This window comes from Bos grunniens, chromosome 21 (assembly GCF_055505025.1).
Source record: "Bos grunniens cultivar Pamir isolate PY7600 chromosome 21, Bosgru_T2T1.0, whole genome shotgun sequence".
NCBI lineage: Eukaryota > Metazoa > Chordata > Mammalia > Artiodactyla > Bovidae > Bos > Bos grunniens.
This window is the reverse complement of record NC_141185.1, coordinates 11895486-12021178: the sequence shown is the minus strand read 5'-3', so window position 1 is coordinate 12021178 and position 125693 is coordinate 11895486. Positions and strand designations below refer to the sequence as shown.

The following is a 125693-nucleotide window of genomic DNA, read 5'->3' as shown; positions in this document are numbered from 1 at the left end:
CAGCAAATAGAGGCCAGGGGAGGCCTGGAGCCCCAGAGGGCCCAAACTGCTCTGGAGAATAGGAGCTGGTACTGGGGTGTATGTGTGGAGGGTGGGGGATGAATCTGTCCTCCTGGTTCTGCCGTGGGATGTAGGGCTGGACCCTTCCTCTCCAGGCCTCCCTGCCCCACCTGTGGGATGAGGGGTGAGATGAGAACAGGACCCTCGGTGGCACCTCCCACCCCATCACAGCCTCAGAGCAGAGGCTGGGCCAAGGCAGTCATGTCCGACCCTGGTCAGAGGGGAATGTCAGGCCGAACAGGAACGGGGCCTCTTGTGGACAAAATAACTGGTTGTCTGACTGAGTTGTTTCAAAGTCATCACCATCACTGTCGTCACCGTCAACATCACCTCTAGCTAATTCAGATTCCTAGGTCTCCTGCCGCTGGCTCTCTTCCTGGGCCTGATGCAGCCCTTGGCACACACTAGGCGCCCGTCAATGGAAAGATGAGGGCCTCTGCCAGCGACCATGCACACGGAGGGGCACTGCTCGTGGGCAGCAGCCCTCGGTTGGCCCCGACAGCACCCAAACCAGCCAAGCCACTGGAGGCCTCCACCATCCTGCAGTGGGTGGCGTGGCTCCATGGCTGAGAGTGTGGGGGCTGCCACAGAGGCTGAGCGTCTCATTTCCTCAAAGCACAGTTCTCACGACTGGGATGGGGGCAGGGGGCCAGCCTGACGGGGGACTCCACACCCACATCGACAGCAGAATGTTGAACAGGTTACTCCCCATTCTGCGCCTCCGTTTCCTCCTCTGTAAAGTAGCTCATGCGTGCTGGATCTCTCAGTCCTGTCCGACCCTGGAGCGGCTTACCGTTTCCTTCTTCAGGGCATCTTCCCAACCCAGGGGTTGAACTTGCACCTCTTATGTCTCCTGCGTTGGCAGGTGGGTTCTTTACCACTAGTACCACCTTGGAAGCCCCTCCGTAAAGGAGGGACCAGATCAAAGATAGCAGTCAGATACACCCACCGCTTCTGCATCCAACGTGAGCCTCATAACTGGTCACAGATGCTCCCCTTTCAGGTCCAGATATGGCCTCAGAATCCTTCCTAACACAGGACTCAGAATTAGTGATTGCTAAGGGCCTGCAGGTTCCCCCTGAAGTGAGGCATCCCCAGGGATGGGGCAGCTTGCTCGCTGGGAAAGTTGGTAGGTTTCTGGTGTTTTATGTCCGATGGTCTCAGAGGATGGCAAAGCCGCGAGGCCACGTGACACAGGCAGGGTTGTTTTGCATGATCATCTGGTTCATGAGGTAAGGAGCCCTCGGCCAGGACCCTCACCTCAGGCTGCTCCACTCTTAGACAGGGTCCCTGGAGGAGGCAGGTCCCCTCTTTCCCGACTTGCACGTCATTACAAAGGTCCCTGCAGGACCCATTGTGATAAGGTTCAGTCCTTCCACACGGTACGGCAGGGTGTCAAAAGCTCTAATCCTGGCCCTGCCACCTAGTAGCTGTGTGACCTTGGGCAAGTTACTTGACCTCTCTGTGCCAGAATTTCTTCATGTGAAAAATGTGATCGAAAATTAAAAAAAAGGAAAATAGAGCCGCCACGTGGGTAGCTGTGGGGATGGTGAGAGCACCAGGCAGTCTAGCGTGGCACAAAGGATTGAAAAGCTGCACCCACCCAAAGTCACCTAGTCATCTGACTAAGTCTCTAGGTCCTTCCACGCCAGTATTTCAATGTTTATAGACTGGGCGGCCCACAGGAATGGGTTCTAGGGCCATCGAACCAGCCGACTCCTTCAGAGAAGGAGCCCCGCTCTGGGAGGCATGTTTCCTTGGGGTGCTGCTCCAGCGCACGGAGCTTGGGCCCCCACAGCCCCTCTGGGGTTCAGCCTTTCCCAGGGGGTATACCTGGTGGTTCTTCTTCAGTCACACGCTGGGAGCCTTGTCTGGAAGCAGAAACCTTTACCAAGGTGCCACCCAACAGAAGCACCCGACATCATAATTCCCCACGTGGAAGCAAGCTGGGGAAAAGACACACCTCGGAAATTCTCAGTATCAAAATAAACGGACAGCTGCCGCTGCAGAAGTAGCTGCTCCCCTAATCAAAACAGCACTGGGTCACATGTGCTTCTGCCCACGACATGGAGCCACTTTCAGGACTTGGACTGTTGGGTGAGGCTGTCTACACATCTCTGAGGCTGAAATCCTCCCAGGGGCTGGGTAAGCATGGGAGTGCGGGCTGCACAGTCCTCTTGACAGCAGATACGGTCAAAAAAGGAAACCCCTGGCACAGTCTGAGCACCGACCAATCAGGATTGACTCCGGAAGCAGTGGGATGTTAACCCTTTAGCTGCTGGGTTATGCAGAGGTGGTTGGGGGACTGGGAGGAGAACCTGCAAAAGCCATGCCTGGGTGAGGCAGTGGAGAGGAAGGACCCCGACCAGTGGCTGTGACTGACTGGTATGGACGGATAACAGTATTCTAAGAACCAAGGTGACTCCAGGGCCTCCCAGGCTAGAGATGGTGCCAATGCTGAATGCAGGCTTCCCTGGTGGCTCAGCTGGTAAAGAACCCACTAGCCAATGCAGGAGATGCAAGAGACTGCAGGTTTGATCCCTGGGTCGGGAAGATCCCCTGGAGAAGGAAATGGCAACCTGCTCCAGTATTTTTGCCTGGAGAACTCCATGGACAGAGGAGCCTGACAGGCTATATAGTTCATGGGGTCGCAAAGACTTGGACATGACTGAGCATGCATGCGTGTGCCTGCACAAACACACACACACACACAGTGCTGAATGCAGAGACTGAGCCCTCCCTCCCACCTCCTGCCATCTCCTCAAGCCTCACCTCCTCCAGGGGAGACCTCCCTGTGACCAGTGTCCCTATCCTGCCTGATATCCATGGCCCCTGTCTGTTAGGACCCCCTAGGACATAAGGTGACCCGAGAAGTGCTGGAGCCTGCCTGATGCCCAGCCCCATCCCAAACGCACCCAAGCATCTTTCTGTCCCATCCCATCCTAGACTGCCGCCATGCCCTCTGGCTCCTGGTCGGAGGAGGCATTATGCAGTCAGGATTTTCCCTACTATGCACCGAGCCCTCCTTGGCCACTTGCCCTGGACCCTAGGGTTGAACATCCCCAGTCTGGGAGGATGCAGGCTTCCTTCGGGATTTCTTCAGGATCTCTGCAGCAAGACAGCACGAGACTCTAGCCGAGCACTGCTGGGCTGGACCCCCTGGGATTTGCTGTGTGTACCCAGGCAAGTCCCTTCCCCTCTCTAGGCCTGTTTTCCCACCTGTACCAGGGAGGAGGGGGAAAGAAGCAGCCAGGTCCCCCAAACCCCTGGCTGGAAGGTGCTATTGGCAGACTCGGCCTCTTTAGGAAGGCACTGGGACTTACTGGTTCCATGGAAAGCCAAGAGGTAAGAGCCAGAAAGGCCACCAAGGGCCACAAGGCTGGGAACCCAAGGCCCCAGAGGTGCAAGCCCAGGTGAAGCCAGGCCTGGGACCAGTGCTCTTGCAACCCTCCCGGCTGCTCATCGAGCAAAGGCCATAAATAACCTTTGATCTCCATTAAGAATCCCAGGGGCGGTGGAGCCTGGTGGGCTGCCGTCTGTGGGGTTGCACAGAGTCGGACACGACTGAAGCAACTTAGCAGCCGCAGCAAGCCTCTCCTAGAGGAGGCCCGAGCAGGCTCTTCAGCAAGGTCACCTGCTCTGGTGTCACCTGAGTGGCTTTAGTCATGTGGGGGAAGACAGTGCCTATGAGCTACTGTGCGTGCTCACTCAGTCACATCTGATTCTTTGCGACCCCATGGGCAGGAGCCCACCAGGCTCCTCTGTCCACGGGATTCTCCAGGCAAGAACACTAGAGTGGGTTTCCATTTCCTTCTCCAGAATGACTGACTGTGACTTCCATGGAAAAACAAACAGGGTTTTGTAAGAGAGACTCAGACCTCGAGAAAGTGCCCTAAGTGCCAATCCTCAGTGCTCTCACCTGTAACACCCACAGCAGGCTGGCGGCTCCTGCCCGGCTACCCCCAAGGCATGGGAGGATGGGAGGATGCTGCAGAGGGCACAGGGCTGGCTTCCTGCCTCTCTAGTGTGGGGCCTTTGCGAGGGCTGACGACAGCCTCCCTCCGGCACCTGCTCACAGGAGCCAGTATTTAGACGGCTTTCCCCTCGTATCTCAGCCTTTGTCGCCAAATGGGTGAGTTAAGACGTGAAGACAGTGGCAGGGAACGTGTGCATAAGACAAGGCCAGGTGTTAGGAGACTTGTAGGCTCTGAGACCTTGTTTGTGATGAAGCTCCGGTTTCTTTGGCAACGGAACCAGGAGAGAGAAACCAACGTTGCCAGCTCCGATCACAGGGCAGCAAGCTGCCCCCTCTCCTCGGGCCGTCGGGTCTCTTCTGGTGAATGAAGGACACATGCTCTGGGGCCTTTCAGAAGTCCAAACCAAAGTGACACAATCAGGGCTCCACGTGCCCTGTCCCAGCCCCCGGTACCACTCTCACTCCCACCAAGAGCGGGGCTGAGGACCGCAAGGCCCTGGAGGGTGCTGGTGAAAGAGACTTCACTGGGCAGGGCGTCATCTGTGCAACATTTATTGTACCTAAGGAAGCCCTCTGGGCCCAAAGTCTCCCACCCTGCTCCCCTGGGCCACAGCTTAGGGGAGAGAACTCAGAGTCAAGTGGAGAGTTTCACAGAGCACAGGGGGAGGGGCACGGGGCAGCTCGGCAGGAGGTGGCCCAGCAAAGACAGAATCACCCCGGAAAGAAAGCTCTCCGGCCATAGCCTGGAGGTGGGGTCAGGGCTTTGCTGCCGGCCCCCTTGCCTTCCCCCGACCACCCCAAGTTCTACCCTGGTCCTGCCTCCTGGCCCCAGGAATGGAGCTTTCTGCCATTCCCAATGGCAGAGCAGGTCTGGGATCTCCTCATCCAAGTGAAAGCCAACACGGTTCTTCTCCTGCTCGACACAGCTGTCCTCTGCTCTGGGCAAAGCTCTGGCCCAGAGACATCTGAGAGCCCAGCGGCTCCCAGCCGCATCTGTCCCTGGGTCCCCTGGATTTGGGGACACCGCTGTCCTGAGACTCAGTGAAACCGTCTGAGGAGCCGCTGCTCCTCCCCCGCGTGCTCTGGTTACTGGGTGTTCTCGTATTTCAGGTATCTGATCAGCCTGCCTGGAAGCGGCAACGTGTCCAGGAGTTTGATGCGGTATTTCCCAATGGCCTTTCGAACTCGCAGCCGGCAAAGATGAGCCAGGGGTCTTGGAGGTTCTGGGAAAAGGACAGAAAGAGAGATGCTGATTGGTCACCTGCACCCAGCAGAGGGTTTGCATCCCTGACCCCTGGCTTGTAGGAAGCTCCTGACCCATGTGGCTGGCTAAGAGAGGAGATGCCCTGACTCCCCCATGCTCATGGTCCCTGCCACTGCAAAGGTGTCATCCTTCACTCATCTGCGCAGCCCAAGGAAGGAGGAGGGCAGGTTTGTTGTTGTTTAGTTGCTAAGTCATGTTCAACTCTTTTGTGACCCCATGGATGGTAGCCCACCAGGCTCCTCTGTCCATGGGATTTCCCAGGCGAGAATAATACTGGAGTGGGATGCCATTTCCTTCTCCAGGGGATCATCCTGACCCAGGGATTGCGCTCACATCTCCTGCATTGTCAGATGGACTCTTTACCACTGAGCCACCAGGGAAGCGCAAGGAGGGCAGGTAGCAAACCCATTTCACAGGTGAGGGCTTAGCAAGAATCATGCCTGGCACTGGAGCTTGTCCTGAGCTCCCTCCTCTACGTGTCAGCCCAGACTCCACCCTTCCTCAACAGCCTCAGCAAATACGACCTCCTAAGTGACCCCATGCATCCAGTTCAGCTCTGGGTTCTAGGAGGTGCAGAGAAGTCAGGATCAATGGGCAGGGACTGAGCAGGTCCCAGAATCCTACCAGGCCGCCTCTTCCAGGAGGGCCCCAGGGATACTTCATTAAATGGAGCTTTCTCAGCTAAGGGGTGGGGGGCGGAGACGGGGGGTAAGAACTGGTCCTGATGCATCTAGTAATGGGGTAATTAATTTCAGCTCCGGGAACAGGGTAGGCATTTGCTGAATCAAAGAATGCCAAATATTCATTCATTCAACACACACACGCTGACCCCTTCACTGCGCTTGGCCCTGTGCTTGGACAGAGATGCAGGGGTATCCACTCAGGAGCTTTGGGGAAAGCCTTCCATACCAAATGGTGCATCTGAGAAAGGTCTCGATGGGTGGGTAGGAATTTGCCAGGTGAGGGACGGAGGCAGGGCAGTCTAAGCAGGGGAAGCGGCAGTGCCAAGCCAAAGAGACTGCCCAGGGGAGACAGGAATGCAGAGGGTACGTGGGGAGGGTGGAGAGGCTAGGGCACCACAGTGTAGCCTCTCCAGCCGCCCCATCAGGGCATTTCTGACGCTTCCACTGACCTCTGATCTCAGGACAGAGCCTGCCCTGGGAAGCGCAGCCCCTTTCTCAGCAGAGCAAAGGCTGAGCTTGTGGGAAGGCAAAAGGCTGCTGGCGGGCAGAGGATACAGGGCCTCTAAGGCTGGCATTCTGGCTGGCTTTGGAGTCTCTGATATCAACAACATAGCATTAAATGAAAGTCAGTCAGTCAGTTCAGTCACTCAGCTGCATCCGTCTCTTTGTGACCCCATGGACTGCAGCATGCCAGGCTTCCCTGTCCCAGAGCTTGCTCAAACTCATGTCCATCGAGTCAGTGATGTCAGCCAACCATCTCATCCTCTGTTGAACCCTTCTCCTCCTGCCCTCAATCTTTCCCAGCATCAGGGTCTTTTACAATGAGTCAGTTCTTGGCATCAGGTGGCCAAAGTAGAGGAGTTTCAGCTTCAGCATCAGTTGTTCCAATGAACAGCCAGGACTGATCTCCTTTAGGATGAACTGGTTGGATCTCCTTGCAGTCCAAGGGACTCTCAAGAATCTTCTCCAACACCACAGTTCAAAAGCATCAATTCTTTGGCACTCAGATTTCTTTATAGTCCAAATCTCATATCCATACATGACTACTGGAAAAACCATAGCCTTGACTAAATGGACCTTTGTTGGCAAAGTAATATCTATGCCTTTTAATATCTTGTCCAGGCTGGTCATAGCTTTTCTTCCAAGGAGCAAATGTCTTTTAATTTCATGGCTACAGTTACCACTTGCAGTGATTTTAGAGCCCAATAAAATAGTCTCTCACTGTTTCCACTGTTTCTCCATCTATTTGCCAGGAAGTGATGGGACCACATGCCATGATCTTCATTTTCTGAATGTTGAGCTTTAAGCCAACTTTTTCACTCTCCTCTTTCACTTTCATCAAGAGGCTTTTGAGTTCCTCTTCACTTTCTGCCATAAGGGTGGTGTCATCTGCATATCTGAAGTTATTGATATTTCTCCCGGCAATCTTGATTCCAGCTTTTGCTTCTTCCAGCCTGGCATTTCGCATGATATAATCTGCATATAAGTTAAATAGACAGGGTGACAATATACAGCCTTGACGTACTCTTTTCCCTATTTGGAACCAGTCTGTTGTTCCATGTCCAGTTCTAACTGTTGCTTCTTGACCTCCATACAGATTTCTCAGGAGGCAGTTCAGGTCTCCTGGTATTCCCATCTCTTGAAGGATTTTCCACAGTTTGTTGTGATCTACATAGTCAAAGGCTTCGGCATAGTCAATAAAGCAGAAGTAGATGTTTTTCTGGAACGCTCTTGCTTTTTTGATGATCCAACAGATGTTGGCAATTTGATCTCTGGTTCCTCTGCCTTTTCTAAATCCAGCTTGAACATCTGGAAGTTCACTGTTTACATACTGTTGAAGCCTGACTTGGAGAATTTTGAGCTTTACTTTGCTAGTGTGTGAGATGAGTGCAATTGTGTGTTAGTTTGAACATTCTTTAGCATTGCCTTTCTTTGGGGTTGGAATGAAATCTGACCTTTTCCAGTCCTGTGGCCACTGCTGAGTTTTCCAAATTTGCCAGCATATTGAGTGTAGCATTTTCATAGCATCATCTTTAGAATTTGAAATAGCTCAACTGGAATTCCATCACCTCCGCTAGCTTTGGTCATAGTGATGCTTCCTAAAGGCCACTTGGCTTTACATTCCAGGATGTCTGGCTCTAGGTGAGTGATCACACAGTTGTGGTTATCTGGGTTGTGAAGATCTTTTTAGTACAGTTCTTCTGTGTATTCTTGTCACCTCTTAATATCTTCTGTTTCCGTTAGGGCCTTTTTTGTCCTTTATTGTCCTTTTCTGTCCTTTATCGAGCCCATCTTTGCATGAAATGTTCCCTTGGTATCTCTAATTTTCTTGAAGAGATATCTGGTCTTTCCCATTCTATTGTTTTCCTCTATTTCTTCGTATTGATCACTGAGGAAGGCTTTCTTATCTCTCCATGGTATTCTTTGGAACTCTGCATTCAGATGGATATATCTTTCCTTTTCTCATTTGCCTTTAGCTTGTCTTCTTTTCTCAGCTGTTTGTAAGGCCTCCTCAAACAACCATTTTGCCTTTCCGCATTTCTTTTTCTTGGGGATGGATGGTCTTGATCACTGCCTCCTGTACAATCTCATGAACATCCATCCATAGTTCTTCAGGCACTCTGTTTATCAGACCTAATCCCTTGAATCTATTTGTCATTTCTACTGTATAATCATAAGAGATTTGATTTAGGTCATACCTAAATGGTCTAGTGGTGTTCCCTACTTCGGAGTCTCTGATATCAACAACACAGCATTAAACGAAAAGAACTATTTGTTCTTCTTGTTAATAAATGTTTATAGCACAATAAAAGGTTCTGCAATTTTTTCTCCCAGGGACAGTTTAGCTGTTAATTACCCTTCCCAGGCAGGGCAGGTCCAGGAGAAAGTGAGGGGTGGGATTCTCAGCAAGAACTGCTCTACTCTCTAGTGGCCTCTAGTGGCCAGTTCCAGTGACAGCAACCATTTATGAATTCAAAGAATGTTTTATTGAGAATTTTGAGCTCCCAGCCAATAAGCAAATCAATACCCCCCTCCTTCCTGTGTCACCCCAGCATGGGTCTCTGTCTCCACGCCCCCTCCATCACCTTCCCAGTAACTTTATCAAGGGCCTCAACTCAAGTGCTCCCAGGCATTTGTGTAAATGGAAAATCCTACCAGAAAGTTTAGACTTAAAGGGGCCCAGGGATCAAAGAGAAACTCAGCAAGACTGGGCACTGGGCTGCGGGACACCTGGACAGGTAACGAGGCAGCATTCTCACCTGGAGACAACAGCAGCAGCAGTGGGATAAAAATAACTTCCTGTGAGTCAGCCTCTGTGCTGTGTGATCGACACACAGCTGGAGAGGTGCCCTTCAGACCCAGAGGAAGTCCTGGGGCAGTTGGTTCTCTTGGGGACAGGCATGTCCTCAGTATCAGCTGAAGCACCCAGTGCAACTGCCCCTGACGCCTCACCTGCCCAGGTGAGCGCCACAATTCCTGAGAGGGATTTCTGGCCTGACAGCCAGGCTGCCTCAACTACGCTGCACACAGCTATTGGAACATGGCCAAAGCCCACCTCACTGCGCCAGGCACATCTCACCTGCAAACACCCCAGGCTGGCAGAGCTGGAGGAGCCAGACATTGAGCACGTCCAGCTTGCTCTGTTTGGACAGGGGCCCTGAGGTCCAGAGGGGCGTCCTGCCCACGATCACCCAGCAAGCCCCTGGTTCCAGAGCTCTCGGGGCCTGCCTCCTAGACCAGTGCTGCTCTGGGGCTGCCCTGGGAGCATGTTGAAATGTACACGTTTAGGCCCCGCCCCAGACCTGCCACGTTAGACTCTGCATTTTAAATAAGATGCTCGGGTGCTTCATGTGCATTTTACAGTTTGAGATGCCAAGCCCATCACTTCCTCCTCCACCCACCACACGGCTTCCCAGTGGCCCACAAACCCGGACAACTTACTCTAAAGGTCCTGACACCTCTCAGGGAGCTGGGGTTTTTGTTTAACACACTCTTTAGTGAATCAAATCTGGATTTGAATCCCCGCTCTGCCACTAACTAGTGATGAGACATTTGCCCAAGTGACAATCTCTGTGAGGGTCGGTCTCCTCATTTACAAAACAAAGGATCACGGAGACACTGGATGTGACACACAGCTCAGAGCCTGGCATGAGAAGGTGCTCATCAAATGTCAGGAGCAGTCACAGGCCCTGAGTCCTGGGCCCAAGTCAGGCAGGGGCGTCTGCCAGCAGCAGCAGCAGTGACAGCCCATACCTGCTTTCTCCTTAATGACAGCCCAGTCCTCGAAGCTGTCAATATGCTCCTTCAGCCTCGAGCAGAGCTGCACGTTGCCCACGTAGTCCAAGAGGACATCGATGATGGGCCCTGCCCAGCGGCTCACTTCTGGGGCAGACAGGAACTCGCAGAACTGAAAGAGAACACACACCAGCGCTGAGATGCCCAGGATCAAGAGCACTGCCTCAGCAAGTCCATCCTACAGGCGGGAACCCACAGCCAGTGAGGGCAGGGGACATGTCCGAGCACAGACACCATGCATGCCCAGGGTAGAATCCAGCTCTCCAGATCCACACCTCTCTCTCATCAACACACCTCTGATGCCAAAAGTGGGAGGTGGGCAGCTTGGGCCCCCTAAGCCTCAACTTCCTTGTCTAGAAAATGGGTATATGACACTCACTTGAAGGGTTTTTTAATGAGAATTAAGGCAATATAAACATAAACTTCGTTGCACATAGAAGATGGCCCATAGCGATGCCATTAGCCATTGTTAATATCTCTAAGAGAAGAGTGTTTCTAACTTCCTTTTTAAAGATTTATCTTTTTTGCCTATGGAGGGTTTTTGTCGCTGCACACAGGCTTTCTCTAGTTGCAGCAAGCGGGGGCTACTCTTCATTGCAGTCTGCAGGCTTCTCACTGTGTTGGCTTCTCTTGTTGCACAGGCTTCCATAGTTGCGACTCACAGGCTTAGTTGCTCGGTGGTATGTGAGATCTTCTGGGACGGGGGATGGAACCAGTGTCCCTTGCAGTGTAAGGTGGATTCTTAACCACTGGACCACTAGGGAAGCGCCTCTAACTTCCTGTTCATTGGACTTTGACTTATTAAGTCACACCATGGGCAGGTCTTGCCTCTGGGGTCACTGACTTTCTGCAGCTCACCTGCTCTTCTAGTAGGCCTGTTCTCACCTCTACCCGGATCTTGGTCCATCACCATGATATTCCAGGTGTAGGTTTGCTGGGGGTGGTGAACCCCTCAGTTTTGCAGGGTTCCCCACCAATCGCCTGCCGAACTGTTCCCTCCCCTAATACAGGGGACCGAAATGCTCCTGTGAACCGCTAAGTCCTGCTGCCTCTAAAGCATGTTAACCATTGAGTTTCCACTGCCTCCAATGGGTGCTAAACGCCAGCTGACACGCCCTCCAAAGTGCACTAACCGTTAGCCCACACTGCCTCCAAATCCTGTTCACCACCGTCTCCAGCTGCCTCCCAAGTGCAGTCCACCCTGCCGAGGGTCCGCCCTGCTTCCAGCCCCCCCAGCCTCGGGAGCCCGCTGGTCCTGGCCGCAGTCCCCGCGGCGCGCCCCCTACCTGGACCGCGCTGGGCGCCTTGTCCGAGGCGGGCGCATCATTGAACCTGTTGGAGGGCGGCGGGGCGGGCGGGTGCGGGCCGTTGCCGTACAGACACGAGAAGCAGGGCTCGCCGTTGCAGCCGAGGTCCATGAGGAACTTGAGCAGCGACAAGCACTTCATGGCGAACATGATGGTGGCGGGGAAGGCGGTGGGGTGCGTGGCGATGTAGGCGTCGATGTTGGCGCCGTGGTCCAGCAGCAGCTGCATGGTGCGCAGGCAGCCGTGTCGGATAGCCACGAGCAGGGGGTTGATGACGTCGCGGTTAGGGTCGGCTCCGGCGAGCAGCAGCAGCTCGGTGGCGTACACGTTGTTGTTGACCACCGCGAAGTAGAGCGCCGAGCTGCGGCGGTCCTCGTAGAGGCGCGCGCGCTCGGGCGCCAGCGGCGCGTTCACGTCGAAGCGCGCGCCCAGCAGGGCCTCGAGCACCTCGTCGTTGTTGCGCTCGGCCGCCAGGTGCAGCGGGCTGATGCCGCTACGGCGCACGCGCGTGCGGCTGGTCACAGGCAGCAGCATCTGCACGATCCTGCGGGCGAGGCGGGCACGCGCGGGTCACGGCACCGGACCCGCCGGCAGGGGGAGCGGAGGGGTCCAGGCTCGACCGCTCGCAACCACTGCGTGGGAGCGGCAGGGCCCACCAGCAGGGGGCGCCGTGGAGACGGCCAGTCTCCACAATTACCACTGGAGGGAGAGGGGGGTCCACTTTACAGACAGGGAAACTGAGGCTCAGAGAGCTTCCACCACGTTCTCAAAACCTCAGAGCCGGTAACGAGTGGAGCTGGGCTTCAAACCCAGAACCCCTAAAGTTAGTGTGAAGTGAAAGTCACTCAGTCGTGTCTGACTTTTTGTGACCCCATGGACTATACAGTCCATGGAATTCTCCCGGCCAGAATACTGGAGTGTGCACCCATACCCTTCTCCAGGGGATCTTCCCAACCCAGGGATCGAACCCAGATCTCCCACATTGCAAGCGGATTCTTTAGAAGCTGAGCCACAAGCCTCCAAAGTCTGAGCCCTTTAAAAAAGTCTCAGCCACACCGGAGGGCAATTTCAAGAATCTCTTGCTGACTTCTTTCAGGCTAAGGGGTATTGCCCACTCCCAGCTCAGTTTTCTAGAGGAATTGACTGGAAGGCCCCCAGACCTAGAGTGGGAAAACATGAAGTTGTGCAGACCCTGCCCTGCCTAGGTCGGTGGGGGCTTGGGGGGGCGGGGACAGCCCTATCCAAGGGCTCACTATGTGCCAGGACACGGTCCAAAGGCTTCACACGCATTATTTGGTTTAATCTCCACAACAACCCGTAAAGTGTGTCTGGTCATGCACATTTGTTTCAGATGAGAAAATCCGTGCTCAGTGATGTTAGGGGACTTGCCCAGGCCATATGTTGGGAGACACAAACGGGGACTTGTCCCCTCCTCTGACTCCAGGGCTGAGCTATCCTGCGTCTCTGTTTTGCTGCCCCGAGGACTTGGTGGAGCTGCCAGGTCCTGGGGGACAAGAGGGGACAAACGTGTCTGTCCCAACCACTTCTGCCCCAGGCCCCGGTCAGCCCTCAGTGACCATGAGGTCACCTCCCCTGTCCTGTAGATCTCAATGCCTCTTCCCCTGAAGGCTGATTCTAGCCTCTCCCAGGCTCGCTGCTCTGCCTGTGGCCTGGAGTGGGCTGATCAGCTGTGGCTGAGGCTGGAGATTCCTGCCAGTCCTGACTGTGGTCTCTCCTGCTGAATCAGGTGGTGTTCTCGGCAGTTAACCTACAGTAATCTATTATAATATATCCTCCCAACAGCCCTATGAGGTGTGTACTAGGATTAATCTCACTTACAGATGAGGAAACAGAAACCCAGAAACCCAGTGACTTGCCCTGGGACACACAGCCAGTAGAAGGTGATGGAGGCAGGTAGTCTGATTCCCCCTAGAGTAGCTGTCTCCAGCTTTTTCGGCATCAGGGACTAGCTTCACAGAACACAATTTTTCCATGGACTGGGGATGGGGGGGATGGTTTCCAGATGATTCAAGCGCATTCTATTTCTTGTGCACTTTATTTCTACTGTTATTGCATCAGCCCCACCTCAGATCATCAGGCAGTAGATCCCGGAGGTTGGGGCCCCTTGTCCTGGAGTGAGCCACACTCTTAGCCACTCCCCTACTTCCTGTGTAGCTAGCGGTCAGGTGACAGCTGCTATGTCACAGGGTTTTGAGCTCCTTACAATGCATTAACTTGCCTGACCCACTGTACCTTCACTGTGGCCCAGTGGGGCTGCCCAACTGGGTCTGTGGGCTTCTTTATAACAGAGGGGGCTCAGAGAGAGGAAGCGACTGATCAAAGGCCATAAAGCCGTTCTGGGGCTTGACCCCAGGACTCCTGACCTCTTGTATTTGCTCTCTTTCCTAAACCCCTGATGCCTGCCAAGCTCTTGCCACTGACATGATTCCAGACCCTAATTTCCCCAACCCCTGCTGACCGGTGACCTCGGGTGGGCTTCAAGGAGGTGACCACGGCAGGGCAAGCAGGTGCACCAAGCCTGTTTCCAAGCCTCCCTCACTCTGGGCACTTGGGTTCCGTGGGCCTCTGGCTTCCTGGAAATCTGATGCCAGGGATCTCCCGTTAGGATCTCGGTGGAAAGTATTATTTTGGTTAGTGACGCTGTGTTTGCTTAAAATCTGCCTCTCAAACCTCAAAAGGAAATTCACACACCCAGGGGGGCTAATTGCCTCCTAATTTCTATTTGTGCAGGCTCAGGAGGCCTGACCTTGCTCTGTAGAGGTGCTGGTCAAAGGCAGGGCCGGGGCCTCACCCTGGACCGCAGCCATCGCTGACAAATGCTCTGTAACAGCCGTAACGTGCCCAACCACGGGAAAAACAGCGAGGGGGACTGCCCAGGGCCGCTGGCCAGATGGGCTGAGATCTGGCAGGTCACAGTGGTCCCCTGTCGAACCAAGGCAAAGTGGCAGAAATGTGGGAACGTGACTGGAGGCAGCCTAGGTCCCAGAAGCATCGTCTTAATAACAGTGAAATCATCTAATTGTTGTACACTTCTGTAGGACATGGCCAAGCTGAGAGTCAGTGTGTCATGCTGTGTGGGGCCTGGACATCAATGTGTCCAGCCTCCCATTTTACAGAGGGTGAAACTGAGACCTGAATGTGGGGCGGGGGGCGGGGAGGAGAGAGTGAGGTTGGCCTGGAGGTGGATGGCAAAGCCCAGGCAGAACGAAGGTGTTGGTGGCCGGACTGCATGTCATCATTCCTCTCCCCCAGCCCAGTTGGTGGGAAGAAGGCAGGAGAATGAGGGCTGGATCTAATAAGACAGGCTGGGACCTTCCCACTTCTCCTACAGCAGGTCCTGAGACCACAGGAGCTCGAAATGCAACTTAAGTAGAGAGCAAAGGTGCCCATTGCCTGGTATAAGTTTTGGTGTCTGGGAGGCCCAGTGTCCCATCCGTCTCTTCTTCTTTCCCCAGCACGGAGGCTGCACCCACCAGCTCAGCCTCCTGGGTCACCAGGTCATGGTGGTGTGACCTTTGCCAGCATTCAGTGTAAATTTGACCATGGACTTGAGTTTCACAAGGGAACCAGCTGTTCACAAATGGCTCCGCTCCCAGTAACGCTGGGCAGCCGTGTTTCAACCCAGCTGTGTGTGTGTGTGTGTGTGTGTGTTGGGGGCATTATCTCTCCTCTGAGGCTGTGTGGAGCCAGAAAAGACTCCACAGAGGAGAGTCTGCCTGCGGGTGTCCCCAAGGGCATAGTGGAACTTCTGCCCATGAGGGGTCCCTATGGGGGAAAGTCTGCAGCTTTTCTCCTGGGAGCTAGAGCAGGGAAGCAGTTTTCTCAGAAAGAGTTTTAAGGGTCTTGCAAAGGTAATATTAATTAGAAGTAAAAGAGAAAGTATATTTTAAAATGAGGAGGCCAGAAGTAAAGTCCAAAGGCAAGTCTGTGTTATATGTCAGCCACAAAATTGAGTCTAAGATACTGGTTCTCTCCTGGGATGCCTCATAAACTCATCTGCAGCCCCAGCCCCAATCCAGATTGCTTTCAGCGAGATCTCTGAGGCTGGGGCCCAAGCCTTGGGGCTTTAAGAGTTCGCCAGGGTCCCAGTGTGTAGCCAAGGTTGAGAACCAGTGGTTGCAGTGCTATTCTAAATTCAGTTTAAAGGAACCTTGGGCCATCTGCTCTTGTCTAATACCAACAGTTTCTTGATAAATCTATCTTTGGTGCTAGCTTCCCTGGTGGCTCAGATGGTAAAGAGTCTGCCTGCAGTGTGGGAGGCCCGGATTCGATCCCTGGGTTGGGAAGATCCCCTGGAGAAGGAAATGGCAAGCCACTTCAGTATTTTCACCTGGAAAATCCCATGGACAGAGGAACCCACGAGGCCGGACACAACTGAGTGACTTCACTTTCTTTCAGTTGGTGCTGAGTTTTAATCTCAAAAGTTGCATTTGCTAAACTGGAAATGAAAACTAAGAAAAAGGTATAACTTGGAGGTGCCTAAGACTTTGGGGTCTTGGTGGCTTCTTTCTCAGCCACACCTAAATGTCACGCTCTGCAGTAAATGTGTTGAATTCACCATCTGGCGAACACGGACTCCAGCTGCTGGAGCCACTTTCCATGCCATGGACAGGCAGGGTGTCCTGGCATGCAGCTGAGTGTGGAAAGCCTAGAGAATGTCACAGCAGATCCCCAGCACATAGGCATGCGCAGTGCTCCTTCAAACTTTCCACCAGCTGAGGCCAGACTGCTGGCACCTGGGCCCGCCTGAAGGCATTGGGTGTGATTGAATGATTACAAGTGACAGTCCCTGCTCTGCCACTCTCTGGCATGCCACTTCCCATCGCTGACCTCTGGTCCCTCCTCTGCAAAATCATTGCAGAGGATTGGATTACATCAGTGTTCCTCCTGAAGGTCTGATTGGGCTGTATCTGGTTGGCTGGGAGCTTTTCAAAGATAAAGGCATGGGCTCCTTCTCTCCTGGAGATTCCGGTTTTGTGTGTCTGGGAGGCGTCATTTAAAAAACAGCCTAGAGTGACCGTGCTGTACAGGCAGGTTTGGAGAGCCAGTGGACCAGGAGATTTTGAGGGTCAACCCTTCTCTCTCTTTCCCTCTGGATCTTTCTAGAGTCAGACTAAGATAAGCCATGTTTGTTGACTGCTGCTGGATCTTTTTGCAACTGGAGCGCGAGATGCTATCTTGCCCATTACCTCTGCCTTACTTGAGTTGCTTTTGTCCTTCCACTGGCTTCACGGAAAAATGATGGAATTTACCCTTCCTACATGAGAGAGAACACAGACCCAGCAAGCACCTACTGTGTGCTGCACTCTGCTGGGCGCTTTATTTCTACTCTATACACACATGCATCCATTTCACTAGTCCCCACAGTAGCCCCGCCAGGCAGTACAACTACTTCGTATTTTACAGAGGGAATTGAGGCTCAGAAAGGTTAAATAACTTCCCTAAGGCCTCAGTAGGAATTAAAACCCACATCTGTCTGCCTCATAGCCTGCTACGTGGCCCGGAGAAGGCAAGGTCTCCTGTGTGCACGGATGGGGCGGGGAGGCATCCTTGGCTGGTCATTTGTGTGGGTCCCTGCGGAGCAGGGCCTGGAGCCCTGAGGGTCAGCTCTGTCTCCTGTGTCTCCATTCCATTCCCCAGGGTGTCATTCTCACCCCCATCTCCCTAAGCGAAGACCACCCACATGCATGTAGCATGCACAATCTTCTCCCTGTTGGGGACAGGGCTGCATTTCCTGAAGTGTGTCATCTGGGGTACAGGAGATGGGATTATAGGTGAGAAGGTTTTTTATTATTATTATTACTAATTGTAAATTGGCAATTTGAACAATTTAATCATGTGATAAATGTTTCCTTTTGAAAATAAATTCATTTAAAATAAATATGTCTTTAAGGGACCATACGAAGAAGTGAGGGTATAGACATCTAAAAGCAGGAAGAAAGTCTGTGAATGCTCAGTTTAGGGAACACTGGTCAAGTGGAAATTACTGGGCCCATGCATCCTTCATGGTCAGCTGGAGTTCCACCCCCTGGGCAAGGCTCTTCTGACCCTCCAGCTAGTGGTGGTACTGGTGGAAGTTTAACAGCTTGCTCTTTGGGGGAAGGAGGGGGCTCTGATTGCTAACAATCACCAGTTTCCATGAAGTAAATACTCTCACCAAGGCCGATTTCAGACTACCAAGGTGATCAGTCAGCTCACAGCAGTTGCACAAGCCAGGTCTAGCACACCTCTGCTTCCAGCCCATGCTCGTCTCGAGGACCCCCATGCAACTCAGTCCTGCGTGCCTTTTCATTTTCATGAGCGTGTTTCTGTGTGTGTGTGTGCGCGCATGCATCTTCCCTCCCACCAGACTGCTCCCTGAGAGCTTTGGCTTCCTTCATCTCTTTCAAAGTACCTAACACATAATAAATGCTCAACAAAAACTAGCTAGTACCCATGGTGCTATTTGTATTATTGTAGATGTTCCCTGCATCCTTGCTTACTGCCTAAGAGGTTATTTTTGCATCCCCAACAGAAATATCCCCTATCTGGCTTCCTGTGTGGAATCTGGTAGACATAAGGTTCCGAACAAGTGAGCTCCTGTCATTTACAAGCTGAGTGATCTTGGGCAAGTCACTCAACCTCCCTGTGTCTTAGCTTCCTCATTTTGAAAAAAAAAAAAAAAATGAAGGTAATCATATCTACCTCAGTATATCTGTTAATGGAATTATGAAAAGTAGAGTTGTTAAAAGGATTAAATATGTTTATAATGTGAAGTGCTGCTAAGTGCCACATAGGAGTTTGCTGTTGTTATTGTTGTTGCCGTTGTTATAAGCGTTCACTCTAGCTTGCTAACTGCTCGGTGGTGTTCCACTTTTCCACCTAAACCGTGCCCTGGGCCCTGAACTCTCCGGCCCTCCCTACCCCGCAGTGGGCAGGGCATTCGGAGGAATGGGTGGGGAAGTGGGAGGAGCCGCGGGGTCTGGGGGCGGGGCCTGGGCTGACCTGTAGTTACCCTTCTTGGAGGCGATGTGCAGCGGGAGCATGCCGTCCTTGTTGGTCTTGTTGGCGTCCGCACCCTGTGACAGCAGGAACTCCACCACCTCCTCGTGCCCGTTCTTGCAGGCCTCATAGAGGGCGGACGCGCTGTCGCTGGCCTGTGTGTTGATGTCAGCGCCTGGAGAAGGAAAGGCGGATTGGTGAGTGATCAGACCAGTCACTGTCGTTGATGTAACGCCCACCTCGGGCTGGGCGCTGCTGCCGTAACCACCCTGACACATTGAATCACCCGGAGGACCCCCAGCTCCTTTCTGCTACACTGAGACCCCGGGCCGCCAGCCTGAACTGCCATAGTGATGCTGGGATTTCCAACCACTTGCTCTATGCTGGGCCCTCCCTGGTGGCTCATGTGGTAAAGAATTTGCTTGCAATTCAGGAGACCTGAGTTTGATCCCTGGGTCGGGAAGATCCCCTGGAGAAGGGAATGGCAACCCACTCCAGTATTCTTGCCTGGAGAATTCCATGGATAGAGGAGCCTGGCGTGCAATGGTCTATAGTGCTGCAAAGAGTCAGACACAACTGAGCAACTAAGACACACAGGGAGCTGTACATGTGCTATCTCTTTGAGTCCACAACATTTGCTAACCCCATGCCATCAGTAACAACTTTATCTCCATGTTACAGACAAGAACACTGAAGCACGTGTGTGTGTGTGTGCTAAATCGCTTCAGTCAAGTCCAACTCTTGGCGACCCTATGGACTATAGCCTGCCTGGCTCCTCTGTCTACGGGATTCTCCAAGCAAGAATACTGGGGTGGCTTGCCATGCCCTCCTTCAGGGGATCTTCCTGATCCAGTGATCGAACCCGCATCTCTTATGTCTCTTGCAGTGAAGCACAGAGAACCTCTGCAATGGGCCCCAGATCCTGCAGCTCATAAGGGAAGAGCCAAAGAATGATCCAGAGGGTCTGATGGCAGAAGCCCTGGCAGATGTTCTGATGGCAGAGACAATGCTCCTAACGCTTGTTCCACCTAGAATGATCCAGATCCTGCCCTGAGGAAGGCCCTCACAGTTCTAGGTGGGCACAGAGCCTCCTCATAAAGAAAAAAACCCAATAACTTTATTAATTAGGACTTATATGCTCTTTTCTGCCTGGTGGCTAAGATGGTAAAGAATCCGCCTGCAATGTGGGAGACCCCGGTTCAGTTCCTGGGTGGGGAAGATCCCCTGGAGGAGGGCATGGAAATCCACCCCAGTATTCTTGCCTGAAGACTCCCATGGATAGAGGAACCTGGTGGGCTACAGTCCATAGGGTCCCAAAGAGCTGGAGACTAGTGCAGTGACTGATCATGCATGCAGCATGCCTTCCATTTCAAGGATTAAGAGAAGAATTTATTAACAGCCATAGCTTCTTGTCTCCTCTGAAAGAAACACTACGCCGTGCTGCCAGGAGGAGGCATCAGTCTGGCGATGGTCTCCCTTCAGCCCAATCTCCTACATCTGCTCCATCTCCTGGTGGTGATGGAGAGAGAAGGCAGGGGTTTCTCTGCAGAAAGAAGTGCAGCCTGTTCCCCAACCCCTATTCTGATAGGAAATGGAAATGAGATAGCAGTGAAACATCAGCAAGGGCTGAAATCAGAAGTATCTGTTAAACCACAGATCCTTTCTGGGCAGTCAGCTTATCACAAGCTCTCTGATAAATTTAATATTTGATGACTGGTTTCCGGTCTAGTGGAAATATCACAGGTTTTCATGACAGGCAGAGGCTGAAGTTTCTGTTCCACGTTTTACAAGCTCCATAGCCTCAAACACCTTTGGAAGCCTCAGTTTTCTTCTCTGTTGACTGAGAAAAATAGTACCTAGCAACCAGGGTTACTGTGAGGTTATCTAAGTAAGATAATGGAATTAAATATCTGCTATAGACAAAAACACGTATGTCCCCCCAAGAATCACATGGACCCTAATCCTCAGTGTGATGGTGTTAGGAGGTAGAGCCTTTGGGAGGTGATTAGGTTTTGTGGGTGGAGCCCTCATGAATGGGATTAGTGCCCTAATAGAAAAGACCCCAGAGAGCTCCCTTGCCCCTTCCACCATGTGAGGACACAAGAAGATGGATGTCTAGGAGGTAGGAACAGGCTCTCATGGGACGCTGAGACCACTGGCACCTTGATCTTGGACTTCCCAGCCTCCAAAACTGTGAGAAATAAACCTCTGTTGTCTATAAGCCATCCAATCTGTTTTATACTGTGATAGCCACCTGAGTGGACTAAGACAACCTCTCCACCCGAGCCTGACACAGAGAGGGTGCTCAGCAAACATGAGTTCCCCAAGACTAAGGGCTGGGAGGCAGGCACTGCTCCTGCCTCCACCCGAGGGAGAATTGGCAAGTGGCTCCAACACCCCTGAGCTCTGGAAGACTTGCTCCCTGAAAGCCTGGACTTCCGCCAGCAAAGCCGCCCGCTCACACAAGAAAAATATTTGGATTTGCAAATGGACTCAGCCCGCAACGGGAACAGACTCTGACTCAGGGAGTCAGCAGGAGAGCTGGGCAGATGTTCAGTGCTAGCCTGTTCCTCTCACCCGCTGAGCACTTGGCCCTTTGTCCAGCCTCCTTGCCTGGCTCCCAGGACCCTGCCTGTGCTCTTTGGCCTCTGGCTGGTCAGTGCAGATTTGTCCCCAGTGGCAAGGATGTGCCCTCGATCTGTTTTCCCAACAGCTTGGGCACGTGCTGAGTAAATGGATGCTTATTCAGGCCAAGTCCCAGGATGGAAATTCTCGAGCCCTGGGGTGGGGTGGTGGAGTGCAAAGAGCATGCAGTTTGGGGTCAGATGATGGCAGTCAGAATCCAGGCTCCGATTGTGACCAATCATTTAATCTCTCCGAGCCTCAGTCTCCTCCACTCCCTGCCCCCTAGGCTACAGAGAAACCACCCCCCCCCCCCCGGGCCTATTCTGCATTCATGCTTAGTGCAGGGCCTGTCACACAGCAGGTCCTCGAAAGCTTATTCCAGCTCAGCCCCCAGGTCTGGCTTGCTTCTGGTGTCTGTTTCTCTAGTGGAAAGGTCACTTCCATGGGAGTGAGAAGAGAAATCAAAAGAGTTCTTGGGGAAAATCAGAATATTATGATCTTTTTAACCAAAAGAACGTCTGCCATTGTCTCAGAGTCTTCTGTTACTGGGACATAATAATCTGGGCAATATTATTTTATTTTATCCCATTAAATGAACAAAGATTTTTAAGAGGCAAAGAGTACAAAGACCAGGGTCTAAATCCCAGTTCTGCTACTAATCTGTTGTGTGACCTTGGACAAATCACTTTCCCATGCTGGCCCTTGGTTTCATCACCTATAAAATGAGTTGTTCTTTAGTTCCGAAGTTGTGTCTGACTCTTTTGTGACCCCATAGACTGTAGCCTCCTAGGTTCCTCTGTCCATGGGGTTTTCAAGCAAGAATACTGGAGTGGGTTGTCATTTCCCTCTCCATAAAAAGTGAAGAGGTGACCTAAATGTTGTCTGAAGTTCCTTCTGGCCCTGAAGGGTGATGTGATGGAAAGAGAAGTTGTTGGGGTGTTGGGAGGCTAAGAGTCTGGCTAGTCTATAAGTAATTTGCTGCGTGACTATAGATAGATAAGTTGCTTCCTCTTTCTGGGCCTCAGATTCCTCATTTGTAAAATGAGGATGTTGGACTAGGTGAGAGAAGGCTAACAGGGGGCAGGTGTACCACACCCCTCCAAGTGTGTTCCTAATTGCAGGCATTGCTGGTGGATCTCAACTTGTTTCCAGCTGAGCCTAGGCACAACCTCAGAATCCTTCTTAACACAGCACTCCTGGAAGATGCTGTCACTCAATCAGAGTATGTCCATGCTGCTGCTGCTGCTGAGTCGCTTCAGTCGTGTCTGACTCTGTGCGACCTCAGAGACGGCAGCCCACCAGGATCCCCCGTCCCTGGGATTCTCCAGGCAAGAACACTGGAATGGGTTGACATTTCCTTCTCCAATGCGTGAAAGTGATGAAAGTGAAAAGTGAAGTCGCTCAGTCATATCCGACTTTTAGCGACCCCATGGACTGCAGCCTACCAGGCTCCTCCGTCCATGGGATTTGCCAGGCAAGAGTACTGGAGTGGGGTGCCATTGCCTTCTCCGGAGTATATCCATAGGTGGCACTTAAACTTGCTTTCCCTTAGACTTAACCTGAGGTCCTTCCCAGCTGTGCCCCTTGGGTATTCCATGACCCAGGGACCCTTACTACTCACCGTATTTGGCCAGGAATCTCAGTGCCTCCAGCTGCCCACTCTGGGCGGCCACGAACAAGGGGGTGATGCCATAGGCATTCTTGGCTTCCACCTTGGCACCTCCGCTCACCAGGATCTCCATGACCTCCAGGTCATTGCGAGCAACAGACTCGTGCAGAGCCGTCCAGCCTCGGTTACAGCGGTGGTTGGTGTCCGCCTTGTACTGCACCAGAATCCTCACCGCCTCCACGTTCTTGCGCTCACAGGCTGTGCCCAGCAAGAAGCAAGATGGTCAGCGGGGCCCCTGGCAGGACCTGGGCAGCCACGCCTTCATTCATTCATTTGTCCATCCAACCATTCGTTCATCAGCCAGAAGTGAATTCCCGCAACAAATATCTGCTGAGTCTGCACTAAGGTCCAGTCACTTCACTAAACCTAGGATATACAACTATAGTAATAGTAACAATCAGCAATAATATCCTGATGTGTGTGTAGCACTGGTTATGCACCTGCACTCTATTCTAAGCACTTCACGTGATTAATTTAGTTCTCCCAACTACCCTTAAAGGATGCTGTGTTGTCCCTTTTCACAGAGGAGGACAGTGAGGCACAGAGAAGTTAAGTGACCTGCCCAGGGTCACACAGTAAGTGCAGAACTGGGATTCGAATCCAGGTAGTCAGGTCTGGAGTCTCTGTCTCCTGGAAGGTTCCAGAATGCCCCTAACTCATCTCCCTTTCCAGTGTTACCTGCTTCAGTCCTCCATGAGGCCAGAAGAAGAGGAGGGCAGTCTCATATTCCTGCTCAAAGCACTTGCTCAGAGGCTACTCATTTAAAATTTGTCTTCTGAGTGCAGCTCATCAAGTATTTCTCAACCTGCTCAAACCTCCCTTTTAAGCCTTATCTGGCTCTAGACTCTAAATGTAGCCTTAGTGCTGGCAGAGCTGTTCCAAGGGAGACTGAGAACTTGTCCAAATTAACCTCCCCTGGAAACTTCCTCAGTTAGGGAGGTGGGGAGAAGGAAGAGGGGCTTTCTATGTGGCTCAGTGATAAAGAATCTGCCCGCAAATGCAGGAGACACAGGTTCGATCCCTGGGTTGGGAAGATTCCCTGAAGTAGGGAATGGCAACCCACTCCAGTATTCTTGCCTGGGAAATCCCATGGGCAGAGGAGCCTGGTGGGTTACAGTCCATGGGGTGGCAAAGAATCAGACATGATTGAGAGACTGAACACGCATGCACAGAAAGGAAGAGGGGCTGCCTGTGTAGTGTTTCAAATAGGACCCCAAGCAAAGCTCACGGCTTCTCTAAGCCTTGGGCTCTTTCACCTGTAAAGCACAGGTAACGAAACCTTCCCGAGAGGAAGCTGTGGGATAATGGAGTGGGGCAAGGTACGAAGGCTCTAGGGTGGAGCTCATGCAGGATCAGGGTTCAGGCTTCAGCTGTGAGTCACTCAGCATCCTGGGAGCTCTTTCTGGGACAGCTGGGGCTCTGGGTGATGGCTCCGGTGCCTGGGGGACATGAGTTCTAGGGAAGACACCTCCACCGCAGGTCTGCAGTGGACCCAGTTCCTGCTGCTGATGGGATATTCCAGGTTTTAGAGACCAGACATGTGGAAAATTGGGAATTTCTGTCGTTTTTCAAAGTGTAGAGGTCCTGTCCTTTTTGCAAGACCCAAAACTGATTGTTTACATGCGTAAACCCCGTAGACGGCAGCCCACCAGGCTCTCCTGTCCCTGGGATTCTCCAGGCAAGAACACTGGAGTGGGTTGAACTAGACACTGGAGAGTGGAGTAGTTCAGAGCGTGATGCTGGCATCCAGCCCTCAGGGTTAGATCCCAGGTCTGCCCTTCCTGGCCGTGTGATCCTGGGTGCCTCCTGTCTGCTCTCTATGCCTTAAGGCCTCATCTGTAAACTGGGGAAGCTAGCAGTGCTTACTTCTTATGTGGATGGATGTGAGGGTTAGAAAAAAGAACAGAGCCTGGTGTATAGTAAACACTTGATAATTGCCAGCTGTTATGATTATTCGGATTTTGACTCTGGGCACTGCTAGGGTAGCCGGTGACTGTCCTTGGATGACATATTGAGTAAGTTGGAGGTTTTCATTTTCTCAAAAATCCTAGAGCAACAAATTCCCTCTCATGCCTCTTCACTTTTGCCTATGCTGTTTCCCTTGTTCATCCAGCCGGTGAATCCCTCCTGTTCAGGCTCAGCTCTGGGACCCCCTTCTGTGGGGGTGCCCTCTCCCACATCCTGGTCCTTCCTCCATGCTCCCTTGTGTCAAGCTCTTCGGTGCCAGTAGCTGACTGAGAATCAATGTATATCGTCTTTGAATCAATGTCTATCGGACTGGACGGGCATGGACCATATCTTTTCATCTCTGAGTCTTCAGTGTGCCAGGCCCGTGGGAGAACTTGGGAAATACTGCCTGAATACATGCACGACTGAGTGGTTCAGTTATGTAAGTTATACACCTGAATGAGGCTGCACCATCACAGTAGACCCCGGTGGGGAGGGTTGTACACCTTGCAAGCAAATCCTCCTGATAGCCACTCAGTCTCTGGACCTTTCCTGGGGGAAGCCCATACCCCTAGGCTCACCTTTGTAGAGCGGTGTCTCTCGGGACTTGTTGGAGATGTCGGGCTCGGCGCCAGCCTGGAGCAGGAATTGGAGGCAGTCCACGTGTCCCCTGCATGTCGCCAGGTAAAGGGCCGTTTCCTCCTGCAGGGTGCGCTGGTCGATGACTGCCGGGTATGCTGTGCAGGACAGACCAGGAAATTCATGAAGGAGGAAGATACCCATCTCTCCCTCCAACACAGAGTTGGCCCGGATTTCCTCCCGTTCTGAGGACAGACACGTGTGGCCTCTGCCTGAATTTACCAACCAGACTGCCTTCTTCCTCTTGGTCCTGGATTCAGCCACTTTCAACAGGCTGTTTCAGCTTCCCGGTCATATTAATCCAGCTCCAATGCCACCTCCTCTGGGAAGCCTTCCCTGATCGAACCCCCTCCTTCTCCGAATGAGCCCAGCCTTCCCTCACACTCCCACCAGCCACTGCTGCTCTTTCTGCCCTGGCGTGTGGTGGGCTGCCTGGGGTCCCTTTCTGGATCCCCGAGGGCAGAGGTAGATCCCTCCTGCAGGTGTCCCCCACCCTCATCTAGCCTGGGGGAAAGTCAAGGCTCCAGAGAGGAGGCAGGAGTTGCCCAGAATCTCACAGCTGTTGGAGACGGCCTTGGCAGGGCACAGGCACAGCTGCGGTATTTTCCACACCAGATCAACTCCTGGAACATTCTGGGACAAGCTGGCGCTCCCAGAAGTCAGCCCTCCCTCAGTCCTCTTCTAGGAATTAGACTCTCCTGTCCTGGAGGGCTGGAGAGGTGGCGGGATGGGGTGGGGAGCGCGGAGTCGGGGAGGTGGGAGACACATCACTTCCTCCCTTCCGACGTGCTGACTTTAACTCTGCAAGGCGGGGTGGTACCTTGGCCTTGCCCCCGGTCATCACGGTCGTTGTGGGCCAAAGCTCCAGAAGGAAAGTGCCACCACCCATGGGTCCCAGTCCCACTTGTGGCTGCAGCCCGACCCGCCGCCTCACCTCGGTGCAGGGCCTTCAGGCAGTTCAGCTGGCCGTAGTAGGCCGCCTCGTGCAGCGGCAGCCAGCCCTCCTTGTTGGGTTCTGAGAGGTTCTTGCCCGCCTTGATCATAGCCGTCAAGGCCTCTTCATCGTCTTCCTTGATGGCCTTTAGCACAGGGTCCACAGGCCTGTAAGAGCAAGGGGCCGGTCATTCCTCAGGACCGGGGAAGACGGAGGCAGGGCCAGGCGAGGGGTTGGCCACGGGATCACACAGCCTTTCTTGTCCCCTCTGCTCTGGGACAGGTGCTCAGCCCCTGCAGCTGTGTCCTCTCGATGAGGAGAATAATCCTTCCTAACCCCCACGGGCGAGCCCTGGGAAGCCTGCCCCGACCTCAGGCCTGACCTTGGCCCCTCCAGCTCTTAGCCCCATCACGGCTTCTTTGGCCTGCCCGCCCGCGTCAGCCTCTCCCTGCCTCCGGTCATAAGCCATCGACTCATCACTTGTCTTTACATGTCTTTGATCATTTGCCCACCGTCTGTCTGTCTCCTTCACTGGACTGTGAGCTTCAAGACCATAGCGCCTGTATCTTTCTTTTATCCCTCATGATTTGATTCCCAGGGCCCAGCTCAGCGGCTGATCCATAACAGGTGCTTAATAAATATTTGCTGCTTGAAAGAAAGAGCGAGAAAGAACACAGAAGGAAGGGAGGGAGGGAGGAGGAAGAATTCAGAATTTAAGAACCGAAACAGGGAATTCTCTAGGGTTCAGTGGTTAGTGCTCCGCCCTTCCACTGCAAGGGACACAGTTCCCTGCTCGTTCAGGGAACTAAAATCTCACATACCTTGCCACCAAGCAAGCAAACAAAAAACCAACCCAACCAAACAAACCCCTAATTCTTTCACTCCTTCATCTCTTCTATTTCCCAAAAGACAGTTTCTTCCCTGTTAGATTTTTGCTTGTTTCTTTGGGAATTTTATTTGCATCTCATTCAAAACAACTTTGCAATGATTTCCTTTGAGCATTTGGAGGCATGAAAGTGAAAGTGAAAGTCGCTCAGTCGTGTTTGACTGTTCGCGACCTCATGGATCACGTAGCCCATGGAATTCTCCAGGCCAGAATACTGGCGTGGGTCCCCTTTCCTTTCTCCAAGGGATCTTGCCAACCCAGGGATGGAACCCAGGTCTCCCTCACTGCAGGCAGATTCTTTACCAACTGAGCCACAAGGGAAGCCCAAGAATACTGGAGTGGGTAGCCTATCCTTTCTCCAGTGGATCTTCCCAACCCAGGAATAGAACCGGGGTCTCCTGCATTGCAGGCAGATTCTTTATCAACTGGCTATCGGGGAAGCCCTATTTGGAGGCAAATCAACCTATGAGATTAAATATGGGGGCTCTGGATCAGGCCTCGCCTGTGTTCCATACCCTTGTGAGCCCTGCTGAACTTGGAGCGTTTCCACGTCTTTACCTCTGAGTTGGGCACCACAGGGGGAAACTCTACTAGAAACACGGCAAGCTCATTCACCTCCACAGATGGAAACCAAGGGTCCCTTTTTACAAGGAGCTCCTTGGTGGCCAAAAGAGAATTAGGGCACCCCTCTGTCCCCGCAGCTTTCAGTGCCTGGCTCTGCTGCACCAAGACCGTTGTACCAGGGGATTCGGGCATCCAGCGCTGGCCTCCAAAGTGATGGATAACCAGCCCCACGGGAGTTTTAATGATAGTTACACACCTTCCCTGCACGTAGCACTCCAGAGTGTACCAAACGCCTCCACCTCAGGGCCTATTTGCACTGAGATGAAAGCACAGACCCCTCAGAGTGGGACTATTCACATCGAGCATCTCTCTGGGGTCTTCCCAACCCTTTTCTTCCTCCAGATCCTTCTCCTCACCCCTAGAACTTTTAGCTGCTACAAGATTTAAATGCCTGGAGGACTAATACATCTGAAGCCTTCACAATTTAAAACTCGTGAACGTCAAAAAGATTCCAGGGCCACGGTAAAAGATAACTTCTTAGCTTGACTCATCCAAGCCACTTCACTTGTTCATTCATTCATTCATTCTCTGAGCTGACTTCCTCCATGCTTAGAAAGTCAGTGAGGACTACGACTGCTATGGTTCCACCCTTGGAAAACATGCTGCATAAATGTTCCCATCTGCCGGATGGAGGAGGTGAGACCAGAGGCCAGCCTTGTCCCAGGACCCTCATCCCTGTCAGGGGCCCGGATAGGCCGGGAGCGTCTGCAGGGCCAGCCCCTTCAGCCTCCCAGCTGCTTCCTGCAGCAAGAGCAGCACTTCCTCCCGGCTCTCAGCCTCTCTGGTTATTAATAGCTTCAGAGCACAGATGCCGGTTAAGTTACAGACCCAGCAAGGACGATGGGTAACTGACCAGATAAGCCCTGGAGTCCCCATCAACGCCATCACTGCCACCTTGACGAGCTCCTCTTACGAGCAGCCGGAGCAGCCCCTGTTGGTGTCAGGAAAGGCCCCGGTGGGGTAGGTGTCCCGTCTCCCCTGGAAGGTCTCCTGTGGGACCCGGCTGAAGTGGAAGGGAAGAGGGCTGGCTATTCTTGTGGCCTTGGTGGTGTGCGGTGTCATGAGAACACTCTCAGGACCCGCTGCCCAGCTTGGGTCTCGTCCAGCTGTGGTGCAAGGACCCTGGAGTGCTCAGGCACACACACCGCTGGCTTGTCTGTGAGCTCAGCCAGAGTGCCCGCCTCGAGGGTGGGGGGAGCTGTTGGGGTGTCAGGCCATCAGAGACTAAGAAGCCACACAGGACCCTCGAGGCCACTCTGTCCTAACACAGGACGGAGACTCAGAGAGGGACAGCGACTCGTGGACAGTTGCACAGGAAGTGGCAGCAACGCAGAGACCAGAAGCTGGGTCTCGCTCCTCCAGACAATCACAATCCTACCTGCAGCACCAAGGAAGAGGTGGGATAGGGCTTGTGAAGGGCTGAGAAGAAGAAGCAAAGCATTGGCCAGTCACCTCCTCTCCACAACGTAACTGATCAAGGATACAGGGTCTCCAGCGATGGGACCCCTCTTTGGCTTTTAGCTGCTTCTAGGGTTGATATGGGGGAGCAGAGACAGAACTCGCACAGAGCTATTTTCAAGGACACGCCTAGCCCAGCATCCTAGTACTAGGCAAAGACAGCCCCTCCTGTGGCTCAGATTGTTTCTCTGTTTTAGCACCTGGCACTTAATAAATAAAAGCAACAAAGCAAAACCGAACTTGTGGGTGTGGGCTTTGTGGATATGCTCAGACAGACCCACGCTGATGGCAGGGGGAAAGTGAGACAGACGAGCAGCAGATTCATCAGCCTCAGCTCTGAGCCTCTGGGGTCCTGGGGCTGTCTCCCCAGTCTCCCTCTCACTGGGTCCCCAGGTTCAGAGCCCTGTGGGGTGACTCCAGTATTCAGGGCCCATTGGAGGGGGCGGCGTACCCAGGGGTTAATCACAAGCTCAGCCTGGCTGGCAGGTCCTGGAGGATAGAGTCTGTGACCACCAAGCCCAGCTTGGCTGGAGCCTCTGAGTCTCAGGGGGACATACCTGGAAGAGGTGTGTGTCTGGTGGGGGGCTGTCCCTTCCTGGGGCCCGTGGGCCTGCCTTCCACCCCCAACCCCAGTCTGGAGAAGAGTGAGCTTGGATGGTCTGGGGGCCATGGCGGGGGGCACTTACGCCAGCTGGGAGGACTTGCTGCGGTTGTATTTCTGCATAACCTCCTGGAACAGGCCCTTGGGGGCTGAGGTCGGGGCGCTCTCAGGAGACACAGCGGACCTGGAGGGTGCAGGGCAGGAGTGAAAGAGGGAAAAGTATTCCGTGTATGAGAAGCGGGTCATGGCTGGAGGCAGGAACGAGGATGGAGGGAGAGCGCGGGGGAGACTGACAGACAGATACAGGGCTCTGAACCAAAGCAGATGGCCGGGTCCTCCCTGTGTCTGGACGCAGCTGCTGTGTCTCCAGATTATTTTTGGCCCTTGGAGGAAGCCCTGGGAGATTTAAATGACCATATAAGACAACAATGAGGTTAACCTCACCCCACGCCCCAGGTCCCCCTCCCCAGCCAACCACGCGGGAGGCAGATATGAAGCAAGGTGACATTCTTCACCCAGAAGATGTGAGTAGTCAGTGGCAGGTCCCAGGATGAAAAGCGCTCAGTCTTGGGGCAGGCTGGGCTGGGTCCCAACAAGAGATGGACAAGAAATGCACTGGGGTGGGGGACAAGGAGAGCAAAGCTGGGGCGCCAAGCCAGGTCAGTGACCCACTCCCACCTCGCCGGCTCCTCATTAGAGGGCCTTGCCATCCCAGGGTCAGAACCAACACTGCATAGGGCATATCAGAAGGATGCATGAGAGTCATGGGAGCCAGGGCTTGGAGTCAGACCGACATGGGTTCAAATCCAGCTCTGGTACTTCCTGGCTGTGTGACCTTGAACAGGTACCCCTTCTCTGGGATTCAGTCTGGTGAGGCCTGAGTGCGTGAATGGTGTAAAGGGCTTATCAGAGGGCCGGGCACAGGGCTCGACACGTGTCCACCATTGATCATATCATGATTTCGTCTCTCTGGGCTCAGTTTTCCTACCCCCACCCCAGGCTGTTGTAAGGACTGCTGCTGCTGCTGCTAAGTTGCTTCAGTCGTGTCCAACTCTGTGTGACCCCATAGACGGCAGCCCACCAGGCTCCCCCGTGTAAGGACAGGAGGGTCAAAAGGAGGGGTGGTGGCCTCTGTACAGATCCGAATTGGTTGGAGTTGGCATGGGAACAGGGCTTGCTGGCCCCTCTTCCAGCAGGTTGGGGGCCCTGGGGCCATGGACACCCAAGAGGACCCAGTCTGGTGTCCTGTGCCCTTCTTGGGGTGCCCTGAAGGATTGGGGAGGATGCTGGTACAGGTGACCAGCCCCCTGTGGGCCACGGAGGTGCTGGAATCGTAGGCCCTGCAGATTTTGTGGGCACCCTCAGCCAGGTGGGGACACAGGGAAGGGTGAGGGGCAGAGAGACGGGCAGGATGCCAGCACCTGTCCCACGTGGCTCATCACTGCAGGACGGTCATCACTTCCCACCTGCCTTCTCCCACACCTGTTCCTGAGCACTGTGAGGCCGAGTATGGTGCCACGAACGCTAGAGTGGGTGTCAATGCCACTGCTTTGTCTAGACATGGAGGCTGAGGCTCCAAGAAGTGAGAAACTGCCCCAGGCCCACACTCAGCTGTGAAGTTGCTGCCTGCCTGTCCGTGGAGCTCTGACGATGGGCTCTATTCCCCAGAGCCTTGGTCTCTTCCCTCTCTCCCACCCCTTTATCCCCTCTCTGGCCCGCAGTCCACCACACTGACAAGCCCTGCAACTGGGAACAAGCCCCCACCCCTCTGTGCCTCAGTTTCCTCTTTTGCAAAATGAGGAGGCGGGACCAGACCAGGGGTCCCCTCGCTGCTGTGGTGGTCATGGAGCTTTCACTGCAGTGAACTCACGTGGAGACTCAGGAGGTCATACACATCGAAGGCCATGTCCTGGCGAGGGGGCTCAGAGCCTGGCTGCCAGGGTCCTCTCCCCCAGCCCCAAGAGCTGCTGCTTCAGCATCATTGCTGCACGTGCTGCGTGTGTATGTGCTCAGTCGCTCAGTCGTGTCTGACTCTTTGCAACCCTGTGGACTGTAGCCCGCCAGGCTCCTCTGTCCATGGGGATTCTCCAGGCAAGAATACTGGAGTGGGTTGCCTTTTCCTCTTCCAGGGAATCTTCCCAACTCAGGGATCGAGCTCGAGTCTCCTGTATTGGCTGGTATATTCTTTACTCCTGGCCCTGAAAAGGGGAGACTTCTGGGCACAGCGGCAGTCCCCAGCCCGAGGGTCATGACAAAGCCCTGGGCTTCTACATCTGCGTGGTCCTGGGGACCCAGTCACTCTCATCATGGGTCCATGTGTGGCCTCATCACTTTTTGCTGTTAGACTGATTTTAGCCAGGTAAAAAGCATTGATAGCAGCCCACTCCCACCCTGAAATGAGGACATTTCACTGATGGCGTAAACGTAACAGCAAGAAAGGGATGGCGAGGCTGGTGGGGGTGGCAGCGAGGTGGTGACAGTGACTTTCCCTCATGAAGTCTCAGGGCAGCACCTTCTTTCCATCCTCCCAGCTCCCTGGATGGAGGCAGGGGGCGGATTGCTCCCACAGGCGGAGGAGGAAACAGATAGACCAGGTTTGTTTCCAGGAGACCTTCCCAGCTCCTGCTGGTCCCACGCCCTGCACTAGGCCCCGAGTGGTGCAGATCATTGATGTGATCCTCAAGATGTTCAGAGATCTACAGTGTTGGGGGGCCAGGACACCCACCACCACCAGGCTGCAGGGGAGGGGCTGGGAGAGAGGCTGGAGGACTCACTCTGGGGGCTCTGAAATCAGGCGTTAACTGGGCTGGAGGGGCAGATAGGGTGAGTGCTCAGAGCTGGAAAGCATGCGGGGTCCCAACTGGGTTCCATGTTCTTTCTGATCAAGCCTGCTGACCCCACTTCCCCTCAGGTCTGGAGCAGGGAAATTCCCAGCAGAGAAAACCACCAGGGCTGAGTCATCAGAGGTGAGAGGGACCTGGCAGGATGTGGGCACAGGTCATGACCTGGAAGGGGCCCAGGAAGGGTCCCCCGTCCTCTGTGTGGGCAGGCAGGTCGGGGTTGGGGGAGTGTCACCATAGCCAGGTCCCTGTCCTGGAATCCAGCGCATCCTGATTCTGGCTTCAGACACGGGTCAGGCTCGGTGAGAGTGGGGAGCCGGGCAGTGATGACAAGGTCTCCTAACTTCTCAGTGAGTCCTGTCAGAGTTAACGAGACGCCCAGGACAGTCCCAGGAAGGGTGTTAATTTGGCCTGGACCTGGGTAAACGCAGGTGGCAAGCAGGCATCTTAATAGCGGAGGGAGCTGATAACAAGACTCTTCCCTGTGCCTGCCACCCTAACAAGCAGCATCTGATACCTGCTCTCTCATCTGGTCCTTACACGAACCCTGTGTCCAGCACAGGTGTCATGAGTACAGGGTCTGGCACAGGTCAGGTGTTAGTCGCTCAGTCGTGTCTGACTCTTTGCAACCCCATGGACTATAGCCTGCCAGTCTCCTCTGTCCATGGGATTCTCCAGGCAAGAATACTGGTGTGGGTAGCCATTCCCTTCCCCAGAGGATCTTCCTGACTCAGGGATCGAAGCTGAGTCTCCTGCATTGCATGCAGATTCTTTACTGTTTGAGCCCCCAGGGAAGCACGCAGTAGTTGCTTGATAAATTTCAATGAATATTACAAAACAAGCAAACAAAAACCTTTGAAAGGGTAATACCCTCTATGGCAATCTTGGTGCTGTGTGGTTATAGGCCAAGACCTCAGATTCCTGGAAAACCAGCCCTCTCTACTCATGGTTACAGAGAGGGAGAGCTCACATGAGGTCACTACCTCCATGCCCATGCCACCCATGAGGGTTCTGCTTCCCTCTCATCCACTGGCCAACTCATCCTTCCTGGGCTGGCCAGAAAGGACTCACAGGTAGAGGAGAATGTGAGTTCCGACTGCAGCAACTTCTGCCTTCCCATCAAAGGCTAAGATTCATAGAGAGCTTGCTGTATACCGAGTCTTATGATAGGCATGTGGCACAGAGTACTTCATTTCATCCTCTAGACCACTTTGTGAAGGCAATATAATTGGCTCCCTTTTGCAGATGAGGAAACTGAGGCTCAGAGAGGTTCACTTCCTCTAGCCTGTTTGACAAACTCCTATTCATCCTGCAAAGCCCACCTCCTAGACTAAGAAATAGATCAACTCTTCCTGTGTCCCTCTGACACTGAAGCAAGCCTCTTTGTTGCATCCATCCTATTCAGTCATTATGTACCTCTGAGCCTTGCCCTCGTTAGACTGCAAACTTAAGGAAAGCAGGGACCAGGCCTGATTTACATACAAGTGCCAAGAATGAAGTGGAACATCATAGTTGTATAGTAAAAGTGGCTTATTTGAATTGTTTGCAGCTGTGCATACATCAGCTCAAGCAAGTTCCTGCCTCATGCTTTCATTTTCTTAGAAATGTAACCTTAAATAAAATGCAGAAGTTTGAAAACTGGAAGACCCAGCTTTCTAGACCCATTTGAACTGGTTCATTTCGGTAACCCTGGACTTCCTGCTTCATGAGTGCAAGAATCCTGCTTCTTTATTGTATAGAAAGTTCCTCTTCCATTCAGGGAGAGTCCTCAGTGGGCCAAGGTTTGGCAAATGATCGTCGTACATATTCAAGCCAAACCCTTTACCTTGGGTTCAGGGATCATGGTTCAACCCTTTACCCTGTGGTAGAAGAGAGGCAAATTGGACAATGACTTTAAGAGGGAATATTATATTTCTCTGAAGTGCTGAGCTGGCTTTCATTTCTAGGATCCCAAAGCACCAGTTGATCTTTATGTCCACATTTGCCATTTTGGTCACAAGCAGGTAACAATAAATTGTATTTCTAGAGAATTTTATTGGATTCAAAGTACACTGATCTGCATAACAACATTCACTGGGCATCTACAGTGATCCAGGCTCTTTGCCAGGCACTTGTTGGAAAAGACTCTGATGCTGGGAGGGATTGGGGGCAGGAGGAGAAGGGGACGACAGAGGATGAGATGGCTGGATGGCATCACTGACTCGATGGATGTGAGTCTGAGTGAACTCTGGGAGTTGGTGATGGACAGGGAGGCCTGGTGTGCTGTGATTCATGGGGTCACAAAGAGTCAGACACGACTGAGCGACTGGACTGAACTGAACTGAGGATACAAAAGTGAGTAATATCTGTTCCCTGTCCCCAAGGAGGTCACACAGTGTCACTGGGGACACTCTCAGGAGGCCAGATAATGTCTTCCTACAGTGACACAAAAGCTTGTCCAGGAAACGGAGGCTGTCATGAGATGAGCAGTCGGGGTACGCAGGGAGGAAGTGGGGGGAAGTCGTTCAGGCAGCAGGATGTTGCGGGGGACTTCAACACCTACCTCATCTGATTTGCTTTTCATAAGAAAAGGTGCCAGGTGAGCCTAGGCAAGTTTTGTTATTACCATTTTAGGGATAAGGCTGCTGGGGCTCAGAAAAGTCAAGCACTTGCCTGAGGTCACACAGCCAGTAGTGACAGAGGAAGGATCCGAACCCACTCTACACCCCCTTCTCTTTCCGGTCTGATCAGCCACCGCCTCACTCAGGTCTGCATTAACCCATTCATCCGCCTACAAAGAGCTCTGTGGTGTTGCCACAGGTCAAGCCCCATGTGCTAGACACGGGGCCTCACAGGAAAGAAGAACTCCGGCCTTCAAGGAGTTCACAGGTGAACGGCAGAAATAAAAAGATAGAAGCTGTAAGTCATTGTCAGGGCAGCGAAGTAAACAGCCAGGAAAGTAAAAATGCAACCTGCTTGGTCGGGGAGCCTGCTCAAAGATGAAGAGGGGCTGGCCACGGGGAGCCTCTGAGGGCATATGTGATGCCCGCCTTCTAGACGTGCTGTGGGTGCACTTAGATGGACACGGTGATATTCGGGGATAAATGTGTTCAAGGACTCTCTTGGGCCCTATACTTACTCTCAGGCTGTGTCTGAACGCAAGTCCATATGTCTCTTGTCGGGGTGGGACCCTAAATCTCAGTGGGGAAGAGGCCCTTGGAAGTGGAGGAGGGACAGGAAACAGAGGCCTCTGTACCATCAGCACAGCTGGCTAAGTGTCTGAAACTCAGGGCGGGTCAGACCTTGGTTTGGGTCCTGGACCTGTGGGGCGCCTGCATTGTCACATGTAAACTGGACCCCGAGACATCCACCTTCCGTGGCTTCTCTCAGGGTCAGGTGAACGCCTGTGGGCTGAGCTTGCCGGGCAGGAGAGAAGAATTTCATTAAAAGTCCCATGAAAGGGACTTGCTTTCCCAGCAGCTCTGCCTCCTTTCAGAGACGAAAGGGCAGAACAGAACCCAGGCAGCTGCAGGTCACCTCCTGGGTGCGGAGAGGCAGGCTCAGTCCTCCTGCCCTGCATGACTCTGCCTGGGTCTTAGGTGAGGATCACGTGGCCCCGCATAAGTCCTTTCCCTGCTGTGTGAGAGGTTTTTTCTCAGGATAAATGTTTACACCCCACAGTGGGCCTCTTCTTCCTACCCCGAGAAGAAGAAGGAGGTCAGGGCCCAGTGCTAATATTTTCAAGGGTCCCCAGGAATCCTGGGGGTGGTTCCCACACAGGAGAAGGCTGCAGAGGTGGCCCCAGGTTACGTGGTTTGTGCTGCAGCTAGGATGAGGGGAGGATGCTCTTCTCTCTATCTGATCCCCCTGAGAAAGAGGAACCTGTGGTCTGACTTAGGCTGAACCGGCCAGAACAGGAACCAGAGCTTCTAGAACATGAGCCATCACAATCTTGGCTTTGGACTTCTGCATTTCAGATGGAGTCCCAGGATGGGACTTCCTTATGCCTGCCTGCCCCTTTAGAGAAGGGACACCTGAGTGGTGCGCATCCCAGGCCTTTGCTCAGCCTGCCTGGCAAAAGTGGTCTAGCCTCCAAAAGGCCAAAGTCACCCTTTCATCAGGGGACAGGGTCAAGGTGTACCATCACCCACCTTCATCCCTATCCACTGGTTCTGGGCATCAGAAAGTCTGTTTATTGTTGCTGCTGTTATTACTATTATTGTTTGAGGTTCAGAGAGGTTAAGTAACTTGCCCGAGGTCACACAGGAAGTCAACTGGCTGTTGAAGACAATAAGATTTGAGGCCCATGCCTCAAGGTAACACCCACACAAGTGTTATATCACTTCCTATCCCCACGGAGAATGGACACATGTATAAGTATGGTTGAGTTCCTTTACTGTTCACCTGAAATTATCACAACTATACCCCAATTGTTAATAGGCTATACTCCATTACAAAATGTTTCTGGTGTTAAAAAAATAATAAAAATAAAAATTTTAAAAATTCCTACAAATACACACTTGACTTGGACTCCATGCTGAGCAAAAGCATTTTTTTAAAATGTATATGCTTCTTTTCTAAAAGCATTATAAGATCCAGTGCCATTTTAAGATCCTAATTACCTCCCTGCCTCTCATCTCCTATGAAGGGGGTAGGTGTCTAGATTTGTCTCTGGACATGCTACATGTCCAGCATGTAGCCACATACAGCTAGTGAGCCCTTGAGATGTGGCTAGTCTGAATTGAGATGGGCTGTGAACATAAAATACACACTAACTTCCAGAGACTTGAAAGGAAAGGGCATGTAAATATCTCATTGGTAAGCTTCATATTAATGACATTTGGAAATGATAGTATTTTAGATTCAAATTAATTTCATCTGTTTCTCTTTACTTTTTAGTGTGGCTCTTGGGATAGTCAAATTGCATCTGTGAAATTACAGTTGAGGCCCACATCATAGTTCTTCTGATGCAACCTGGCGCTGCTGTAGATGGTCCGGCTAATGGGATGATGAGGTCATATCGAGATGGGGGAGCCAGAACAGAAGGCAAGATGGCTTTGCCAGGCAGATATTACTGCTTCTCAGACATGTATTTCCAGGGAGACAGCATAGATAGGGTTGTAAACTCGCCAGATTCAGCACCTCAGTTCCACTGCATCCAATCATAAAGCCAGTGAAGCAAGACTAAGCTATGGGCTTTGGAACCAGATAGGTTCAACGTCTGCCACACAATCTGCCAGCTGTGTGACCCTGGACTAGTCACTCAGCCCTGAGCTTCAGTTTCCTTATCTCTAAAATGGGATATAGCACAGAGATTCCTAGAAGGTCCTTAAGAGGATAAAATGAGGCAAAGTGCGTAGAGCACCCAGGGCAGTGCCTGGCACCTTCAGAGCTCAGTAAGCTTAGATAACAACTGTAAGTCATTACAGTGTGAAAATACAGCTTAGAGACCAGGCTACTTTGGTCTTGGCTTAACAGTGTTTGGGATCTGCACCCTATTGGATGCCCCTTGCTCACCTGGTCCATGGATAGAAGTGGGCGGGTTCACGGTTGACACGTGTGGGCACAGTGGTCTCAGTGGTGGTTGGGCCCCGAGTCTTGTCAGCCAGGCTCTGCTCAATGGCCATCTGGACCAGCTCGTCCTCGCTCAGGCTGCTGTACAGGTTGTATTCCTCTTGCCCAATGGCGCGCGGTCTGCCCCGAGCACTGATCTCCGTGGCCATCCTCTTCCACGCCTCACCTCCGCCTCCAGAAGACACTCAGCAGGGAGGAGCAAGCATCAAACCAGAAAACTCTGTGAGGAGATCAAAGCCATCCTGGTAACTAAGAGTTTGGAAAGTAGCTGTGTTTAGACACAGGGAAGGCTATGCTTTCTTGCAGCAATCACACAATCATGTTTCATCCTTTCGTTTTGTCATATGATCTACCCAATCACCCATTCACCTATCCATCCATCCATCCACCATCCATCCACTCCTCTATTCATCAGTCTGCCTGCCTGACTATCCATCCAACCAACTACCCACCTGTCCAATTATTCATCCTCTCTTGGATCTAGCTGTCCACCTACCCACTCATTTATCCATTCACCCTCCCATTCGTTCACCTCACCATCCATTTGTCCAACCTTCTAATAATCTGTCCATCCAACCATCCATGCTCCTATCCATCCACTCATCTGTCTATCCAACCATCCAGTCATTCACCCATCTCTCCACTATTCAACCTCTGATGTATTTGTCTGTCCCCCACCCAGTCATTTATCCATTCAGCCACCTATACATCTATGTATTCAACCAACCATCCACTCATCCACGGTTTATTTTTCCATCCCAGACAGCCTATCTATGCATGTATGCATGCATCATTAATTGAGAGATTATTTACTGAGCACTCTTCTAAGCTTTGGTGATATAACAATACCAACGACAGAATCCCTGCCATCACGGCACTTACACAACTGTGCTCACATTCCTTCCTTCCAATTATCCACAACACCTAATTCCCCACTTCTCTGCCCTGTACTAGAGTTGTGATTATTAGAGATGAATCATATGCTCTAGTTAAAAACCAGTTGTTAAAATCACTTGCCATGTTAATCCAGGGACTGTCTTCTCAAAAAAAAAAAAAAAGCCTAAAGGTGAAATGGACTTTGCTTGAGTCAACTGCTTTAAGGAAATGAGGCCAAATCAGCTAGGCCTGACTTTTGTTTTGACTGGCTGACATGCAGTGTGACTCTAGGTCAGTGGTTCTGAGCCTTGATTGAAGATTAGAGTCATATAAGGTCTTTTAAAAAAAATATGCAAAATACCAGGGCTGTAATTTGGTTTGCTCAGCAAATATTCACCTTCCTCTTCCCCTCAGAGGCAGATTGTTCCCCTGTCCTTCCCCGCTGAGATTGGGCTTGGCCTTGTAGCTTGCTCTGGACAGTGAATATTGGTGGACATGATAAAGCAGCCAGTTGACACGCGCATGGGCAGTGGCACTCGCTCCTCTGCCAGCTCCAGGACTCCCCCCGGAGCCATTGCCCTTTAGCTGGGCCCCAGAGTGAACTCACTTGGGGCAGCCTTAGCCCAACCCGCATAGAGGAGCTGTGTCCAGTGGGCCTGCAGCCTGAAGCTCAGTAGCCCAGCCTGGCCTGGCCTAGATCAGCCCATCGACCTGCAGACGCAGAACACCAGAATAAACTCTTTTTTTTCCCCTTGTTTTGGCTGCACCAAGTAACTTGTGGGATCTTAGTTCCCTAACAAGAAATTGAACCCCTGCCCTCCTCATTAAGATCATGGAGTCCTAACCACTGAACCACCAAGGAATTCCTGAGAATGAATTCTTATTGGGGGTGCTGTGTTATGTAGGATTCTTGTGGCTCTAGATAACTGATACTCAAAAGACTATGCCAGGCACTTCACAAAGAAAAGAGCTAAATGGCCAACCACCAGAGGTAAGGGCACTTCACTTCCTAAGTATCTGGGGAGAATGTAACTCAAGACTCCAATGTAATACCGCTATATACCCACCAGAATGGCTCAAGAGAAGATGGGAAATGATGAGGGTTAGAGAGGATGTGGAGAAACCAGGATGCTCCCTACTCCTGGCAGGAGTGTCAAAATGGGATGACATTTGCTAATGCTGAGCATATTTATTTCCTTTGATCCTCAAATCCCCACTCCAGGCTCTACGTCCGAGACTTGTGTACAAAAAGGCAAGTTCAAGAATATCCATAGCAGCACTGTTCATAATAACCCCGTGGAAACTCCCCAAATGTCTATCAGCATTTGAATGGATTACTACATTCTGGTATATTCACGTGATTTGAAACACTCAAATCGCCGCTATACACAATAACAGGATGAGTCTCATGAGCCAAACTGAGCAAAAGAAATCGGATAATAAAGAATATACACACACCATTCAACTTGTATAAAGTTCAAGAACAGGCAATGGAGAGTGATTACCTTTAGGAGTTAACAAAGTGAGAAGGACCATGAAGGGGGCCGGTTACACGGTGTTTTTTTAAGACTTTTTTTTGATGAGGACCATTTAAAAAGTCTTTGTTGAGTTTGTTACAATTTTGGTTCTGTTTTATGTGTTGGCTTGTTGGCCCTGAGGCATGTGGGGCCTTAGTTCCCTGACTGGGGATCGAACCTGCACCCCCTGCATTGGATGGGGAAGTCCTAACCACTGGACTGCCAGGGAAGTCCCCTGTATTTCTTGATCTAAGTGGTTTACTATCGGTTGGTTCCCTTTGAATCCTTGGAGCAATTCAAGTGATCTGTACGCTTCTCTGTGAGTACATTATACCACAATAATATGTCTACTTTAAAAGTATATAAGATTGGTTCTCTATAAAGGATTGTGTTTGGGCCTCATCTCAGACCCATTGCGTCAGAATCTCTGGATTCTGGTGTGTGGCCTGGGTGTCACTCTTTTTCTAAGAGCTCCACGGGGGACTGGGGACCATCACTTGGCAGAATGAGCGGTGATAAAGCACAAGTCGGGTAGGGGAGCACCATCCGGGGTGGAGGAGGGGCAAGGGATGAGGACACGGGCTGAGTCCTTGGTAAATATTCTTCCCATGACTGTCACCGGGGCTTACCTGGTAGCTGATGTCCATCAGCAGATGAATGGATAAGAAAGCTATGGTACATATACACAATGGAGTATTACTCAGCCGTTAAAAAGAATACATTTGAATCAGTTCTAATGAGGTGGATGAAACTGGAGCCTATTATACAGAGTGAAGTAAGCCAGAAGGAAAAACACCAATACAGTATACCAACGCATATATATGGACTTTAGAAAGATGGTAACAATAACCCCGTGTACGAGACAGCAAAAGAGACACTGATGTATAGAACAGTCTTATGGACTCTGTGGGAGAGGGAGATGGTGGGAAGATTTGGGAGAATGGCATTGAAACATGTAAAATATCATGTATGAAACGAGTTGCCAGTCCAGGTTCGATGCACAATACTGGATGCTTGGGGCTAGTGCACTGGGACGAACCAGAGGGATGGTATGGGGAGGGAGGAAGGAGGAGGGTTCAGGATGGGGAACACATGCATACCTGTGGCGGATTCATTATGATATTTGGCAAAACTAATACAATTATGTAAAGTTTAAAAATAAAATAAAATTTAAAAAAATAAATAAAATAAAGTAAAAAAAAAAAAAAGAATCTACCTGCCAATGCAAGAGACTGGATTTAATCCCTGATCTGGGATGATCCCTGGAGAAGGAAATGGCAACCCACTCCAGTATTCTTGCCTGGGAAATCCCATGCACAGAGGAGCCTGGAAGGCTACAGTCCATGTGGTCCCAAAGACTCAGACATGAGGTAGCGACTGAACGTACACACACACACATACACACAATTACTGTCACAGCCCTAAGAGTAACAACTGTTGGCCTATAAAGTTCCACCTGATCTCCTACCTCTACCATTATTATTATTTTGCAGCAGCAACAACATCAGTTTTGCTTATTGTATAAATAGCTCAAGACTGGGAATCAAAGAGACTTGGGTAAATTTCCCAGCTCAGCCATGAGCATCTTCGTCTCTTGGGCCCTTGGTTTTTCCATCTGTTAAATGGCAGGATGGACTAGATCCTGCCCTCTGTCACTGGCACTGTGCAGCCAGGTGGTCCCCACAGCCGTCTGGGCCAGACCCTGCTTCCCACGCCTCCCTTGCTACCCTGTGCCTAAGGTCCCTGCCTTGGCTTTTCCAGGCCTGGAGTCCAGCTCTACCCCTGACTTGGAACAAGGCAGAGACTCAGTAACTGTGGTGCTACCTGACCAGAAGTACAGACGCCCAGTGCCTGGCCTGTTTTGATGCCTCCACCTGCGGGCATCCCTCTGCTCCAGGCCAGTGGCCAGGGGGGAGAGCACTGGACTAAGAGTCAGAGACCTGAGTTACAGTCTCCAAGTCGATGCTCAAGTGCTGTGTGACCTCAGCCACATCCCTGTCCCTCTCTGGGCCTCAGTTTTCCTGAGTTACAGTCTCCAAGTCGATGCTCAAGTGCTGTGTGACCTCAGCCACATCCCTGTCCCTCTCTGGGCCTCAGTTTTCCTGAGTTACAGTCTCCAAGTCGATGCTCAAGTGCTGTGTGACCTCAGCCACATCCCTGTCCCTCTCTGGGCCTCAGTTTTCCTGAGTTACAGTCTCCAAGTCGATGCTCAAGTGCTGTGTGACCTCAGCCACATCCCTGTCCCTCTCTGGGCCTCAGTTTTCCTGAGTTATAGTCTCCAAGTCGATGCTCAAGCGCTGTGTGACCTCAGCCACATCCCTGTCCCTCTCTGGGCCTCAGTTTTCCCATTGCAAAAGGAGGGTTTTGGCTAGAAGTCTTCCAAGGGCTCTTCCTGTTCTAAAATTTCTGCAGCTCATTGAGATGTTTGGTCAGCTCTGTGCTAGTGAAGCCCAAACTCTTTGTCCCTGGGGGTCCCTATGGCCACGTCAACAAATTCTCCATAGGTATGGAGCTTAGCAGGGGGAATAGGGACCCAGGTAGGAGTGGAAGGATCTCAGATCTGAGAGTCAGGAACTCTAGGTCTAGTTTCAATTCTTCAACTTACTAGCTTTGTGACCTTGGTCAAGTCACTTCCCCTTCTGGGCTTCAGCTCCTTTATCAGTAAAAATGGGAATGAGACAACACACTTCACCACGTTGTGGGAGCCATACCTATGCTGGGTAGGTGCGGGCAGTGGGGAGGAGACCCCTCCAGTCCTTCACCCCAAGATAGCCATTGGCTCTGCAGCCTGCTGTGGGTGGTTCAGAGGCACCTGGACAGCACTCAGCTCCAACAAGCACCCCTTCCCTGACCAGATTTCTAGGAAGGCGAGGGCAGCTAGGTGATGCCACCTGGAGCTGCCATCTCCTGCAACTAATGCCAGACTCCCCAATCCCCCATCCCCCACCCCCATGGGTGAGATGCATCTAGAGACTTTCCCTTTTATCATTTATCTCATGGCATTGCCTTGACAACAGCCCGAGAAAGTAAGAACGTTTTTTGTTGAATTAACTTACTAAATCTTCTGCATCCTTGAGCCTTCCACCAGGACTTGATGTCCCTACGTACTTGATACCCACACATGGGTGTGATGGATGAAGCAATTACGATTCAGAAAGGGGAAGGGAAAGGGTCGCATGAGGACAGGCAGCTGGAACATAGGGCTTTGGAGCCCAAGCTTCCTACCTCAAAGCCAGTGCTCCTTCTGGGAATTTCAGGGACACGGATCCAGGTAAGCAGCACTCACGGGGTTCTGAGCAGGTAGGGATAATATTGCCATCCTCCTCCAGCCTGGCATCTGCACAGTGGGCACAGTGTCAGGCTCTCAGCCCATGCAGGGGAAGTTTCCCAGATGGGGGTTGACCTTGAAGGTTCTTGAAGGAGAGGAGCTTCCCCATCTTCGCTGTGGGACCTGACATCTCTTGATTTTCCCATTGAGATCCTCAGTCTGTCTGTGGCCACACCACCCTAAACAAGCCCAGTCTCATCTGATCTCGGCCTAGTTAGTACTTGGTTGGGAGAGCCTCAGCCTTGAGTAAGTTCCCCACCTTTAGAAGCCTCATGTGCAAAAACAATGTCACTGGTAAGGACTGTTGTGAGGAGGTGGTGGTAGAATTAAGAGGGCGCAGGCGTAGCGGGCCTAGCACGGGACTCGGCTGTTGGTGTGGAAGCCTGCGATGCCCGGTTGCTTCCCCGTCACTGGGCTTCCCCGTCACAGGCTAGGGCTGCTGCCGAGGACACGGGGGTGTCTCCCCGAGGTGGTTGGGACTCCCCAGCCTTAGCCTGAGGGGCTGTTAGGGAACAGCCTCTGGGGACACTGGCTGGGTTCAAATCACAGCTTTGCCTGTTATTAGAAGTTGAGTTACTCTACCTGTTTAGTTCAGTTCAGCTCAGTTCAGTCGCTCAGTCATGTCCGACTCTTTGCGACCCCATGGATTGCAGCACACCAGGCCTCCCTCTCCATCACCAACTCATGTTTGAGTAGTTTACTCAAACTCATGTCCATTGAGTCGGTGATGCCATCCAACCATCTCATCCTCTGTTGTCCCCTTCTCCTCCTGCCTTCAATCTTTCCCAGCATCAGGGTCTGTTCCAATGAGTCAGTTCAGGTAGCCAAAGTATTGGAGTTTCAGCTTCAGCATCAGTATTTCCAGTGAATATTCAGGACTGATTTCCTTTAGAATGGACTGGTTGGATCTCCTTGCAGGCTAAAGGACTCTCAAGAGTCTTCTCCAACACCACAGTTCAAAAGCATCAATTCTTTGGCACTCAGATTTCTTTATAGTCCAATTCTCACATCCATACATGACTACTGGAAAAACCATAGCCTTGACTAGATGGACCTTTGTTGGCAAAGTAATGTCTCTGGTTTTTAGTATGCTATCTAGGTTGGTCATAACTTTTCTTCCAAGGAGCAAGTGTCTTTTAATTTCATGGCTGCAATCACCATCTGCAGTGATTTTGGAGCCCCCCAAAATAAAGTCAGCCACCGTGTCCACTGTTTCCCCATCTATTTCCCATGAAGTGATGGGACCAGATGCCATGATCTTAGTTTTCTGAATGTTGAGCTTTAAGCCAACTTTTTCACTCTCCTCTTTCACTTTCATCAAGAGGCTCTTCAGGTCTTCGCTTTCTGCCATGAGAGTGGTGTCCCTACAGTGAGCTTAATAAGAGCACCTGTTTCATGGCAGAGTGACGGGGGGGTGAGGAGGTGAAGTCCTGGGTGATACCCTGCCCCTCTCTTGTCCTCAGTTTCTCCCCATCTTCGTGTTGCTCAGCTTGATTTCTGAGGCCTCGGCTTGGGGGCTGGGCCACCTTCTGGGCCTGCGTCCAGGAAAGAGGCCAGCGGTCTCACAGGACCCTCTGGGAGGCTGATTGAGATAAAAATAGCCCTTTCCCAGGGAAAGTGAGAGTGCAGTGGGCCCTGCCAGTCAAGCTAGGGGCCTGCGGAGGGAGCAGTGTTTGAGCGTGGCCCATCCAAAGCCAGCTTGGAATAGGGGAGACCGAGGCTTCCGGGGGCCCCTCTTTTCCTCCTTTGTGGGTCCCCAAACATTGGCTCCAGGGGAACCCCCACCTCTCCTAGGTGGCATCTGTAAAATGGGGGTAACAGTTGCTGTGATGGGGATTCTTGTGTTAACACAATAAAGTACTCAGCACAATGCCTGGCCCATCCACAGTCGGTGCTCTTCCAAGCTGGGCCTCAGTTTCTACACCTGTAAAATGGGCATAGAAACATGGGCTTCTTGCAAGACTGAAGTGAGGATTAAATAATAGCATTTGAAAAGTGGTCCTTCTTCCTCTGGTTCCTTCCCCTCCCCACAAATCCAGGCTCCCTGACAGCCAGGGTCTGCCTGGGAGCCGGCAGGGGCCTGGGTTCCCACAGATGGGGTGGTGTCTTTGTGGCTGTTTGGGGTGGGAAGAGTGGCTTCTTGATGTCTTAGTAGAAATGGGCTGGGAGCATGGCTGGGAGTGTCAGGGACAGGAAAGGGCCTGGCAGGCATCTTCCAGGGCACCAAGCTCGCACTCTGCTGGGGACCTGAGTCAAAGGTAAGAGCCCAGATAAGCCACTTCCAGCCCTCCGCTCATCTGCCTTCCCTTTCCTTCCTCGTCCACTCACTATCTGTCCCAGATGCCTTCCTGTGGCTTCACCAGGAAGCCTCCCCGATCTGATGGCTGAGGAGCCCTGAGCTGCCTCAAGGGCACCCCTCCTCTCCTAGTACTCTGACTGCCCTCTGTGGGCCTGGCTCCCTGGGGAGTCCAAAGGTGTCCATAGAGCAGGGCCATGTCACATTCATGCCATAACCCAAGGACCTAACCCAAGGCCAGGTACCCAGTAGGTACTTAATAAATGTCAGACGGGCAGGTGAATGAATGATTGGGTCAAACCTTGGAAGCACAGCTATGGTGAGAAGACTCTGCTTTTGGTAGAGAGCATGACCGCAGATGTCTGACTGCCTGGGTTCAAAGCCAGCTCTGCCACGAGCTGGCCGTGTCATGGGAAGCAGGTTGCTCCCACCCCTTCTGCCTCACTTTGCCCTTCTGTAAAATGGAGACATAGCAGCATCTGGTCTACAGAGGTACAGTCAGACGAAACAAGGTGACATGGAAAAACATGGATAAACAGGGGGCAGGCCACTTAGCACGTGGCCAGCAGCCCAGGAAAACCTGCTAACACTAGTCCACGCTCCTGAGATGCTGTGATTCTCTGCTCTGACTCATTCCTGCCCAGATGCTGTCACCTGGAACTCCTTCCCGGTTGGCAGTTTCCGTGTGAGCCGCTTTCCCCTCAGCTGTGATTAGGAGGGACATTAGTCCAGGCAGCCCCGTGGGACCCTGTTGGGAGGGCCCGGGGGTGAGTAACGGGCTCAGAGCTTGGGAAGGAGGGAGATCGTCACGCCCTCCCCAAGCCCAGCCTGGGTGCAGGATGGATTCTGCCCACCACTTCCAAATCCCTCACTCCCCAGGGCCCCTCCCGCCACCTCCTCCCTTCCTGCGTATATGACCTTCTGTCCTGGGAACTTTGGAAGGACCCACAGCCCGTCCCACTCCTTCTAATCCTGGGTTTGAATTCATGTGTGAGGTGACCGCCTACAAACAACAATAGAGGGTGTCTAGTGAGCACTTATTTCCTGGAATAGGGCTGGCACGTAGTAAGGGTAGGATGAGTGTTTCAGGCAGGGTCGACTTACGTGTTTTAGGTATGAGTGTGGACTGTCTGAGTCAGCTCTTATGCAAAGCGCTGTGTTTCAGACGCTGCAACAAGCACTGGGAGAACCACAGCCCTAAAGCCTCCCCTTGCAGTTAATTTACACTCTCCTGAACGTTGTCTGCTTGAGCCACGTGGTAGATATATGATGAGGGTGTTTTTTGTTCCCATTCTACAGATGAGGAAACTGAGGCAAAAGCAGGGCAAAATTGACAAAGAAGAGACCAGAGGCTACATCTTCTGACTTCACACCTAGTCCTCATCCCATGTAACCAACAGATTTTAGTCATTTTGTAAGCTTTGAATAAAGGGCCAGGTTAAACTGAAGGCTATATATATATAAACACACACACATACGTATACATTCAAAGGGGGCTTCCTTGGCTCAGATGATAGAGTATGGCTGCAATGCAGAAGACCTGAGTTCAATTCCTGGGTCGGAAAGATCCCCTGGAGGAGGAAATGGCAACCCAGTCCAGTATTCTTGCCTGGAGAATCCCATGGACAGAGGAGCCTGGCGGGCTACATTCCATGCGGTCGCAAAGAGTCAGACAGCACTGAGCAATTAACATTTTCACTTTCGTATATTAATATATTATAAATGTACATACATATATGTTACATGAGTATATAATTGTCTATCGATGTATTCCAGGGCCTCCCAAACATTCCATGACCTTAGTCTGAGGCAGTCCTAACCTCTGACTGCTTGGTGAGCCTGGGGCCGTATGAGGAAGTGAGGAATTGGCCTGGACGGTTTCTTGGCCCCTAGGGTTCTCAACCCCACTTCTTGTGAAGCCCAATAAGTTTATGAAGCTTAATCTTTCTGATCTGCTGTTGCCCCAGATCCGGAGGGGTCCTGGGAAATCTGAGGAAACACTTCTAGCTGGAGACTCCTGTTTGTAAAACATTAAAGCATCTCTTCCCTTCTCGGGTCCTAAGGCTTTAAAAGCTAAACCATAGAAAAGGCTGGTGCTCATACCACTATGTATAGAACAGATGAACAACAGGACCTTCTGTATAGTACAGGGAGCTATATTTAATATCTTGTAACGACCTATAAACGGAAGAATCTGAAACAATACATATATCGGGTTAACCAAAGAGTTCGTTTGGATTTTTCTGTAAGATGTTATGAAAAAAGTCTACTGAACTTTCTGGTCAACCCAATATACGTGATTAACTGAATCACTTTGCTGTACACCTGAAACATCATAAATCAACTACACTCTAACTAAAAAAAAAAAAAAAAAAAGCCGGTGCTGTGTGTCCCTGCACCATTTCCTGGCCAATTTCACACACTGCACCTTTTGACTTTCTCAAGACCCCTGCACTGGGGGAGGATTCTTCCCATTGCCCAGATGGGAAGACTGAGACCCAGATTGTAAGTGGTAGAGAGCCCCCCCTGCCCATGTTTTCATCAGACTCTCTGACACTGAACGCTTAGGGCAGTGGGCAGGGGTTAGTCTGGAAGTCTCTGCTAAGGGCTGACCTGGCCCTGGTGGGAGCGGGAGTGGAATCCGGGCCATCTTGCTTGGCCCCCAGAGGGGCCCAGGTTAGAGCCCCAGGGTGGGCCTTTGCAACCGGCAGTGCTGACAAGCCTCTGGCTGCTGGCGTCTGGGGCCTCACAACTGTTAGGATTTGAGCCTTTGTTCAGACTCTAAACCTCTAAAGCCCCTCCCAGCTCTTCTGATCTCAGAAACTTTGATGCTGGTGACATACACACTCCTGGCTTCCCTCGGGAGCTAGGACTCTAGATTTCTGAGGCTGCATGAGGGTTGTTGGAGGTTACTGAGCTGACCTGTTACTAAGTAACCTGTTGAAGGTTACCTGACCACTGCTGACCCATAGCCCAGGAGGGGAAACTGAGGCCCAGAGACAGGGTTCGACCAGCCCAAGCCATCAAGGAAGGAGGTGACGAACAGGGATTTGAACGTGCCCAAAGCTACATCCGCTCCCACGCCACCACGCCCCCAGACCCTCTGTGTCCAGCGTACACAGAGGAGTCCAAGACTGTCCTAAACGAGCTGAGCACCGCTTGCCAACCTGAATCAGGATGAATCGCTCATCAGGGCTTAGGACCCTGATGACATTTTAGAAGATTATGTATTGATTGTTGCAAACTGCAGGCAGAGGCTACCCCCAAAACAGGGGGAGAGAAATAGGGGGAGGGGGAGACAGGGAAGAAGAAAAAACAAGGGGGGAAAACCTCTTTCCTCTTTTTTGTTGGAAAATATTCCATTTTCCAAGGAGAAGCACATACTCTGCACAGGCCTAAAGGCCCACAGCCTGAGGCGGGGCCATGAGCACCAGCTAAGAAAAGCATCAGTGAATGCCAAGTTTCCATTTTATATCTTTGGGTCCCATGCTATTGAGTCCCCAGGCCCCGTGGGTCACCTTCTGCTCAGCCTCCCAAGTGGAGGACGTGTCTCTTACCTCCCAGCCCTGAAGGGGCTGGTCCTGGCACAGCTAGCCCCCTCCCATGCCCCTCCGGGCCCACCTCCTCACTTTTTCCTACAGCAACGGCTCGGCGCATACAGGTCTGGCACGTATGGAGTACTCGAGACCCCTGCCCCGGTTTCTGCCCAGGGCTTAGCGAATGCCAGGCTTTGCCTTGTGCCAGAAGCCTGGGCTGGGGATGAGAAGGGGCCGGGCTCCCTGGTGTAGGTCTGAGCCTCTGATCACTGTTGCTCCAGCCCTCGCACGTAGCCAAGTATGGCTTTGCATGCTAAATTGCTTCAGTCGTGTCCTACTCTTTGCGACCCTAGGGAGTGTAGCCCACCAGGCTCCTCTGTCCACGGAATTCTCCAGGCAGTGGGTTGCCATGCCCTCTTCCAGGGGATCTTCCCCACCCAGGGATCGAACCCACGTCTCATGTCTCCTGCATTGGCGGGCAGGTTCTTTACCACTAGCGCCACCTGGGGAGCCCAAGTATGGCCTTGCCCAGCCCTATTGTGGGCACCCGGAGGACATGGACTCTTTCTCATCTTGACCCCTGGGTGGTAGAATGTTCTGGAAGCTCTAACTCTAGGCTCCAGAAGCGAAAATCTCAGGTGGGCAGGGGTGCCCTCCCAGAGCCCTCTCTCTCCTCACCCAGCCTAACCACATGCAGGGCTGGCTGGAAATCTTTTATTCGAGATCACTCCAAAATCAGCTAGGATCCTTCTCCTTTTGGTTTTTTTTTGTTGTTTGTTTGCTTGCTTTTGTTCTCCTGCCTTTGCTTAAATCTTTTTCTTTTCCTCCCTCTACTTTCTCTGTCTTTTCTACCCCTCTTTTCTGTCTCCTTTTTTTTAAACAATTCAGGCAGGTTAGGAATCACCTAACTTCTGTATGGAAAATCTCATGAACAGAGGAGCCTGGTGGGCTATAGTGTCCATAGGGTCATGAAGAGTCAGACACAACTGAGCTACTGAGCATGAGTTCTGTATTACCATCACCTTCCCGAAATGTTTTCCTCGGCCACAAAGCTCTTAACAACTCATTTATACTCCCAAGCATTAATTGGTTCAAAAGAAGGTGCTGAGGATGAGAAGTAAAGAAATAAACAAGTCCTGTGACAGCTGCCCGCTCCAGGCGGCCTGACCCTCTTCAGCTCAGCAGTGGAAGGACAGTGGGCGGGTCCAGAGATATTTTTGTGCCTCCTCTGGGAAGACTCTTTTGGATCCAGCTTGTCCACATTGTACGGCACCTTATGATGATTCATTGGTGCCAGGACGGGTCTGTTTACTGCCGTGCTGGTGCCCTGGGGGACCTCAGAGACCATGGCTTAGGCTGTGGGCACTGGAGGCCCATCAGCTAAGAGGCCAGGATTTGAGTCCCGTCTCCAACACCTCCTAGCTCTCTGGCTTTAGATGAGACCCTTAAGCTCTCGGGACCTCAGTTTCCACCTTTGGGAAATGGGAGTGACCATCGTCTCTAATTCATGCTGCTCAGGAGCAGAGTCAGTGAGAGGAACTACCGCAAGCGCTGGGCCAGCGCCCGGCTCACGGTGAATGCTCAGTGAAGGCTCAGGGGTACAAGTGCTCTTATTCATTGTCAGGTCTCCAGGGGTGGATCACACACGGCCCCACCCCAAGGAGGAGGAAGAAGGTGACACCCTCCCCCCACTACCAGGCCCTCGTGGGCTGGACTGTTTGTGCACGAATGGATGATGCAACCTGGAAGGCTGCCAGGTGGTGGCAGCCACCAGTCCTGGAGGGGGCTGTGCTGTAAACAGGCCTGCCATCAGCTGTCAGGACCTGTCCAACTGTTGCAGAAGTGACTGGAGTCCGCCCCTGGCTGCCCCACTGCGCTCTGCCCCGGGCCTCCAACCGCAGAGGTCAGGGGCTATGGCTGGTGCGCTGGCCCCGCTGGCTTTGCCTGGGCACTTGTTAACTCCCTCAGCTGCTGCCTCGTGCATAAACTTTCCCATTGTCGAGGCAAGCTCTTCTATCCTGTGCCGGGAGCTCAACTTCTGCCCTGACTCAGGCCTTAATGACTTACCTAAAGGTCTCTGCCTCCCTGCTTCTTCTTTCCCCTGGCTTTGCAAGGAGCTGCCTGAAGTCAGATCCTCCCCACCGCTCCTCTGCTCAAAAATAATCAGAATGTGTTCCATCCTCTTGCCTGGCCTGGTGGGAGCAGTATCTCCCACCCCTACCCCCATTCCCGACTTCCCCTTCCAGCATCACCGCCACTTCTCACCTCCTGACCCTTTGCTGTAACCACACGGCTCTCCCTACTATCTCCCCAGACCCACCCCAGCTTGTCTGCCTTTGCCTGAGCTGATCCTCCAGCTGGAAGTCCCTGTCCCATCCACCCTCCGCCCACCTGAGACATCTATCCATCTTTTCAAAGGCCAGCACTTCCTTGAATGTGTCCTCATGTTTACACACACCCCCCTTTTCATTCTTTACGTGGTATCTTAGTTCTGTTTGCAGATTCTATTTCCTCTCCTAAACCCCAAGTTATTGCAAATACAGCTCATGGCATCCAAGGTTGCTATCACCACCCCCCCCACACACATACACACAATCCTGCCCATACATAGATGTTCCATAGACGCTCCATAAATGGCACATGAAATTAACACCCCCATGCATGAAAATATCTCTTCCCTCAACCTAAAAGCATTTCTGAAAGTCATTTGTCTGATACAGACATTGCCCAAGGCCTATAGAACCAACAATAGCATCATTGATAACTCCTTTTGCATTGCCATTTTTAGAAGTACACAGTAGAATGATATTCTGAGCAAGAATCCTCTGGAAGATTGGACAAGTACATGCAAATGGCTGATTCTCTGTGCCCCCAGTCCAAAATAAAAGTCACCAGCCTGCTTTAATAACTCAAGAGAATAGGAGAAAGAGGGAGACACACAAACATACTTTGACTCTAAGAGGCTATGAATAGACACCGCAGCAGTTAAGTCCCAGCCCGACAAGCAGTCTTTCTGCATAAGAAAGTTGAAAGCATGCATTACCTGTTAGGCTCTGAAACAAGGGTAAAATTCAGGGGTAAGAAAAAGGATTTTTCCTGAGAGTGTCTTAATTCAGAACATGCTCCCTGAGTTTGCCTTCAGCCCTGGCCCTGGGCTTCTGGCTGCTCTGCCAGGCAGTTCTGAAACGCTCTCCTTTGAAGCAGGGAGTTTATTTCGGGCCCATCGCATGACCAATGATGGCAAGCCAAACTATAAGATGTTATGAATCTCAGATTTCCTGTTTAAAGATTGCACCGAGGAAGCCGGGATCCTGGTTTCCTCCAGGCCGCGTCAATTACGGACTTGACTTCGGAGAGCATCTCGGAGCTTTGGCTCTCCCGTGACGTCATCACTTCTGATCCTTGACACGGAGGCCATATATGGGTATGTTTCTGGAACTCCCCAGGAGGGAGCGAGAGAGGAGAGAGATGCAGAGAGTAGGAGACACAGAGCTGGGAGAGAAAGCTGCAAGCAAGAGCAAGGAAGGAAGTGTGGGAGAGAGGAGAAGGGAGGAAAAGAGAGAGAAAAGAGGAAAAGTGGGAAGAAAGGATGGAGAGAGAAGAGAGGAGGAAGGAGGAGAGTCGGGGAGGCTGGGAAGGAAGAGGGGACGGAGGGAGACTGAGAGCAGTCAGGAAGGCAGGGAGGAAGAAGGCTGAACAAGAGGGAAGCGAGGATGCGCGGGTTCACTGTTGGGGCCTTTGCGGGCAGCAGGTGACAGAGCCTGGTATTTCCGGGTCCCAGGGTGGGAATCCAGCTGCTGGAGTCTGTGGGGTGGGCAGGGGAGCAAATGAACAAATAAGCCTGTGGGCAAGCCCCGTGCAGGGGCAGTGGAGCCCTTTCTCCAGGCCCAGGGAAGAAATGATCTGCTTCTGGACTCGATGGAGTGACCCAAAATGTTAGCCTCGGGTGGCAGAGACTGCATACGTAGGGCCACACGCCCTGAGCATGCACGATGCCAGGCACCCACATGCCCACGTCTGCGTTCAGATCTCAGGTTGCAGAGTGGGGGAAGCTGGAAATGTCACTTGGTCCACTCCTGTAAATGGAAAATAATTTCCATTTCAGAGACCACATCCCCTTGCAGGATATTGGACTTGTGACCCCAGAGTGTGGCTCACTTTGCATATTCCATCTGGAAATTAATCTCAGCGAGTTCAGGGAGCCCTGTAGTCGGGTCAGTGTTCTAGAGGCTGACCTGGGGCTGAGGACAGGAGGGAATGACGAGTCCCAGGCTGTCTCCCGGCTACTAGCCTCACCCTCACTTGGGAGAGTTCTCCAGGCCACTGTGGCTGATGACCCCGCAAGGTCAGTTCACACATAGGACCCCTAGGCCATGTGCCATGACAGGGATGCAAGAGAAGAGGGGGCTGTCCGGGGCTCTTTACTGTTTGGGGATTTTTCTCGGCAGAAAGAAGTTCTAGCAGGTTCCATGGAGTGCGTCCTTGGAGTCCTACTGCTTCCTTGGGATCCCTGCCAGATGTAGGGCACAGATGCCACTGCTTTCTATGTCACAGATCCCAAATCTGGCCTTCCTAGGAGGACTGGGCTGTGGCAGGGACAGGGCCCCTTCTCAGGTGGCCCTCTGTCTTGCCTCTCCCTCCTAGTCCAGACAAACCTCATAGAGTCAAGAAAGCTGGAGAAACTCGGTCTCCAAATCCTGTTGCCTGTGGTTGCACTCAGCTTTTGAAAATTAAGAGCCCGAATTGTGCGTCACATCACAGGGAACAGAAAGTGCATCGGAGGGGGCTGGCCAGACACACTTTGACTCATATATGACAATGTCTTCTGGCTGCTCCTGCACCACTCTTGCAGCAAGTGCTATCATTACCCCCATTTCACAGATGAGAAAACTGAGGCATGGAGAGACTGGGGAGTTTGTCCAGAATCTATAAGTGATGGTTTAGCAATTTGAACCATGTTTGCCTGATGCAAAAACTGATGCTTTTAGCTGTAGCTCTATCTCCCCAAAGTGAAAGTGTTGGTCGATCAGTCATGTCCAACTCTTTGTGATTCCATGGACTATAGCCTGCCAGGCTCCTCTGTCCATGGGATTCTCCCGGCAAAAATACTGGAGTGGTAGCTATTCCCTTTTCCCAGGCATATTCTCAACCCAGGGATTGAACCCAGGTCTCCCGCATTGTTGTAGGCAGATTCTTTACCATCTGAGCCACCAGGGAAGCCCCTATCCTCCAGGTAATGAAGAAATCAAATGCTGGAGCAGAGCAAGGAGCACCACAAAGCTTTGACTATAAATCGGTGAATGTGTGCTATTCCCCTGGTCCTTCACTCATCCCGCGTGGGAGACTTGATGCTATGGATAAAGGTCCACAGAGTCCGAGACCCAGGTTGGCCTGTCTGTTCACATTACAGGTCAGTCAACTCCAAAATGAAGTTGGGCTAACTTGTCGATTCCCAAGCTAAACTGCACATTAGAGTCCTAATAAACTTAGCCATACCTGCCTCTACCCCAGAGGTTCCGAGGTCCGTCCATATTGTTTCATGTAGTTCCAGATTGTTCCTTCCCGTTGCTGTGTGGTTTTCCGTGCTCTGAATGTATCTCAGTTGGTCCACTCTGCTGCTGATGGTCCTTTGGGTGATACCTAGTTTGGGACTATAATGGATTTCGTAGCTGTGAACATTCTAGAACATGTCTGTTGGTGAATATCCATGCCCATTTCTGCTGGGCCAACACCTAAGACAGGAATCACTAGGTCATAAAATCAGTGTATGTTCAGCTGCAGGAACACAGCCAGTTTTTCCAAGGTGTTGGATCAACTTACCCTCCCACAGTCTGTGTGTGTGAGTTCCAGGTGCTCCACATCCTCTCCAACACTTGGCATTTTCCACCTTTTCTCCCATTATCCATTCTGATGGGCAATACTGCTAATTCACTAAGGTTTTCACTTAAGTGTCTTAGATTACAAATTACACAAACCTCTGAAAAGTCTTGGCCCCAGGGATATTCGGAGCCTTTGTGCAAGGCCCTACAGATGGTCCTGTGGAACAGTCCTCCAGGGAAAGTTTATACAGAGACAGAAAAGAGTCAATGGGGGCACAGATGCAGAGGCAGAAACCAAACAACTGGTCAACCTGCAGGGCAATGGAAAGAAGGCCTGGCAGCCAAGAGAAAACCCCAGGGCTCACAGATGGCACCAGCAGGCTTCTCTCCTGATCCCACACAGAGCCTCCCCTCCCTCCCTCTCTAGCTCCTTACCCTGCTTCATTTATCTCCAGAGCACTTATCACCCTCCCCCAGAGTTATGATGTATTTATTTGTCACTCATTATTTATTGCCTGCCTGTCCCGTCTGGAATAATGTTTCTGTTCACTGCTGTGGATCAGGGCTTACAATGATGCCCGGCGCATAGTAGGTGCTCATTAAATGACTGTTGCTATATGGGCTCACATGAATGCCACACAGCTCCTGGGTCTAAACCGGGAAAGGCTGTGTCGTGTTTGGCAGCTTCCTCCTGGCTCATGGCTGCATAGACACTCACGCTCACACACACACACACACACACACACACACACTCACACACCCCGCAGACTTTTCGGGCTTCCCTCCGTGTTTATTTTAATCTGAATTCAATGAGTAAAGTTGGGGGGAGGGAGGCAGTTCATAGAGCCCCAAGCCTAATAAAGACCAGAGAGGGAGCCAGTCCCAGCATGTACTCCATATGACAGTGACGCCTCTTTCAGGAAGGAGAGAGAAAGAGGAGAGGGAGAGGGTGCTGTGAACTGGGATGTGGGACTCAGTGCTGAGTCTTGGAACAGTTTGGACCCAGTGACGGCACATCACCAGCTAAAATAAGCACCCCTGAGGTCTTGGTGCGCTGGCCCCTAGCCCTGGCTGCCTCTTGATATCAGTTTATTTTGGTTTCAAGGGATGAAGAGGGACAGGAAAGAGTCAGATCCACACCCTGGGCAGAGTGCTGGGGTGGAGAGGACGAAAGGCAGACGGCAGGGGTAGGGAGGGCAGACAAAAGCCCCGGGTCCTGGGAGGGAGGGAGGTGCGTCTACAGAAAGGAAGGAGTGGGCGAGAAGGCAGACAGAAGTCCCCACCTCTCCTCCTTTCCTTATGATGGGCACGGTGCCCTCTGGGCTGTGGCTAACCGACAGCTCATTTCCTCCGGAGCAATCGGGACCCTCCTCAACCTCCCAGCTCAGGGGGCCAAGGCAGACTCCTGGAGAGAAGACCGTTTGCCTATTTATAGGGAGCAAAGTGGCTCAGACAGTGAAGAATCTGCCTGCAATTCAGAAGACCCAGGTTCGATCCCTGAGTTGGGAAGATCCCCTGGAGAAGGGGATGGTGACCCACTCCAGTATTCTTGCCTGGAGAATTCCGTGGAGAGAGGAGCCTGACAGTCCATGGGGTCTGAAAGAGTCGGACACAACTGAGCAACTAACACTTTCACTTTGCTTTTCAGAGAGTAGAGTAAGCACATGACCTCACCCCTCAGATGGGAGAGCAGGGCAGGTCAGCCTCACACCCCATCACCCCCCTCAGGACCCCTGGGGACTGGAGAAGGGCTGTCCGATCCTGCCCTGCTCCCCTAACAGCCCTTGGGCATGTGAGGGAGGAACAACAGGATCTTGTAAGGATTTCCATCACAATGAGCAGATCCAAGACACAGACTCCATTGTGGAACACTGGGCTCTTTTCAGCTGCCTGGGCCTTCCTGGAGCCATGACCATCCATGACTGACCCTCACACAAGAGTAGCCAGGACAGACCAGCAAGACAGCCAGCTTCACAACTCCCTGCTGTAAACCTCACTTGCCATTGTACAAATGGCCAATCCTCTTTGGCGGGCTGCAGAGTTACCCTGCCCAGAGACACAGAGGAAGGGCGTCTACCCCAACTCTCAGGCTTCAGCCTTTGGATACACAACCATCTGCAGCAGAAGCCCTGCATCCCCGGGCCCATCCATCCGTGAGCTCTTTCTCCAGGGAGCGTCTGGCTCTGGAGGATGTCCTAACAGAGGGTGGTCCTGGGCCTGGCGGGGACATGCTGGGCCAGCCCCGTGCAGACAGTATCTTCCTTGCAGGGAAGGACTCCACTGGTGCAACCCGTTGTCATCGTCCTGTCCTGTTTTCAGCATGGGCACTACGGCTGGTTAATCCCTGCTTGCTGCGGGACCTGCCCACAGCCCGGCACCTCGCTGAATCTGACTTTCATCTTCTGAGGCTAGGAGAGCACTGACTCTTCTCTTCCATGACTATTAGGGGATTGGACGAGATCCCAGGACTCAGACATCCCACCCCAGGCCCCGCACTCAGGAGACGTTCATCCATGGGACTTCTTCCACCCCACCTGCCCCCTGCAGAGGGTCTGTGTGTGCAGAGCGGGAGGGCATCTCCCACGGGCCAGGCAGGCTCAGGTGACCAGTGAGTGGGCCTTGGACTGATCCATCCTGGAAGCTGCTGGCCCCCTGCACTGGCCAGGCTGCTTGGCCCCTTCCAGGGCTTGATTTCATCATGCCTGAATCACCCTTGGGAGCTTGAGTGAGCTTTGTTAGCTGCCGGGAACAGGTTTTCCACGAACATAAACATGTTTCGAGTGGAGCTGGGAACTCTCTAATGCCCTTTGGTGAGAGGGAAGGCAACCCACCTCCCAACCAGGGCGAGCCTGCAGCCGGCTGGCCCTCCTGCCCAGGGGCGAGCCCGGGCTGTGTCAGACAATGCGTTTCCTGCCGGGTCCAGCCTCTCCTGGCCGGCTCAGCGCCATGTATACAGAGCTGAGGCCAGGTTGCTGGACCATTCCCTCCACCACTGCAATGGAGCAGGGAGGCAGGTACCTCTTGTATTCGGTCCCTGGTCAGCCACTCTGGAGGTGGAGCTTGCAGGGAACAAAGTCTCCACTCCAGAAACGCAGCTGTCACAGGCTGGCATCTCTGCCGGGCAGCTGGCTGTCGGGCTGCTGACCGCTTCATCTTTGCCTTATTCCTCAGGGAATGCAAAGTGGCCAGAGACGTGACACTGCAGAGATGTCATCAGGGAGGCTTGGGCTTGCTGTGATAAGGGGGGACCTGGGTTCTGGGAGGGAGTCGGGGCTGATGAGGAGGCAGGCAATAGATTGGGTGTCCCGACATCCCGGGGTTGGGGAGGGATGCAGACACCCCCACTGAGCAGCCCCTCCAGGGGTCCAGGCACCTGCATGGCCATCCAAGAGGGAGGTATGTAATCCTGATGGAGGAACCGAGACCCTCCAGGGATTCACCTGCTCCCGGTGACGGTGACACCTCCAGCCATACCACCACTGTCCCAGAGAACTGAAAGATCAGAAGAAGAAATGTCCGAAGCAGAAGGTCCTCAGGGTTCATCCACCCCAGCATCCTTTTTCTGAGAAAAGGGAATATGAAGCTGGAGAGGGCGAGGCTTTGCAGAAACCACAGCTTCCAGAAATTAATTCTGCTTCTCCACAGCTCCATCCCAAGCTTATGGTGTGGCCATAGAGGTTGATAATCTCATCATGCCCTGGACACAAAAACCCAAGTTGCTGGGCAAGTGGGCAGGAACCCCACCACGTCAGAGGGAGATGGCAAAAGGCAGGCTGGATGTCCTCTGGGCACATTTACAATGCCTGCTGCCTCCTGGAGGCTCCCAGAAGTGCTTCGGGGTGGGGAGATTGTGGTTTGCAACAGACCACAAGTTCGAGTGAAGAGCTGGAGGCTCAAGCACAGGCAACGTGGGTGTCAATGTCACTGTGCTTCCCTGTTCCCACTCCAGGAGGTCAGGCAGGGGCCACTCTCAGCACAGAATCGCTTGTAAGGTGACTGCCCCGGGTCTCCCTTGCAGAGCCAAGTGGCTAAGAACCAAGACTCCGGAGTCATCTGCCAGCTCCACAACTTTCTAGCTGTGTGGTCTTGGATAACTTACTTAACCTCTCTGAGCCTTGGCATTCTGATCTATAAAGTGGGAGGAAAAAATGATAGTACCTATGCCTCATAGGAAAGCTGCAAAGATTAAATTTTATTATAGTGGGTGCCCCCATCTTACCCTCGGTTTCACTTTCCATGGTTTCAGTTACCCTCGGTCAACCGCAGTCTGAAAATATTAAATGGAAAGTTCCAGAAATAGACAATTCATAAGTTTTAAATTTCAAGCTCTTCTGAGTAGCAAGATGAAATCTCACACCATCCTGCTCTGTCTGCCTGGGACCTGAGTCATTCCTTTGTCCATCGCATCCTGGCATCGGTCACTCAGTGTCCATCTCAGTTATCAGATTGACTGTCGAGGTATCACGGTGCTTGTGTTCACTAAGTAACCATTTTACTTAATAATGAGCCCCAAATGCAGGCACATTGATGCTGGCAATTTGGATCTGCCAAAGAGAAGCTGTGAAGTGCTTTTAAGTGAAAAGGTGAAAACACACAAATTAATAAGGAGAGAAAAAAAAATATTGTATACTGAGGTTGCTAAGATCTAGGGTGAGAATAAATCTTCTATCTGTGAAATTGTGAAGAAGGATAAAGGGATTGATGCTAGTTTTGCTGTCAAACTTCAAATTGCAAAAGTTACAGCCACAGCGTGTGACAAGTACTTAGTTAAGTTGAAAAGGGCATTAAATTTGTACAATAGTTATTCTGAGAGAGAGAGACAGGGACTTCACTCACATATCTTTTATCACAATTGGCTCAGCTGGTAAAGAATCCACCTGCAATGCAGGAGACCCCGGTTAGATTCCTGGGTCGGGAAGGTCCCCTGGAGAAGGGATAGGCTACCCACTCCAATATTCTGGCCTGGAGAATTCCATGAACTGTATAGTCCGTGGGGTCTCAAAGAGTCAGAAAAAACTGAATGACTTTCACTTCACTTCATTGCTATGATTGTTTAGTTTTATTATTGCTTATTGTTGCTAATCTCTTACTGTTCCTAATTTATAAATTTAAACTTTATCATAGGAATGTATGTGGGCTTCCTAGGTGGCTCTAGCGGTAAACAACCCACCTGCCAATACAGGAGACATGACAAAAATTGATCCCTAGGTCATAAAGATCCCCTGGAGGAGGGTGTGGCAACCCTGCAGTATTCTTGCCTGGAGAATCCCACGGACAGAGGATCGAGGCAGGCTACAGTCCATAGCGTTGCACAGAGTCGAGCACAACTGAAGCAACTCAGCACGCATGCACGCATGTACAAGAAAAAGCAGTATATATAGATTCAGTACTATCCATGGTTTCTGGCATTCACTGAGGGCCTTGGAATGTGTCCTCCTTGGCTAAGAGGGAACTACTGTATACATTTTGGTCACCTGATGTGAACAGCCAACTTATTGGAAAAGTCCCTGATGCTGTGGAAAGATTGAGGGCAGAAGGAGAAGAGGGCATCTGAGGATGAGATGGCTGGATGGCATCACTGGTGCAATGGGCATGAACTTGGGCAAACTCTGGGAGATGGTGAGGAACAGGGAGGCCTGATGTGCTGCAGTCCACGGGGTCACAAAGAGTCGGACACGACTGGGCAACTGAACAACACCGGTATATATTCCTTAGGATGAAGACTTATAAATGTTAGGTGTTGCTATTAGCTTAAACTTCCTGACAGAGACAGAGGGAATGGTGGTTAGTTGAAAACAGTGGTTCTTACTGGGGACATTACCCTTAGGGAACAGTTGACAATTCCTGGAGATGTTTCTGGTAGCCACAAGTGAGGATGCTGGGCGTGCTACTGCATCTGGTGGGGGAGAGGTCAGGGATGCTGCCAAACATCCTTTAGTGTTCAGGACAGCCTCCCCAGCATAGAATTAAGAGCCCAATGTGCGCGGTGCAGTGGTGGAGAAGCCTGGCTGGAGGGACGGCGTGTGGAAGGAAGAGGACTGTCGGGGTAGGAAGAGGTCTGCTCGGAGTGACCAGGGCTCTCCCTGCTCCCCAAGGATGGCTTTGGATTTCAGGAATAATTGCCACAAGGAGGGCCAGGTGTTTGGAGTTTAAATACCTTGAGACTGTTATAGGGAAGGCTCATTGAACCGGTCTCATAAACTGGCCCTGAAGGTCACCAGCAGAGGCAAATGCAGCCATAGTTCAAGCCAAGCAGAAGCAACAGCCTCAGCGATCCCCATGAAGCCTGGGGTCTGCCAGTTGGCAGGGAAGGGGGGACTCAGCCCTGTGAGGGCCAGGCGTCCCTGCTGGTAGCTGGTGCGTTCAGACAGACAGACAGACACACACACACACAGTGACGATGCTTAGATCATCTGGACACTACACATAACTTACCTTCTTTCGGTGAAGAGCTGAATTTAATCCACCAGTCGTGAGGGCCATTGGCCAAGGAACTGTTTAGTCACATCAGTCACATCTGACCCTTTGCGACCCCATGGACTGTAGCCCACCAGGCTTCTTTGTCCATGGGATTTCCCAGGCAAGAATACTGGCGTGGGTTGCCATTTCCTTCTCCAGGGAATTGAACCTGCGTCTCCTGCATTGCAGGCGAATTCTTTACTGCTGAGCCACCAGGAAAGCCCCAAAGGGGGTGTTGCCTTCCCACTGGGGATCGAACCCCATTCTCCCACATGACAGGTGGGGATACTCATCACTATACTAATGAGGACAGCAGCAAGTCTTATACAAATACTAAATAACTGTCAGTGTCTCTTTTTCCCTAAAAGCAAATACTGGACCTCCCTCTCTTTCTTGGTGCCTGTGTGTGTGTGCATGTGTTGGATGAGAGGCAGCTAGCACTCTGAAAAGAGCTCAGGCCTAGCCACCAGGGTGCTGGTCTGGGCCCTTCTGGAAAGTTCTCTGTGACCTCATGCAGACCTTTCCTCTCTCTGGAGCCTTGAGGAAAGAACGGCGCTGCCCCATCAACTGGTAGGAACCCAGGCCCCTGCAGACTCCGAGAGCCTCTGAAACCAGGAGCAGCCATAAGCGGCTGCACCCACATCCCTTTGCTCTCCGAGAATAAAAATTCTAAGTCAGCTGGAATTCAAAATTGAGCCTATGTAAATATTTTCAAAACCAGAAATTAAAAAAAAAAAAAAAGGGACAACAGTGATTTTGAACAAGTCTCCGAGTCCAAGCTGACTCAGTTATTACAGGTGCCGGAAGGAAAACTCTCCTCTGTCTCTGTTCTTTCCTTTCCCCTCTACTTTCCAGTTCTCCTGGTGCCACTCAAGTCAGCCAGCGTCCCCTCCAAACTGCACTGTCATCGCTCCTGGCCACTGAAGAGCCTGTGACCTGGATGCACACCGGCGCCTGCCAGCAGTCAGGGCTGTGCCGGGGGAGCGGGGTTGGAGGATGTCTGCCAACCCCTGGGCTCCTCTTGTTGATGCGGGGCCTGTGGGTGGCCCCAGCTGGTCAGCTGGCCCCTCGGGCTCGTCCCTCTCTCTGGGCCTCCCACCCTCTATTTAGCAGCAACGCTAAATAGCAGGATCAGGTGTCTGCCATGCCATGCGTCCTGGGAGAGGGGACTGTTGGGGCATGAAGATAGTCTCCAGGCTGCAGTGCCCAGTGGCCTGGCTCCTGACCCTTGCCGTCAGGTGCCTGTCGGGGGTGAGGGTGCTGCGTCCCCCAGGGGCACGTGGATCCTGGGAGAATCAAAACAGGCTGCCTCTGACACGTGCTGCCTGGACTCCTTGGTGGGCTCTCCAAGGCCCCTGTGGGCAGCCCCCCTCCCATGCCTTCTGCAGCTTCATTCTCTCTGTGCCCCATTCCCACTCCACCTGTCTGCACGTGGCTGTGTTGGGCCCTCCAGGATCGGCGGTGGTCTGTCCCTTCACCCTTCGGGCAGGTTTTGTAGAGCGGCTGGTGAGAGGTTAGAGTAGGTGCTGTGTGGGTGGTCTGCTGAGGGTCTGTCTCCCCGTCCCCACTCCCCTGAAACTGCTGGGAGGCTTAGCCCCCTCGGGGCCCCAGGTTCTCAATTGCAAGTCAAGAACCATAAGGAGCACCTTCCTCATGGGGTTGGGATAAGGCTTAAATGAGAAGGTCTAGGGCAGTTTGGGGCTTCCCTGGTGGCTCAGATGGTAAAGAATCCACCTGCAATGCAGGAGACCCGGGTTCAGTCCCTGGGTCGGGAAGATCCCCTGGAGAATGGCATGGCAGCCCACTCCAGTATTCTTGTCTGGAGAATCCCATGGACAGAGGAGCCTGGAAGGCTAGAGCCCATGGGGTCACAAAGAGTCGGCACTGTTTACAACAGCCAGGACATGGAAGCAACCTAGATGTCCATCGGCAGATGAATGGATAAGAAAGCTGTGGTACATATACACCATGGAATATTACTCAGCTATTAAAAAGAATGCATTTGAATCAGCTCTAATGAGGTGGATGAAACTGGAGCCTATTATACAGAATGAAGTAAGTCAGAAAGAAAAGCACCAATATAGTATATTAACGCATATATATGGAATTTAGAAAGATGGTAACGATGACCCTATATGCGAGACAGCAAAAGAGACACAGAAATAAAGAACAGACTTCTGGACTCTGTGGGAGACGGCGAGGGTGGGATGATTTGAGAGAAGCATTGAAACATGTATATTATCATATGTGGAATAGATCACCAGTCCAGGTTCGATGCCTGAGGCAGGGGGCTCAGGACCGGTGCACTGGGATGACCCTGAGAGATGGGATGGAGAGGGAGGTGGGAGGGAGGGTCAGGATGGGGAACACATGTAAACCCATGGCTGATTCATGTAAATTTATGGCAAAAACCAATACAGTATTGTAAGGTAATTAGGCTGCAATTAAAATAAATAAATTAATTTAAAAAAACCTAAAACTAAAAAACAAAGAGTAGGACACGACTGAGCAACTAACACACACTCAGGGTGGGTCTGTGTGAAGCTCAGTGACTGTAACTATTTCTATTTTTGTTCTCGAGGCACAAACTAAATGCTATGAGCCCCATCAGGAGCCAGAAGCTGCTGGGAGGTAGAACTGCTACATCTGAGCCCTGGGGAGACACAGTCTCGGGGGGCAGGGAGCAGAGGTCAGGAATTGCAGTAGGGAGAGTGAAGGGAGAGGAGTCAGGAAGAGTGGGAGAGGGGAGTAGGCCGGGAAGAAGGAGGGGAAGGGGTTAGCATGGGGGTCAGGACCATCCGACAAAGGAGGAACAGACTGCCTTGAGTCTCTGCAGAGTTTCTAGGTGCACAGGTGGGTGTGGGGTATCCCAGGCCAAGGGTGAGGCGTGAGCCAAGGCCTGTGGCCTTGAAGCCGGTGGCCAGCTGGGCAACCACAGGAGCTGGGCCTGGCCAGAGGGCAGGGTGTGGGGAAGGGCAGACGTGGGCTGGAAGAGAAGGCAGGCGCTGGGCCAGCAGAGCTAGGCAGGCCACGCTTGAGGGCTTGGACTGTGGGGGAGACGATGGAGGGATGGTTTGGTTTCCTTTGGGGCTGCCAAGATGGGCCTTTATTCCTCCTCTGTATCGGTCCAAGGCCAGCATTTCAGGGGATGGGTAGCTTGCTTCTCAGTCAGCGACCCAGGTTCCCAGGTTGCACTGACATCCCTTAAAGTCTGGCATCACCTGCAGGTCTGGGGTGGGGCTGTCACAGGTTCCAGGATTCTGGAGTCTAGGAAGACTGAGATCAAGGTGATGGCAGACCCAGTGTCTGGTGAGGGTCCACTTCCTGGCTTGTGGGTGGCTGGCTGTCTTCTCACATGGCAAGGAGCAACTGGGGAAGTTTCTCTCCTTTCTACAGCCTAGAGCAAGGTATATGGTGGTGGTGGGGGGTGTTGGGAGGAGCAAGGGGGGAGAGATGGAGGCAGTGAGGGAGGAAGAGAGACAGAGAAAGAGGGTCTTGGTTGGGAAATACTTGAATGAAAGTTTGGGGTGGGTGCAACTCCCATTTCATTCTGGGCCTTCAGAGCTGGGGAGCAACTCCACACAGCAGAGAGAGAAGGTCATGGACCCAGGAAGGATACAGCTGAGGAGGGCATTGTAGAGGACCAGCCCTGCATATGGAGGCAGAGGTGGGTGGGGGACGACCTGCCTGCATTTCCCAGGAAGGACAGTCAGGCTCCGACTGGTGAATGGTGGGCACTGTAGACAGTGAGCCTACTGGGGAGGGCAGGGGGCGTCCAATCTGGGTGGAGGTAGCCAACCTGGAGCAGGGGCCTTGGAGGGCAGGAGAACAGAGGTCCTGAAATTGGTAGAAGTCTTGGGAAAAGCTTTGGACGCAAAGGGCCAGAGACCCCGGTGAGCTTGGAGCCAGTTGGAGCCATGCTTTGATGGGGGAAGGGCCCTGTGGACATCTGGCCATGTCTGCTTGGCCTGCATGTGGGGCCTCTTCCTGGAGGCCCGGGGGCCTGTATATAGCATCTGTGACTCTGCCCCATCCTGGGCAGATGCTGGGAAAGAACTCTCTAAATCTCATCAAGGGGACAGAGCCCAGGGCGGGTTAAGAAGCCCTGGTCTCCTGTCCACACTGTACTGACTGCTCCTTTGCTCTCAGATCCCTGCTCTGCCCTTCAGTGCCTGGCAGGCTGACCAGGGCATCACCCAAGACCCCCTGCCCTCTGGCTTTTGACAGGGTCCAGCCAATGGGAAGCCAGGTGGGCGGGACAGGGGAGTGAAGTGAAGTGAAAGTTGCTCAGTCGTATCCAACTCTTTGCGACCCCATGGACTATAGAGTCCATGGAACTCTCCAGGTCAGAATACTGGAGTGGGTAGCCTTTCCCTTCTCCAGGGGATCTTCCCAACCCAGAGATCAAACCCAGTTCTCCCTCATTGCAGGCGGGACAGGGGAGAGGTCCGGTGTTTATTTGTCCAGCTCCTCCTCTGCTTTGGGCCCGAGTTCGGCTGTGGCTCTTTGGGAGGCTTCTCACCAGGCTCCAGGTCATCATTTCCTCCCGGGGACGGTGCCAGCTTCCCACTGTTCCTGAATTCCGGGTGCCTCAGTCTGTCCTGGTACCCTTGACCCTGCCCACCTCTCTGTCCCTTCATCAGCTCCTCTTCATTCAACCTTTGGCATATGCCTGATGTATCTTATAGATAAAATACAGCATATCTAGTTAAACTTGACTTTCAGACATACAATAAATACTCCTTTAGTCAAAGTGCAGTGGTTGTTTTAGTTGCCAAATCATGTCTAATTCTTTGTGACTGCATGGACTGTAGCCCACCAGTCCCGTGTAATCCTCTGTCCATGGGATTTTCCAGGCAAGCAGATTGGAGTGGGTTGCCATTCCCTTCTCCAGGGGATCTTCCTGACCCAGGGATTGGACCCAGGTCTCCTGCATTGGCAGTCGGATTCTTACCACTGAGCCATCAGGGAAACCCAGTCCACGTATAGCAGTCCCAATTATTTCATAAGATACACTACACAATTCCCTGCTGTTTATCTGAAATTCAAATTTAACTAGGTGCACTGTATTTTTCTTTCTAAATCTGGTGATCCCACTTACAGGGCCCCTAATTGGCGGACTAACGTGTCCCTCAGATCACAGGCATTTCCAGTCACCCCTGACTAGAAGAATAGGTTGGATTTGAAGCACTTACACTCTGCCTGCATAGACGGAGCTATCAGTTCAGTTCAGTCGCTCAGTTACGTCCAACTCTTTGTGACTCCATGAATCGCAGCCGCCAGGCCTCCCTGTCCATCACCAACTCCCAGAGTTTACCCAAACCCATGTCCATTGAGATGCTGATGCCATCCAACCGTCTCATCCTCTGTCGTCCCCTTCTCCTCCTGCCCTCAATCTTTCCCAGCATCAGGGTCTTTTCAAATGAGTCAGCTCTTCGCATCAGGTGGCCAAAGTATTGGAGTTTCAGCTTCAACATCAGTCCCTCCAATGAACACCCAGGACTAATCTCCTTCAGGATGGACTGGTTGGATCTCCTTGCAGTCCAAGGGACTCTCAAGAGTCTTCTCCAACACCACAGTTCAAAAGCATCAATTCTTCAGCGCTCAGCCTTCTTTATAGTCCAACTCTCACATCCATACATGACCACTGGAAAAACCATAGCCTTGACTAGACGGACCTTTGTTGGCAAAGTAATGTCTCTGCTTTTGAATATGCTGTCTAGGTTGGTCATAACTTTCCTTTCAAGGAGCAAATGTCTTTTAATTTCATGGCTGCAATCACCATCTGCAGTGATTTTGGAGCCCAGAAAAATAAAGTCAGCCACTGTGTCCATGGTTTCCCCATCTATTTGCCATGAAGTGATGGGACCAGATGCCATGATCTTCATTTTCTGAATGTTGAGCTTTAAGCCAACTTTTTTACTCTCCTCTTTCATTTTCATCAAGAGGCTCTTTAGTTCTTCTTTACTTTCTGCCATAAGGTTGGAGCTATGGGGGGCTTCTTTCTCGTATTGCGGCGGCATCAAGTTTCCCTAAGGGCAAGAACACAGTCTAAAGATGAGGGGACTGACCCCGACATCTCCCCAGTTGCATGGCATCAACCCCTAAAATGCCCCCAAGACCATGCACAGAGGCCCTCCTGGTCCTGTTTCCATGAGCAGGCCCTGGCTGTCAGTAGTGACATGGCCAAATTCTCAGCCTCAGCTCTGAGCTCACAGCAGAACCCTGAGGGGGCTGGCATCTAGGACAGGACGCTTGGAGAGAGAGGGCAGGGTGTCAGATGGGTGTGAAGTTTCTCAGACTCGCTCCCCTGCCACCAGCTGGAGAAGATGCTCTGCGTTTCTGGGACTCCCGTGATGAGATCAGACCTACCTGGCAATGATCTTCCATTCTCAGCCCAGGATGCGGAGCCGTCATTAGACCTGTGCAGGTGACGTAATCAGAAGTGTGACGGCTCACTGTATTCACAGTCCTGGGGATGGGGAAACCGTGGGACCAGGTTAGAACTTGATTCTCCCTGAGCCCCTTCTTCCTACTTTCAGAAATCCACCCTCCTTCCTCCTTGCTCCTCCAGCTTGGTCTCCTTTGCCCCATTCATCTACCACTGCCAGCATTTTTAGGGACATTGGGACACCCCCAAGCACCCAGAGAGCCAGCAGAAGTCATCTCAGGGGGACTCAGCCCTCACATGGGGCAGCTCATGGCACAGGGTCTGGGGGCCTCGCCTCCGAGCTGAATGATGGCATGACCGCCCAGGGTCAGGTAATCCCTGGAGAGTTTGGGAAGTGTGAGACTCCCCCTGGTCCACTGTGAGGGGGTGGCTCTGACAGCTGGGAGCAGGTGGGGTGGGCGACCCAGAAAGAACAGGCCCTTTTTCCAGCTTGGCTGCAGAGCATTCAAGAGAGGGCCTGGCCTTAACCGGAAACGGCTGTGGACCTGAAAGTGGCACAAATTCTGGCTCTGGGAGTGGACCCACACCAGGCAGAGTAAGAGTAATAACAGTCTCTTTCTGTGGGGGGGGGGGGTCGTGTGAAAGTTGCTCAGTTGTGTGTGACTTCTTGCGACCCCATGGACCATACAGTCCATGAAATTCTCCAGGCCAGAATACTGGAATGGGCAGCCTTTCCCTTCTCCAGGGGATCTTCCCAACCCAGAGATTGAACCCAGGTCTCCCGCATTGTAGGTGGATTCTTTGCCAGCTGAGCTACAAAGGAAGCCCAAGTATATGTGTAAATCAGCTAGTTTAATCCCCACAACTACACTTCAGGTAGGTATACGTTAACCCCATTTCACAGAGGAAGAAACTGAGGCTCAGCGAGGTCAGGCAATGTGCCAAGACGGGACAGCTCATGACTGGAGAGGAGCCACTGAGGAACGTCACATCTGCCTTCAGTGCCGTGCTGAAATGTGACATCAGTCTGCTCCAACAGTCACAGCGTGGTTATGAAAACACAAGACTTCCTATGAGGAACTAGGACTTAACAAGAGACACTATGAGGAGACATAATTGGACTCAGTGTAAGGAAGGGAAGATGTTCTGGCAGTCAGAGTGGCCCAGAGGTGGACAAGGTGACTTTGGGAGGGACGGAGTCCCTGCGATTGGATATATGCAACTGAAGAAGCTGGTCACATTTTCTGAGACCCTGGTAATAACAGACACTGTACTCTGGGTTCTCACAGCTCCATCACACAGACACTGCTGTCCCCAATTTACAGATGAGGAAACTGAGGTCCAGAGAGATTAAGTGACGATGGTTATGCACGTGACTGGTGGGGGAGCCGTGACTTAAAACCAAAGATGTGTGTCTCCAAAGCTGTGCTTGTACCCTTACATCTATTGAGCACCTACTATGTGTCTGGTACTATTCTTCTCTGTGTATGTGCTCAGTCACTAAGTCCAGCTCTTTGGGACCCCATGGGGTGTAGCCCTCCAGCCTTCTCTGTCCATGGGAGTCTCCAGGCAAGAATGCTGTGGTGGGTTACCATTCCCTTCTCCAGGGGATCTTCCTGACCCAGAAATTGAACCCGAGTCTCCTACTTTAGCAAGCAGATTCTTTACCACTGAGCCACCTGAAAGATATACTATTCTTTTAGACACTAAGATTCCAGACGGACCATTCTTTGTCGTGGTGGACATCAGATTGCAGTGAGGAGAGAGACAACCGAGAGTAACAAGACCAAAATAGAACTGAACAAGAATGTTGTTGTTCAATCGCTAAGTCATGTCTGACTCTTTGTGACCCCATAGACGGCAGCATGCCAGGCTTCTCTGTCCTTCACTATCTCCCAGAGCTTGCTCAAACCATTGAGTCAGTGATGCCATGCAATCATCTCATCCTCTGTCGCCCCCTTCTCCTCCTGCCTTCAATCTTTCCCAGAATCAGGGTCTTTTCCAAAGTGTTGGCTCCTCACATCAGATGGCCAAAGTATTGGAGCTTCAGCTTCAGTATCAGTCCTTACAATGAATATCTAAAGTTGATTTCCTTTAGGATTGACTGGTTTGATCTCCTCACTGTCCAAAGGACTCTTAAGAGTCTTCTCCAGCACCACAATTTGAAAGCATCAATTTTTTGGTGCTCAGCCTTCTTTATGGTCCAACTCTTACATGATTACGGAAAAAACCATAGCTTTGACAATATAGATCTTTGTTGGCAAGGTGATGTCTCTGCTTTTTAATATGCTATCTAGATTTGTCATAGCTTTTCTTCCAAGGAGCAAGTATTTTTTAATTTCATGGCTGCAGTCACCTTCTGCAGTGATTTTGGAGCCCAAGAAAATAAAATCTGCCACTGCTTCATTTTTTCTCCAATTTCCCCATTTTCCATTTTTTTCCCAGAACAAGAATGCAGTGAGACCAAAGGTGAGCTGAAGTCAAGAGGGTTTGAGATGGTCAGGGGAGGCCACTCTGAGAGGTGCATCTGAACTGAGATCAAAAAGGCAAGAGGGAGAAAGTATTGATATTATGAAGAGCTGAGAAAACAGTGCTCTTGGCAGAGGAAACCACAGGTACAAAGGCCCTGGGGTGAGCCAGGGGAAGACCAATGAGGGGAAAATGGCCGAGATAGGGGACCAGATCATTGGGGACCTGGTCCTCCAGGGTTTAAATTTCTTTTGTAATTATTGGAAGGTTTGTAAGCAGCGGTGTGCTGCAGACAACTCATGCCCACTCCTGACAATCATCTGTTAAATCTTCAGGATTTTTTGCCTGTTGTTAAACTATTAGTAGCTTGAAATCAGCCACAGTGGGAGTATTTACACCATGGAAATTGGCAAGCACCACAGGTCATGGCTTTGCACCCTGGGAAGCAGGTGGTTAAGCAGTTATCTGCATTGCACTGGTTTTAGACAGGGAAGTGGGCAGAGGGGATTTGCTCTTGAAGGAACCCTCTCTGGCGGCAGGGAGGAGACTGGCCTGCAGGAGACGGAGAAGTAGGATGCCCGCAGGGAGAGTCACTGCATTGGCCCATGTCGGAGAGATGGGGGTTTGGACCAGTGTGGGCCAGTGGATGGATCTGAGTGGTTCTGAAGGCAGATCCAGTGGGCCTCGTTAAGATGACCCCATTACTGAAGCTCAGAGCAAAGAGGTGACCTGCCAATGTTACAAGGCTGGAGTGTGGAGGAGCTGTGATTGAGCCCAGGCCTTTCTGTTCCCTATACCTCAGTGTTTCCCCAGATTGCCCTGAAGACTCTTCCTGGGGAAGGTTGTGTTCTAGGACAAAGAGGAAATAATTAACGGGTGACCCTCAGCCCTAGTGGGCTTCCCTGGTGGCTCAGTGGTAAGGAATGTGCCTGCCAAGCAGGAGACGTGGGTTCAATCCTCGGGTAGGAAAGATCCCCTGGAGAAAGAAAAGGGCAACCCATTCCAGTATTCTTGCCTGGGAAATCCCACTGACGGGGAAGCCTGGAGAGCTACAGTCCATGGGGTTGCAAAGAGCCGGACACAGTTTAGTGACTAAACAACTCAGCCCTCGCTTCTTGTGGTTGGAGCAGGCCCTTCCCACACCTCTTCTCGAGGGCAGTTCCTCTGAGCTGCTGTGGGGGGTGTGGGGCGTGGAGGGAGCCAAGATGTCATGGCAGAGACATTGAAAGGCCCAGCCCCCTTGATGGGCCCTGGGGCCCCAGCCAGTGCCCTGTCCTCTGTCCCAGGAGGGCCCGGAGGCCTCGGAAGGGCTGCCCCAGCTCTGGTACCCGAGACCTTCCTGGGGGGGCAGGGCGGGTTGGGGGGACGCAGAGCAAGGATGAGGGCTGGAGCTGGGACCTCAGAGGACTGGGGTGGGAGGGAGGGTTAGGGACATACCTGAGAGTCTATCTCGGTGGGGGTGGGGAGTCTAAGCAGTGCAGGGTCTTAGCAAGATTCTGGCAGAACCGCTATGTTTGTCTGCCTCACGCTCGCTACGCCTTCACCCACATCCCGCAACTCCCCCATCCACCCGTCACCCCTCCTCACCCCCCACCAGCTACATAGACTCCCCACCCCTTCCCTGGAGCCACCCTTGGCACCAGCCCCAGCAACAGGGCTTAGCTGCTTCAGGCCCTCCCTCTGTGAAAACTCACTCTCAGACAAGCATCCTGTGCCAGGTGGGCACTGCCACTGTGATCTGGAGGGAGCGAGAAGGGAAACTCAGGCTGGTAGAACTCCTACCAGGTGTCAGGCAGAGCTGCTTGCTTTTCTCAAAGAGTTAGAGGAAGGTTTCCCCTCATCCTCTGTCCCCAAAATATTAATCAGATCCTAAAATCTTATTCCTATCCTTCTAGAGTTTCCTCTTTGTACACACACACATGCACTATTTTTACCAAAATGAGATGCTGTTACATGTTCTATGTGGATTATTTCATTTAATCCTGGGTTGTTATTAACTCTAGTTTGCATTTCTGGAAAATGAGACTCAGAGAGGTTGTGTACTTTTCCTAAGGTCACACAGTTGGTCGAACTGCCTGGCTCCACAGCCTCACTCTCTGCGTTCTGGGCATCATCATCACCTCTGGATGCAGAAGGCCAGCTTTGTCCCTGTTGGGGGGCGTTTGGGGGCTGCAGAGCAGGCAGGGCTGGAATTCTGCGCAGAGGCCTGATCTGCCATTCCCTTCTGCTGTGCTGTGAGACTCAAGCCCTGGGGTCAAATTCCAGCCTCACTGTCCTTGTTAAAGCTTTTCAAAAGGGGATTCTATTGCCATTTAATTGTGGCTCTGCCCTTGAAGTGGGCTCCCAGCTGTCTATAATGGACAGCTTGACCTTGAATTTCTCTCTCCGGAAGCCCAAGAGATAGAGGCTTCCCTGGGAGGTCTGGAACCTGGGCTCCTCCGCAGCGGTGGAACCTTGGCACTTCCTGCCTCCCTCACCTTGATCTCCACTTTTCTGAAGTTCCTTTCAGCCCCGAGGTAAGCTCCTGACTCCTACCCTGGTCGCTGTAGGTCACTGGAGAGGGGTGGGGGGAGGTGGGGTGGGGTGTCGGGGGGAGGAGGGTTCAGGGCAGCTTAGTGGTCTGGAAGGAAGTGGGAGTTTAAAAACAGGTTCTGGACCCTCTAGACCGGGGTCCAAATCCCGAGCAGGATCTATGCAGTTGTGCAAGGCCTGCGCTCCCAAGATTCCCAATTGGTTTTACGGCCTGCCGTCGCTGTCTTGAAATTCTTAATTTTCTGAGTAAGGGGCCCAGCTTTTTCCTGTTGCGCCGGGTCCCACAGATTGCACAGCCAGCCCTGCTACCCATTATGAGCCATGTGCCCTTGGCAAGTGACTTCTCCTCATTGATCCTTAGTTTTCTCACCTGTAAAATGGAGCCATGCTTCTACCTTTTGCAAGGATTGTGCTGAGAATTCAAAGAGAGACTCCAGGCCAAGAGCCAGGCAGCAGTAAGTCCACAGCAGGCGTTGTGCCCTGGAAATTGTGGCTGTCTTTCTATAGGGCTCTGTGGGGCCCTGCATAGTCATGTCTGACTCTTTGAGGCCCTTTGGACTGTAGCCCCCAAGGCTCCTCTGTCCATGGAATTTTCCAGGCAAGAATGCTGGGGCAGGTTGCCATTTCCTTCTCCAGGGGAATCTTCTCAACCCAGGTATCGGACCTGTGTCTCCTCTGTCTCCCACATTGCAGGCGAATTCTTTACCCTCTGAGCCATCCAGGAAGCCCCATCTGTATGGCCAGACAGGGAAAAATATCTCTGGAGCCACATGCAGTCTGTCTCCCAGTCTTGTTCACGGGTGGGACATTTCAGGCCAAAAATAAAATCCTCCCTGGGAAGTGAATGGTCCACCACCTGCGCAACCCCCCTGCCTGTGGCTGTATTGGGTCAAGTGGTTTAGGGCCCTGTGTTGCTGGGAGATGAGGTTACAGAGTAGCGTGAGCCTGGGAAGAGATGGGGGTCTGGTGAGGCTGTTCCAGCAGCTGCTTTAGCAGAAGGCGGGTCAGTCATGTGCCCTTAATAAATGAAGGCTTGACGCCCGGGGATGGGGGCGCTGATGGAGCCTCCCCCAGGGCCACCTCCCTCAGTCTATATCCTTGGAGGACCCCATGTCCCAGCAAAACTCAACCTTCCAGACGCTTCTAGAATCCCAACTTCATAGCTCAGCAATTTCCCAATGGTGAGACCTTGGGCAACTTACCTAACCTTTCTGGGCCTCAGTTTCCCCATCTGCAAAATAGCAATTAAATGAGCTCCCACTTGGGAAGTGCTTACAAGTGTGCTGAAAGCATTAGACATTGCCACGGCTGGCCTGCCCACCTCCCTTCCACTCTGAGCCCATTAGCAGGCTCTGAAATGGCAGTCTGGCCGTGTCTCTCCTTTAGCTGCTTATCACCTTCAGGATAAAGCCCAAACTCCTTATTCCATCTTCTCTGAGCCTCCGTGCAGTGAGCCCTGCCCAGGGTCCATTTCCCCTTCTAGAGTCAACAGCCTCAGGATTTGCCCTGGGAAACCTTCAGCCCCCACGGCAGAGCCCATGATGTGCCTGTCAGTCAAGCCAAGGGGCGGGCACATGACCCAGGCTCAGCCAATTGGGCACATTCTCTAAGGACTTGGCCTCTTAAGGATGGAGAAGCTTATGGAAAGAGGTTGGAAGGATTCACTTGGGAGGTTATACCCTGAGTTCCTGCTGTCTGGATCTCCAGGGCTGCCCTGGGACCTGGTCCTCTCTGAACCTGGCTCTTCAGCCTTTCTTCTGATTCTGTGCAATCCCTCACAGCCTCTCACGGATGTGTTCTTTGTCCAGAGTGGCCCTGCCAGTTTCTGTTGCAGGCATCCCAAGGTCCTGGTGGAAATGCTCTGGATCCTGCTGGCAACTTCCCCAGACATATCCTGGCTTTGACCTTCACCTTCAGCTTTTAAGGATCCACCTACTGTCCTCACAGGGCTTCCCTTGTAGCTCAGTTGGTAAAGAATCTGCCTGCACTGCAGGCGACCTGGGTTTGATTCCTGGGTTGGGAAGATCCCCCGGAGAAGGAAATGGCAACCCACTCCAGTATTTTTGCCTGGAGAATCCCATGGACAGAGGAGCCTGGCAGGCTACAGTCCATGGGGTCGTAAGAGTCAGACGTGACTTAGCCACTAAACCTACTGTTCTCACGATCCATGTCTGCTACTGTGTGTCTCTGAACATTTGTCTCTGCCAGTCCTCCTGCAGGAAGGCCCTTTCCACCTTACTTCTCCTCACTCATTCTTTTTAAAACTGAAGTATGGTTGATCTATAATGCTGTGTTTGTTCCAGGGATACAGGAAAGTGACTCAGTTATCCATATGTACCTATCTATTCTAGTTCAGATTCCCTTCCAGTAGAGGTTATTACAAGAACTGAGTCGAGTTCCCCGTGCTAGACAGTAGGGCCTTGTTTAAGAGTGGGACACGACTGAGCGACTTCACTTTCACTTTTCACTTTCATGCATTGGAGAAGGAAATGGCAACCCACTCCAGTGTTCTTGCCTGGAGAATCCCAGGGACGGGAGAGCCTGGTGGGCTGCCGTCTATGGGGTCGCACAGAGTTGGACACAACTGAAGCGACTTAGCAGCAGCAGCACCAGTATATATTTGTTAATCCCAAACTCCTAACTTATCTCTCCTCTTCCTTTTCCCTTTGGTAATCCTAAGTCTGTTTTCTAATTCTGAAAGTCTGTTTCTGTTTGGTAAATAGTCATGTGTATTTTTTTTTTAATTCCACATGTAAGTGATGTCTGCCATTTGTCTTTCTCTGACTTACTCTACTTGTTACAATCACCTCTAGGTCCATCCTCATTCATTCTTATCTTCAAGAACCACCTCATACATGCATGTTAAGTTGCTTCAGTCATGTCCAACTATTTGTGATCTTGCGACCCCATGTAGCTCGCCAGGCTCCTCTGTCCATGGGATTCTCCAGGCAAGAATACTGTAGTGGGTTGCTTTGCCCTCCTCCAGGGGATCTTCCCAACCCAGGGATCCAACCCACATGTCTTATGTCTCCTGCATTGGCAGGTGGGTTCTTTACCACTACTACCAACTGGGAAGCTTAAGAACCATCTCAGACATTGTCAAAACTGGGGGGACTTCCTCCGCCCCTCCTCCACACACAAACCCCACCCCCAGGCCTGGCTCTGACCCTCTGGGCAGCCCCGGGGCTTCTCTCCCTTAGCACCAGCAACCCTTCATCTGAGCCCAAGGCCAGATCCAGGTCCACCTTTGTTTCTTGGTTGGTCTCAATAAATGCTTTCTGGGCTCCAGAACCATGGAGGTCAGATAGCGCCCTTGGGATCTGCTCAGGGACTCTGCCAGCTAAGACCGAATCCATTGCCTGCGGATGAAGAGTCATGAGGGGAATGCTGAAGAGTGCAAGCTGGGGAACTGTCCCAGAATAACAACTCAGCTCCTCTGGGTTGGCTGTTGCCCCATCCTCAACCTTTGGTCCAGAGCCTGCCCCAGCCTTAGTCATAGCCCCAGCCCCTGCCCAGCTCCAGCCACAGACCCGACCTCACACCCTGCCCTCAAGCCCAGGCCTGTCTCTGCACTTGCAGAGCCCCTGCCCTACCTTGGCCTTCACTGCAGCCCCTCCTGACGCTCTCCCCGGTGAGACCCTCCCAGGCTGCCCTCTGCAGAGCCCCCACTCTGATTGAATGGGGCCTCCAGTGGGGAAGGCCAGGCCAGATAACTGGGCAGTGAATGCAACAGGTGTATCAGAGGCAGGCACCATGCCCAGGTCCCCGCCGGTGACAGAGGCCCTGCACCAGGTAACAGGGCTGAGCATTAGGCAGGGGCAGGGCCAGGACCAGGTTTAGGTCCAGAAGTTTCCTTCTGTTCCCCCACCTCCCCTGCCCGAGGCCAGGCTTCATCCTTAGCCTTGGGGGTGGGTGGTGGCAAGGGGGTGGAGGAGAGGGGCTGAACCCTCCATGGTTGCTAACTATCCCACCTAGGGAAGTACCCAAGCTATAGCTACCCAGAATCAGGTTAAAGGAGGCGAAAAGGGAGTGCCAGGACAAGCCAGTAGGATTTGGGAAACTTGCAAGGTAGGGTATCAAGAAAGATCAGCCTTGAAAGAAGGGTAAAAATAGCCCAAGTCCACCATCCCCCCTACCCTGAGGTCACCAATGCCTCTCCAGCCCTTCCCCTGAACTGAACCAGGGAGAAAAAGGCCCCCAGGAACTCAGGGAATCAGGCCCTCCACTCCACCCCCAGGTGAATCCTGCAATAGACAATGTCATGAGAACGGAGGCCAGCATTGTGACGTCATAGGTTGGCGATGGCTTTGTGCTCCCGGAGCTGTCCAGTGAGTCAGCCAGGCCCCTTCCTCCTCCCTGTGCTCATGGACCCCTGTCTGACGCTGGGGGCTGGAAAAGTTGACCAAGTAGCCCCTCCCCTTCTCACCCTGCTCCTCCCATGTGATGGCCTGGCCCAGCAGGTGGCCAATGAATGGCGTGCTTAGGGAGATTGTCCTCTTTTAGCCGTTTAGGTGAGCAGCCCAGGAACTCTTTGCAAGGCTGTGTTGAAACTGCCTGTTAATTAGGCCACCTTCCCAGCTTGACCGTGAGCTTATTCCAAGTGTCTACCTCGGTCTAGCTCTATGGACGCTCAGAGTATATGATGTCAGTTAAATGCATAAATGATTGGCAGGATGGGTGGGGAGAGACAGATGACAAAGGAGCCTCCTCCCTCTGTGGGCTACTCTCTGCCCCCTTGGACTCTTTCCTAAATGCTCTTGGAAGCCAGCACCTGTTGCAAGTCCCAGGCATCTCGGCGCCCATGGGTCTTGACAGTCCCCGTTATGGTGTGACAATGTCAATGATGCCACTGCAGAATGGCACCTTTGGTTCCTCCAGAGCTGGAGGCACTGCTCAAAGGCCCCAGACTTTGAATTTAATGAAACTGGAGTACAGATCAGCCCTGCTGTACATCCTCAAGCTGGTCACAGGGGTCGCCTCTGAACCTCGGTTTCCTTTTCTAGGAAGCGAGACTGGAACCTGACTTCTGAGGACCGTCAGGAGGACTGGAAGAGAAAGCTGCTGCCTTGACTGTTGTCGTGGACACCCACCTCCTTCCTGCCTGGCCCACGCGGCCCCCATCGTCCAGAGTCGCCCGAGGTGGTGTGGCGGCGATGCTGGCGGCCAGGGATGCAGGCCAGGAGGCTGGCCCGAGCGATCCCGGCAACAAGGACAGGGGCCTGCAGGTGCTGTTCCAGGAACTCTGCCAACTCCAGGCCAAGTACGAGTTGTCCCAAGCCCTGCTGTGCCCCGGGCCCTGGCCCCAGGGCCACCTGCAGTGGCCTAAGCGGCTGGGACTGAGCAAAAATGCCTGAGGAGGCAATGGAAAAATTCCTCAGGGCCAGGAAATGGCCAGGGGGTGGGGGATGCCTGGAGTAAGTCAGGAGGGGTAGCTGAATTGTGAGTAGAGAGAGGTGGGGGCGCCTAACTCTCCCTCTTTGACTTCAGGCTTTGGCTGGCCCCAAGCCCCGCACAAGCTCAGTCTCCCAGCGTGAAGGCAGGGCTGTGGGTGGCCATCCCCATGCACCTGTCAACTCAGCCCTTCCAAAATCAACGTGCGAGGCTGCTGCCCTGGCTCCAAGCAGACGCCCTGGGTCCTTGCCCAGAGAGCCCCTTCCCTATCAGGCTGCCCACGAAAGCCTGAATTGGGTGCAAAAGGATGCATCTGTGTGCAATTTTTTGGAGAGAAGGTCCAACCCATCCATCATATTCTCACAGGGTTTCCAACCCCAATAATGTTTAGCACTGTGGCTTACCCCACGTGGTATTTGCAGCGGGAAAGACCGTTCTTTCTTGCATTTTTCAGGATGGTGTGGATGAGAAAATAGGGTCTGAGATGCAGAGTGGCTTGCCCTGGGGCACTCAGCGGTCACTCAGAGATACCTAACCATGGCCCTGTCTCCCTCTGCCCTCTGCCCTTGACTGCTGACCTTGAATGGGCCCAGAGCAGGAGACTCATCTTGCTTGGTGATGCCCTTGACTGTCAAGCGTGGCTGGGCAGTCCATGTGGCCGTCTCCCCTCTGGGGGCTGCTGGGGCCCCAACTTCAGATGCGCTGGGCGTTCCAGACCTGGTCCCCACCTTCCTGTGAGGAACTAGTTACGCCTGTTACACGTGGCCCACCCAGGCAGAGAGGTGAAGCCCCTGGCCGGACCACTGGCTAGTGGGGGCTCAGGCCATCTGCCACCTGCTCAGCCTGCAGGAGGGGCTCCGTAGACCCCACGCCAGAAAGTTTCATCCTTGCTCTTCCCCCCAGGTCTCCTTTCTTACTGCCTGACCACAGGCATCTATTTGACCTCTCTATGACTCAGTTTACTCAGCAGTAAAATGGGGGTGGAGAGACGCAGTCAGTGGCCCACTGATGGGGACAGTGGCCGGTCCAGCCCAGATCCACACAGCTCCAGAGACGGGCCCTTGCCAGGGGTCACGGCCTGGGGGTCTCCACACCACGTCCTCAAGTCTGGCTCACTCTACAGGCAGAGGAAGCTGAAGAGGGAGGTGGAGAAGCACAAGGTTTTTGAAGACTATCTGATCAAGGTCCTTGAGAAAATCCCCAAGGGTACATATGGAACTTTTGCAGAAGGCCTGTCCTCTCCGCGACCACCTCCCAGCCTGGGACCTGGGCACGTGTGGCCCCACTGAACCTCGAGCTCACCTGCTGCATGGGAACCCACAGGCCCATTTCACTGTGGTCGAGCCAGCTTGGCCGCCAGCCGTGTGACCTGTGTGGCAAGTTCTCAGCGTCTCTGTACAGTGAGGTTTGAGAGTTCTGTGGCCTGGATCACATTTCATCATCACGTACTGGGTTGGCCAAAAAGTTCCCTTGGGTTTTTCTGTACCATCTTATAGGAAACCCCGAATGAACTTTCTGGCCAACCCCAAATCACAGTGCCTGACGTTCAGCTAGCACCCAGGAAATGTCAGCTATTGTTATTATCTCATTTGTCTTTGGTTTTGCTCTTAGGAGCTAAAATTACAGACATCTGAAATGGGTTTCTGTGTCTTGTTTGATCATGGTTTGTGCCAGAATCCACTGTGATCAGTGCTGGGAATTTGGTAGGAAGTGGAAGGGAAGTCATAGTTACATATTTGTATTATTATCATCATATTATTATCTTTACACCATCAATAATAAAATAACTGTTATTGTTTATGAAATATTTACTCTGTGCTAAGGTATAAGTCCTCCTTACGAGGTGCCAGGGCTTCCCAGGTAGCTCAGTGGTAAAGAATCTGCCTGTCAAAGAACGAGATGCAGGAGACGCAGATTTGATCCCTGGGTCAGGAAGATGCCCTGGAAAAGGAAATGGCAATCCAGTATTCTTGCCTGAAGAATCCCAGGGACAGTAGAGCCTGGCAGGCTACAGTCCATGGGGTTGCAAACAGTTGGATATGACTGGGTGACTGAGCATGCATACACGTAGGAGCTTCTGGGAACTGTATTACCTAGGCTCAGAGACGTTAAGGGACTCACCCAAGGTCACCCAGCCAGGAAGTGGTGGAGCTGGGTCTCAGACTTTGGTCTATCTGATTTCAGAGCCACTGTGCTAAGTGCTCTGGAGCTGTGGGAGCCCCAAGGACTCTGCCCTGGAGGTCAGGGAAGGCTTCATGGAGGAGGGGGCCACTCATGGAGCTCAAAGATGTTCAGCAAAGGGGAACCAGCGCTGCAGGCAGAGGGAACAGCACAAACGTAGGCTGGAGCCCCGCGTGGTGGGTTTGGGGCTGGTGAGTTCCAGTGTGCTGGAACACCGGGGCCCGGCAGGGGTTGCTGGGAGGTGTGATTGGAAGGTTGAGCAGCACCAGAGAGCCTTGAGCACCGAGCCAAGGAGGGGCACAGGGCTCCAGGCCAAGCACAGGTCTTGATGTGGACCCAGCGCCCAGGGCTGCTGCCAGCAACCTCCTAGGTTGGGGCCTTCCTAGCCATGCAACCCTGTTCAACCCACCCAGAAGGAGCAAACACCAAGGCTGGGGCCTGTTCACTCAGGGCAGCAACGACCCCTGTCCTCTTCCTGCAGGCTCCCCCAGCCAGCAGTTTCTCCTGGGGGTTCCAGGGGATGGGGCAGGGCATGGGGAGTCTCCTGCCTCGCTCGACAGTGATCCAGAATCACTCAGTCCTGAATCCTTGCAGCCTTTCAAATGCTGAGGCTTCTCCTGAAGGGACAGGAGGTGTGGGTGATGGAGCCTTCTCAACTCTGAGGCTCCAGCTGACAGCAGCAGTTCCCCACCACCACCGTGTGAGCATCACTGCAGGGGGCAGGCAGGGGCTGGGCATTCTGTGCTCACCCATCCTGCCACGCACTGTCTCCGTAGGCTACAACCAAGGGGAGGAGCCGGAAGAAACCCCGGTGGCGGCCATGGTGGAGCGCTATGGGAAGCTCTTCGCAGTCAGCCAGGACATCCAGAAGGGTCTCAAGGCCTTCCTCGAGATGAACCAGGCCGTCCACAAGAGCCTGGAGTCTCTAGAGGAGGGCCACAGGGCTCTGATCCCGGTAACAGCTGCCTGAAGCCTGGCTCATCCCCCTGGGCAGAGAACTGGGGTGTAGGCACCTACCGCCCTCTGCACCCCAGAAGAAGGCTTGGAGCAGGGGTGGGCTGCTGGGAATCTGGGTGGGGCTGTCACTCCAGAGCCTTGTTCTGAATCCCTTTCCCTCCGCTTCTGCTGGGTGTGTCCCCTGGAAAACTCAGCTTATACTTAAAAAGTAATCTTTGTGGTAGAAAAGTCAGGAGTGCTAGATTCAGACAGACTGAGTTTCAAATTCCTCTTCAGCCTATGACTAGCTCCATGACCCTGGGCACGATCCTCTCTAAGCCTCAGTTTCTTCAACTGTGAAATGGGGGCAATACAACCTAGCTGGTAGGCAATTGTGAGACACCGAACAGAAACTGTCTCAGAGTAAATGCCCCCAGAGGTCATCTCTCTCATATTTGGTTTATCTTCTAATAAATTCAACTTTCACCCCAAGGGATGGAAATTCCATGCAGAAGAAACTGCCCTGGCAAAGGCATGGCATGATGAATTTTTGTGCTGCAGCTGGGACCTGGGGACACGAGAGGACAGAGGACAGGGACGTGGAGAGGGAGAAAACAGAAAAAGAGAGGCTGACGGGTTGGTTGATTCTTGCAAGGACCTGGCTTGGAGTTTGCAGCCAGTCTCTGCCCCCTAGTGGTAGCACTAAAAACCTACACCATTTTTTCTCTATCTCTTTTTTTCCTTTGAGGAAATGCAGTTCAATTCAGTTCAGTCGCTCAGTCGTGTTCACTCTTTGCGACCCCATGAACCGCAGCATGCCAGGCCTCCCTGTCCATCACCAACTCCGGAGTTTACCCAGACTCATGTCCATTGAGTCAGTGATGCCATCCAACCATTTCATCCTCTGTTGTCCCCTTCTCCTGCCCCCAATCCCTCCCAGCATCAAGGTCTTTTCCAATGAGTCAACTCTTCACATGAGGTGGCCGAAGTATTGGTGTTTCAGCTTCAGCATCAGTCCTTCCAATGAACACCCAGGACTTTATGATGGACTGGTTGGAACTCCTTGCAGTCCAAGGATCTCTCAAGAATCTTCTCCAACATCACAGTTCAAAAGCATCAATTCTTCAGTGCTCATCTTTCTTTATAGTCAACTCTCACATTCATACATGACTACTGGAAAAACCATAGCCTTGACTAGACAGACCTTTGTTGACAAAGTAATGTCTCTGCTTTTTAATATGCCGTCTAGGTTGGTCATAACTTTCCTTCCAAGGAGTAAGCATCTTTTAATTTCATGGCTGCAATCACCATCTGCAGTGATTTTGGAGCCCAAAAAAGTAAAGTCAGCCACTGTTTCCACTGTTTCCGCATCTATTTGCCATGAAGTGATGGGACCGGATGCCATGATCTTAGTTTTCTGAATGTTGAACTTTAAGCCAACTTTTTCACTCTCCACTTTCACTTTCATCAAGAGGCTTTTTAGTTCCTCTTCACTTTCTGCCATAAGGGTGGTGTCATCTGCATATCTGAGGTTATTGATATTTCTCCCGGCAATCTTGATTCCAGCTTGTGCTTCATCCAGCCCAGCATTTCTCATGATGTACTCTGCATATAAGTTAAATAAGCAGGGTGACAATATACAGCCTTGACGTACTCCTTTCCTTATTTGGAACCAGTCTGTTGTTCCATGTCCAGTTCTAACTGTTGCTTCCTGACCTGCATACAGGTTTCTCGAGAGGCAGGTCAGGTGGTCTGGTATTCCCATCTCTTGAAGAATTTTCCACAGTTTATTGTGATCCACACAATCAAAGGCTTTGGCATAGTCAATAAAGCAGAAATAGATGTTTTTCTGGAACTCTCTTGCTTTATCGATGACCCATCGGATGTTGGCAATTTGATCTCTGGTTCCTCTGCCTTTCATAAAACCAGCTTGAACATCTGGAAGTTCACGGTTCACGTATTGCTGAAGCCTGGCTTGGAGAATTTTGAGCATTACTTTACTAGCGTGTGAGATGAATGCAATTGTGTGGTAGTTTGAGCAGTCTTTGGCATTGCCTTTCTTTGGGATTGGAATGAAAACTGATCTTTTCCAGTCCTGTGGCCCCTGCTGAGTTAAGGGACACTGTGAAAAGCACTTAACATGCTTTATCTCATTCAGATGTCACACCAGCACCCCAAGGTAGGTGTTTCTATTCCTAGAGCTGAGACTAGGGGAGGTGAGTGAGGTGTGCAAGTGCAATATTGGATCCCAACTTTATTGAAAATTTTAATATTTTGCTCATCATACATTATTTTTTGCATTAACTTTGATTTTTAAAAACATTGCATTAAAATATTGATGATATTAGTTCTGAGCCAAGTGTTGCACTTTAGTCCCAGGCAGGCTATTTTTCTCATTTTCGAAGTAAGGAAACTAGGGCTCAGAAAAGTGAGGAGTCATGTATATCCTGTGTCCCCCAGCACATCCTCACGGGGCCTGGCGGGGGAGTGTGCCCAGCGCAGCCTGTGCCCCAGAGGCCTTCACAGCCTTATCCCCAACCCAGGGTCCTCCCAGCAGCCCTGCAGCCGGAAGGGCCCAGACAGGTGGTTTTGCTTATGGAGAGTGAAACAGGGTTCTAGGAGCTGAGCTGGGATTCAAACCCCAGTCGGCCTGAAAAGTGAAAGGGTTTGTCACTCAGTAGAGCTTCCCTGGTGACTCCGGTTAAAGTGTCTGCCTGCAATGAGGGAAACCTGGGTTCAGTCCCTGGGTTGGGAAGATCCCCTGGAGAAGGAAATGGCAACCCACTCCAGTATTCTTGCCTGGAGAATCCCATGGACGGAGGAACTTGGTGGGCTACAGTCCACAGGGTTGCAAAGAGTCAGACATGACTGAGTGACTTCACTTTCTTTCTTTCTTTCATGTCTGACTCTTTGTGACTGCATGGACTGTAGCCCGCCAGGCTCCTGTATCCATAGAATTCTCCAGTCAAGAAATACTGTAGTGGGTTGCCATGCCCTCCTCGTGGGATCGAACCTGGGTGTCCTGCATTGCAGGCAAATTGTTTGCCACCTGAGCCACCAGAGAACACCTAGACATACCTTTCCCTACATCTCCTGGTGCTTTGAATGGCTCTGACTCCCCCCAGAACTTTCTGATCCCCGAACTTTTCACCCCCACTCCCATCCTCGCTCAGATCACCCTGAGCACTGAGCTCCTGGACCAGGCCCAGGGCAGATGCCCCCGGGGAGGGTCTGCTGCATCGAAGTGACCCAGCCACCCTCACCGCAGCGCCTCAAGATCCGGCTGTGCCAGCTGCAGAGGAGGTGTCACCGCAAGCAGGAGCAGTGGCAGCAGCTGGAACACGGACTCACCCTCCAGAAAGACGTGGGCAGCTGTGAGGTGAGCTCAGTCTGCTGGGTGGGTGGGGGTGGGGCAAGGGCTGGGGGCTGCTGTCTCCTCCATAATATCAGCCCCCAACACACACACACACACACACACACACACACACATCACTTACCCACTTCTCCCTCACGGCTTGTTGTTGTCCAGTTGCCAAGTTGTATCCGACTCTTTGTGACCCCATGGACTGCAGCATGCCACGCTTCCCTGTCCTTCACCATTTCCCAGGGTTTGCCCAAGTTCATGCCCATCCAGTCGCTGATGCCATTCATCCATCTCTTCCTCTGTCTTCCCCTCCTCCTCCTGCCTTCAGTCTTTTGCAGCATCAGGGTCTTTACTAATGAGTCAGTTCTTCACATCAGGTGGCCAGACTAGAGGAGCTTCAGCTTCAGCATCAGTCTTTCCAGTAACTATTCAGGGTTGATTTCCTTTAGGATTGACTGCTCTGATTTGGTGGCTATTAGTTGTCAAAGGGCTTCTCTAAGATAAGGCAGATGCTGAGGCCACAGGCTGTTAAGGTAGCTGGGATGCCCCCATTCAGGCATGTGTACCCCTAAATAATGTGATTCTTATTCATATTCTATTTCACCTCGGAGAAGAGTGATGCTTAGAAAGAATAAGTCAGGGCTGAAGTCAAGGGACTTGAAGCTATGGTTTTTCCAGTTCTCATGTATGGATGTGAGAGTTGGACTATAAAGAAAGGTGAGCACCAAAGAATTGATGCTCTTGAACTGTGGTGTTGGAGGAGACTCTTGAGAGTCCCTTGGACTGTGAGGAGATGCAACCAGTCCATCCTAAAGGAAATCAGTCCTGAATATTCATTGGAAGGACTGATGCTAAAGCTGAAACTCCAATACTTTGGCCACCTGGTTTGAAGAACTGACTCATTTGAAAAGACCCTGATGCTGGGAAAGATTGAAGGCAGGAAGAGAAGGGGACAGCAGAGAATGAGATGGTTGGATGGCATCACTGACTCAGTGGACATGAGTTTGAGTAAGCTCCGGGAGCTGGTGATGAACAGGGAAGCCTGGCGTGCTGCAGTCCATGGGGCTGCAAAGAATCACGACTGAGCGACTGAACTGAACTGAAGTCAGGAGCCAAGATTTCTGGGTTTAATCCTTTGAGCATCTCTTTCCTGGGCTGGGGATTGTGCACTAGTTACCCTCTGAACACCCCCCGGGTCCTCCCCATGCCAGAGTCTGCACCGTACTAGCCTCGGGGTTTGCTGGGAGGAGGTAGAGAAGCCAGGCTGGGGAACAGGGCAGTGCTGGGCACACCCCACATGGGCAGGGTGCAGTCGGTGAATGTGGGACCTTCTCAGGCTCTATGGGAGACTAGTTTGGAAGACACGAGCATTGGAGTCCATGGGCTTCTACTCCCAGCCAAGGAGCCCTGAGGGGGAGCTGGATTGGCCGCAGTTTACAGAGCCTGTTCTGGGTCTTTCTCTTTAAGGTGGGAAGCAAGGAAGCCGCAGCTAATGATGACTCTGAAGACCTGAAGTGTGGGACTCTGGAGCTGCCCCGAGTGAGGAGCCCTGGGTTCCTTCACGTTCCCCCGACCAAGCCCCTCCATTGGGTGTGGACCTCAGGTGTCCCCAGCCGGGTGGACTCTCTGGAAGGCCAGTCCATCCTGTGTCCCTCTTTGCAGGGGAGGATGCTCTGGCTCCGGGGAGTGGAGGGACTCATCCCAGCCCCTTTGGGTGTGGAGTGCAGACCGAGATGAGAAGGTGGCTCCTGGCTCCAGGATGCCTATCTGGCCTGAGCAAGGTGGGGAGAGGGGGCAGGGGATTCTAAGAGGGGGCCCCAGCCTGCTCCCCTCCCTGCAGAACGAGCTGCTCAACTACGTGCAAGTGGCCATCAATGACATGGCCCGGCAGTGCTGCTCCACTGCCCACGCCGTGCCCAGGGGCACGGGCCTCTTCTCCAAGCTTGACCTCATCCAGGTGAGGACTTGTGCTTCCCAGGCAGGCTTCAACCTGAGCCTGTCCTGGGCCTCGGCTCCTGGTGAGCTGCCCTGTTGGCCCTTCCCTCCCTGGCTGCATGGTGCCTGCATGTGTGCGGTAGGGTCTTGGGGTCTTTTTTAGCCTCTCAACAAACTTGTAGTGAGCACCTATTGGTGCTGGGTCAGAGTTGTAAAGGAAATCCTGTCCTGCCTGGTCTTAATGTGTAGTCCACTTTGTTACATCACATACACACACACAAACACATACAGGGTACACACTCATACAGATAGTCATATGGTCTCGCCGAACACCCTGCAATACCCATGAAACATACATGGACACACCTGCAAAGCAACACACCAAGATGCTCACAGGTGTGATCATATGTTTGCACGGGGAGGGATATTTCAGTGACCGAGGGAGCCTCAGTGCTCCCGATGAGCACTGATGAGCTCCCGATGAGGACCGAGGGGTCCTCGTCTTAAACTTCAGGCTCTCCTCAAGTCCGCTGAGCTTTGCCTTCTCACTGGGAGGGTCCCCACCCCCATCAGTCGTCCACACCCCCATCAGTCATAATGCTGATGCTGCAACAGTGGAGGTCAGGTCATCAGACTGGCTTCCACCAATGACAACACACCTTGTTTTAGTTTTAATAATATCTTTAATGAGACCTACTTCCAGTGCCCTAAGACTTACCCATTCAGAGAGCTCACTTCACTGTTCTCAGTACAGTCAGAACCGCACCATCATTCGCAGTATCTCAGTCCTGAATCCTTTTGCCACTCCCCCCAAATAATACATTTTGTGTCTGGTTTCTTTCACTTTGCATAATGTCTTCATTATGTAAATCACTCCCTTTTATGACTGAATAATACTCCATTGTATGGACAGACCACTCTTGTTTATCCGGTAGGCAACTGACGGGCATTTGGGTTGTCTTCATTTGGCGGCTATTATAAATAATGCCTCTACTGCCCATGTTCTTTAAAAATATTTATTTATTTGGCTGCACTGAGTCTTAGTTGCAGCACAAGGGATTTTTTGATCTTCATTGCAACATGTGTGATCTTTTAAAGTTGCAGCATGTGGGATCTAGTTCCCTGACTAGGGATCAAACCTGGGCCCCCTGCCTTGGGAGTTCGAGTCTTAGCCGTTGAACCACGAAGAAAGTACCCATGGCCACGTACTTGTGTGGACATAACTTTTTCAGTTATCTTGGGTAAATGCTTAGGAGTGGAATTTCTGGTTCACGTGGTAACTCTATGTTTAACGTTTTGAGGAACTGCCAACTGGTTTCCAAAGTGGCTGTGTAATTTTATAATCGTGTGAGCAAAGTATGAGGGGTCCAGTTTCTTCATATCCTTGTTAACACTCGATGGTCTGTTTCTGATAGTTTAGCCATCCTAGTGGATATAAAGTGGTATGTCATTGTGATTTTGATTTTAATCTCTCTGATGATGAATAATGTGCAATATAAACATGTGTTTATTGCCCATTTGCGTATCTTCTTTGGAGAAATGTCTACTCAGATCCTTTTCCCATTTTTTAAACTGGATTGTTTGTCTTTTTTACTGTTGAGTTGCAAATATTCTTTACATACTCTGAATATAAGTTCCTTATCAAATATATTACTTGAAAATATTTTCTCTCATTCTACTGGTTGTCTATTCGCTTTGATGATGTCTTCTAGAGCACAAAGATTTCAATTTTGATGAAATCCAATGTATATATTTTTATTTTAGTTACTTGTGCTTTATGCATCATATCTAAGAAACTATTGCCTAATCCAAGGTCATGAAGATTTATATCTAAGTTTTCTTGTAAGATATTTGTAGTTTTAGGTTTGTGATGTAATTTTAGTTGATTTTTGTATATGGTATCAGATGGGGGTCCAATTTCATTATTTTGTGTAAGGATATTCAATTGTCCTGTTACCATTTGCTGAAAGGACTACTCTTTCCTCATTGAATTGTCTCCTCATCCTCATCAAAAATCAACTGGCTGCAGATGTGAAGGTTTATTTTTGGACTCTTAATCCTATTGCATTGGTCCTCACATCTGTCCTTAGCCAATACCACACTGTCTGGATCACTGTAGCTTTGTAGTAAGTTTTATAATCGGGAAGTGAGTCTTCCAGCTTTGTTATTCCTTTTTTTTTTTTTTGAGGTCATTTGACTCTTGTAACAGCATGTCTTGTATTGTGCATGTAATTTCAACATCTAGGTGGGGTTCAGACTCAGTGGCACCACAAGGACCGTCCTTTCCACCCTCCCCTATTTCCTCTTCAGCACTGGCTTCATCCTAAGCCGTCACTTGCTTTCCTCGTTCATGGCAGGTTCAGTGGAGTAGTTTGAATTCAGGATTGTTAGTGCCTCTGGGACCTGTTGCTGCCTGCTAAGTTGCTTCAGTTGTGTCCAGCTCTTTGCAACTCAGTGGACTGTAGCCCACCAAGATCCTCTGTCCATGGGATTTATCAGGACACTGGCAGGGGGTGGGGTGGTGGGCAAGACCCATGGCCTGTGTTGTCCAGCAGTGATGATCCACAGTGAGTGAGGCTGCGTCTTAACTGAGAAGAACTTCTCACAAGAGTGTCATGGGCAGTATCAGGGCCACCCTGCTCGGTGGCACAGCTCACACTGAATGCCACATATTTGGCATCCCCTGGGGTGTAGCTCCTTCATGTTGGACACGAATGAACATTTGAGAAAGGGCTCATTTGCCCTTATACTCACAGTGTATTAATTTCATCTTCTTCCCAAGAAAAAGGAGGAAATTACCCAGAGATGTCAAGGGGTCCCAAGGATCCCCCTAAACAATCAACCAGTCAAGACTTACAGTCACACTCTTATGCCTGAGAAAGAGTTAGAGGTAGAGGAAATAACGGTAACCAGGCCCTTAAGAAATGAGTGCCCCTCAGAGAGAGAGGCTGTGGGCAGTCAGGGTGGGCTTCTTGGAGGAAGTGGTGAGAAGAGGCAACCCCATTCAGGAAGCCACACGAGGACCTGGACTCAGCCATCCCCCTCTGCCACTGCTGGGCTGTGTCGTTTCAGGAAAACCACTTAACCTCTCTGAACCCCAGTTTGCTCACTTGCCAATTGGCATTGATACCACATCCTTGTTGGGGACCTTTGTGAAAGGATGTGCAGGTCAACCTTTGATGGTGGTTTGGTGTCTGGGAAGTGGTGTCCAGGGGCCGGTGCCCAGTCAGGTGCCAGAGATTTCTGTTTCCTTCCAGGAATTCATGTTGGACAAAATGGAGACTGTGAGATTCATCTCACTGCTCACGGGACCCATCGTGTGCTGGACAGCAAACAACCCCAACAACCAGGGCCTCAGAAGCTACCCCAGGCCCTTCAGGAAACACTCAGTGAGTGAAGACTCAACCCCCAGGAACCTCTTCCCCAGCACCCAGACTTCAGAGTGCTTCAGCCTAAGCTGAGGCTGCCCGGGGCCTCCAGGCTGCCAGCATCACGACCAAATCCCCACCTGCTTGGCCTCTTTTCTTCACCCACTTGGGCTCCTGGGTCGAGGGGGCGGGGCAGGGAGGGGGTGGCCAGCAGGTGGGGGCGGGGCAGTGAGAGAGCAGAATTGGATCCTGAGGCCAGAAGGGGCTGAGGGGGCACTGTTCCCCACATTTGGGGACTGATAGGGATCAAAGTGCAGCTTTCCTGGTAGCTCAGCTGGTAAAGAATCCACCTGCAATACAGGTCGGGAAGATACCCTGGAGAAGGGACAGGCTACCCACTCCAGTATTCTTGGGCTTCCCTGGTGGCTCAGATGGTCGAGAATCCGCCTGCAATGTGGGAGACCTGGGTTCGATTCCTGGGTTGGGGAAGATCTCTCAGACGAGGGCATGGCAGCCCACTCTGTATTCTTGCCTGGAGAAGCCCCATGGATGGAGGAACCTGGCAGGGCTATAGTCCAAGGGGTCGCAAAGAATCGGACATGACTGAGCGACTAAGCACAGCACAGGGATCAAGATGAGGCCTGCCTGGGACCATGGACAAGCGAAGGGGGTCAAGGGGAAGGTCCCGAGTTGGAGGCAGCAGCCAGGTGGGAGGAATCAAGCTGGAGACCCGTACCGGAAGTAAGGGATGCATTTCTCACTATTGTGAGTGGATCTATCTGAGACCAAGGAGCTTTGGATAAATGCCTGATTATTGGGAACACAGGAGTCACAGAAGATGCCCAGAGCCATAGGATGCATGGGAGCTGGCCTGACCCACAGCAGGGTGGAGGGAACTCAGTTAGTAGGGGGCATCTCATCACTGGCTCCCAAAAGCTGGATACCAAGCCAGTGCCTACTGCCCACCCAAGGGTCCAAGAGCTTCCTGGCATGAGTGCTACTCTCAGGGAGACTGGGGCAAGGCAAAGCCCTTCTCAGGGCTGGTTTTCCCACCTGTGAAATTGGGTGTGAGGATGTCTAAGGGAGTCCCTGTTCCAGTCTGAAGTTCTTAGGTCAAGGTTGGAAAGACTTGGTCTGCAGGGATGCACTGGCTTGGTGTCATTGAGCCACAGGAGTAAAATCATCCTAGTGACCACCGCAGCCCCTGGGGATCTGCTGATGTTGACTGACTTAGGTAAACGTTGAAAGTTCAGAGCAACTGATTTGCGGCAAACAGTGGCATGTCAGCAAGTTACCTTTCATGGGGGAGTTTCAGAAGAGATGATGCAACTCCTCCAATAAGCAACACGGGACTGATGTTCTCCAGGTACTGTTGGGAGAGATAACGGGAGGTTCAGAGGGAGGGAGAGTGGGGTGGGGCCCTGAGTAGGACCTGGCCACTAAATTAATTAGGGAAGCTGAATATAAGAAAGGAGGTGATGTTGGGTCAGGTCTTAAGAGCAGTTTACACCAAAAGGGTGAGGGTGCTGCAGAGAAAGCATCATTTCAAGTTTTTGACTCTTGGGCCTTTGGAGCCAAGAGAACATCCCAGGTAGAGCTTGAGTCAGATTTCAGAAGAGAGAGGTGAGGGGAGGGCTGGAGGAAGTGAAGGAAACACAAGGCAGGGGCCTTCTCATTTGGCTGCAGCATGAAGAATCTGACAGGCAGTCTGAGATGGTGGGTGGGCTGGGGGGCCACGTGGGGTTCCAAAGCCTGGGCTGTGAGGTTTGGACTCTGTTCTGGAGGACATATATGGGAGTGTTTTGTCCATTCTGGCTGCCATAATAAAATACCATATGCCAGAGCTTCCATGGTGGTACAGGGGTTAAGAATCCACCTTCCAATGCAAGGGACACTGGTTCAATCCCTGGTCCTGGAAGATCCTACATGTTGCAGGGCAACTGAGCCTGTGAGCCACAGCTACCAAGACTGCACTCTGGAACCCATGAGTCACGACTACTGAAGCCTGTGCACTTAGAGTCCAAGCTCCCCAACAGGAGAGACCACGGCAATGAGGAGCCCACACACTGCAACTAGAGAGCATCCCTCTCTCACTGCAACTAGAGAAAGCCTATGAAATAAGGCTGCAACTAGAGAAATCAGCAACGAAAATCCAGCACAGCCATAAATAAGTAAATCTTTTTAAAATACCATATGCTGGGTGGCTTAGACAGCAGATGTTTCTCTCCTGATTCTAGAGGCTGGAAGTCAACAATGAAGACACTGGCAGGTTTGGTCTGGCGAGAGCCCACTTCCTGGTTCAGGCGGTGGAACGAGTGATAGAGCCCCTTGGGGTCCCTTTATAAGGACACTAATCCGATCCATGAGGGCTCTACCCTCACCCGATCACCTCCCAGAGGCCCCACTTTCAACACCATTGTAGTGGGCTGAGGATTTCAACATAGGAGTGCCGGGGGACAGGAATGCTCAGTCCATCACAGGAAGCCTCTCACATCCACTCCCCTCTGCTTTCTTTCTCTCCCCGCAACATCTGCTTTCCAAAGAGATCTGAAGCATCTCCTTAATTTCCCTGTACTGTGGGAGAACCCATGTAATGGGATCCCATGTCATGTGGGCACATGTTAAGCCAATGATTCCTAAATCTGCATAGGAAGGCTTTTTAGGATCGAGTGTGGATCCACACCCAGAGCTTAGCAGGCCTGGGGTGGCCAGGCCTTGGAGTCTGCATTTATGACAAGCTCCCCAGTGATGTTGATGCTGCTGGTCCCAGGACCACATTTTGGGAACTGCTGCTTTGGAGGAATGACAAATCCCAAATGCTTAAGGTGGGCTCTGCTCCACGTGGAACACCAAGCCCCCTGCCTGCACTCCAGTTCCCATCTGTACAATGGGGCAAGCATGATGGGGTCCTGGCACTCTGGGAGGGCCATCCCCACCCCATATGACCTCCCCAGAGGTCCTGGACATAACACCCTGTTAGGGGCCCAGGGCACGGTCCTCTGCCTTTGCTCACTGAGGCTCTGTGAAGAGCTCTTGTCCTTCTGTACCCTGCCATCTACCTGCTGTGCACACGTTATGCGTGTGTTAGTAGGTCGAGTTCAGATGTTTGACACACTTCCTGGGGAGGAGGGCCATCAGAACAGAGGCGTGGTGTGACAGTGACCTAGTCACTGCTATAAGTTACAGCAGGCATCCGACCGAGTCTTCTAGAAACTCCCAGCCTCCCCTGGGCAGAGCCTGGTCATGAAATTGACAACTGGGCCCTGCATTGAAGGGCCCTGTGCTCCCAGGCTGCTGGCATGTACTAGAGCATGGGACTTTATCCTTGCTGGGCTTTTTTGTCAAAAAAAAAAAAGGCTGTCTTTTGAGAAAGCTCTCTCAGCCGTGGCCGTGAACCTTCAAAGCACTTTCTTTCTGGATTCCAAGTTAGCTGGAGAAAGGCCTTCAGGAGCATTTGGAGGAAAAAAGCAGTGGTTTCAGATACCTTATGAAATGTCATGTCATCTGACTTCACATCCAGACCCTGAGACCCCAAGACACCAGGAGCCTGAGGGCCTGGACATTTTCCAAGACTGAGAGCTCTTTGTACCTGACATCAAATTCCAGCTTTAATTTTCTTTAAGTGTGAGAGCATTCTTTCTACAGACCATTCAGGAAGAGGCAGACTATTAGCAATGGCTGGAGCTGAGAAAATTGGCTATTTGGCAGAAAGATCAAGTTATGTCTTTTTTCCCACCAGATATTATAGTATATTCCAATTCCTTTGAGAGGTGGTTTTCCAACGACAGTATTCATTAAAACCACCTATGACACTTGCTAAACAGGGCTTATTCTCAGAAATTATGAATTCTGGCATGAGGCCCCCAAGATCTGTTGTTTTAACAATCATCCCAGATGATTCCAGCGCAGACTGGTCTCCAATCACAGGGTGCGAAACACCGAGTACATCCACGTCAAAAAGAAGAAAATCTGCTCCACATCTACCTTTAGTCCGGAAGAATTTTCGGAAGCATCAAAGCAACCAGGAGCGATGCCTGAAAATAGTTCAACCACATAAAAATGAAAGCTGCATCTACCTCAGAACACAGCAAAATGTCTAAAGAAAATAAAATGGGGGTGGGGTGAGATCAAGGAAATGCTGAGAAATTTGAAAAAGGATCAATGTTTTTGACATTGAAAGAACGCGAGTAAAAAGAATGACATCAATTGTTCCCAAAATGGACAAAAAATAAATCACAAAATAAAAATGGCCTACAAACATGAAAGATCTTTCTCTTGACTGAAAATAAAATTGCACATTATAACTTTTTTTCAAAGGGTCTTTGTGGATGTGGTTAAGTAAAGATTTACTGATTTTTGGCTGCACTGAGTCTTCACTGCTGCTGGGGCTTTCTCTAGTTGTGGCAGTAGGGCTTCTCACTGCGGTGGCTTCTCTTCTGGAGGAGCACAGGCTCTAGGGTATGCAGTTTCAGGAGCTCTGGCACACGGGCTTAGTTGCTCTGTGGCACGTGGACTCTTCCAAGGCAAGGGATCTAACCTGTATCCCCTGCATTGGCAGGTGGATTCTTAACCACAGGACCACCAGGGACGTCCACACCTTATAACTTCTGCCCATCAAAAAAATATTAGCTAATACATTAATCCATGTAAGATAGACTCTCCAACACCGCAATGCTGTTTGTATAAACTCTCTGGAAAGCGCTCTGAAAAGGGGTCTTAAGAGGCTTACAAAATGTTTGTGTCCTTTGGCTCAGCAATTCTGAGTTAAAAAATTTAAGTGAATGAAACCAGAGCTATTTGGTTCAAAATGACAAAGTTGAACTTAGCTTAAGCCAAAGAGAGAGTGTATTGGCTTATAAAACAAGAAGTCCAGGAATTCTCAAGCTTCAGGAACAGCTTGATCAGGGGCCCAGTGGCCACAGAATCCAGTCTGTTTGTGGGCTCTGCTTTCCTGCATCTTGGCTTCATTCTCAGGCTCCGCATAAACAAAACAGCTGCCAACATCCTCGGGCATGCATCTTTTAAAGTTGAAGTTAGAGGAAAAGAGAGAGTGTCTCCTCCCAGTAAACCCCCGGCAAGTCCCAGGCTTTACTCTGATTGGATCACCTTGGGTCAGATGTCACTCTTTAAACAAATCCCTGACTGGCCAAGCCTAGGCTCCCTCTCCATTCTGAACGAATCTCTATGACTAGGGGAGATTCCATGCTCTGATTTCCAGGCCTTGGTCAAATTTTTGAGCTTTAGTGAGGTGGTGTATCTTCCATGGCTAGAGACCAACCGTATGACCAATGTGGTACAAGCAGTGTCTGTACCAAGATGTCCACCACATTGCTACTTATAGCAGCCAAACTGGATAAAACCTCAGTATCTCAAAGGGAGAGTGCAACCAGTCATGCAAAACTTTATGACTTTATAATTCTGTAGCCATTATATTCCATGTTCTCAAAAATATTTAACATAAGGAAATTATCTATAGGGTATAAAGCTAAGTGAAAAAAGAAAACAAGCATTTTTTAAAAAGTTGAATATACACCCAATGCTAGAGAAGGAAATGGCAACCCACTCCAGTATTCTTGCCTGGGAAATGCCATGGACAGACAAGCCTGGCAGGCTACAGTCCATGGGGCCATTAAAGTGTTGGACATGACTTAGCGACTAACACTGTGTAATCAAAATTATATATGTAAAAGAGGGAAATAGACTAAAGGGCGGAAGCAGTGCTTCCACACAGGAGGGTCCTGACCCTGGGGAGGGGGTGGGAAGTGTTAGACCCACCAGATGCAGAAGATTGAATAAGTGCACCACCCCCCAGCCCATGGGCGCATCTACATCCACACTCTTGCCAAAGGCTGTGTTCATCTCTACCTCTTGACTTTGGGTTGGCCATGTTACTTGTTCTGGCCAATGGGATGTTAGTGGATTATGACACAAGCAGAGGCTTAAAACTTACTGTGCAGTGGGCCTTATGTGCCTGTGGGAGCCCCCTGCTTGCGGAGGGATGAAAGCCACATGGAGCCCACATAGACCAACCCGCAGCTTAGATTCACTGATACCATTCACTCCTCACTGAATCCACAGACCTGATTATGAAATAAATGCTTATAATTGTAAGCCAGTGAAGTGGGAGTTTGTTTGTTACACAGTATCACAGCAGTAGCTGTCAGATACACCTGCACACTTCTTCAAATTCCATGCTGTTTCTAATCCAAGAATCACCAGCATATGGGGAGCAGCCCACCTGCTGGGCAGGAATTGGGTCCCTGAGGACCACTGAACTGTCAAAAAAGAGTTAGAAACTCTGTTCTGCCATGTTAAAAATGGTGAACCCTGGATTGGAAGATTCTAATTTTTCATTTTTTTCTTTATAGTTTTGTATATTTTCCAAAGTTTCTGCAATAAGCATGGTTAACTTTTATAATTGGGGGGGAACTTTATTCAAAAATTGATTAAAGTAATTGGAAACCAACTCTTGGCACTTCACTGATCCTAACCTTTGACATCTCTAAGAACAAAGTAGATTGTCAGGTGGTTCAACCACAGGACTCTCATCAGTCTCTGAAGACAGGGTTCTTGGCCCCTGAATACTGCTTTCTCCAAGTTCAGCAATTCTGCTTTCTGGAATGTGGCTCCATTCTCTGAATGGTCTCTATCTAACCTTAAAAATCTGATGTCCCAATCTGAGTTCCATTCTTCAGGTAAGGAAGTTTCCTAGACCGGGTAACAGGACAATTGTGGAGGAGGCTTCCTTGCCATGGCCCCAGCTGAAAAGAGGCTCTGGGCATTTCTGCCTTCACTCCCAGCTCATCACCCTGGGGATTCAGGCTCTGCCCAGCCCTGTTCTTGGCCCAGGAATGGCCTGCTACTTCAAGACTTGTACTCAAGACTATAAGTGCTGGCCAGACTACGGGAACATCTAAAATGTCTTCAGAACCTACTGTAAAGCACAGGGAACCCTACTCAGTGCTCAGTGGTGACCTAAACAGGAAGGAAATCCAAAAAGAGAGGCTATATGTATAGGTACAGCTGATTCACTTTGCTGTACAGTAGAAACCAACAGCAATGTAGAGCAACTATACTCCAATTAAAAATTAAAAAAAAATCTCAAACGTGTTCAGACCCAAGCCCACCCGGTACCAGCATGTCCCTGTATCTTACTAGGCATCTTCAGAGGCCGCTGCACCATTTCTGTGCCCTTTGGTGCCAAAGCTCGCTTGTCCTAGCTGCCAGCTGCTAGGATGCCCAGCCCCAGGTCCCCAAGTGGCTCTCCAGCCCTGTGCATGGCGAGAGGTGAGGCTCCGAGTGACATCTCCCTCACCCCTCAATCTCTGTGCCTATCGGGGGGCACAGAGTGGGTGTTCAGTGTTGGACAAGCAGGGATGTGTGAGTAAATCTAGACAGCTAGGCTTCCTGCTGGCTCTCCACGTGGTCAGGACTTCCTGGTGTGGTACCAGGAGGCTGCTTACAGACCACTGGATCCTCCCCACAACCCGTGAGCTAGGAAGCGGCAGTTTCCCAACTCCATTCTACAGAAGGGGCAGCCGCCGCTTGGTGCAGTTGTGTGGTTTGTCCAAGGTCACACAGCTGCTCAGTGGTTGAGCTGGGACATTAACTCAAGTCCACTGGGCTCCAGATGGAACAATATAACTGGAAACGTTGGCAGCAAAAGAGCAAGTACAAGCACTAACATGCATTGGTCGTGCTTGTGCCATCCACTTTGCTAAGCTCATCATTGCTCATGCAGCCTTCATACTCACCCTGTGAAAACAACTATCCTATTTTGCAGATGAGGAAATGGAGGCTCAGAGAGGTCGAAGACTTGCCTGAGGTCACACAGCCCAGGGGCAGGCCCCACATCTGTCTCCTTCCAGAGTTGGTGGGACGGGTGGGTGTTATGAAGGTGTGAATCATGACCTAGAGGGCAGCAGCCAATGGCTCAAGTTCAGATCTGGGTGAAATGAAGTTCCCAGGTGGAATCAAGGGAGGTTGCTACGATAGATCCCTAACTACTCAAAGTGTGGTCCAGGGACCTGCGTCCCGGGAGTCACCTGGGAGCTTGTGAGAAAGGCAGAGAATCTGCATTTTAACAAGATCCTCTCAGGATCCACCTGCATGGCCAAGCACTGGTCTAATTTGCTCTGAGGCAAGGTTGCATTCCCCTCTGGTGAAGGTGTGACTCGTGGTTCCGCTGGGATCTGGGAAGGGCGTCTGGGAAGTGGGAGGAGCCTTGTCTCTAGCCAGCCAATCAACCACCTGGGCTCCCACTGCGGTCCTGTGCTTCAAGGAAGGTTCCTTCTGCCCTGACTCCCTTTCCCTGCCCCTCTCCTCCATCCTCTTCCAGCCTCACCTCCTCCATGAAGCCTTCCCAGCTGCCCCTGCCCCACAGCCCACCTCTGGGTTGCTATCCCCTTGTACAAGGTTCTCAAGAGTACCTACCTCCTTAAAGGTATCATTTAATTGTTTGAATTTATATCTTCTCCACCTGAAGGAGAAGTTCTCAGGAAAGTCATGTCTTAACTACATACTCTAGCACCCAGCGTGGAGCCTAGCACAGAATAGGTGTCAGGAAATAAGTTTTGAATGAATGCATTCTTATACCCACTGAGTGAATGAATGAACAAACGAAAGTCTTAAGCAAAGAAATGAATCTCTAAGAGAAAAGATGTTTAAGGCCTGCGTAGGAGCCCCGAGTGAGGGATATTTGGGAAGGCAGAGGGATCTTGTCTACCACTTGGCCATCGGGGTCATCCATGTCCCATACATGGGTGCTGATGGATACCTGGGTGGGGCCATGCCACCATCCAGGGTGAGCTGTCTCTCCACCAGTCGCCCAGGGTGAGACTTGCTAAACCAGGCGAGGATTCATGAGTCCTCCAAGGGAATTCTCAGGGGAAATCTCCCTCTCTCTTCTCTGCACAATATCATAGATCGTAAGAATGCTGTAGCCCATCACTCTGGGCTGTTCCAAGGGATGAGGGAGGAGGGGGCCTCAGGACAGCCAGTACCCTCACTCAAGACAGTGACAGTGCCTACCTTTTCGGAGCCACAGAGACTTGCTCTGGAGTGAGCCACAGCGGCCCACAGAGCCCTTCCAGTCCTCGCTGGCCTTTAACATATGGAGTTGGGATGGATGAAATGGAAAGGGGATAAAAAAACACGACGGGCCTTGTGTGTGTGTGTGTGTGTGTGTGTGTGTATTTGTCTGTTAATAGTTTATTCACAATGGCTGGCTAGATTATCACCAGCTCTATGGGATGGATTTGGGAAGTTCTTTTAATAAAAGATTTGTTTTAAAAAACCCTTTTATTTTGACACATTATAGACATTTCTTACAACATTTAGTTGTAAGAAATAATACAAAAATCTTTGCATGGCATTCACTCCGCTTCCCCCAGTGGTAGCTGTCTTACATAACTGGAGCACAGTGTAACAACCAGGAAACAGTCACTGAGGCAGCCCATTGAACTTATTCAGATTTTACCCAGTTCTGCAGGCCTTCATTGAATGTATATGGGCATGTAATTAGTTGCATGCAGTTTATCACACATGTAGATTCTTGTGGCCATCACCACAGTCAGGATACAGAAAAATCCCAGCAAAAGAATTCTTCCAGCCACCCTTTTATAGCCATAATCAAAAGCTCTCCCCACCCCACTTAATACCACAACACCTAGCAACCACCGCCATGTTTTTCTCTTTAATTTTGCCATTTCAAGAATGTTATACAGGTGAAAATTTACAGCATATAACCTGTTTGATATGGACCTTTTTTTCACTCATAATTTTTATTTTCACACAATTCCCTTGAGAGTCAAGTGAGCTGTTCTGTGCGTCAATAGTTTGTTCCTTTGTCCTGCTAAGTAATGTTCCATGATGTGGATGGACTGCAGTTTGCTGAACCACTCACCTGTTGTGGGCTTCACTTGTGGCTCAACTGGTAAAGAACTGCCTGCAATACAGGAGACCTAGGTTCGATCCCTGGGTTGGGACGAGCCCCTGGTGAAGGGAAAGACTACCCACTCCAGTATTCTGGCCTGGAGAATTCCATGGACTGTATAGTCCAGTTCTGTTCAGTTCAGCTGCTTGGTCGTGTCTGACTCTTTGTGACCCCATGGACTGCAGCACGCCAGGGCTCCCTGTCCATCACCAAATCCCAGAGTTTACTCAAACTCATGTCCATTGAGTCAGTGATGCCATCCAACCTCTGTCATCCCCTTCTCCTCCTGCCTTCAGTCTTTCCCAGCATCAGGGTCTTTTCAAATGAGTCAGCTCTTCACATCAGGTGGCCAAAGTATTGGAGTTTCAGCTTCAGCATAAGTCCTTCCTGAATATTCAGGACTGATCTCCTTTAGGATGGACTGGTTGGATCTCCTTGCAGTCCAAGGGACTCTCAAGAGTCTCCTCCAGCATCACAGTTCAAAAGCATCAATTCTTCAGCACTCAGCTTGCTTTATAGTCCAACTCTCACATCCATACATGACTACTGGAAAAGCCGTAGCTTTGACTAGATGGACCTTTGTTGGCAAAGTAATGTCTCTGCTTTTTAATATGTGTAGTCTGCGGGGTCACAAAGAGTCAGACACGACTGAGAGACTTTCACTTCACGTTTGTATGAACAAAAGTTTTTCATTTCTCTGATGTAATGTTCAAGAGTACAGTTGCTGGGTTGTTTGGTAAATGTAATTTTAGTTTTGTAAGAGACCACAGTACTCTTTTCCAGAGTGGCTGTACCATTTTACATTCCCATTAGCAGTGAGTGAGTGGCCCCATTTCTCTATATCCTCTTATTTGGTGGAGTTATTCTTTTTAATGTTGTTCTAATTAATAAGCACATCATGGTATCTCACTGTGATTTTAATTTGCATAACCCACTGATTAATGCTGTGGAAAACCTATTTGTATACTTATTTTCCAACTTACACCCTCTTCAGTAAAATGTCTATTTATGTCTTCTTGCTCATTTATGGGAAGTTCTGATTAAAAATAAGATCTCATGATATCTATTGGGAACTTTCAAATTTTCTTTCTTGTTTTCTTTCATACCAAATAGTGTAGCACATCATATTAAAAGATTTCAAAAAGTTGATCTAAAAAAAGAGTTAATCTAAGACCTATATACAGTTTGGATTTTACTATCAATGCTTGCATAAGATATGGTGGGGAGACTGGGTATACCTACAGTTATTTATTTCTACAATGATTCAGTTCATTTTTCTGTTTCCTGTGATCTCATAGAAGAAATTATTCTAGGCAAAGTGCTGCCACTTAGGAAATGAACAAATTTTAATCCTCCTTCAGCAAGTGGCAAAAAAGGTGAGACTTGGGAGAGCTGGAAAGCTGGTCTGAGAGGAACGGCTGCTTGAAGCTGGGGAGTGACAGGTCCTTCGAGGGCCACTGAAACTGATACCTGGGCTCAGAGAGGCACAGTAACTCACTCACGGTCACCCAGCAATCTGGTGGCAGAGCCGAAGTCTGGCTGCTGTCAAAGTTAGAGCACTTTTCATGCTCAAAGTCAAGAACCCTCCCCTCCTTCCCGCCCAAATATCTCCAGTGGTGGAGAAGAGTTTACTCAGACTTTCAGGGGTCTGGTATTTGGACCTGAGGGAAACCAAGTATCTTCACACTTTTGCATTTTCATATGAAATTTTTATGTGAGTGAATTTGCTTTCTACTTTGTAATACTTTGTTTTATACCGGTATATATATATATTGTTTTCTTCCCTGTAAAAATCTTTGAGGAAAACAGATGATCCAGAAAGCTGCTCCGTGTTTATTCGCTCTTCAAGCTCTGCCTGGTGGAACTCAGGGACCCCTGAGACCTGGACCAGGGAAGCCGGCACTCTCCCCACACAACCTCCATCATCTGTAAACACAGGCTCGAGTTTCAAGAAGCTTTTACCAGCCCCCTCCAAGGCCAGGCTCTTCTGAGCTTTGCTCACCAGGGACCTAGAGAGTTTCCAGGATCACAGAGCCCTGAATGTCTCCATTTTTCATGTCCTGGGGGATTCCCTCAGACACTGAGCTCTGCTCAGTCTAATGCAGGCTGCACTGTCGTGGCATCAGCCTGGACCCTCTCTCTCCTGCCGCCCCACGTCTAGTCACCACAGGGCCTGTCCATGTCACCTTCTGTCCCTGTATATGGTCCACTCTTTCCTGGCCCTCTCGTCTCTGACCTTCAAGCCTTCTGCTTCCAGTGCTGCCCTCTTGAACCCCATTCACCTCATAGCAGCCAGACCAATCTCGCAAAAGAGCCTATCTGATTGTGTCGCTCTCCCTCCTGTCCCTTCTATGGCTCCCTATTGCCCTGAAGACAACTCCCTTCCCGAGGCCTCAAGGCCTACGTGATCTGGCCCTGGCCTCCTTCTCCAAGCTGACTGGTACCACGCTCCTCATGCCAGCCTGATGGGCCCCCTCCCAGACGGTCACCTATGCTGTTCCCTCTCCCACTAATGCTTTGTCCCCTGGTCTTGTGCCTACCCATTCATTCAGGGCAGTTTTCTGGAGCACCTACTATGTTCCAGGCCCTGTGCCACGTACTTGCTCTACTATGTGACCCGGAGCTTCCTCAAGGCAGAGACACATGAGCAGTCATGCTGCTGCTGCTAAGTCGCTTCAGTCATGTCTGACTCTGTGCGACCCCACCAGCCTCCTCTGTCCCTGGGCTTCTCCAGGCAAGAATACTGGAGTGGGTTGCCATTTCCTTCTCCATGAGCAGTCATGAACTGTGATAAGTACTAGGATAGGAAACCACAAAGTGCTAAGAAAGAGACTAACAAGGGGGTAGGGAAGAGAAGGATAAATGAACCCTCTTCCAACTCAGCCTTCAGATCTCAGTCAAAATTCACCTCCTCTAAGAAACCTCCCCTCTCCCAGGCCAGGCCAGGGCCACAGCTTCTGCCCCCACAGCACCCTGTTCTCTTCCTTCCCAGCACTTGCATAGTTTGCTATTTGACTTTGATTTGTGTGACTAAAGTAGAAGCGAGGGATGGTGCTATGGAACATCTACTCTGCCTCCAGTGGGGTCTTGAGGAAGAACCTCCAGAGCCGAGTTCATCCACACGAATACCCAGAGATGTATCTTTAACCCCACTTCCTAGAGGAGCAGATTGAGGCTGAGAGCAAGAGAGACTGTATTAGTCATCTAATGCTGCGTGACAAATCACCCTGAAACGCAGCTTAAAGCAAGGGATGTTTTCAGTTTCAGTTCAGTTGCTCAGTTGTGTCTGACTCTTTGCAACCCCATGGACTGCAGCATGCCACGCTTCCCTGCCCATCACCAACTCCCAGAGCTTGCTCAAATTCATGTCCATCAAGTTGGTGATGCCATCCAACCATCTCATCCTCTGTCGTCCCCTTCTCCTCCTGCCTCAATCTTTCCCAGCATCAGGGTCTTTTCAAATGGATCAGTACTTCGCATCAGGTGGCCAAAGTATTGGAGTTTCAACTTCAACATCCATCCTTCCAATGAATATTCAGGACTGATTTCCTTTAGGATGGACTGGTTGGATCTCCTTGCAGTCCAAGGGACTCTCAAGAGTCTCCTCCAACACCACAGTTGAAAAGCATCAATTCTTCGGCACCCAGCTTTCTTTATAGTCCAACTCTTACATCCATACATGACTACTGGAAAAACCATAGCTTTGACTAGATGAACCTCTGTTGGCAAATTAAAAAGTCTCTGCTTTTTAATATGCTGTTTAGGTTGGTCATAGCTTTTCTTCTTGGATGTGTACTGCCTCATTATTCCTGTGGGTTGGGGATCTGGGCATGGCTTAGCTGGGTCCTCTGGCTCAGTATCTCTCCACAAGGCTTCAATAAAGTGTCAACCAGGGCTGTGGATTCATCTGAAGGCTCAACCAGAGGAGAATCGGTTTCCAAGCTCACTCACGTGGCTGTTGGCAAATGAAGTTCCTCATAGCCTGTTGAACTGAGGCCTTCAGTTTTTCATTGGCTGTTTGCTGAAGGTCTCTCTCAGTTCCTTGCCCCAAGGGCCTCCCCACAGGGCAGTTTATAACATGGCAAGTGAGAGAGAAGAGAGAGTGAGCCAGACAGAAGCTATGGTCTTTGGGGAACCTAGTCTCAGAAATGACACTCCATTGTTCTTGTACCCTGTCACAAGCAAGTCATTAGGTCCAGCCCACGCTCCCAGGGAGGAAATTACACAAGGGTATGAACATCGAGATGGGGTTGTTGGGGGCCCTTAGAGGCTGCCTCGGAGAAAGCAATGGCACCCCACTCCAGTACTCCTGCCTGGAAAATCCCATGGATGGAGGAGGCTGGTAGGCTGCAGTCCATGGGGTCGCTGAGGGTCAGGCATGACTGAGCGACTTCACTTTCACTTTTCACTTTCATGCATTGGAGAAGGAAATGGCAACCCACTCCAGTGTTCTTGCCTGGAGAATCCCAGGGATGGGGGAGCCTGGTGGGCTGCTGCCTATGGGGTCACACAGAGTCGGACACGACTGACGTGACTTAGCAGCAGCAGCAGCAGCAGAGGCTGCCTATCACAGAAGTCCTGTACCTTCCCCAGGTCTCATAGCCAGGACATGTTCTAGCCTCCTTCAGGAGCCAGGCTTTCTGCCCCAGGGATGTGAGGATGGGACAGGATAGGCAGCTCCGGCCAAGCCCAGGACCACCTCCCCACCCCCCAGTGGCCTTGGCTTTCTGCCAGTCACACCCACTCCTTTCTCCTCCCATGGAAACTGGGCGTGTTCCCTGCTCAGCTCATAAGGCTGTGTGAGATAAGCGCCTTTGCCATCCAAATTGAAGAAACATTAGCTTTCAAAACCCAGGCCTGGGAGGAACCCACAAATGAGCAGTTGCCTGGAAAACTGGCCTATCTACTAGCCTCCTAAGGCTGCGGGTGATGTTTAAACTGAAAAGTGAGCTGTTATGTTGTATAACTGAGCCTTGTAAAGTTATTTCTCTAACAGATTTTCTTGCCTCTCATTTGAAAAGTCCAAGCAACCTGGTGGGTACAAGAAACACCACATTCTTTTTGTTTGTTTTTTTTTTCCTCCTGAAATTAACTGAGTGTCCCATCTCCGGGACTGGTGGATAATGAAATCTGTCTTCTGAGGGGCTCCCTCCCGCCCTCCCCCAACCCTGTAGACACTGAGTGGTTAGGGCAACAGATTCAGGGCTGAGAGCCTGAAATCACCCCCCACCATCACCAGAGAGGGAGCTGGGTAAGGCCAGCAAGTACTGTGCACACTTGTGCATGGCAGTGCCAGGCACACAGTAGGTGCACAATAAATCATTGTTGAATGTTGAGCGAGCAGTCTTTGGTTTGGTGGTCACAGTCTTTGCCCAAACATACAAGGTGTCTTGAAGAGAGGCACCAAAGGAGTCTTGGCCAGCCAGCCCAGGGTCCGGCGTTCCCCCAGGCACACAGGACTTTCCTCTCAAGGAGGAGTGCTTGGCTTCCCCTTGTTCGGGGACACCTAATTCCACCACTTCCCCAATTTCAGAAAATTCTCTCTATTCAGCCAGGCGCTACTCCCCATACCCTAATTCCCCCAAGTCCCATTGTTCTTTCTGGAAAGAGCTTTTCTTAACAATAAAGGCCTCTCTCTCAGCCTCACCCCTCGGAGTGGGAGCCAGGGAAGCCCACTGACCCCAGGGCTGGCCCACAGCTCTATTCCCCAAGGGTAGGGGATGGGAGGAGGGATCCGATTCTTTCTGATCTTCCCCAGCGGCGACACAGCATGCAAGTTTGTATCTCAGATTTTCCAGCTCAAAGTTGCAGGCTCTAATGCGAGGGGTGGGGGCAGGGAGCAGCCAGGAGGATGGTGCTGACATCCTGCAAGGAAACCCGGGCGTCCTGGGCTTCCCGCAGAGCACCCTGCCCGCAGCTCGCAGAGACGGTCAAGTGCGTGAAACAGCACGACGATAACACACACCAGGAAGTGGGTCTGCACTGAAACAGCTCCGCCAACAGGGCTAAGGCTGCCCGAGAACTCTCCACCATAGTCTCGGGAAAACGACTTGGGAGGGGTAGGCGACCCCTCTCTTTCTGGCAAAGACACAGACGTCCTTGAGGCTCCTTCCTACTACACGCAAATCCCTACCTGTCCCCTTTAGGCAAAGATGAACAAGACTCAGGCCCCAGTAAGCACCAGGCAAGGTCCACGTATATGGGGCGCTTACTGGATACCGAGTGCGGTGTCAAGTACTTTTCAAGATCATCTCATTTAGTCCTCCTGACTGCCCTTTGAGATGGGTATGGATACCCTCACTTTACAGATGAGGAAACAGAGAGGCATGCCTTCCACAAGGACTGATGCTATGGCAGTCATGACAGAAATACACTTGATGCCATCGCTCACACTTGTAATTACACGTCCTACTATTCCTTCCAACTCACAGTTGGAAAGGATAAGGACATAGCAGGACAGAGATGATGCAGTGGAAATTCAGAGGAATTCATGACCAGCTTGGAAATCTGAGAAGACTTCGTGGAGGAGGAGCCAGAATTTGAAGGATGGGGGTGGGGATGGGGGACTGTGACAAATGGAGCCTGTGAAAAGGACGTTCCAGGAGGAGCAGAGGCTTAGAGGGGGGTTCCGGGTACTTGAAGCCAGCCTCTTAAGCTCATGTATTAAGGATGTGGGGAAGTGAGAGAGAGGAGATAAGGCAGAAGTGGAGTAGGTTCATTCCAGAAAGAACACAGGGCAGCCCCTAGAAGGACGGTTCATGATTTCAACTCAAACCCAGACTGAAAACTGCTAGGGACTTCCCTGGTGGTCCAGTGGTTAAGACTCTACTCTCGATGCAGGGAGCCCAGATTTAATCCCTGATCGAAGAGTTGGCATGCCTCAACTAAAGATCCTGCAATGAAGATCGAAGAATAAGTAAGTAGATATTTAAAAGAAAAAAAGAAAGAAAATGGATGAACTATTTGGAAGCCTTTTTTCTCCCTGCTTTTTACCAGATGTTGTTGTTGTTGTTGTTGTTCAGTTGCTAAGTCGTGTCCGACTCTTTTGGACTGCAGCATGCCAGGCTTCCCTGTCCTTCATTATCTCCCGGAGCTTGCTCAAACTCATGTCCATTGAGTTCATGATGCCATCCAATCATCTCATCCTCTGTTGTCCCCTCCTCCTCCTGCATTCAATCTTTCCCAGCATCAGGGTCTTTTCAAATGAGTCCGCTCTTCGCATCAGGTGGCCAAAGTATTGGAGTTTCAGCTTCAACATCAATCCTTCCAATGAATACTCAGGGTTGATTTCCTTTAGGATGGATTGGCTTGATCTCCTTGCTGTCCAAGGGACTCTTAAGAGAGAAGTCTGATTACTTACAGACTAAAGAGACTACATTTTCTCTGCTCATTCAAGACCCAGTTGAGGAAAGTTTCCATTACACATAGTACTGAGATTCTGTGTAAGACTGTGTTTTTGTTTAAAAGCGTCACTATTAAAAATATTTTTTCATCTATTTTTAATGGCCTAAATTGTTCAGCTCCTTCACTGAGTGGGGAGTCAGTGGCCTAGAGAGGCCCTGGAAGTCACCTGAGGCTACACAGCCGTGAGCGGCAGGGTCTAGAGCTAGCCTGGGCCCAGGGTTGCCTGTGCTCCTTCCACAGGCCAGTGCCAGCTTGGTTTGGAGCTGCTGTGGTCTGGGGAGAGGAGGAGATGGGCCAAGGGCTCAGGGCTTATTATGACCCAGCATGAGGGCTCCTTCTTAGAAGCCCTCCTTCTGGAAGGCCCAAATGACTCTGATGTGGGCTTGACAAGGGTTAAGCCTGAGACCAGGCCCCAGGCAGTGCCCTCACAGACCCTTCCCTGCTCTTCTCAGCAAAGTCTCCTCACCCACACCCCCAGGAGCCACACCTGGCTCAATCATTCCTCCACCAAGTGAAGTCCACCTAACACAGTCTCCACTGAGCACTGGATATGGAGTCAGAATCTGGGCTTCATCCCAGCTGAACATCTTACTAGATGAGCCCTGCACTGAGCCTGTCACCTCTCTGGCTTTTCCTTAGCTGTAAAACAAACAAACAAACAACAGAGCAGAAACTCCACATGCAAGAAAAGGCATGGGGAGTACACAGCCCCTTGCAAGCACCTGCATTGCTCCTCAGAACAAATTCAAACCCAGCTCTGGAGTCAGGCTGCCTGGGATTGAATCCTTCCATGTGCTGGGTAAATTAATTTTTCTATGCCTTAGTTCCTCATTTGTAAAACAGGGATAATAGAACCTACCGCCATAGACTAGTTGTGAGGAAATTACGATAATATAGGTTGAGAGTTTAGGATGGTGCTTGATACATAGTAAGTGCTCAAAAAAGTGATCAATCAAGACTCAAGGAGAAATAACAAAAAAAAAATTAGCTTTTATTGTTATTTCTCTTTGAGTCTTGATTGATCCCAAACTCCCCACTGAGTAAGTGATATGCGCTTGGAAGATGTAGATGTTGTCTACTTGAGAGCCTAGCCTGGTACCAACAGCAGATGTGTAAGAGTCGGGTGGGGGAATTAATACACAATCCCGGAAGTATTAATACTTATAAAAGGGGTACATACAATTCATTGGAGCCCCTTGCCCCCACCCCCAAAGCACTGTCTTCCAGCAATCAGGGACTAGTGAATGAATCTCTGAATGATACATGTTCGTTCTGAATGATACATATTCGTCTGTTTGATGTTCAGCAATAATGAGCTTGTATACAGGGTGAGTCAACCAAGCCTGGTTCACGGTCTGTGCCTCATATATAGCCATACAATTCCAGAGGCACAGAATTAACGATCGTAGAAATTCAGTCATTCAACAAACATTAATTGGGTGGCCTGGCAACCTACTGATTCATGAGTTGGAAGTGGGTAAAATATTATTTAGAAGCTACACGTGCAGGCAGGTAACTTAATATTAGTGAACACATGTTCCCTAAGCACCTGTCCTCTGATCTTGAGCAAACTATACTTATATGACCTTATTATGAATTAACGAGGGCCGACAAAGAATCTGACTGCCAATGCAGGAGACCTGGGTTCGATCCCCGGGTCAGGAAGATCCCCTGGAGAAGGCGATGGCAAACCATTCTAGTATTCTTGCCTGGAGAATCCCATGGACAGAGGAGCCTGGCGGGCTACAGTCTATAGGGTCGCAAAGAGTCGGACACAACAGAAGTGACTTAGCACATAGCACAGCCAATCTTTCAGAAGACTTCAATTTACAGTTTTGAGCGAAAGTCCTTCAGCCTTCACAAACGAAGACTTGTGTTTCTGGGTTGGGCTAACTCCTTTGCTAGTTAAGAGGTTTCTGTGTCTTTAAAAGGAGGCGGTACCCTGTCAAATGGCCCCTAAAGTATAGGCTGAAGGTGCGTGAAGTCCCACCCACTTTCTGTGACGTCCTGTGGCCCAGCTTCTGATTGCCCGCTTCAGACGTCAATCGCGGGGCGTGTGTCTTGCTGGGACACAGTAGAGGTCTAACCTCTGGTTTGCGGAGCGGTCGGGTGTATTCGCCGCTCGTCCCCACGCCCTCGAGGCCCCCGCCGCCCGACCCAACGGCGGAGCCAGCCAGTGGCTCCCGCGGCGCCCTCCCGCACCGGATCGCTCCTCGCTGGGGCGGGACCTGGCCCGACGGCTCCGGTCACTATGGTCAGTGGTCTAAGGGGGAAGCGGGGAAGGAGGGGTGGGAAGGGGGCGCGGTAGGCGGGGTCGCCCCCGGGCGCATGTGCACTCGCGGGACTGGGGATCCGGCGCGAGGCTCAGCCCCCAGTGTCAAATCCGCTGCGTTCGGGCCCCCCAGGAATACCGGGGGGTCCGGGTCCTTTCTTGGAAGGCTCCCGTGGACGGTCAGCGCCGGGAACCCAACCCGGCGCCCAGGATCCCCGCCCCCAGAGCGTTCGCCCCTGGTGTCCCGTGTGCCGCTCCGACGGCGGGGACAGGGAGGCTCCAGGGCTAAGGGTCGCCTCCTTTTCGTTAGTAGCCCCGCAGTTCGCAGCTCCCGGCCGCACCCACCCGAGGGCTCAGCCATTAGAGACCTCCCCACTCCCAAGCCCCACGAGTGGACCTGGGGTTGCCACGGGTGGCCCAACATCCTCTCCGCCCTGCTTGTCAACAGAAGGTCTTTGCAGTTAGGACCCACGTGGAGAGACTGTCTCAAGTTGTGAGGCACGTGAATTAGGGGCCAGAAACGGTCCCGGAGACCCTCTGAGCCAGGCCAAACTCAGGGCTTGGGCAGGTGGGGACCCTCAGGCCCAGACAGGGAGGGGCTGGGACTGATCATGGTGGACTTGGATTCCCAGTCCAGTGCTCTTTGTATTACTGTGTGTGTGTGTTAGTTGCTCAGTCGTGTCCGACTCCTTGCAACTCCATGGACTGCAGCACGCCAAGCTCCTCTGTTCGTGGAATTCTCCCGGCAAGAATACTGGAGTGGGTTGCCATTCCCTTCTCCAGGGGATCTTCCCTACCCAGAGATCGAATCTGGGTCTCCAGCATTGCAGGCAGATTCTTTACCATCTGAGCCACCAGGAATTTTTCGTTTGTATTACTACATCAGCCCATCTTGGGGGTGAGGGGAGACAGGGGCACAGGCAATCTGCAGAGGACTAGGTGTGATGAATGCCTAAAACTGATCAACTCTGACCCCCCTGCTCCAGGGAGCCTGGAACATATAAGGACTGGTGGCTTGGCTTGTGGTCACAGCCCTGAGGGGTGATCTCACCTCCACCCCCTGGAAACCCAAGAGGCATTGGTTGGTCGCTTCCCCTCCCCAGCACTATTTTGCACATCTGTATAATGGGCTGCTGTGAGGATCACATGAGGTGATGCGCATGGAGCGCTTGGTTCAGATAATTGGCTATGGCTTTCCCTCTGACAACAGAATCCTGGAAATGGGTGTGCAAAGGGGCCTGGTTCTTAGAGCCTCCTCCCTCCTAGGTTTGAGTAAGGAAATGGGTCACTGACCGCTGCGGGCTGCCGCTGGCTTGGGACACGGGTCAAAGCCTGGTCATGGTCTGACACGTTCTGAGTGTGGCGTGGGTGGCCGGGTCATCTAAGCCAGCCTGTCCTGGACAAACCAGCTGGGTGTGGCTGAGGGTTTCTGGAGCACCTGGAAACACCACTTCCTGTTTCCAGGCAGGGCCTAAGGGTTTACCTGGCTCTGCTGCTCCTGGAAGGGCACCGAGGTGTTTCTGCATTGCCCACAAGGGAGTGGCCAGGGCTGGGGTAAAAATGGGTTTAGCCACCCTGGAGCCAAGGCTGGCTTGCCTTCTAGTCACCACTGGGTAGCCGAGGGCATGGTAGGGCAGTGGGGCTGGGGCCTGATCTTCTGGCCTTCATGGTGCACAGTGAGGCCTCTGACTCCAGCCTCCCGTCTGCCCTGGACTCAGGAGAACAGAAGTTAGAGGGCAGGTAGAGTCAGAGCACCAGCCCGCGCCCTGTGACGGGTGGCGTAGTGCCTTGGAGAGGAATGAAGTGGTTAACTTGCCAAACAAGACATCTCTCTGGGAATCATGGGGAGAGGGTGGGGGCAGAGGCAGTGCATGGTGTGTTCTCGTCTGTTCATTCAGCATTTAATGAGCACCTACTGTTTGCCAGGCACCGTGCCGGGCCCACTGGTGATGTTTTTGAGTCTGTGTGGTATGGATGATGGTGAGTGTGTGTGTGGTGGGCAGAGGAGAATGCCTTTGGAACATATAGTGTTTTCTTTCTGTATCCATTTCAAAGTCACTGAGCTAGGGAAGGGTCCCAGGTAGAAGACATAGAAGCCCTTGGGAAGGCAGTGGCCTGGGTGAGGACAAGGCTTGGGGGCTGCCACGGATGGAGGTTGTAGGTAGTGAGGGGTCTCGTGCTCACTCAAAGGGCATTCAGTGAAGAGTGAGGGTCAGATGTGAACAGCAAACCCACAGGGCCCTTCTGTGCTTTGTTCTTTGGTTTTTCAAACAAGCCCCCAGTAGGGTCCCTAGTCCAGCCCCACGCTGGGCTGGGCATTGATGAGAACGACAAGGGCCTGCCCTCTTTTAGGAACTCACTGCCTGAGACAAGACAGAACTGGACACAAGCAATTCCTGAACTACCAGTCATGACCTAAGAAGCCTAAGGGCTTGGGGAGCACAGCAGGAACCCAAGCACTCTAAGGGAGAAGTGAGTGTCAAGGAAGGCCTCACAAAGGGGTCTTTTGAATGGGGTATTGAAGGATGTGTAGGAGTTTTCAGGAAGCATTTGGGGAATTGTGTATTCCAGTCAGGGTGGGACAGGCCTGGAAACATGGTTAAGAGTGGGATATTCTGGGAATGGTGAGTGGTCTGTATGGAGCAAGGAGAGATGAATCTAGAAAAACTGGGGGATTCAGAAGGTGCTATAAAGGGCTTCACATGCTGTGCCATGGGGTTTGGGTTTTATTCTGCAAATGTGGTGGTGGAGGGGACCATAACGTATTTTTGACAAATAAGAGATGGTTGATTTGGATGGTCTCTCTGGCAGTGGAGTGGACAGAGGGCCAGAAGTGGCCAGGCTGGAGTCAGAGACCAGCTTTTCCATCTATTCCCTCATCCACTCATTCTGCATTTTGGGAGCATTACTATGTGGCAGGCACTGGGGAATCTCATCATGACAGGCAAGCAAAGTCCCTACTCTCATGGAGTTGACATTCTTGTGGAGGGAGATAGACAGAAAGCAAGTCAACAAATGAACATATATGTTAGAGAACCCGCTGAAGACATAAAGCAAGTTAAGGCAGTAGGGGTTGGGGGGAGGGGCAACTTTAGACAAAATGGTCAAGGAAGGTGATTAGACATGTAAAGAGGCAGAGAATCCGCCCGTGCACAGGAACAGCATGTGCAAAGGCCCTGCGGTAGAAATGGGTGCATTTTTTGGAGGAACATAAGGAGGGTCACTGGGGCTGGAGTTCAGGAGAGTGAGGGGAGCAAGGCCAGATGACGGTTGTCATCCAAAGGTTGAGTTTTTTCCCAAGTGAAGGAAGCCACTGGAGGGACCTGGGGAAGGTCTCGCCCTCAACTGGTTCGCTTTGTGGGAGCCCATGCTGGGTGCTGTGGGTGACGGTGGGAGCGGGAGTGGGAGCCAGGAGGTCCACTGGGCAGACGCTGGTGCCACCTCCCTGGGGGCAGATGGTGGCAGCTCTGGCCAGACACAGGAGCAGAGCTGAAGCAGGAAGAGAGGAGGGGAAGAGTCCTTCCGCATCTTTGGTGTGAGTTCTATCTGGATAGGGGGGCTTTCGAAGATCTGGTGACACCTGGAGGGGATGCAGGGGTGGAGGGAGAAGGCAATTAGGGGCACAGTAATTCGGGGATCGTGGTCAGACATCCTGGTGGCTGGTGGTGTTTGAGGCTGGATCTCTAGGGAGAGGTCAGGGCGGGAGATGAAGGTCTGAGGGTCGGTTAGGAGGGTGCTAAGAGTCCAGGTGTCAGATGAGAGAGGACCAGCATCTGAATCCGGGCTGTCTGCAAGGCCAGCCAATAACTGACCTGAGACAATTGGGCCTCAGGTGTAGGGTCTTCCCTGTTTGCTGCGCTGAACAGCAGAGATGAGGCATGCGAGTGGTAGGCTGAGTAATAGCACCCCGGAGACACCCACATCCTAATCCCCAAACCCATGAATAGGGTACCTCACATGGCAGCAAGGGCTTTGCAGGTATGGTGAATTAGGGTCCTGAAATGGAGAGAGCACCCTGGATTACCCGGGAGGTCCAATGATGCGATCACAAGGATCCTTATAAGGAAGAGGCAGGAAGCTCAGAGTGAGAAGGAGGTGTGACAGTGGGTGGAAAGGATCATAAGCCAAGAAATGCAGGAAGCTTCTAGAAACTGACAAAGGTAAGGAAGTGGGTTCTCCCCTGAGCCTCCAGAAATGTAAGATAATAAATCCTGTTGTTTTAAATCGTTGTGTTTGTACTAATTGGTTACAGCAGCAGTAAGAAGCCACTTCAGAGCCCTAGGACTAGCACTCCCCTAAATCTTTGGCCTCCAAATGTTTTTGATCGCTCATCAGTAAAAGTGTTCGATTATTCCATATGTTGGTACATCGTACATTATACCCTAAAGTAGACATTTAAAGCAGCATTCCCTGGAATATTACTCAGCCATAAAAAAGAATGAAATTGGGTCATTTGCAGCGATGTGAACAGACCTAGAGTCTGTCATACAGAGTGAAGTAAGTCAGAAAGAGGAAAACAAATGTTGTGTATTAACGCATATATATGGAATCTAGAAAAATGGTACTTATGAACTATTTGCAGGGCAGGGATAGAAACACAGACATAGAGAACGAACATGTGGACATGGGGTGGGGTGGGGGGGCCCTGGGAGGGTGGAGCAAATTGGGGGAATAGAAATGACATATATACGCTACCATATGTAAAACAGATAGCTAGTGGGAAGCTGCTGTTTAGCGCAGGGAGCTCCGCTCGGTGCTCTGTGATGACCTGCGGGGGGTAGGGGGGTGGGGTGGGGTGTAGGAGGGAGGGGCGATATGTATACATGTGGCTGATTCACTTTGTTGTTCAGCAGAAACTAACACAACATTGTAAAGCAACCAGACTCCAATAAAAATCAGATAAAAAGGCATTTCCTTCCAGCCCCTGCAAACAGCCCGCTATGGAGACCCCAGCGGTAGGCAGGCAAGGCCAGGTTTGGAGCCACGGGGGAGCCTCTAGAAATGATAGGGACCTTCTGAGAGGGGCGGCGGACTGCATTCTGGGTCCTGCCCCACTGGTGGTGAGGCTGCAGGCTCTGGCCCCTGCCGTGGAGGAGTTGGTAGCTTGAAGTCAGACCACGCACTGAGTTGTGGCTTCTGGGAGGCTGGGCCTGGTTAACAAGGCTGACTCACGACCCGGGGTCAGCCCTGCCAGCAGAGCAGCCTCAGAGGAAGGTCAGGCAGGCCAAGGGCCGGCCTTGCCCACCAGGCCTCAGGGTGGACCCAAGAGAGGCCCACCAGGACCTCAGAGCCTGGGCCGGGGGTGCCCACAGAGGCACCGCGGGGTATGTCATGGGTTGGGGGGGGGCGGAGATTGTAGGTAGAGGCGTGAGCCTGAGGCTTGGCTATTAAGGAGCCATCAGGAAGTGACGACAGAGCACAGCTGAGGGCCAGGTGGGCTCTCTTCGTGGAGGGGGAGAGAGCCAGAAAGGCACCAGGTCTGTGGAATACCTTTAATGTGCTGGGGGGCCAGGGTCCAGTTTCTTCCGGGATCGCTTCACTGTGTGACTTGGGGCCAACAGCTTGACCTCTCTGGGCTTTGGTTTCTACGTGTAGAACAGAGCTACCGTGAGGCTTAAGTGAGATTATCCCCAGCACCTGGCATACGGTGACCTCCCAGCAAAGGTGACGCATCAACCAGCGGGTACTCCGTGCCTGCTGGGGACCAGCAGCTGTTCTAGGACTACGGCGACAGAAGTGACAAGGACCGCGTCCGCGTGGAGCTTCGTGTCGCCTCTCCTGAAAGCTCACCGGGGCTGGCTTCCAACCCCGAGCGGTGCCTGCTCCAGGAGGGGCCCATGGAGAACTCACCGGAGGGGCAGGGGGTGGGCGTGGGTCACACGTGTTGTGGGTCAGAGCCTTAAGGTCTGTGGGCCCGAGCTGCCAGAGCCCAGTCTTTCAGCCTGGCCCCTCCCTGCCCCGCAGCTCCTTGTCACCCCATTATCTCCTGGGGGGTCCCTGGGGGCACTCTCACAGTGCTGGGCGCATGGGGTTCCCATGGGCCGGGAGGGGGCAGGCAGCAGCTGTGGGGCACGAGTTCTGACATCGCGCTGGCAGTGCGCCCTCCCTTGGGCCCTGGCGGGTCACATCTTTACCGGAAGCCTTCGGGACTTCAAATGCCGCCTCTGTGGGGCAGGATCCATGGATGAGGGTAGAGGTGGAGGGCTGGGGTCAACCTGGTTTTTCGTTGGTCTCAGGCTGGTTGAGGAACTCTTGGGGCTATGTGGACAGGTTGTAGATGTGTAGAGGCTTTGGCGAGAAAACGGAGGGAAGTAGGGGGGAACTTGCCTTCCCTCCATTTGGAGGTGGGCGGTGTCTGGACGTGGGGTGGGGATCAAGGGCAGGGTCAGCAGGACCCCAGTAGGTGGTGACGTGCTGGTTCTATAGTCTCCGAATGTAGGAGGTGAGAGGACCCCTACAAGGACTCAGATCTGGTCTGAACACCAAGCCCCCATTGTAGTGCATCTGGTTAGTTCCCGGGGTCTCTGGGGAGGAGTCAGTGATTAGAGAAACATCCTTCTCCACTTTGAAATACATTCTTCCACTTGGCAGCTCAAAACTGTTTCAGAGTAGAGGTGCTATCTGCCTGACCTAATTCATTAGCACCTGTTTGCAAATCAGCAGCTAAAGGCTAAAATCTTTTTAAGTGACCTGATGAGGTCTGACGCAACATTGTCAGGCGAGGCCAGTCCCCGTCCCATAACACCCTGGAAATTTTCGGCCATGATTTAAAAAACCACCAATTACAGTCAGCCAAGGTCAAATGCAGAGTATTGTACCTGGTTAATGGGCCAGTGAGCTGAGGCTGTTCTTCCAGCCATGTGACCAGGGCCATGCTTATGGGAAGTGGGGCGGAGGCCACCTGGGCTGACTTGAGTCACTCTGGACGTGCCAGGCGGGGACTCCCAAAGTGCCAAAGTAGAAACTCACTCACCCCTCCCAGTGGCCCTGTAAACACACCCGGGACCACGAGGGGGCGCTGGAGCCAACTCAAGGCTCCACTGCTGGGCAGGGCAACCAACCTGAGAGCCATTTGTCAAAAAGGATGGATCTTAAGTAGTATTGAGTGAAGAGAAAATGCCACGATACCTATAGAATAATTTGTTGCACATTTAAAACGCATGCTTACATAAAACAACTTGGTATTTTTAAAAGACATATTGAAAGACATAGGGAATACCTACAAAGGGTGGGGGGTGGCAGGATGGGAACAGGGAATAAAACGCCTGGGGCTGACGGTGGGTCTCTTGAACCCCAAGTGTGAGCCCCTCCCCACCCCCAAACTGCTGTTTAATGTTTTCCTTTTAAATTGACTGTTTTAAATAGCCTAAGTAAATTTGCTATTTACTTTGCAAAAATGATACGACTGTGGCGAGTGGAAAGCCTAGGTAGGCTTCCCTGGTGTGAGGCCTGTGGGTCGCCTTCCTGACCCACCTTTCACGTTCTCATTTTGACTGGCAGTTTTCTACTATCTGCAATATTGGGTTGGCCAAAAAGTTCGTTCAGGTGTTTCCATACGATGTTATAAAAACTCAAATGAAGTTTTTGGCCAACCCAGTTCTTGTCGCTCTGTATTTAGGATTCATTCTTTATACTGCTTTCCACTCTGCCAGTGACATTGTCTCAAACTGCTCATCAAATAGAACTGAGTTTGTGCTCTTCCCTCACCATATGTTGGGTATTATTGGGGGGGGGGCAGTCCAAGTGCGAGCAGTGTTCAATACAGCTGTGCTCCTTTGTCATCATCCATCATTTAAAAAGACCCAAGCCATCATTTTAAGTCAGCTGTGTGTAAAAAACAAGACTTTTTTTTTTTACTGAGGTAGGTGGGTAAATAATGGGACTTATTCTTTGGCAGTGCCAAAGACTGTCCAAGCCACTGTACAAGCTGTGCTCATTTCACACGCTAGTAAGGTTATGCTCAAAATCCTTAAGCTAGGCTTCATTGGCATAGGAACTGAGAGCTTCCAGATGTACAAGCTGGGTTTAGAAAAGGCAGAGGAACCAGAGGTCAAATTGTCAACATACACTGGACCATGGAGAAAGCAAGGGAATTCCAGAAAAAAAATCTACTTCTGTTTCATGACTATACATATATTACCCTTTAAAAAAAAAAAAAAAAGTCCTTCCCTTTTAGGCCACCACAGAGCATTGAGCAGAGTTCCCTGAGCCATACAGTAGGTTCTCATCAAGGCTACTTGTTTCAACTACACACACAAGTGGCTTTCACATTATATTTTAACATTATATTCCTGATGAAATCAGAGCCTTTCCCAGGGTGGGGGGTGAGGGTTGGAGACAGGGGTGCAGCTCCCACTGCCCTGAACCCTCATGTGAGCAGGAAAAACATGAGGCAGAGACAAGCCTGTGGGAGATTAGCTGTTAGATGTGTCCTACCCTTCCCCTGGCCCTGGGTCTTCCTTTTGCCATTAGATGACTTCTCCACCCTCTGCTGCTGCTGCTAAGTCGCTTCAGTCGTGGCCGACTCTGTGCGACCCCATAGACAGAAGCCCACCAGGCGCCCCCGTCCCTGGGATTCTCCAGGCAAGAACACTGGAGTGGGTTGCCATTTCCTTCTCCAAGGCATGAAAGTGAAAAGTGAAAGTGAAGTCGCTCAGTCGTGTCCGACTCTTAGCGACCCCATGGACTGCAGCCTACCAGGCTCTGCGGTACATGGGATTTTCCAGGCAAGAATACTGGAGTGGGGTGCCATTGCCTTCTCCGTCTCCACCCTCTGCTGCTGCTGCTGCTGCTGCTAAGTCGCTTCAGTCGTGTCCGACTCTGTGTGACGCCATAGACGGCCTCGCACCAAGCCCCCACGTCTAGAGGCCCTGATTTCTCTCTCTGGGTGGAAACTGGCCTCCACTCAGAGCTGGGCTGCGATATAAACTTTCACCAGTAGGTGGTGCTAGACGGTCTATCCTCTGTGTTTCCAGCTCCAACACCACTGAGCGACTGAACAACAAACACAGAGCTTGGTGCAGACTGGTTGGGTATAGTTGGATGAATAGAAGAAGGAATGAATGAGTGAGACAGGAAGGTCAGGAGAAGACAAAGGGAGTATGGAGCCTCCTTACAGTATGGAGGCTCATAGACTTCAGTTACTATATTCTTTTTTCTTCCAGTGTTATTGACATCCAGCACTGCGTTGAGTTTAAGGTATACAGCGCAGAGATTTGATTCACGTACATCATGCAGTGACTGCATGTTTAGCGAGCATCCCTCATCTTTGTAAAGACACAAAATTTAAAAAATAGAAAAGATTTTTGCTCTGATGAGAATGCTTAGGACTTCCTCTCTTGTGTTAGTTGCTCAGTCCATGTCTGACTCTTTGCAACCCCATGGACTGTAGGCTCCTCTGTCCGTGGAATTCTCCCGGCAAAAGTGCTGGAGTGGGGTGCCATTATACTCTCTTAAAAATGTTAATATACTACTGTTGATTATATTTATCATGTTGTACATTACGTCCCCGGTACTTATTTATCTTACAACTGGAAGTTTGTAACTGGAACCTTTTGACCACCTTCCTCCAGTTCCCTGTGACCCCACCCCTGCCTCGGGTAACCACACATCTGATCTTTGTCTCTCTGAGTTTGTTTTTGGAGTATAATTGACCTACAGCTCTATGTTAGCTCCTGTTACCCCACATGGTGATTCACTAGTTCTCTATGCTTCAAGATGATCACCATGGTAAGTTTAGTTATTGTCACTAAAGATACTACATAATTATTGAGTATACTCCACTCACTGTATACCTCATACCGTGGCTCATCTCTTCTGTTTTGTACCTCTTAATCGCACTCACCTGTTTCTCTCCTCCCCCCAACCCCCTCCCCTCTGGCAAACACCTGTTCGTTCTCTGCATCTGTGACCCTGTTTTTGTTTTGTTATGTTTGTTCATTTCTTTAGATTCCACGTTGCAAGTGGTATCATGTAATATTGCCTTTCACTATTTTAACTTCCTCAGTGTGATGGTCTCTAGGTCCACCCATGTTGGTGCAAAGAGAAATATTTCATTCTTTTTTGTGACTGAATAATTTTCCATTGCATATTATACACCACATCTTTATCCATTCATCTATTGTGGGCACTTAGATTGCTTCCACATCTTGGCTATTGTACACAGTGCTTCAGTGAACATAGGGATGCCTGTATCTTTCCTAATAAGTGCTCTTGTTTTCTTTGGATACATACCCTGAAATGGAATAACATATGATAGTTCAGTTTGAATTTGAGGAATCTCCACACTGTTTTCCTTAATGACTATCAGATCAGATCAGATCAGATCAGTCGCTCAGTCATGTCCGACTCTTTGCGACTCCATGAATCGCAGAGTGCCAGGCCTCCCTGTCCATCACCAACTCCCAGAGTTCACGGGGACTCACATCTATCGAGTCAGTGATGCCATCCAGCCATCTCATCCTCTGTCGTCCCCTTCTCCTCCTGCCCCCAATCCCTCCCAGCATCAGAGTCTTTTCCAATGAGTCAACTCTTCGCATGAGGTGGCCAAAGTACTGGAGTTTCAGCTTTAGCATCATTCCTTCCAAAGAAATCCCAGGGCTGATCTCCTTCAGAATGGACTGGTTGGACCTCCTTGCAGTCCAAGGGACTCTCAAGAGTCTTCTCCAACACCACAGTTCAAAAGCATCAATTCTTCGGCACTCAGCCTTCTTCACAGTCCAACTCTCACATCCATACATGACCACTGGAAAAACCATAGCCTTGACTAGATGAACCTTTGTTGGCAAAGTAATGTCTCTGCTTTTGAATATGCTATCTAGGTTGGTCATAACTTTCCTTCCAAGGAGTAAGCATCTTTAATTTCATGGCTGCAGTCACCATCTGTAGTGATTTTGGAGCCCAGAAAAATAAAGTCTGACGCTGTTTCCACTGTTTCCCCATCTATTTCCCATGAAGTGGTGGGACGGGATGCCATGATCTTCGTTTTCTGAATGTTGAGCTTTAAGCCAACTTTTTCACTCTCCACTTTCACTTTCATCAAGAGGCTTTTGAGTTCCTCTTCACTTTCTGCCATAAGGGTGGTGTCATCTGCATATCTGAGGTTATTGATATTTCTCCCGGCAATCTTGATTCCAGTTTGTGTTTCTTCCAGTCCAGCATTTCTCATGATGTACTCTACATATAAGTTAAATAAACAGGGTGACAATATACAGCCTTGACGAACTCCTTTTCCTATTTGGAACCAGTCTGTTGTTCCATGTCCAGTTCTAACTGTTGCTTCCTGACCTGCATACAAATTTCTCAAGAGGCAGATCAAGTGGTCTGGTATTCCCATCTCTCAGCATTTTCCACAGTTTATTGTGATCCACACAGTCAAAGGCTTTGGCATAGTCAATAAAGCAGAAATAGATGTTTTTCTGGAACTCTCTTGCTTTTTCTATGATCCAGCAGATGTTGGCAATTTGATCTCTGGTTCCTCTGCCTTTTCTAAAATCAGTTTGAACATCAGGAAGTTCACGGTTCACATATTGCTGAAGCCTAGCTTGGAGAATTTTGAGCATTACTTTACTAGCGTGTGAGATGAGTGCAATTGTGCGGTAGTTTGAGCATTCTTTGGCATTGCCTTTCTTTGGGACTGGAATGAAAACTGACCTTTTCCAGTCCTGTGGCCACTGCTGAGTTTTCCACATTTGCTGGCATATTGAGTGCAGCACTTTCACAGCATCATCTTTCAGGATTTGAAATAGCTTAACTGGAATTCCATCACCTCCACTAGCTTTGTTTGTAGTGATGCTTTCTAAGGCCCACTTGACTTCACATTCCAGGATGTCTGTGACTATACCAGTTTATACTTCCATCAGCAGTGCACCCAGGGTTCCCTTTTCCTCACATTCTCACCAACCTTGTTAGAAAGTGAAAGTTGCTCAGTTGTGTCCAACTTTTTGCGACCCCGTGGACTGTACGGTCCGTGGAATTCTCCAGGCCAGGATACTGGAGTGGGTAGCCATTCCCTTCTTCGAGGGATCTTCTCAACCCAGGGATCTAACCCAGGTCTCCTGCATTGCAGGAAGATTCTATACCAGCTGAGCCACAAGGGAAGCCCCACCAACCTTGTCATTTGTTGTCTTTTTGATAACAGCCATTCTAACAGAGGTGAGGTGATACCTCATTGTGGTTTTGATTCCCTGATGGTTATCGGTGTTGAAAATCTTCTCATGGACCTGTTGGCCATCCATGTCTTCTTTTGAAAAATATCTGTGCAGATCCTCTGCCCATTTTTTAATTGGGTTGTTTGTATCTTTGATGTTGAGTTGTATGAATTCTTTATATATTTTGGATATTAACTCCTTATTCAGATATATCATTTCCAAATATCTTCTCCTTTTCAGTAAGTGGCCTTTTCCTTTTGTTGAAAGTTTCTTTGCTGTGCAAAAGCTTTTTTTTCTAAACAGGAATATTCATCGTAACTTTATTCATAATAGCCCCAAAGTGGAAACAACCCCAAAATCCATCAACTGACAAATGGAACAAAATATGGTATACTCATACCATAGAATATTATCTGACAACAAAAAGGAAAAAAGTACTGCTACGTGCTACAACATGGATGCATCTTAAATACATTATGTTAAGTGAAAGAAATCAGTCATAGAAGACCAATCGTATGATTCCATTTGTATGAAATGTTCAGAAGAGGCAAGTTTACACAGACAGGAAATAGATTCCTGGATGAAAAGCTTTTTGTTTTAATGTAGTTCCATGTGTTTGTTTCTGTTTGAGTTTTCCCTGCCTGAGGAGACAGATCCCCCCAAAATACGACCAAGACCAACGTCAAACAGCATACTGCCTATGGTTTCCTCTAGAAGTTTAATGGTTTCGGGTGTTGCATTTAAGTCTTTAAACCATGCTGCATTTATTTTTGTGCACTGATGTATTACAGTCTATAAAATGAGTCAGTTCAGAAATTACAAGATGAGGGACTTCCCCGGTGGTCCCGGGGCTAAGACTCTGCACTGCCAATGCCAGCGTTCCACGTTCGATCCCTGGTCAGGAAACTAGACCCCAAGTACCACAACTAAGAGTTCGCATGTTGCAACTGAGACCCAGCCCAACCAACTAAATAAATATTTCCAAACAATTTAAAACAAAAGGACTTACAAGATGATACGCCTCTCACGATGGGGCTGACCCTGACTCCTGCCGGGGAGCCTGGCTTCTGGGCTGCCAGTCACATACTCGCAGGTGCTTCTGTCCAGGGAAGGCAACATTCACTGCGTCCTGCAACCAGCAGGTCGTGGGCTTTCTATTGATGAAAGTCCTGCGGTTGCTTTTGAAATGGTCACAGCTTTGCTCCTTTTTCTGTCTTTCAGAGTGAAACATCTTTCAACCTAATATCAGAAAAATGTGACATTCTATCAATTCTTCGGGATCATCCTGAAAACAGGATCTACCAGAGGAAAATCCAGGTAAGGCAGAGGGTCAGGAGGAGGGGAGCCTAGATGAAATGGGCTGGAGTTGGGAGCAGAGACAAAGGTACCACTTTGAAGGTAAAAAGGCTTTGCGTTTGGACCAGGTTCCTGGACAAATTAGAGGGCTCCCAGAATAATGCAATGTTGGACGCATTTACCTTAGTGAGAAATCCTTTAGTTGCAACAACAACAACAACAAAAAAACCCAGCAGTTTTTGACCTCATTACAGCATTGCAAGGTCAGAACTTTTATTACCCACATTTCACAGCTGAGGGAACCAAGTTACAGAAATTAAATGGCTGGCCCATGATTCTACCGCACATGCGTGGAGGAGCTGGCATTTGGGCCAGGCAGCCTGAGCTCATAAAAGTAGTATTTGTAACCACTCTGTGAGCAGCTCTGTGGTGAGAAGGCCCACTCTGGCTGGACTCTGACAAAGGGCAGATGGCTGAAGGATGCAGGAACGGTCACAGGACTAGGAGGAATCTGGGTGTGCCCCTACTGCCCTCTGGTCACCTGCACTTGGGCAGGACTGTCTCCTGTGGCCGCCGGGAGCCCTTCCTGGGGCAGGAGTGAGAGCTGGGCTGCATATCTCAGCCTTTGGGAGATGAGCTGGCTTTCCAGGGAGTACACCCCTCCCTACAGCCTGCCTCTGGGGAGCCGTCAGCACCACCCTGGTGGGAGCAGGGACTCCCTGACCCCTTGGAAACCACACTGGGCCATCAGAATCCTGACTTGTAGGCAGGCCCGGGAGGCAGCCGGGGCGGAAGCTGACAGCTCAGAGCAGAACTGGAGGGGGTGCCGTGGGGACGCCACACCTCTTTTGGAGGACTGGCCAGACTGCTTGGCGATGTCCGGGGAGGCCTTTCCTACTGCCTGTGCAGCCCCTGGCCCACCTCACAGCCACATGCACCCTCGCTGCCCCCACCAGGCACACCACTTCCCTCGGTGCCATTCCTCCAGGAAGTCTTCCTGGACTGCTGAAGTCTGGTGTAGATGCCACTGCTCCGCCCCCCGGTGCATCCCCTGTCTTCCTGTGACAGTCGTCTAGCTGTCCATCGTCCCCCTAGCCTGTAGGCTCTTCAGAGCGGGGCATGGCTCCCCGTTCACAGTGCCTCAGGCAGGTCGCACTCCACGTATTTTTATTTTTGTGGGATGAGAGTTGGGACACCGTGGAGGGCCTCCAGTCTGAGAGCAGATGTTGCGTGGGGGAGGCGGGACCCCACCCCTGACAGGACTTTGACGGGGGTGCCATTGGTACGGACGCCCACATTTCCTCTGTCCTCCGCAGGAACTCAGCAAAAGGTTCACCGCCATCCGCAAGACCAAGGGGGATGGGAACTGCTTCTACCGGGCCTTGGGCTACTCCTACCTGGAGTCTCTGCTGGGCAAGAGCAGGGAGATCCTCAAGTGAGTGCTGTGTGAGGGATGCTGGGCAGGCTATGTTTCTGCTGCGTCGATCAGCCCTGAACCTCCCTGAGGGTTTGACCTCAGTGCAGCCTGCTTAGCCCAGGGAATGAGGGGCGGCGTTGACATTGAGGGGATGCCCAGCGGCCCTCGTGGTGGAAATGAGAGCAGCCAAGGGGCCGGCTGGGGATGGGACAAATGACCTAGTGGGCACTTTCAACTCTCTGATCTGAGTGTGCCTGGGTGAAGTGAGTTTTGCCTTGGGTGCGTTCTTGAAGCCTCATTCCAAGGAGAAAACAAAGAAGCATTGCCCGTTGTTCTGGCTCGCTTCAGCTGACCTTGGATGTGAGTGTGTGTAACCCAGGCGTCTACCTGGTCAGCCTGGATCTGGAGTCGATGCCGTCCTAGGCCCCTCTGTCCTGCAGCTGGGACATGATCCTCCCT

At 51.3% G+C, this 125693-nt stretch overlaps 3 protein-coding genes across 9 annotated transcripts in view; 2 read left to right on the top strand and 1 right to left on the bottom strand.

The window, feature by feature from the left end:
* Nucleotides 1-4572: 4572 nt before the first annotated feature.
* Nucleotides 4573-53099, bottom strand: ASB2 (ankyrin repeat and SOCS box containing 2). 5 transcript variants are annotated; one of them, XM_086363138.1, is made up of 10 exons: nucleotides 52961-53099; nucleotides 38308-38584; nucleotides 30057-30155; nucleotides 26403-26569; nucleotides 25411-25566; nucleotides 22835-23080; nucleotides 18592-18763; nucleotides 11566-12130; nucleotides 10238-10391; nucleotides 4573-5259 (listed from the first exon to the last, which is right to left on the bottom strand). In XM_086363138.1, exons 2-10 carry the CDS (start codon nucleotides 38511-38513, stop codon nucleotides 5123-5125), a joined length of 1902 nt encoding a protein of 633 aa, XP_086219264.1. In that variant the 5' UTR covers nucleotides 38514-38584; nucleotides 52961-53099; the 3' UTR covers nucleotides 4573-5122. The 5 variants fall into 5 exon arrangements, with proteins under 5 accessions (XP_086219264.1, XP_086219268.1, XP_086219265.1 ...); XM_086363142.1 differs by lacking the exon at nucleotides 52961-53099 and adding an exon at nucleotides 43983-44089; XM_086363139.1 differs by lacking the exon at nucleotides 52961-53099 and adding an exon at nucleotides 38817-39084.
* Nucleotides 52933-90905, top strand: CCDC197 (coiled-coil domain containing 197). 3 transcript variants are annotated; one of them, XM_086363145.1, is made up of 8 exons: nucleotides 53202-53341; nucleotides 78591-78847; nucleotides 80102-80184; nucleotides 81936-82114; nucleotides 85364-85474; nucleotides 86927-86998; nucleotides 87300-87416; nucleotides 90652-90905. In XM_086363145.1, the coding sequence occupies exons 2-8, from the start codon at nucleotides 78741-78743 to the stop codon at nucleotides 90853-90855; spliced, it is 873 nt and encodes a 290-aa protein (XP_086219271.1). In that variant the 5' UTR covers nucleotides 53202-53341; nucleotides 78591-78740; the 3' UTR covers nucleotides 90856-90905. The 3 variants fall into 3 exon arrangements, 1 of the variants encoding a protein (XP_086219271.1); XR_015149445.1 differs by lacking the exons at nucleotides 78591-78847; nucleotides 80102-80184; nucleotides 81936-82114; ... (2 more) ...; nucleotides 87300-87416; nucleotides 90652-90905 and adding an exon at nucleotides 63051-64686 and having other exon boundaries at nucleotides 52933-53341; XR_015149446.1 differs by lacking the exons at nucleotides 78591-78847; nucleotides 80102-80184; nucleotides 81936-82114; ... (2 more) ...; nucleotides 87300-87416; nucleotides 90652-90905 and adding an exon at nucleotides 58005-58521 and having other exon boundaries at nucleotides 52933-53341.
* A 19244-nt stretch (nucleotides 90906-110149) lies between these two features.
* The window catches only part of OTUB2 (OTU deubiquitinase, ubiquitin aldehyde binding 2), a 20324-nt gene continuing 4780 nt past the window's right edge, over nucleotides 110150-125693 (top strand). Inside the window, exons 1-3 of the mRNA XM_086363130.1 lie at nucleotides 110150-110354; nucleotides 123743-123838; nucleotides 125134-125252. Coding sequence (XP_086219256.1) covers nucleotides 110352-110354; nucleotides 123743-123838; nucleotides 125134-125252 — 218 coding nt within the window. The 5' untranslated portion in view covers nucleotides 110150-110351. The remainder of the gene's footprint in view (nucleotides 110355-123742; nucleotides 123839-125133; nucleotides 125253-125693) is intronic.

Excerpts from the sequence above, each read along its gene's own strand:
- ASB2 (XM_086363138.1), bottom strand. The coding sequence starts at position 38,513 with ATGGCCACGGAGATCAGTGCTCGGGGCAGACCGCGCGCCATTGGGCAA. Across the intron at positions 30,156-38,307 it reads CACTTCTATCCATGGACCAG|GTCCGCTGTGTCTCCTGAGA; the intron begins GTGAGCAAGGGG and ends TGCACCCTCCAG. Across the intron at positions 26,570-30,056 it reads AGCAAGTCCTCCCAGCTGGC|GCCTGTGGACCCTGTGCTAA; the intron begins GTAAGTGCCCCC and ends TTGCTCTTACAG.
- CCDC197 (XM_086363145.1), top strand. The coding sequence starts at position 78,741 with ATGCTGGCGGCCAGGGATGCAGGCCAGGAGGCTGGCCCGAGCGATCCC. Across the intron at positions 86,999-87,299 it reads GGACTCTGGAGCTGCCCCGA|AACGAGCTGCTCAACTACGT; the intron begins GTGAGGAGCCCT and ends CCCTCCCTGCAG. Across the intron at positions 87,417-90,651 it reads CCAAGCTTGACCTCATCCAG|GAATTCATGTTGGACAAAAT; the intron begins GTGAGGACTTGT and ends GTTTCCTTCCAG.